The 135,489-nt window shown below is 48.3% G+C and overlaps 4 protein-coding genes across 7 annotated transcripts; 1 reads left to right on the top strand and 3 right to left on the bottom strand.

Annotated features, from left to right (window-relative positions):
- Positions 1-7,512: 7,512 nt before the first annotated feature.
- POU6F1 (POU class 6 homeobox 1) lies at positions 7,513-37,063 on the bottom strand. 3 transcript variants are annotated; one of them, XM_021081723.1, is made up of 11 exons: positions 36,952-37,063; positions 26,160-26,252; positions 24,303-24,501; positions 19,478-19,599; positions 18,407-18,632; positions 17,608-17,870; positions 16,791-16,919; positions 15,701-15,904; positions 11,994-12,135; positions 11,017-11,185; positions 7,513-10,839 (listed from the first exon to the last, which is right to left on the bottom strand). In XM_021081723.1, the coding sequence occupies exons 2-11, from the start codon at positions 26,205-26,207 to the stop codon at positions 10,494-10,496; spliced, it is 1,848 nt and encodes a 615-aa protein (XP_020937382.1). In that variant the 5' UTR covers positions 26,208-26,252; positions 36,952-37,063; the 3' UTR covers positions 7,513-10,493. The 3 variants fall into 3 exon arrangements, with proteins under 3 accessions (XP_020937382.1, XP_020937383.1, XP_020937381.1); XM_021081724.1 differs by lacking the exon at positions 36,952-37,063 and adding an exon at positions 36,309-36,627 and having other exon boundaries at positions 17,608-17,867; XM_021081722.1 differs by lacking the exon at positions 36,952-37,063 and adding an exon at positions 36,309-36,626.
- A 24,768-nt stretch (positions 37,064-61,831) lies between these two features.
- Positions 61,832-66,092, top strand: DAZAP2 (DAZ associated protein 2). 2 transcript variants are annotated; one of them, XM_005655570.3, is made up of 4 exons: positions 61,832-61,982; positions 62,981-63,099; positions 63,509-63,677; positions 64,655-66,092. In XM_005655570.3, the coding sequence occupies exons 1-4, from the start codon at positions 61,970-61,972 to the stop codon at positions 64,975-64,977; spliced, it is 624 nt and encodes a 207-aa protein (XP_005655627.1). In that variant the 5' UTR covers positions 61,832-61,969; the 3' UTR covers positions 64,978-66,092.
- Positions 64,897-86,336, bottom strand: SMAGP (small cell adhesion glycoprotein). The gene is made up of 4 exons (XM_021081720.1): positions 86,142-86,336; positions 85,411-85,471; positions 69,118-69,195; positions 64,897-67,819 (listed from the first exon to the last, which is right to left on the bottom strand). Exons 2-4 carry the CDS (start codon positions 85,442-85,444, stop codon positions 67,641-67,643), a joined length of 291 nt encoding a protein of 96 aa, XP_020937379.1. The 5' UTR covers positions 85,445-85,471; positions 86,142-86,336; the 3' UTR covers positions 64,897-67,640.
- A 5,840-nt stretch (positions 86,337-92,176) lies between these two features.
- Positions 92,177-132,152, bottom strand: BIN2 (bridging integrator 2). The gene is given in 13 exon segments (XM_021081729.1): positions 92,177-92,661; positions 94,411-94,476; positions 98,081-98,499; positions 98,502-98,585; positions 98,588-98,829; positions 102,696-102,778; positions 103,601-103,676; positions 104,996-105,081; positions 105,402-105,509; positions 107,366-107,461; positions 108,232-108,326; positions 108,623-108,677; positions 132,002-132,152. Coding segments are annotated over 13 exon segments (1,521 nt in total). The 5' UTR covers positions 132,083-132,152; the 3' UTR covers positions 92,177-92,631.
- Positions 132,153-135,489: the final 3,337 nt, after the last annotated feature.

Raw genomic sequence — 135,489 nt, 5'->3', positions numbered from 1 at the left:
GAGGGCTCTGGCTTATCCATCTTCTTACCTTAATAAGCTTGGAATCTAATTCTGGTTCATTCACAAATCATTTAATATCTCTTTAAGTCATTTCCTCTCCCTAAGCCAGTTTTATCTCAAAATTATTTGTGCGTATGGGGGGTGTAAAGGAATAGGTCTTGGGCTCAGAGATGAAAAGAGAGACGTCATGGGGGGTGTAAAGGAATAGGTCTTGGGCTCAGAGATGAAAAGAGAGACGTCATAACCAAAATCCTTTTTACTTTTTGCTTTTTAGGCTGCACTGCGGCATATGGAGGTTCCCAGGCTAGGGGTCAAATTGGAGCTATAGTTGCCAGCCTACACCACAGCCACAGCAACCCAGGATCCCAGCCACATCTGCAACCTACACTACAGCTCACGGCAATGCCAGATCCTTAACCCACTGAACGAGGCCAGGAATTGAACCTGCAACCTAATGGATCCTAGTCAGGTTTGTTACTGCTAAGCCATGACAGGAACTCCCAAAATCCATTTCATTTTTAAAATTTATTATTGTTATTATTATTTTGCTTTTCAGGGCCACACCTGCAGCATATGGAAGTTTCCAGGCCTGGGGTTGAATCAGAGCTGCAGCTGCCAGCCTACACCACAGCCATAGCAAGACTGGATCCCTAACCCACTGATCGAGGCCAGGGATCCAACCCACATGCTCATGGATATTAGTTGGGTTGGTAACCTGCTGAGCCACGAGGGGAACTCCTCAAAATCCTTTTAAAGCAAGACTTTATAAACAGCAGTTCCTGTGGTGGCTCAGTAGGAATGAATCTGACTAGTATCCATGAGGACACAGGTTTGATCTCTGGCCTATTAATACCTCCTATTAAAATAATTATTTTAATTATTTATTAAAATAAATAATACCTCCTATTAAAATTTTTGTGAGCACTAAATGAAGTACAAAGATGCCACATAAATACAAATATTCAGGAAATGTTAGCTCAAGTCTCCTACTAGCTCATTTCTGTTTCTCTGTTAAGATAGAGTTGGTATTATTATTATCATCCTGTTTAAAAACACTAGCTTACCTTGTTTGACGTGCTATGGTGTTAGTAGCACTTTTGTTTTTCTTTAATAGCCACACTTGTGGCACATGGAAGTTCCCTGGCTGGGAGCTGAATCTGCCCTGCAGCAACATGGGATCCTTTAAGCCCCTGCACCGGGCCAGGGATCTAACCTGTTCCTCTGCAGTGACCCAAGCCACTGCAGTTAGATTCTTTGTTTGTTTGTTTGTTTGTTTTTTGTCTTTTTGCCATTTCTTGGGCCACTCCCGCGGCATATGGAGGTTCCCAGGCTATGGGTCTAAGCGGAGCTGTAGATGCTGGCCTACACCACAGCCACAGCAACCTGGGATCCGAGCTGCGTCTGCGACCTACACCAAGCTCACGGCAACGCCGGATCCTGAATCCACTGAGCAAGGCCAGGGATCGAACCTGCAACATCATGGTTCCTAGTCGGATTCGTTAACCGCTGCGCCACGACGGGAACTCCTGCGGTTAGATTCTTAACCCACTGAGCCACAGCAGGAACTCCTAGTAGCACTTTAATATACACATAGTCTAATTTAGCCCTTGTAAAATTTGGGTTTTCTTCTGTTTGCTTATTTTTGCTTTTTTTTTTTTTATTTTTTTTATTTTCTAGGGCTGCACCCGTGGCACATGGAAGTTCCCAGGCTACGGATCCAATCAGAGCTGTAACTGCCAGTCTTTGCTAGAGCCACAGCAACGCAGGATCTGAGCCGCGTCTGTGACCTACACCACAGTTCACAGCAACACCAGATCTTTAACCCACTGAGCGAGACCAGGGATCGAACCTGTGTCCTCATGGATACTAGTCGGATTGGTTTCTGCTGAGCCACTGTGGGGACTCCAGGAAGGTATCATTTTTAGATTCATTTCATGCATAAGGAAACTGAGGCTCAGAAAAATTAATTGGCTTACCCAAAATCACCCAGTGGTGAAAGCATGACTGACTAACCTTGCAGTCTGGGCATCTTGCCATCATGCCATGCTGTCCCTGTGGATGGTTATAACCTTAAAAAATCTGTTTTCTGCTACTTCTTTCTTTCAGAGATGAATTTAGAAGCTTGTGAAAGGGAGAGTAATGAGTCTCCAGAAAATTGTTCCCATGAAGGAACAGTGGGTGAAGCATGTTTTGTCAACCAGGGAAAAATAGCTCAAAGGGAATAGATTTAAAAGTAAACAGGAATAAGAGTTCCCATCGTGGTGTATGGGAAATGAATCCGACTAGGAACCATGAGGTTTCGGGTTTGATCCCTGGCCTTGCTCAGCAGGTTAAGGATCCGGTGTTGCTGTGAGCTGTGGTGTAGACCACAGATGCAGCTCAGATCCTGCGTTGCTGCGGCTGTGGTGTAGGCCAGCAGCTGTAGCTCCGATTAGACCTCCAGCCTGGGAATCTCCATATGCCGTGAGTACAGCCCTAAAAAGCAAAAAAAAAAAAAAAAAAAAAAGAAAGAAAGAAAGAAAGAAAAAAGAAAAAGAAAAGAAAACAAGGAATATTCATAGTAATGTTTGGGAGAGAGAACCGTATTAGATGTTTGGAAGACATAGCCACATCCAAGAATCTGGAATCCAGTCCTTTGGAAAATATTTAGAAAAAGACATACATGTATTTCTTGGAAAGGTTTGAGCATAAGTTTGAATTTGGAACTAAAACAAAGATTTCACAAAGATTCCTCCTTGCCATTTATTAATTCTAAAACAAAAGAAAGATGATGCTTAAGACATGGCCCTTCCCAGCTGATCAGCTTCAAGATTTAGGTCATTGAGGAGTTCCCGTCGTGGCGCAGTGGTTAACGAATCCGACTAAGAACCATGAGGTTGCGGGTTCGGTCCCTGGCCTTGCTCAGTGGGTTAACGATCCGGCGTTGCCGTGAGCTGTGGTGTAGGTCACAGACGCGGCTCGGATCCCGCGTTGCTGTGGCTCTGGCGTAGGCCGGTGGCTACAGCTCTGATTCGACCCCTAGCCTGGGAACCTCCATATGCCGCGGGAGCGGCCCAAGAAATAGCAACAACAACAACAAAAAGACAAAAAACAAAACAAAAACAAAAAAAAAGATTTAGGTCATTGAGCCCAGGTTTTCCTTGAGGGGAGAAAATCTTAGACAATGAAACTACCTACAGAACAGAAACAGACTCACAGACAAGGAGGACAGATTTGTGGTTGCCAAGGGGGAGGGGAGAGGGAGTGGGATGGACTGGGAGTTTGAGGTTAACAGATGCAAACTATTAGATTTAGAATGGGTAAGCAATGAGATCCTGCTGTATAGCGCAGGGAACCATATCCAATCACTTGGGATAGAACATGATGGAAGATAATATGAGAAAGGGAATGTATATCTATATATGACTGGGTCACTTTGCTGTATAGCAGAAATTGACAACATTGTAAATCAACTATTACCTTTTTGCCTTTTCTAGGACTGCTTCCTGAAGCATATGGAGGTTCCCAGGCTAGGGGTCAAATTGGAGCCATAGCCGCAGGCCTACGCCACAGCCACAGCAATGCGGGATCCGAGCTGCGTTGCCACCTACACCACAGCTCACGGCAACGCTGGATCCTTAACCCACAGAACGAGGCCACAGATTGAACCCCCAAAGAACGAGGCCACAGATTGAACCCCCAACCTCATGGTTCCTAGTCGGATTCGGTAACCACTGAGCCACGGTGGGAACTCCTAAATCAATTATAATAATTGTTTTAAAAAATGAAGAAAACCTTAGATTGTTTACCCCTGGAATTCTGCGACTGGGGAGGGAGTGGACTTTTCCCTCCTCTTCCTTCCCCAGTGTAACTATGCATGAAATTGGAGAGCCAGGGCTGGAAATGAATTCAGGGGCAGCCATGGGGGCTCTGCCTCCGAGAAAAAGATCACCAGGTATTCCCCTGGAAATCCAGCAACATCTATCAATAAACAAAATTTTTCTACCCAGCAATTCATGCCACAGCAAAAATCATAGTTCCTATTAGATATAATAAATATAACTAATTAACCAGAGCGCCTGTGGCACAGAGCTCCAAGTTCAGTATTCTGGACCATTGGACTCATTGTAAAGGGTTCATTTCCCTAGATTGGGTCCTGAAACTAGATATCGTTTGTTTGTTTTTGTCTTTTGTCTTTTTAGGGCCATACCCACGGCATATGGAAGTTCCCAGGCTAGGGGTGGAATGGGAGCTGTAGCTGTAGGGCACTAGTCGGGTTCGTTAACCACTGAGCCATGATGGGAACTCCAGTGAAACAAGGGATTGTTTAAATGGAACATAGCAGGACCTGCCCTGGTGAGCAGAAACATGTGAAAATCCTCCCCCAAAGATCAGCGGGGCTCCCACAAGTGCAAAATGGGATTGATGGCATCTTGGGAGTGCCGGGTCATGGGTTCCATCCCTGGCCTGGCACAAATAACACAAAACATGGGTTAAGGATCTGGCATTGCTGCAGCTTCAGCTTAAGTTCAGACTGTGGCTCGGATCTGATCCCTGGCCCGGAAGCTCCATATGCTGTGCGGCAGCCAAAAATGAAGAAAAAAAAAAAAAAAGAACATGACAGATAGCAGATAGCACCCTCCCTGGCCCACCTGTAGGGAGTGAGGTTAAGCATCGTGGCTTTAGAGGCAGCCCACCTTGGTTTAAGACTTTGTTCTGGAGTTCCCGTCGTGGCGCAGCGGTTAACGAATCCGACTAGGAACCATGAGGTTTCGGGTTCGATCCCTGCCCTTGCTCAGTGGGTTAACGATCCGGCGTTGCCGTGAGCTGTGGTGTAGGTTGCAGATGCGGCTCGGATCCCGCGTTGCTGTGGCTCTGGCGTAGGCCGGTGGCTACAGCTCTGATTCAACCCCTAGCCTGGGAACCTCCATATGCCGCGGGAGCGGCCCAAGAAATAGCAACAACAACAACAAAGACAAAAAGACCAAAAAAAAAAAAAAAAAAAGACTTTGTTCTGCAGCTCACAAAGAAAGCTACCCTGAATAGTTTCCTCATCTTCTCTGTGCCTCAATTCTTTACCTGCAAAATGGGTTTAGTAATAGTTCTTACCAGAGAGTTCCCGTCATGGCTCAGCAGTTAACGAATCTGACTAGCATTGATGAAGACACAGGTTAGATCCCTGACCTCGCTCTGTGAGTTAAAGATCTGGTGTTGCAGTGAACTGTGGTGTAGGTTGCAGATGAGGCTTGGATCCTGAGTTGCTGAGGCTGTGGCTGTGGCTGTGGCTCGCAGCTATATAGCGCTGATTTGACCCCTAGCCTGAGAACCTCCATATGCCTCAGGCGTGGCCCTAAAAAGCAAAAAGCCAAAAAAAAAAAAAAAAAAAAAAAGAGTTCTTACTGTATAGTCTTATGGTGAGAATTAACCGAAGTCATACATGTCAAGTGCTTATAGTCAAGTGTTTATAAGAGGGGTTCCCTTGTAGGGCACGTTAAGGATTCTGCCTTGTCAGTGCAGTGGCTTGGGTTGCTGCTGTGGCTCAGGTTCCATCCCTGGTCTGAGAATTTCCACACGCTGTGGTTGCAGCCAAAAAAAAAAAAAGAAGAAGAAAGTCAGTTACTGTTGCTGGGTTCCCAAGTCAATCACTAGGCATTTTCCTCCAGGTACAGGAGGAAACCATTATCCGGGCAGGCTTTTTTGAGGGAGTGACTATCTAGCTTTAACTCTTCACATGTCCCTACATTCCAGACAAGGAGTCTTTGACGCCCAATCTGGCTCCTTTGATGGACTACGAGTAGCTGAGAGAAAGGGCCTATGAAGAGGAGGGTGGTCTAAACTGGCAGAGCTAATGCTGACTCCTCTGTACCTGCTTTCTTCTAGCAGCCTGATGTCAGGGACTCGTTCTTATTGCTTCCTTGAAAGAGAGGGCAGAGGAGTTCCTGTTATGGCTCAGTAGAAACAAACCTGACTAGAATCCATGAGGATGTGGGTTCAATCCCTGGCCTCGATCCGTGGGTTAAGGATCCAGCATTGCCATAAGCTGTGGTGTACGTCGAAGACTCCAGCTTGGATCTGGTGTTGATGTGGCTGGAGTGTAGGCCGGAAGCTGTAGCTCTGATTTGACCCCTAGTCTGGGAACCTCCATATGCCGAGGTGCAGCCCTTTAAAAAAAAAAAAAAAAAAAAGGAAGAAAGAAAGAAAGAGAGGGTAGAAAATGCATAAATCTATCTGTCTGACATTTACCAAGCACCTGCTCTGTGCCCTTGGCCTGGGTACTGAAGAGGCACAGCCTGGCGTGGACAGCCAATATTAGGATTGGGAGATCTATTTAAAGGTAAGTGCTGGCTTCTGTTTCATTTTTGGCCCCATTGTTTCAGAGTGCTGTAAAGCTCCTCTGATCCCTAAGCCTGACATCAGAATCTTAAACATCTCTTGTCCCTTGGGTGGGGGTGGGGAGGTGGAGCATGATCTAGAACCCAGCACAGTGCCTGGCTCAGGAATGCTGATTGAGTGGAACCAAAGGTGATGCCTTGTTCTCACCAGTTTAGATTATGTCTCCCAGGCCTCATCTATATCAAAGAGGTGGAGGGGGGCAGAGGGAGGGCTGCATGGGGGCACAGCCTGACCCTACTCCTAGGAGGGAGGCACGCTTCTCACAGCCGTGCTCTCCCAGCTCTGAGCTTAAGTGGCAGGCCTGCCCATAACATTTGCAGGCCTGGGGAAAAAGCACAAATGAAGATCCAATTACTACCTATCTATATTTCTTTTTTTTTTTTTGGCTGCACTCGCAGCATGTGCAAGTTCCTGGGGCAGGGAGCAAATCCCAGCCACAGCAGTGACCCGAGCTGCTGCAGGGACAATGCAGGATCCTTAACCCTCTGTGCCACCAAGGAACTCCCTAAATTTTTATAAAGCGCAAATCAACCTAGCCATGCCTGTTCTAGACTCCTATCACAATAAGCGTACCTTCATAAAGACCTAGAAGGCCAAGTCTGAATTTAGACTTCTAGGACTCCTTGAAGTTCTAGGCTAGAATGTGCCCCAGTCCTGGCCCCCAGCCTGCAGCCTGCCTTCTCTGTCCCTTTGCAGCCCACCTCGCACTGCAAAGGACTTAACGTATATCGTATAGGCATCCAGCCTGCACAGCCAACCTTCATCCACGCAGCTTTCTGACAAACAGCTGCCCCTTGGTCACATCTTGGGTCCAGGTGTGTACTTACCAACATCACAGTCTTAGCATCAGGACCCAGGGAAGAGGGGCTGGAAAGTGGGCTCAGCAGGGAATTCTGGGGTCCTAGGTACCAGAGGGTGGTCTAGGAGAAAAGGCATGTCCCCTTGAGCCTTCACCCTTTGGGGAGAGCCCTGGCTGGAGGGCCCAGGCAGGGAAGGAGGCGTTTAGGACACTGACCCTGGCCCCCTTGCTATGGTATTTTTTTTTCCAGGCGATGTGCTCTGGCAGCAAAGACCTCCCCCTGGTCTCTGAGCTGATTCCCTTCTATCACCTGAGAGGTAAAAGAGAAACAAGCAGACCAGTACAAAAGAAAAAAAAAATACTGTTTATTCCACACAACTACATCAAGTGCTTCTGCCCCATTCCTCACCCCACCCCCTCCCTCCAGCTCTCAGCAGACTTTGTCCTGCGTGGCGGGGGGTGGGGTGGGGGAGGCAGTCAGGACCTCAGTGACAGAGCCTGGCCTCTGAGACAGGAAGGGACTCTAGGCATAGGAAGGTCACTGGATTTCCAAGGACGCAAAAATGTCAAGGTCTCTCCTTCCAAATTCACATGTATTATGTCCTCAATTCATTGGCCGAATGCTTTTCCTGGGCCCCACCTGGACAATTAGCAGGGCCAGGCCAAAGGCTCCAGCTGATTCCTGAAGCCACAGAAAGTTTTGGTCTTTGAAACAAAAACAAACAAAACCACATGCAAATAGTTAAGCCATTTCTGCCCTCCTCCTGCCTTTCCAGGGCCAAGAAACCATGGAGCTCTGGCTTGCCACCAGAAAGGTGCTTTCAAAACAAAATTGCTATCAATGCCCTTTCAGAGTCTGATGCTACTACACAAAACAAAAATAAAAACAAACAAAACAGAAACCCCACCTCCGGGGCGTAGCTGCTTCAGGTGGGGTGGGGGCTGACGGAGGGGGAACGAGAGCAGAGATGGGGGGGGCGAGCTCCATTCTGGGCGCACTCCGGGGATGCCCTCTACCCCCCCTGCCTGGGGAATCCGGCCTGCTAACATTCTGCCCTTGGCCTCTCTCCTCTGAAAGACCGACCCGTCATTCCAACAGAGGCAAACATGGTTTACGTCTAGCCCAGCTTTGGGAAGACAGATTTAGACACGGGAGGAGCTGAGAGAGAGCAGGGCCAGGCCTAATTTAGAGCAGGAGTTCATCAGCTTTTTCCTGCCACGACTCAGGACAGATGGTGCCCTCCTGCACATCCATGGCCATGGACATGCCCTGGATTATAGGCCACTCCCAGGGCACCCGCGGCGACCCACTTGTCACTCTCGAAAAAGAAAGCATGTCTGAACACAAGGGTTTGACTCTAAGTCACTGAATCTTTACAAAATCGGGTACTTTATTCTTACTGAAAACTTGTTTACAACAGTCCTCTCAAGTAAGCTGGTCACCTCACTGAGACAGGTTGATAACCCTGAACTTGAGGGTGGAGCCTCACCTTTGGAGCCTTACTCTCTCCTGAGAGGCTGGGGCGGTCAAGGTGCCCACCTGCTTCCTCACCGCCCCCCCACCACACTCTGGCAATGCTTGTTGGTCAGAATGCGGCGGGGGTGGAGTGTATGTGTGTGACAGCTGGACACACCACTGCCCTCTCCCTGGCAGGGCTACTGAGAGGGGGGCCACACTGGCACTGAAGGGCCTGGGAGGGCCCAGCCGCAGGCAGAAAAGGAAGCATGGCCTGCCTGAGGAAGCGGGGCCAGGGACCCACAGAGGTGGTGACGGGCCCTCACCCAGCAGCCACCTCTTCAGGGTTTATCGAGTGAGGGGTCGTGGAGGGCAGCTGCTAGAGACCCAGCTCTGAAAGCACAGGAGTGCTGAAAAGAGGAGGGGGCTGCCCCTGGGACTTGGGTTGAAGTCTAGTCTACACAGCAAGTCTGGGCCCCCCTCAGCATCTCCGGACCTCCTGGAGTCACAGACTGAGTTCCAGGGAATGTCTGGCCACAGGGAGTCTGGGAACCTCATTGAATGGCTCAGATGAGATGCTCACCCCCAACGTACCAGAGCCACCCTCTCTGAAGGCAAACCCGACCTGCCCCAGGGGTATTCTCGACTCAGAGGTACACTGGGGGAATCACTCACGCAAACATGTGGTCTAAGACTCTGGACAAAATTAAGATTTCTCCTCCGGCATCCAAGACTGCAAGTCACCAAGAAAAAGAGAGTTAAGTCACCTGTCACAAAAAGACCTTCCCGGTTGCCATCAGCTTTTTGGGGATGTTTGCCTTTTCCCCAGGGCCTGGCTGTCTGGCATCTTGTTTGATTTGCCGCTTCTGAGGAGGCCCTAGGACTCGGGCGGGGGGCGAGTGTGAGGATAAGAGAAAAGGAGTCAGCATTCCTTTCCTCATTTTTCTCCCCGGTGCCTGCTTGGTTGGGCAGGGGGATTTTCCAGGCTGCAAGTGCTCTTAACCCACGCACTGTTCTGACCCGAGAAGGCCATGGACAGAGATTAGATTAAAATCGGAGAGGGTGGCCTCATTTGTTAAGTTCCCAACCTGCTATAGACCCAGGTCAACTCCGGGTCAGCTAGAGGTCACCGTGGCTTCCTTCCAACCTGGACCTTCCAAAGCAAAGGTCCTGCTTTAGTGCAATTTTCCGAACCAGGGAGAGATGGGAGAGGAGGTCACATGTTCCAGCCCCAGGGCTGTGGGAACCTTCCGACCTGGAGGCCGAGACAGCTATGGAGTCTGACCTTCTGAGCAGCACATCACACTTTCGGAACTGTATCTCTTGGGTCCTTTCAGGGGACACTGTGCCTGCAGGCAAAGGGCGGGTGGGTGAGGCTGCGGTTCCCTTGGACGGACGAGCTGCCGGTACCTGCCCCACTCACACGGAGGAGCACAGCAGACGCGAGAGTGGAGAGGGGATGCCTTCCCAAACAAGAGCTAACAAGAGCCAGTGGTCCTTTGAGGCTGTCGCAGCCCTGCCCCAAAGATGGAGGGGTTCTGGTTCCCAACCAGAAGTCACCCTTCAAAAACCACGTTAGCAAAGTGCTTCTTTAAGTGACACCACAGATCCCCTCCCTCGGCGTGACCAGCCCCAAGCCTGGGGGTCTCCGGTGGGCCCCACCACTGCCCTCCCCAGGATGGGAACTCTACGGGGGAAGAGGCGGGGGGCAGCTGACGCGCATGCGCACAGTGGAGTCTCACAACCCAGGACAAACACAGCCGCGCGGCAGAGTGACAGGGGCTGCGGCAGAGTGACGGGGGCGACGGCCGGCCGGAGGCCGAGGGAAGGTACAAAGTGCTGGAACACAGGGCTGGGGGCTGAGCCCTAAGGGATCTGAAAGACATTCAGCTTGCTGGTGTTCTTGAGCGTCTGGCGCCGGTTGCAGAACCAGACCCGCACGACCTCCCGGTCATAGTTGAGCTCCTTAGCGATCTCGGTGATCTCCTGGCCTGTGGGCAGCGGGTTCTTCTCGAAGTAGGCATTGAGAGCCTCTATGGCCTGGGGGGTAAAAGAGGTGCGGCGCTTGCGTTTCTTGGAGGGCTCGCCTCCCACAAACTCCATCAGGTTCTGCTGGCCTTCCTGGTTCCGGAGCTCGGCTTCATTCAGCCACTTCTCCAGCACGGGCTTCAGCTTCTGGGCGCTCTTGGGTGTGATGTCCAGCTTCTCGAACCTGTAGACGACCCATGCCCAGTGAGGGAGAGGGAGAGTGTCTGACTCTCCATGCGGGCACAAGAGTCCACAAGGGGCTGCTCCTCTCAGGGCTGTTCCCCTCACCACCCCCATGAAGCCTCCCTGGCTTTGAAAAGCAGGGGAGCCTTTGACCTTGAACAAGGGCGGCCTTACTCACCGGCAGATGGCTGACTGGCTGTAGGCTGGGCCTTCCGTTGCGGTCAGAGCCTGACCCACCTGCGTCTGTGTGAGGCCCAGGGACAGCCGCCGGATCTTAAAGTTCTTGGCAAACTCCCGGATCTCTTCTAAATTGATCCCATCCTCATCCAGACTCGGGGTATGTGGCTCTAGGCCAGAGGAAGAGGGCAGGGTGAGGATGTGAGACAGATAATCATCACTGCTTATCTAGCCCAGCGGCCTGGCCTGGTGCCGTAGGAATAAGGACATCTGGCAAAAGGCCTGTGTACCCTCAGGTCCCTCCTCACTCCTGTCTCCAAGCAAGGGGCCGGGGCCAAGGTGTCTAGAGCCAGAGGTCTGTTTTCACGTTCTTCCGGCTCTAATTGTTGACCCACCCCCATCCAGTTTCCCAGCCGACGCCTGGCCCCAAGCACACCTGTTGGCCATCCACATTCCTCAAATACTGGGGGAGAGACCACGGGAGCGACAGCCCATGGCTTGGCTTCTCAGAGAAGCAGCCAGATAGCTGGCTGGGTAGTCTCCACTATTGTCAAGCCTAGAATCCAGCTCAACAGAATGAGAATAAGAAAGCCAATTCCTGGCCATGGGCCTCTGCCCTTCCCTTCTGGACGCCAGGAAGTTTACTAAGGAGAATATCATCTGGTCTTCCCGCTGTGGTGCAGTGGGTTAAGAATCTGACTGCTGAGAGTTCCGTTGTGGCTCAGCAGAAATGAACCCAGCTAGTATCCATGAGGATGCGGGTTCGATCCCTGGCCTCGCTTAGTGGGTTAAGGATCTGGCGTTGCTGCTCAATCCCTGGTCTGGGAACTTCCCTGTGCTGTGAGTGCAGCCATTATATGATATATGATATAATATAATAATATAATATAATACAATAAAAAAGAGCATCATCTGATTAAGTCAGGCTGTCCCAATACATGCCTCTCCCCTTCACCACATTCTCTAGGAGCCACTTACTGGACACCAGCTGGCTGACAGTAGGGGTCTCTGAGCAGGTGATTGGGATGGGAGCAGAGGCAGATGGCTTGGCTGCTGGGGCTGGGCTGGCAATGACCACGGCAGGCTGGGACACGGCTGGTGTGGGCTGGATGGGCTGCACCTGTGAGAAGAAAGCCAACAAACCCTACTGCCTGCCTGCTTGGCTATGGGGGGGTGGAGTCTCTGGGGGGAACAAAAGAAAAAGTGTGCATGGAATCCTCACTCACTCAGTACACTCCTGCCTGTGCCCTGTTAAAAAGCAAGACTACAAGCTACGCATTAGCACTCACCCAATGATAACGACCTCTAAAATAAGCATAGAAGTGCCCCCACCAAGCCAGGCCTGGGAGCCACCTGTGATACGGGCTGATCAGAGGCTCAAAAAGGTTCAGCAAGCTTGGACAAAGCCCCGATGAGTGATCACTCTTGAGATAACTGTTCTCAAATATCTACCCTTGGAGTTCCCACTGTGGTGCAGTGGAAACGAATCCGACTAGAATCCATGAGGATGTGCATTTGGTCCCTGGACACACTCAGTGAGTTAAGGAGCTGCTGTTGCCGTGAGCTGTAGTGTAGGTCACAGACACGGCTCGGATCCGACGCTGTAGTGGCTGTGACATAGGCTGGCAGCTGCAGGTCTAATTGGACCCCTAGCCTGGGAACTTCTATATGCCTTGTGTGCAGCCCTAAAAAGCAAAACAACACACACACACACACACACACACACACACACACACACACAAAACATCTGATTGCAGTGGCCTGGTGCAGTGGGTTAAAGGATCTGGTGTTGCTGCAGCTGCAGCGTGGGTCACAGCTGTGGCCCAGAGTCAATCCCTGGCTCAGGAACTTCCAAATGCCGAGGGTTCCGCTATAAAAAGAATAAAAAGAGGGAGTTCCCATCGTGGCGCAGTGGAAACGAATCCGACTAGGAACCATGAGGTTGAGGGTTCGATCCCTGCCCTTGCTCAGTGGGTCGAGGATCCAGCATTGCCGTGAGCTGTGGTGTAGGTCACAGACACGGCTCGGATCCCACGTTGCTGTGGCTCTGGCGTAGGCCGGCGGCTACAGCTCCAATTAGACCCCTAGCCTGGGAACCTCCATATGCCGCAGGAGCAGCCCTAGAAAAGGCAAAAAGACAAAAAAAGAATACAAAGCGAGAGGATTTTTACTGTTTTATGTCACACATAAACAAAATGTTGGAATTTTTTTTTATCTTTTTAAAATTTTTGTCTTTTTAGGGCCACACCCTCGGCATATGGGAAGTTCCCAGGCTAGAGGTCTAATCAGAGCTGTAGTCACCGGCCTACGCCACAGCCACAGCAATGCCAGATCTGAGCCACATCTGTGACCTACACAATAGCTCATGGCAATGCCAGATCCTTAACCCACTGAGTGAGGTCAGGGATCAAACCTGCGTCCTCATGGATGCTCGTCAGATTCGATTCTGCTGAGCCATGATGGGAACTCCAGAGGGAATTTTTTTTTTTTTATGGTCTTTATGCCTTTTCTTGAGCTGCTCCCACAGCACATGGAGGTTCCCAGGCTAGGGGTCCAATCAGAGCTGTAGCCACCGGCCTACACCAGAGCCACAGCAACTCGGGATCCAAGCCATGTCTGTGACCCACACCACAGCTCACGGCAACGCTGGATCCCTAACCCACTTAGCAAGGCTCTCGATCAAACCCGCAACCTCATGGTCCCTAGTCCGATTTGTTAACCACTTTGCCGTGACGGGAACTCCGGAATTTTTTTTTTTTTTGTCTTTTTGTCTTTTTGCTATTTCTTTGGGCCGCTCCTGCGGCATATGGAGGTTCCCAGGCTAGGGGTCAAATCAGAGCTGTAGCCACTGGCCTACGCCAGAGCCACAGCAACGCTGGATCCTGAGCCGCATCTGTGACCTACACCACAGCTCACGGCAACGCCAGATCGTTAACCCACTGAGCAGGGGCAGGGACTGAACCCGCGACCTCATGGTTCCTAGTCGAATTTGTTAACCACTGCGCCATGACGGGAACTCCCGGAATTTTTTTTTTTTTTTTTTTTTTTTGTCTTTTGTCTTGTTGTTGTTGTTGTTGCTATTTCTTGGGCCGCTCCCGCGGCATATGGAGGTTCCCAGGCTAGGGGTTGAATCGGAGCTGTAGCCACCAGCCTACGCCAGAGCCACAGCAATGCGGGATCTAAGCCGCGTCTGCAACCTACACCACAGCTCACGGCAACGCCGGATCGTTAACCCACTGAGCAAGGGCAGGGATCGAACCCGCAACCTCATGGTTCCTAGTCGGATTCGTTAACCACCGCGCCACGACGGGAACTCCGGAATTTTTTTTTTAATGCACATTTTATCAGCCACTTCCTTGCTAAAAACCTTTCAGTGACTCCCCACTCCCTAACACTAGTGATGACTATAGAAGCACCATTCTCCAAGTGCTCTCTGTATACTGACGTGTAAAATATCCTTTAACATCTGTAACCTGCCCTTGGTTCTCTTACACTGTCCACTTTAGAGGTGAGGCTCAGAGGGTATTCAATGAAGCTGGAAGCAGCATACCACATTTGAGAACCAGGGGCCTTGACATCACCAAGGAACTTATTAAAGATGTGAATTCTTGGGCACCCCTCCAAACCTACTAGATCAGATTCCAGTGTGGAGCCTGGGAATCTGCATCCTAACAAGCCCTCCAAGTGGTTCTGCAGCACAAAGTTGGAGGCTCCCTGCTCTGGCACACTGTGCATGTCCTGCAGTTCTGCAAGGGGACGTGCAACTCACCCCTTTAGGTTAATTTAATGTCCTTCCCAATGAAGCCTTGCTGATCGCCCCAGTCTATTGAGAGCTCCCTCCTCCATGTTCCCAAAGCACCTAATCGTGCCCCTATCACAGCATTTGTGGCACTGACTTGTACTTGCCTCTGAGGATGGGCTGCCTAAGGCTAGAAAGGGCATCTTATTCACCTTTATCTCTTCTGCACCTGGAACAGAGCAGGCACTCAAAAGCTGCTTCTAGGAGTTCCCGTTGTGGCACAGTGGTAACAAACCCGACAAGTATCCATGAGGACACGGGTCAGGTTAAGGATCTGGCATTTCCGTGAGCTGAGGTGTACGTTGCAGATGAGGCTTGGATCCCCCGTTGCTGTGGCTGTGGTGTAGGCTGGCAGCTGGAGCTCCGATTCGACCCCTAGCCTGGGAACCTCCCTATGCCGCAGAAGCGACCCCAAAAAGCAAACAAAACAAAACAAAACAAAAAAACCCCACAAAAGCCACCACCACCAACAAAACTGCTCCTAGAATGAACACATAAATGAACAGTCAAAGCCACACTGCAGAGTGGAGGGGTGCAGGGGTGCAGGGAGGAAGATGGAGCTGGTGCAGAATGAACCTCCCAGGAATTTTCCAGCAGCTTGTTCACCCTGTTTACTTTGATCGCCCCTGCCTGACTTTCTCAGAGCGGCACTGGCCCCTGAGGACACATAGACACATGTTCGGTGCATGTGGGAGGGTGGTCATGGGGCGGGTGCTGTTCCCCCAGGCGGAGACTGTGTGGACTCACGTGGACCTTCTACCCTGGGATGTCCCCCCACCTTCTCCCGGGGCTTGAGCAAATAACGTTGTCCTGCCCACAGTCTGGAGGGAGGCCACCCATGCCAGACAGCCTGCCTGCCCCCGGGCCCCCAACCCAGCCCTGGTACCTCACTCTTAGCAGGGGACTCAGGAGTGCTTGGCTTCCGGACAGCCACCGTTGGAGTCAGGGTGCTGCTGGCCAGGGTCGCAATCACCTGGCCCTGGGCGTTCAGCAACAGCTGGGGGGTCACAGCCTGGACCTGCAGGCTTGGGGCTGGTGCTGGGGCCGCCACGCTAGCCGAGTTCACTACCCACGGAAGCGCTCCAATAACCTGGGAGGAAACACAGGGACCCCAAGGGTGAGGGCAGCGTTCAGCTCCATCCCAGCCCAAATCCCCACACGGGCAGGGGAAGGGACTCGATTCATCATTTAATCCCTCTGAACCTGTTTCCGCAAAACAGAGTGAAGGAATCACACTGGAGAAGCTGCCTCATTGATTCTCTCTCCAGAGCCCTGGTGGAGCAGGAATAGGTCTGCACGTAGATTCAGACAGACCTGGATGCGAAACCCTGCTTCGCCACCTTTTAACCGTGAGGCCTCATCTCTCTGAACCTCAGCCTTCTCCTCTGTAAAGTGGGAATCAAAATCTCCACCTAAGAGGTGTGTACGCCAAACAAAGTGAGATGAGGTGTGGGAAAGCATCTAGCATAACCTGGCCACAAAGTGAGCGCTCTATAAATGAAGACCCCCAACTAGAGCACTGCCCCGCCTGGCCTCAGCATCAGCAGAGAGCTGTCATCATGTGGAAGGACTAAACAGCAGTTTGTTGAAGTTCCTGCAGTGGCGCAGCGGAAACAAATCCGACTAGGAACGATGAGATTGCGGGTTCAATCCCTAGCCTCACTCAGTGGGTTAAGGATCTGGCGTTGCCATGAGCCGTGGTGTAGGTCGCAGACGCGACTTGGATCCTGCGTTGCTGTGGCTGTGGTGTCAGCCGGCAGCTATAGCTCCGATTGGACCCCTAGCCTGGGAACTTCCATATGCTGCAGGTGCGGCCCTAAAAAGCAAAACCAAACCAAACCAAACAACCAAAAACCACCCAGCAGCTTGTCACCCTGCTCGTTTCTCTGATCCTCAGCCCAAGTCCTGCCCCTGTCCCGCAGCCAGCATCTCCACAGTCCCCACCCCTTCCCCTTGGCCTGGCTTTGACCACTTGCCTGTCCCTGAGCGTTGGTGAGGATCTGACTGCTGATCCCCGGCACGCTGGGAATGGCGTTGGCAATGACCGGAGTTGTAGTGAGGGAGCCCAGGATCTGGGTCTGTCCCCCGAGGGAAGCAGCACTGATCTGTGGGTGGAGGAAGAGCCTTGGCTCAGAGGCTACAGGGGGATAAAGAGCCCGAGGCAGAGCATAGAGGGCTGAGGGTATCCGGGGGTGGGGTGTGTGGCGGGGTATGGAGGCTGGACAGATGTGAATGTGGGCTTCGGGCCAAGTCCACCGGCTGAACAGTAGCCAAGGCTGGGGGCTGCAGGGGGTGGATGAGCAGGGAAGGGTGGGGCCACAGTCCTGGAGGAGTAACTCTGGCTAATCTTTCGGGCCAGGCCTGGGAGAGTAGGAGGGCCAGACTGGAGGCCGGTGTGACTCTAGCCACATCTCACAGCTCCACTGGCAAGCCAGGAGCCACACTGGATGGACTGGCCTGGGGCCCTGAGCCTCTAGCCCCACTTCAGCGACAGCTCCCAAGCTTGCAATCCCCAGATAGCATCCCGCCCTCCAAGGCTGGTCCAGTGGTTCAGGTTCTGGAGGACTGGGCCAGCCCTCTCGGCAGAGGTTGTCTGCTCTTGTCTGGGACGGCCGGACGGGCAGCAGCAGGGAGAAGGCCTCAGAAGGAGCCCATCTGCTGGAGTGTTGGAAAAGAGCCGTATGCAGGGGGCCGTCCTCCACCTCCTTCCTCCCCCGCGGGAGGGGTCAGGTTCACCCTTGGCCAGAGATTTGGTCCATCCCTGGTCAGCCCCGAGGGAGGGCAGCAGCTTACGATTCCTGGGCTAAACGCGAAGCCTGCAGGCTGAACGGTGATCTGTGGGGGGGTGTCCACTGGCTTGGGGGTGGGGGCAGTGGCGGCGGCAGCGGCGGCAGTGGGCTGTGGTAGAATGGCAGGCGCGGTCTGCAGCAGCGGCTGGGTCTGCAACAGCGTCTGGGGCTGGGCTGGTGGTCGGGGCTGGGCGGGCGAGGACGCCTGCGCCGGAGGGGCGGCTTGGACAGGAGCCGGGAGGGCGGCGGCGTTCAGCACGGCAGCTGCTACGGAGCAAGGCAGAGACAGAGGTGCTCAAATGCCGAGCCGCAGCAGCCCGGGGCGGCTCCAATCCCGAGAGATCTGGCACAAGAACGGGAGGGGGGTGGGGGCAGTGGGGCAGGGGGGACAGGCAGCTGTGATTCCCTTGGTCCTCGCGGGGGGGCGGCACCTGCCAACATCTCTCATCCCCCCCTCCCTTGGGCCTGCAGATGTGTAGGTTCAAAACCGGAGGTTGCATCTTCTTGCAGTCCTTCTCAGGAGGCTGGTCATGGGGTGAGCTCTGGCGTAGGGGGAGGGGGCCGTCTCAGACAGTTGGCCGAAGGAAGAGAGGCCTGCTGGGCCAGCATGGTGTCACCGCCTAGAGTCCCGAGGTGGTGCAGCAGCTCTGTGGCTGGGTGCCTGGGACACCAGATCCAGACTCCAGGGCTGTCACCCTGGCAGGGCCGCGGGTTCAGAGTCCAACATGGCAAGCACACGTGCAGGGATGGTAGTGCAGGGTGGTGGGGGGCCTGGTGCAGTCCTGGGGAAGAGTTGCCGTTACCTTGGAGACCGGCTAAAGGTGGCTTGAAAATTCCCCCCGTGGGAGAAGCAGCGGTCAGTCCTGGGAGGGCAGCCACGGTTGCTGTAGGAATTGTCCACACGGCCAGCCCCTGCTGACCAGCCACTTGACCTGCAATACTGATGGGGATAAGAAGAGGTTGAGTAACTGCCCCTGCTGGAACCATAACTCCTGTCAGAACTGTGGCTAAGTTTTCCTGAGTCAAGACCTGCAAAAGCAAACAAGATTTCAAAAAGAAAAGAAATAATAAAAAATCAACATCGACAGCGCAAACACTGGGTCTCTCAGACCCAGCCGAGCACACACACAGCATTTTCAGGGCAGTGGGAAAAGGCCGCTTGAGGGCGGGGAAGAGACAAGCCCTAGCTGGAGGCCCTACCCCGAGGGGGCACCTGGACGGGACTATCTTGCCTTCAGAGAAGCAGCCCACATCAGGGACACGGCCCAGCCCTGCTCCAGGACAGGAAAGGGTGCACGGGCCTCTCCTGCCACAGTCTGCTGCCTCCCGAGCCTTCCCTGGGCCCTTGGCCACAAGACCAATGCTCTGGGGAAACCAAGAGGCCAAGGCCTGCAGAGGCCTCTGGGAAGCCCTGAGGGAGGGGACTCGTGATGGATGCGGTGGAGGCCTTGCACCCAGGGGCTCAGCATGCCTGGGAGATCCCGGAGGCAGCTCCCCCTGCGCTGGGGCTGCCCTGGCTCTAAATGAGGACTCTGAACAACCCAGTAACTCTTCCAGGCATCCTTTAGAGGAGCTGTTGAGGCTATCCACTCAGTCATTAGACAGATGGCCTAGATGACTGCAATCTCCATAACCCTTGCTCGACCCAAGATTGCCTGGCAGACACAGATCTGCTTTTCCCAATGGGCCTGATCTGGGGCAGGGGAGAGGCCAGGGGTACCTTGTAGGACAGTCCCTCCCTCAAGCCACAGCTGCTTCCCTGTCCCCTGTCCTGCCTCATGAAGGTCCCAGATCGCGTGGCTGGCCCATGTTGGCTATCCCATGCCTTGTGCCTGCCCACTGCCCTCTGTCCAATTCCCTGGGGTGGCCCTTACCTGGGGGGCAGCTTGGACAGCCAGTGGCGTCAGGGTCTGCGATGCCTGAGGCTGGCATGGGGCTTGGCTGAAGGTGGCAACGGCAGGGGCAGGGCTCGGAGGCATCCCCGGGAGTGACTTGACTTCACGCGGCATTGAGAGAAAACAGGACAAGGAGTGAGCCTGGTATGAGCGGACCGGTCTCGTCTGCAGCTTGAAGTGACAACTCTCAGCCTCACATTGGCTTTCTGCATAACCCATCGCCAGTCGCTGGCCTTTCCTGGCCCAAAGAGGCAGCTTCCTAAAAGCTACTGGTAGTGAGGATAGGAGCCTGGAGAACCCTGGGCTGGACTGGGAAGGGAAGCTGCCCTTTTCCCACATCTGGATGAAGAAAATGCAGATGCAGGCTCTTGGTCTCTCATCTCCCAGCTCTGTAGGGTGCTAGCACCTATCGAATAATCAGTAGTAGAAAGGAGCATATGCCAGGGAGAGAAGGCGCTAGAATCAATGGGATTGATTGGCTCCATCTAGCAACTGGATCACTGCTCACCCTACCTTCAGGCTACTTTTTGGATACAGGTGCCGGCTTGGGGAAAGGGCTGGAATTCCTTTATGGTGAAGTCTTGGGAGTGACATGTCTTGGCCACATTCAAGATCACAGGGGCTGTCCGGGCCGGGCAGCTTTTCTCTGCCATTCCCTGATGTGTGAAGGCTGGACAAGCAATTTCTAGGAGCTTCTAAAGGGACTTGCCATGAATTGGAGCTTTTTGCCCAGGTGAGAGCTTCCTCCTGCTACCTTAAACTAGTTAGGTATTGGGACCCCTACTGGGAAACCTCTTCAACACCACACAGCAATGCGGAGAGGGTTGTTTGTTTGTTTGTTTTTGGTCTTTTTAGGGCCGCACCCGAGGCATATGGAAGTTCCCAGGCTAGGGGTCTAGTCGGAACTGTAGCTGCCAGCCTACACCGCAGCCACAGCAATGCCAGATCCAAGCCTTGTCTGCCACCTACACCACAGCTCACAGCAATGCCAGATCCTTAACCCACTGAACGAGGCCAGAGATCAAACCTTCATCCTCATGGATGCTAGTCAGATTCATTTCTGCTGAGCCACAATGGGAACTCCTGGAGAGTGGTTTTTATTTAATACATGGTGAGATGTAAAAGGAAGTCTAGGTGTTCATGTTAGACCAGATCAGTAGCTTCTTTACTGCTGAGCCACACGGGAAACTCCAGATCAGTGGCTTTTTTTTTTTTTTTTTTTTTTTTTTTGTCTTTTTGCCATTTCTTGGGCTGCTCCCGCAGCATATGGAGGCTCCCAGGTCAAATCGGAGCTGTAGCCACCGGCCTACACCACAGCCACAGCAATGCGGGATCCGAGCCTCGTCTGCAGCCTACACCACAGCTCATGGCAGTGCCAGATCCTTAACCCACTGAGCAAGGCCAGGGATCAAACCTGCAACCTCATGATTCCTAGTCGGATTCGTTAACTTCTGAGCCATGACGGGAACTCCAGTGGCTTCCTCATACTGGTTGAGCAGAGGTTTCCAGGCCCTAGTCTAGGCCTACTGAGTCAGAATGTCCTGGAGTTGAGGCCAAGAACCTCCTATCTCTCTCTTTCTTTTAAGCTCCTTGTGATACAGCATACAAGGTGGGAACCACTGAACTGAGCTTCCAAGCCTACATCCCAGCCCTTGTTTTAATCTGGAAAGGCATCAACCTTAGTCAGGACTAGTTCACAGTATATAATTTAAAAATCCAGACTGTTTAAGGAATGCGAGAGATAAGCAAGCAACCACCAAAGCCTTATAAAACACTACTGAAAATTAAATGCAGATGTATCTGCACCATGCAGAGGAGATTCATTTCTAACTATCGGCAAAAAATCAGAGAAGATAAGGATAATCTGAACCTCTGAAAAATTTAAAAACATTTTGCTTGGAGTTCTGTTGTGGTGCGGTGGGTTAAGGATCCAGCATTGTCACTGCAGCAGCTTGAGTCACTGCTGCAGTGCAGGTTTGATCTCTGACTCAGGAACTTCCACACACTGCAGGTGCAATGAAAAAAAAACAAAAAAATGAAAACAAGACAACAAATTTTTGCTTGACAAAATGTAATGAAACCTAAAAAGAAAAGTGAAGAAATGGGAATGTGATGAAAAACTTGCCATCTGAAGAAATGAAAGTATTTCAGGAGTTCCCGTCGTGGCGCAGTGGTTAACGAATCCAACTAGGAACCATGAGGTTGCGGGTTCGGTCCCTGGCCTTGCTCAGTGGGTTAACGATCCGGCGTTGCCATGAGCTGTGGTGTAGGTTGCAGACACGGCTCGGATCCCACGTTGCTGGGGCTCTGGTGTAGGCCGGAGGCTACAGCTCCGATTGGACCCCTAGCCTGGGAACCTCCATATGCCGTGGGAGCGGCCCAAGAAATAGCAAACACACACACACACACACAAAAAAAAAAAAAAAAAGAAAAGAAAGTATTTCATTAGGATCTATTTCCAGAGTAGGATCATGGGCCACAGGGTTTGTATATGTTTAGGGCTCTTGTAGTTTCCTGCTAGACTGCTTTTCAGGAAGACTGAGCCAATTCACAGAACCATCAGCAATGTACCTACTTCTCCACAGCGCCACCCAATTGAAGTTTTATCACAGTTTATGTGTTTTTCTGGCTTAATAGGCCTATGTGGTACCTCATAGCCAATAACTTTCCTCTCACTGAGCGCAAGCTTTTGTATTTTTCCATGTGATGACTTTCTCCTACGTAAACAATTGATTTCTCTTCAAAAGGAATCAAAGAAAAAAAAAATTAAAGGGCCAAAGTAGCACTATTTATGCAAATGCAAAACCAGACAGTTTGATAATAGCCCAAACCAGAATCAAGTGTCAATAAAGGACATGGAATATGAACTAAAGTGGTGGTAGGTATCATACGTCATAGTCTGTCCTCAGTGGCCACACCTATAAAAATATACGTGTGACAAAGTCTGAGTAATATCTCAGAGCGATGCAAATCCTTAAATTCTTTTTGCATCCTGAAAGAGTTTCCGATTACTTTGTTTTGTTTTAAGAGGAAACGTTTCTCGACATTGCATACCTAGAAATATTCCATCGAAGCCACAATTTGAAGTGGCAGCTTCTTAGGAGGTGCCACCAACATACCTCCCTTACCAGCGGGACAATGACTACAATTCCTTTACAAAGGAGACTATGGCAAAAGGTGTAGGGATACACACCTCTGAAAGAAGATGCAGGCTACCGTGAACACTCATGCTAATGAGTAAATAACTGATCCTTGGATCCATTTCTAAGAGTAAGTTTGGATATGGAGCAGAAGAAATGGGATACGAAGGATGGATAAAAGGGTAAAGACGGAAGTTAGGGACCTGTGGATAAACCTGGGAGCGCCCCCCCAACCATTTTCTGAAAAGGGGCTCCACTCTTACAATGGAAAGGAAGGGAGGAGTTCCTGTTGTGGCTCAGTGAACCCGAAGTAGTCTCCATGAGGATGCGGCTTGGATCCTGCGTTGCTGTGGCTGTGGTATAGGCTGGCAGCTGCAGCTCTGACTTGACTCCTAGCCTGGGAACTTCCACAGGCCACACGTGCAGCCGTAAAAATCGAGGAAAAAAAAAAAGAAGAGAGAGAGAGAGAGAGAGAGGAAGTGTGGTGGAGATGGAGAGCCCTGCCCTTCCTGCCTGCCTGCTCTCCAGGGCACACTGGCCCGTGGCAGCAGGTGATGACCCCTCCTGGTCTCAACAAGGAAGCAGAACATTCAGGGGCAGATGGCCGTGTCTCTTGTCATTCCCCTACCCAACAGGAGGAAAAATAACCCCGGTTACCAGGGGCCCCAGTGGATGTGCCCACTGATTTGCAAGTAGAGCAAAGGAAAGGCGATCTCGTAGGACTTTGGTTTAGGAGCTGCCTCTTGTCTTTGCTCTCTTCTTCACTTCTCCTCTTGGCCCACCCTCATCATCCCAGATCTCCAATCTAGGCAAGGGGTGAAGTTCAGCAGAAGGCCAGGGGAGATGAATCACAGCTTTCCAGGGGAACTGACAAGGGAGGGCCCAGGCTGCCTGCAAAAGGAGACATCTGTTCTGCAAGGTGTTGATGAGAAAAGTCAATGGAAGGGTGCCCTGTGCCCAGAGAGCAGTGCCTGCCTGGGACCTGCCCCAGCTTTCAGGACAGCCCTGGCTGTCTCATGGCTGTATGGCAGGGTCATTAGGGGAGACAGTGCGTGGTCAGCCATACCCACTCCTCATGCAGGAGGGTCAAGCATACGTCCTAAAGTCATCTTTGGAGAATAATAAATAGCACAGTTAAGTCCACCAGGCTAGACACATGCCAGCCCAGCTGGGAGAAAGCAGCTGGGACTCTGTAAGGCCTTCCCTAACACACGCCCTTAGTCCAAGGTAGGGAAGACGCCCTCCCATCCCCAACTCCCGGGGCCTCCCAGCTATATCCCAAAAGCTACTGATTTGGAAGCGTGTGCAGGATCCTGGCAGTTTAATCCGCTCCTCTTTGGGCCTGAAGGTCTGGTTTAGACCTGGGAGCCCATCTCTGGGGTTGATCCAATCCCCTCAGCTGAGCCCTGCCACTCTCTTCCCATCTCCCCCTGACCTGACCCAGTTTAGGTCTGTAAGTGGCAGAAGCCAGAACTGAAGTTCCAGGGGCGAGGCGTGTCCTAGGAGCTGACCCACACCACAGGCTGTGGCTGGAGGCTGCCCAATGGACAGGAAGACAAGACCCTAAAGCCATCAAGGCCCTTGGGATTCGTGCTGGCTCCCCCCAGGGAACACAGGAAAGGACCTGGGCAGAGCAATGCCACGTGGAAGCAGTGGCCTCGTACCAGTTGCCTCTGCGGAGGAGTCTGGGGTGTCTGGCCCAGCGTCACCGCCGGCAGCTTCACCAGCTTGGGCAGGGCCTCCGCTCAGGGAGCCCTCAGCGGCCACACCCTCCAGCGCTTTGCCCTCCTCCTCAGCAGGGATTGGGGCGTCCACTCCAACCTCCAGAACGCGAATGGTCTCATGGCCTGACATGACGATGACCTGCAAACAGAGGACAGGGACACTGCTGGGGGGAGGGGCCGATAGAGCCCTGGGGAGCCGGGGCTCTGGGTACGGGTAAGGGTAGGGGTACAGTTAAGGTTGGGGGAGAGAGGAGAAGGCGTGTCAGGATGCAGACCTCCTGTCCTAGCGACTGTGTGCTCTGTGCGAATTTCAGAGTCTGGAGCAGACTGCAGCTTCCAGATGCAAGTAGGCCCTGGTGATGGGGGCAGGGCCTGACCCAAGCTAGAAAAAGGCCCCCAGAGCCAAACCCCTTGGGGATATTTCTGTTTGCTCCCTCTCTTGGACTCAGTTCAGGGAGTGGTAAACCGCCCTCCCACAGCCTTGCAAGGATGTCTTCTTGGCCGCTAAGATGTTGGAGTGTGGTTATGATGGCCCCTGACACAGGATCCACAGCTAAGTTGGGACAAGAAGCAAATCCTGGAGTTCCCGCTGCGGCGCAACAGGATCAGCTGGGAGTGCTGGGACGCAAGTTCGATCCCCGGCACAGTGGGTAAGGATCCTGTGTTGCTGCCGCTGCAGCTTAGGTTGCAGCGGTGGCTCAGATCTGATCCCTGGCCTGGGAACTCCAAATGCTGCGGGGCAGCTGAAAAAAGAAAAAGGAAAAAAAAAAACCAAAAAAACAAGCAGCAGCAGATCCCTCTTCACATCCCTTGAAACAGTACAGAAGTTCCCTCAAAGGTAAAAGGGTGGAAGTTCCCATTGTGGCTCAGCGGTTAAGGAACCCGGCTAGTATCCATTAGGACACAGGTTCGCTCCCTGGCCTTGCTCAGTGGGTTAAGGATCCGGCATTGCTGTGAGCTGTAGTGTAGGTTGTAGATGCAGCTTGGATCCCGAGTTCCTGTGGCTGTGGTGTAGGTCGGCAACTGCAGCTCCGATTCGACCCCTAGCCTGAGAGCTTGCATATGCCGAGGGTGCGGCCCTAAAAAGACAAAACAGCAACACACAAAAAAAGACATCCTGTACATTAAAAAGCTTGGTGTCAGGCCTTCCTTGCACTCGGCCGGAAGCCACTCCCACAACACACTTCTTAAGCCTGAAAACTGGATCCAGCCAGAGACTCTGCTGGAAAAAAATCAACAAGGTGACCCATCAGGAGAGTACCAGCGCAATAAGCCCCACAAAGCAGTTCCCTTTCTGACTCAAACTTGACCTATGAAGGATGTCACTCCAATAACATTTTAAGAGATGTCAATCTTTTTTCTCCTTTAAAAAACTGTAGTAGAAGTCTAAGTAATAAAAGGCCATTGCAAGAAAAATTAGAAAAGGTTGTATATGCAAGAGGAATAAATTACCTGATACCCACATCTTCCCCCATGTACATTTATTTTTATTTTTATTTATTTTTTTCTGAGAGTTATGTTTTATTTGGGGTAAAATAAGGACTTAAGCCTGGGAGGCAGCATCTCAGCAGGAGAAAACTGCTCCCTATTTTTACACTTCGATTTCACTATTACTAGTCACAGCTTCAGTCTCCAGACTCAGCCCCTGAGAAAGCCCAGTTGGCAACTATATCTGGATGGATGAAGGGACCATGAACTTTGGTAAGAACCAGACAGTGAGGGGCTCTATGGAGTCCTCTGTGCCCACACCCTTTGGTCCATCACCCTCACTTCCTTGCCTCTTCTGCCAAAAGATACCTGCTCATTGACAGTCAGCGATGAGTCTGGCCCAGCTCCAGGATCCATGGTCACTTGCAGGGTCGGGTGGGGCTGGCCCACACCTAGCACATCCTGTGGGGTGAGATGGGATGGGAGAAGCAAAGGCTGACGTGACACAGTAATATAATTTCCACGCCATCTCAAAAAGTCAGAAGTAGAATGGTAGGGAGAGGGAAGCTAAGTTTTCCCAGTTATCTGTAGAAATAAAGGAAATAGGATTCTAAGGATTTTAGTTTTTCTTTTTAGGGCCTCACCTGAGGCATATGGAAGTTCCCAGGCTAGGGGTCAAATCAGAGTTGCAGCTGCCACCCACAGCCACAGCAATGCTGGATCCAAGCCGCATCTGTGAGCTACACTTCAATGTGCGGCCACGCTAGATCCTTTGACCACCCCCTGGAGCTAGGCCAGGATTCAAACCCTTTTCCTCATGGCTATAGTTGGTTCTTAACCTGCTGAGCCACAATAGGAACTCCGGATTCTAAGGATTTTAAAACCAAAGTGTCTCACTTCTTAAAGCATCCTAGGAGAACCTATACTCAGGAGGAACCAGGGTGACAAAAGGAAAGATAGCGCCAGGCGTTTGTCCCTGGGAGCGCCCCAGGCCCAGGGGGAAGAACAGACCCAGCGGAACCCAAGGTGACTTTGACCCAGACACTCAGAACAAGACACAAGCAAAGATCACATTGAGTATTAGAGGACTTCGGGGGGGGGGGGCGCATCTGAATGGACTTCCTGGAAGATATGGTAAAGATAGGAGTGAATTAAAACAGCCGTCTCAAACTTGAAGGTGCCTGATCTGCACCTGAAACACATTAAAAATGCAGGACCCCCCCCCCCCTGCCCCGCCGCCCCAGGAATTCCTGTTGTGGTTTAGTGGGTTAAGAACTTGACCAGTATTCATGAGTATTCAGGTTGGATCCCTGGCCTCTCTCAGTGGGTTAGGAATCCGGCATGCCTGTGGCTGTGGTGTAGGCCGGCAGCTGCAGCTCCGATTCAACCCCTAGCCTGGGAACGTCCATATGCCTCAGGTGTGGCCCTAAAAAGACAAAAGAAAAAAAATGCAACCCCCCAGATTTCACTAAAACAAACATCCCCAGAGAATCGGATTCAGCTGGTGGGTCGCACAGAGTCAGTGCTCAGGCGATTCTGTGGCTGTCGCCCAAGAACGTACTGGCCTTTAACACGGGAGGCAGGACAGCAATCTAGACGGTGGAGCAGATGTCGTGTGCAGTGAATGAGAGACGCCCCTGCGAGACCAGGGTGTCCGGCTAGAGCCACAAACCACATTCACAAGAAATCGAGGTAAAAAGGGGATAACTAGTTTTAGACACTCATATAGAAAAGAAGGCAGGAGTTCCCGCTGTGGTGCAATGGGACTGGCGCATCCTGGGAGCAATGGGACGCAGGTCTGATCCCCGGCCTGGCACTGTGGGTTATGGATCTGGCGTGGTCGAAGCTGCGGCATAGGTCACAACTGCAGCTCAGATCTGATCCCTGGCCTGGAAACTTCCCTATGCCGTGGGGTGGCCAAAAAAGAAAAGAAAAAAGAAAAGAAGGCAATTAATATTCATTTTGATGCCCACTGTGCTATACTCTAAGTCACGTATTGCTCATGCCTGCTGGGTGACGTGAGATTATTACCATGTTACAAATGATGACATTAAGCTCAGAGAATTGTTGTTTCTGGATTCTTCACCTTTCTCTTCTTCCTCCTCTTCTATGCCTTGGTTTGCTTCATTTGTTTTCCTTTTTTTTTTTGTCTTTTTTTTGTTGTTGTTGTTGTTGCTATTTCTTGGGCCGCTCCCGCGGCATATGGAGGTTCCCAGGCTAGGGGTCTAGTCGGAGCTGTAGCCACTGGCCTATGCCAGAGCCACAGCAACTCGGGATCCGAGCCGCGTCTGCAACCTACACCACAGCTCACGGCAACGCCAGATCGTTAACCCACTGAGCAAGGGCAGGGACCGAACCTGCAACCTCATGGTTCCTAGTCGGATTCGTTAACCACCGCGCCACGACGGGAACTCCTGTTTTCCTTTTTTGTTTTTTTGTTAATTGAGGTAAAAATCACCTAACATCAAAGTCATCATTTTAATGTTTTGTTTTGTTGCTTTTTTTAGGGCTACACCCTCAACATACGGAAGTTCCCAGGCTCGGGGTCAAATCAGAGCTATGGCTTTGGCCTACACTACAGCCACAGCTCACATGAGATCTGGGCCGCATCTGTGACCTACACCACAGCTCATGGCAATGCCGGATCCTTAACCTACTGAGCAAGGCCAAGGATTGAACCCGCAACCTCATGGATACTAGTCGGGTTGGCTGCTGCTGAGCCACAACGGGCTCCCCATTTTAACAATTTTACAGTGTACCATTCAATGAAATCCAGTACATTTACAACAGTGTGCAACCATCACCACTATTTTGTTCCAGAACATTTTCATCATCCGAAAGGAAATCCCACACCCATCAGCAGCTACTACCTCTCCCTGACAACCCCCAGCCCCTGGCAACACGAAACTGCTTTCTCTCTATGGTTTGCCTATTGATATTTCATACAAATGGAATCATGCAAGATGGGGCCTCTTTGTGTCTGGCTTCTTTGACTTTGCAGAATGTTTTCAAGGTTTGTCTATGTTGCAGTGTGTATCAGTACTTCATTCCTTTTCACTGCTGGATAAAATTCCATTATATGGGCTTTTGAATGCTCTGGGAAAGGCAGAGAGGCAGGGATAAACCAAAATTGCATTTCCAAGGTGGAAAGTCCAGGAGACTCAGCTGGACTTTACCCAGCACTCCAGGGGCCTGGAGGTGCCAATTCATCACCTCTCCATATGCACTTGTTCAAGAAAATCTGCGGTTCCCATCATGATGCAGTGGAAATGAATCCGACTGGGAACCATGAGGTTTCGGGTTCGATCCCTGACCTGGTTCAGTGGGTTAAGGATCTGGCATTGCAGTGAGCTGTGGTGTAGGTCGCAGATGTGGTTCGGATCTGCTGTTGCCGTGGCTGTGGTGTAGGCTGGCAGCTGTAGCTTCAATTTGACCCCTAGCCTGGGAACCTCCATGTGCCAGGGGTGTAACCCTAAAAAGACAAAAGACAAAAGAAAAAGAAAACAACCTGTAGCTGCAACACGTAGAGAATGACGAAGAAAAAAAAAGGTCTTCATTTAATCCCTGTAATTAAATGGCATTGAAAAGTTTCTTCTAATTGATAATGAAGAAAACAATCAGGTCTCTTTAGAGAAACCAGCATTTTTTCTTTTTCCTTTTTTTTTTTTTTTTTTTTTTGGTCTTTTTAGGGCTGCACCTGTGGCATATGGAGGTTCCCAGGCTAGGGGTCGAATCAGAGCTGTAGCTGCTGGCCTACGCCAGAGCTACAGCAACTCGGGATCCAAACTGCATCTGCAACCTACACCACAGCTCATGGTCATGCCGGATCCTTAACCCACTGAGCAAGGCCAGGAATCAAACCTGCACGCTCATGGATACTAGTCAGGTGTGTTAACCACTGAGCCACAATGGTTACTCCCAAACCAGCATTTTCAATAGAAGAAAACTGAAATTTCAAGAGAATAAGTGAGAAGAAAATATTTGAAAAATACTTTTAAGACCAACGATGCATGTGAATCTAAGTCACTGGATACTGGGCCACACAGGAGTCTCCAAAATGATTTTGTGAATGAGAATCTTCCCAACAAGGATTAAATGAAGAGAAAGCAAAATTGGTGAAGGAGATTCAGGAGGAAGAAGACTATCTTCAGAGGCAAAAACTAGTCAAAATGTATTCCTGGAAGAATGACCTGTCTCAGTTACAGTTGTTAATAAATTGTTTTCTGAGTTCCCGTTGTGGCGCAGTAGTTAAGGAATCCAACTAGGAACCATGAGGTTGCGGGTTCGATCCCTGGCATTGCTCAGTGGGTTAAGGATCCGGCATGGCCATAAGCTGTGGTGTAGGTTGCAGAAGCGGCTCGGATCCCATGTTGCTGTGGCTCTGGCGTAGGCCGGTGGCTACAGCTCCGATTCGACCCCTAGGCTGGGAACCTCCATATGCCGCAGGAGCGGCCCCAAAAAAGACAAAAAGACAAAAAATTAAAAAAATTTAAAAATTGTTTTCACAATGCGAAGTAGCTCCTCATTATAGTCATTTTGGGGGATGGAGGGTATTCTGCATTGAATTGAAGGAATGACTAGTTGAGCTGAAATGAGTTATGCTGGTATTCAGTTGAAAGAAAGTCACATTTATTATTTGTTTGTTTGTTGCCATCAGCATCTTCAGCTCTACACCATATATATATACACATATCTTCTCAGGGCTGCACCTGCGGCATATGGAGATTCCCAGGCTAGAGGTCAAATTGGAGCTGCAGCTGCCAGCCTACACCACAGCCACAGGCATGCCAGATCCAAGCTGCATCTGCAACCTACACTATAGCTAACAGCAACGCTGGATCCTTAACTCACTGAATGAGGTCAGGGATTGAACCGTATCCTCATGGATACTAGTCTGGTTCATTATCACTGAGCCACAATGAGAACTGCCAGTTTGTTTTTGTTTTGTTGTCTTTTTAGGGCCACACCCACAGCATGTGGGAGTTCCCAGGTTAGGGGTCAAATCAGAGCTACAGCCACCAGTCTACACAAGAACCACAGCAACATTGGATCTGAGCTGCGTCTGAGACCTACACCACAGCTCATGGCAACAGCTGATCCTTAACCCCTGTGTGATGCCAGGGATCTCGAACCTGTGGCCTCATAGATGCTAGTCAGATTTGTTTCCACTGAGCAATGATGGGAACTCCAGAACTCCTATTTTTAAAAATTTTTTGTCTTTTTGCCATTTCTAGGGCTGCTCCCGTGGCATATAGAGGTTCCCAGGCTAGGGGTCTAATTGGAGCTGTAGCCACCGGCCTACGCCAGAGCCATAGCAACAAGGGATTCGAGCCGCTTCTGCAACCTACACCACAGCTCACGGCAAGGCCAGGGATCGAACCTGCAACCTCATGGTTCCCAGTCAGATTAACCACTGAGCCATGACAGGAACTCCCCTCCCACTTTTTCAATATTGAAATTGTGCACCCACTTACCTCCTGCAGAGCTGCCATTTTAAAAGGCCACAGGGAAACGGGAGATTAGCAGACATTGGTAGCTGGGGCTGCGCTGGGTGGTGCAGGCAATGCACTGGTCACCTGCTCCCGAGATGGTCTCACCCAGCCTGACAACCATCAAGACTAATTCTCCAACTTGGACTTCACCTAGGAACTTCAGACTCATGTATCCAAGTACCTATGGATTGCTCACATCATAACATACTCACATGTTCAAAACCCAACTCCTGATTTCCATCCCAAAACTGCTTCACCTGCAGCAGCCTTCCCCATCTCAGCAAATGGCAGCTTCATCCTTCCACAGATGCTCAGGCCAAAAACCTTGTCATCATCCTTGCCTTCTCTCTTACATCTGCATGCATATATATATTAAGGCTGCAGCTGCAGCATATGGAAGTTCATGGGCTAGAGGTCAAATGGCAGCTGTAGCCTTCACCGCAGCCACAGCAGCGCCAGATCTGAGCAGAGTCTGCGACCTGCACCATCATTTGCAAGTTCCTCTAACCCACTGGTCAAGGCCAGGGACTGAACCCACATCCTCATGTATACCAGTCAGACTCCTTTTTCTTTTTTCTTTTTTTTGGCTTTTTAGGGCCGCACCAGCAGCATATGGAGGTTCCTAGGCTAGGAGTCGAATCGGAGCTATAGCTGCTGGCCTATGCCACAGCCACAGGACGCAGAATCCAAGCTGCATTCTGCGACCTACACCACAGCTCAGGGCAACGCCGGATCCTTAACCCACTGAGCAAGGCCAGGGATCGAACCCTCAACCTCATGGTTCCTAGTCGGATTCGCTAACCACTGCGCCACGACGGGAACTCCCCTAGTCAGATTCTTAACTCATTGAGCCACAACGGGAACTCCAGTCTGCCTCTATATTTACTCCCTCAAATACTGCTGACTCTTCCTATTGTGTGCCCAGAATCCCTCCTCACTTCTCATCCCTTCCACCCTGGTCCATGTGGCTGCAGTACCTGGTGTAAAGAAACACAATGACGTCTCCTCCTGCTTGCAAGCATCATTTGCCCAGTTCTTAAATTGCCCGATTCTGGGCAGGCTGATACGTTTTTCAAGCTGTCATCACCTGAGGGCTTTTCCTCCTGTCCTCACACCCTTTTCCATTTCTGGCCACAGGACACAGATTTCCCTTCCCATCTGCTGAAAAATAGTATCATGGATCATTTATGGGGACCCACTCCCCTTTACTCGAAGTATTACAGGGACCACTCAGCAGACCACTTTCAAGTTCACAATCTCAGCTTTTTTTTTTCTTCTCTCTTTTTTTATTTTTGGCCATGCCCAGGGCATGTGGAAACTCTCAGGCCAGGGAGGGAAGGCTTGCCACAGCATTGGCGGTGACAATGCCGGATCCTTAACAAGGGAACTCCCAAAGTTTCAGCTTTGATATTTGCTAGCTGTGGGACTCAAACTTGGGATAAAAGATTTCGACTGTGCCTCAGTTTCCCTCATCTGTAAAAATGAGAGTAATGGCACTGAATTCACAGGGCTGTTACGAGGACTGAATAAAGTAATGGATTAAAAAGTTTAGATCAGGAATTCCCACTGTGGCTAGGTGGTTAATGAATCCGACTAGGAACCATGAGGATGCAGGTTTGATCCCAGGCCTCGCTCAGTGGGTTAAAGATCCGGCATTGCCGTGAGCTATGGTGTAGGTTGCAGACGCAGCTGGATCCTGCGTTGCTCTGGCTGTGGTGTAGGCCAGTGGCTACAGCTCCGATTAGACCCCTAGGCTGGGAACCTCCATGTGCCTTGGGTGTGGCCCTGGAAAAGATAAAAAGACAAAAAAAAAAAAAAAAATTAGATCAGTGCCTGGCACATAGCAAGTGCTTGGAAGATCATAGCTATTATAAAAATTTACATACATTATCTCACTTCAATTTGGTATAGCAGGAACCAAGGTTTATTTCTCAGTTTTAACATTCCTTAGCTGTGAAACCTTGGACAAGGACTTAACCTCTTAATGCCTCAGTTACCAAATTTGAAACTGGGACAGTGTGGTAGTAAATTGTACAAGGGTTCAGTAAAGGTTAACTATTGTTATTCAGTTTTGACACCAGCCCCATGAGACCACAGAGCAAACACATGCTGAAGCTCAAGCAATTGTGTGGCTGTCTACAGATGGGCAGGTTACTTTACCTCTCTGTTTTCGCTTAAATAATAAGAGATCTTACCCTGGAATTATCTTATAAAACACAAACAACAATTAACAATTATTACAACCCCCATTTTTGTTGATGAGAAAGTTGAAGATCAAAGAGAGGTAAGGGTAGGAGTTCCTGCTGTGGTGTAGTGAGTTAAGAATCTGACTGCAGGAGTTCCCATTGTGGCACATCAGAAACGAATCTGACTAGGAACCATGAGGTTGCAGGTTCGATCCCTGGCCTTGCTCAGTGGGTTAAGGATGTGGTGTTGCTGTGAGCTGTGGTGTAGGTTGCAGCCTTGGCTCGGACCTGGCATTGCTGTGGCTGTGGCATAGGCCGGCAGCTGTAACTCTGATTCAACCCCTAGCCTGGGAACCTCCATATGCTGCAGGTGTGGCCCTAAAAAGAAAAAAAAAAAAAAAAGAATCTGACTGCAGGGGCTCAGGTTGAAGAGGAGGCAGAGTGGGTTAAAGGTTCCAGTGTTGCCACAGCTATGGCTCATATTCAGTCCCTGGCCCAGGAACTTCCATATGCTGCAGGTGTGGCCATTAAAAAAAAGGAGGGCGTGATAAGAGTATAGGCTTAGGAGAAACCTATATCACATCCCAGGTTGGCCATGAAATAGCCATGCACACCTAGCCAACTGATTTAATATCTTCAAAGTTTAATTTCCTTACCTTTAAAATGTTGATTATTTTTTATTTTTATATATTTATTTATTTAGTCTTTTTAGGGCCACACGCATGGCATGTGGAGGTTCCCAGGCTAGGGGTCTAATTGGAGCTGTAGCCGCCAGCCACAGCCACAGCCACAGCCACAGCCATGCCAGATCCAAGCTGCATCTTTGACCTACACCACAGCTGAGGGCAACGCCAGATCCTCATGGCCAGCTGAGGCCAGGGATCGAACCTGCATCCTCATGGTTACTAGTCAGATTGGCTTCCGCTAAGCCATGATAGGAATTCCTTAAAATGTGGATTAAATGGGCAAGTTTTATGGGGTTGTTATAATGATGATATGAGATCATGTAAGTAAAATGGTACTGTTACAATGATCTTTTCTTTCTTCCTTTTTTGTTGGCTTTTTAGGGCTACACCTGCATCATATCGAAGTTCCCAGGCTAGGAGTTGAATTGGAGCTGCAGCTACCAGCCTAAGCCACAGCCACACTGGATCTGAGCTGCTTCTGCGACCTACATCACAGCTCACGGCAGTGCCAGAGCCTTTAACTCACTGAGCGGGGCCAGGGATCAAACCTGTGTCCTCAGGGATACCAGTTGGGTTCCTTACCGCTAAGCCACGATGGGAACTCCAGCAGATTTCTTCTGACTCATTTCTTTTTTTGTCTGCACCTGCAATGTATGGAAGTTCCTGGACCAGGGATTAAATCAGAGCTGCAGCTATAAACTGTGCCACAGCTGTGGCAACGCCAGGTCCTTAACCTACTGTAGCACACTGGGAACTCCTTGATTCATTTAATTGCTAAGTAGTATCTCTAAGAGAACTACCCATCTCTCTTATGAGCTCTCTTGTGTGTGCACATGCGTGCACGCGCGCACACACACACACACAATATCACTATATTATCTTTTTTTTATGTTGATCTGCCTGTTCCCACTCACACCCCTCACCCCTCTAACTGGAATTAAAACTCCAAGACAGGAAGTTCTATTTGTATTGAAGTTCTATCAGTATTGTTCAATGCTGGCACATAGTGTGTCTTTTTGTTAAACTAATGACCAAATGAACAAAGGTGTATCTCAGATATACAAAGTAACAGGTCACAGAAATACCATCCTGAGCACCCTGACTTCAATCAAAATGGAATATACAGAATTATTTCTCAGAAGGCCCTACTGCTCACTGGTGGCCGTCTTAGACGATGAAAAAAGGGAGGTGAGATATATATGTCTATGAACAATTGAAGACCAGCCCTCTAGTTTTGGAACAAGGAATACAGAAGAGCAGATGGGGCTAAAATCTTTGCAAAGAGCTTTTCATTTGCCCACGGAGGCGTCCCCACTGCATTTTATCTCCCCGCCCCCTCCTTGGCCCCGGCTCCGCAGCTGAGGCTTTTCTGCGAAGATTTTAGGCTTCCAATGGCAAATAAGGGGATGCTGATGCTAAAGTGGAGGGTACAAGGCACCCTGGGGCGCCCTTGGCCTTGCCAGGTGAGAATGCCCAGGGAACATATATCGAGTCCATTATGAGGACTATTTATTAATAATAATATTGTTATTAAATATTTATGAAGTGCTCATGCTCAGCTCGATGGTGACCCTCCCACCACTCCCCCACCCTTCCAGCAGCACCCAGGTCCCTAACCCCGAGTCCCACCAGTCCTCCCTGTGTACTATGCTTGGGGAGAACTGTGGCAGGTAGCTCTGGCCGCCGCAGTTGACATTAACCGGTGGGAACCCAGGCGTTCGGGGTCTCCTATGGGGCGAGAATCCGTTCCCGGTCGCCACCGGGTCTGGGTAAAGAACGTCCCCTATGGTCCGTACCCCACCTGGGCTCCAGGGGCAGAAGCGGGAAGGGGCCAGGTCCCAGCTCCCCATGGGGTCCACCTGGCGGCCGCCCCCTCCCCGTTTTGGTCCAGCCCCGCCGGCAGGCGGGCGAGGGCGCGGTCCCCGGGGTCTCAGGCCCCCGGCGGGCGGCCGCGCGCCATCCCACTCCCAGAGCTCCCCGCCGCCCCGGCCCAGCATCCTGGCGCCCCGGCCCCGCGGCATTTTTTCTCTTTATCATAAATATATAAATTATGCTAATTACGGGCATTGCATATTAACCAAACCCGAAACCTCCCCTGCCCGGCCCCCTCCCCCTCCCTGCAAACCCCTCCCCGCCCCGGACCCCGCTACTTACCGGAGCCCGAGCCCGAGCCCGAGCCGCCTTCGCTCCGGGTGCCCGGCGGCCACCGATTAGAGATTCATCTCACAGCTCGGGCCAGGGGGCCGGGGGCCAGGGCCGGGGCCGGGGCGGCCGCCGCCCGCAGACAAAGAAGCCAGTGCGGTTTGGCTGGGCTCGGCTCGGCCCGGGAGCCGGTCGGGACCCGCCGCCGCCCCCGGGCCCCCAGCCCGGGCTGGGCAGAACCGAAAGGGACTCCGCGGGCTGCGCTGGGCGGAGGGGGGACGGCCGGGAAGTGGGAAGGGGAAGCGAAGGTTGGGGGGGGCGGTCAGGTATATATATTTTTCTCCTTTTCCCCCTTCCACGGCCCCCCCTTTTCCCTCCCCCCCTTTTTTCCCTCCTTCTGCTACTTGGATTTTTTTAGCTGCTGCGTCATGAGCATAATTTATGCAAAGAGCTTTGCCGCATGCTGCACCGCGCGCGCCAGCCGCCGGGGGCGGCGGGCGGGCCAGCGAGCGAGGAAGGGAGGGGATCTGGGGAGCCTAGAACGGGCGTTGGGGGTGGGGAGGGGACCCTCAGCCCCTTGCCACCCCGGAGGCCCCAGAGGCTCACTCTCGGGACAGGAGTGAAAGGTCAGGGGCACGAATCAAGCAGCCCTCACCTCGCTCACCCGGCCTCCCCCGAGGTGCTGCTGGAGCTCGCTTCATTTTGGAAGGTGGGAGAGTGGGAGTCAGAGCACGGGGGACGGGACTGGGGATCCTTTGCCACATTCCTGTCAGCCCAAGGTTGGGGCAGTGACGGCGGTAACTCCCCGAGGCCACCTTTCCTCTCGATAAATCAATCACTTGCCCTCCTCAACGTTGAAAGTCAAGTTCACGTCCATTCCCAAGTTCCAGGCCGGGACCCCACTGCAAGAAAAGAGAAGTCAGACATAGCTCCGGCGCTGAACCAACCACCGGGAGTAGTTGTGCCCCGGCTTCATCTCTGGGAGGGGATCCAGGGCTTGAATACCGCGCCCCTGCACCATCCTGCCACCTCAGTAGCGGTTGTGGGCTGTCTCGTATGAAAGACAACTTGCCTGCTTTCTTGTCCAAAGTATTGTAAAAAATAAATGTTCTGTGGCATGGAGAAAAAACAAGGTTTGGCTTTGTTGGTGGTGATGGTGGGGAGAGTTTGGTTAATCTAGAGGCTCTTGAAGGTAGGGCAAGGAGCAGGGATAAGAAGAGGCACCCTCTGGAGGAGAGGGAAACGGATTGAGAAGTAGTTGACAAATGAAAGAGGAAGGAGTTGGAAGATCAAAGGGGGCGAGAAAGAAGGAGGTGAGAACTGGGGAGGAAGGAGGCTCTGTAAATCCAGTATCTGTGGATCCCAACGCTGAGGCAGCCTATCAGCCTGCGCTGCTTCCCCAGCCCCCAGCCCCATGCCCCAAGAGGAGCACCAAACTTTTGTGATGACCTAAAGCATAGATGAGTTAGAGGTAGGGTGAGGAGAATTCAAGTGCGGCCCTCAGCCCACCCAAGACTGTTCCTTAACCCCCCAACCCCGCGGATGGACACCACAGGGGAGGAGAGGGGAGGAGCTCCAGGGGACTCTAGGCCAGCACTACACGCTTTCCAGAACCTTACCTACAACTGGAAGATTTATGAGTTACCCATGGATTAGGAGTCAGAATATTTGTTTTAGTCTCAACTCTTCCACTAGCAGTTCAGGAAAGTCATTTCTTCATTGCTTTAAAAATGTATGTATGTATTTACTTTTTAGGGCCACACCTGCAGCATATGGAAGTTCCCAGGCCAGGGGTCAAGTCAGAGCTGCAGCTGCTAACCTATGCCACAGCCACAGTAACGCAGGGTCCTTAAGCCACTGAGCAAGGCCAGGGATCTAACCTGCATCCTCATGGCTACTAGGCAGGTTTGTTACCGCCGAGCCGAACGGGAATTCCGAGGGTAATATTTATAATCATTACTTCACAGGGTTAAGAAGTTTAATTGTGAACCTGTGAAAAAACTTTGGAAAACTCTAAGCACTATGCAGTTTTAAGTCATCATTACCTGTACACTAGTTTTAATCCATTTCAGCTGCCCTTGTGAAACTCTAATATATGACATGGTATCACAGTTCTTTGGGGTTCGGTTTGGTCGGTAGTCCCTGTGGTCCTTCCTCTTAGACTGTAACTTCTTCAAGGGCACGGATTGTGACTTACTCATTTTTGTATTTCCCACTGCTGTTTACGTAAAGAAGCAGCTCGGTATTGCTACGGAATATTGTCATATGAATAAAAACTTAGTCTGTGTGATTTGGTCTGGTGCTGGGCACAGATAAATCGAGTGCTTTGGAGGACATGGATATCAGAGATAAAGAAAGAAATGGATGTGATCAAAGGGGTTCCAGGGAGACATACACCGAAACATTGATTATGGTTTTCTTTGGGAAACCTTAAATTTATATTGTATACACTTCTGCTCTATTTTATTTTTTGTCTTTTTTAGGGCCACACCCATAGCATATGGAAGTTCCCAGGCTGGGGGTCGAATCAGAGCTGCAGCTGCCGGCCTATACCACAGCCCAGGGTAACGCCGGATCCTTAACCCACTGAGCAGGATTGAACCCTTGTCCTCGTGGATAATAGTAGGTTCATCACCACTGAGCCACAGTGGGAACTCCCTACTTAATTTTTTTTTCTTATTTAAAAAAAATCTTTTCTTTATTTATTGTTATTTTTTCATTTTTTCTTGCTTAAATTTTTGAGTCTGAGCATACATTATTTTTTTGTTATTTATTTATTTTGCTGTGGAAGTTCCTGGACCAGAGGTTGAACTCAAGCCACAGCAATAACTCCGGGCTGCTGCAGTGACAATGCTGGAACACTGGTTTCTTAACCCACTGAGCCATGAAGGAACTCCCTCCCCTGGGTTCCTTGATAGGTTAACTTCAGTTACCATTATAATTACTTCTATCGCCATAGATTAATTTGGCTGGTTCTTGAACTTCACGTAAATGGAATCAGACAGTACGTGTACTCTTCTGTGTCTGACTTCTGTTCCTCAACATATGGTTTTGAGATTCATCTATGTTGCTGTGTGTAACAATATTATTTGTTCTTTTTTTTTTTTTTTTTTGTCTTTTTGCTATTTCTTTGGGCCGCTCCCGAGGCATATGGGAGGTTCCCAGGCTAGGAGTCGAATCGGAGCTGTAGCCACCGGCCTCTGCCAGAGCCACAGCAACGCAGGATCCAAGCCGCGTCTGCAACCTACACCACAGCTCACGGCAACGCTGGATCGTTAACCCACTGAGCAAGGGCAGGGACCGAACCCACAACCTCATGGTTCCTAGTCGGATTCATTAACCACTGCGCCACGACGGGAACTCCTATTTGTTCTTTTTTTATTATTACATATATTCCACTGCATAATTATATGATCATTTATCCATTCTATTATTGATGGGCATTTGGGTTGTTTTTGTCTTTTATGAATAAAGCTGCCATGAATAAGTCTTTTAGTGAATATAGGCACTCATTTCTCCTGCATAAATACTGAGTAGAACTGCTAGGTTTGGGGTATATGTTTAACTTTTGTAGATACTGCTAAATACTTTTCCAAAATGTTTGACCCAGTCTGTATCCTTACTAGTAATGTATGAGAGTTCTAGTTGTTACACATTCCCACCAATACTTGCAATGCAGTCTTTTTTTGCAATATTACAATATAATATTTTGGAATAAGTATATTTTATAATCAGAAACAATATCCACAGGATTCCTGCTGTGGCACAGTGGGTTAAGAATCCAACTACAGTGGCTTGGTTTGCTGCAGAGGTGCAGGTGTGATCCCCTGCTGGCATAGCTGGTTAAGGATCTGGCATTGCCTCAGCTGTGGCATAGGTCGCAGCTGCGGCTTGGATTGGGTCCCTAGCCTGGGAACATCCATGTGCCATGGTGTGGCCAAAAAAGAAAAAAGAAAAAAGATCAACAATACAAATCTTTCCATGAGGACATAGGGAGATGTCATTAGTGACTTCCTTCTGCTTTCCATGCCAAATAAAACTCTCAACAGTATCCTCAACCCAGCATATTTTCTTTGTCTCCATCACTCCAACTTCCCATGCCTCTGAGCCTACATTTATTGGACAAATATTTATTGTCTACCATGTGCCAAACACTGAGCTGAATGCTAAGTGTCTAGTGGAAAACAAAACAGACAGCTGTCTTGGAATTTATTGTCTACTAAGGAAACAGATGTTAAACAAAAAATAAACACATAAATATATCATTACTTACGACGAATAAGAAAACTGGAAGGTGGAGTTCCTGTGGTGGCTCAGCAGTAACAAACCTGGCTAGTATCCCTGAGGATGCAGGTTCAATCCCTGGCCTTGCTTGGTGGGTTAAGATCTGCTGTTGCCATGAGCTGTGATGTAGGTCACAGATGTGGCTCGGATCCAGCATTGCTATGGCTGTGGTGTAGGCCGGCAGCTGCAGCTCCAATTCGACCCCTGGCCTGGGAACTTCCATATGTCATGGGTGCATGGGTGCAGACTTAAGAAGACAAAAGGAAGGAAGAAAGGAAGGAAAGAAAGAAAGGAAGAAAGAAGAAAAAACTGGAAGGTGACATGAGAGAGAATAACATGGAGGCAGGTGAGACCTCCCTGAGGAAATTGCCTTTTAAGTCACATCTAAGGCAAAATTTAAAAGACAGAATAAGCAGGAGATGGAACTACAGAGACAGTGAGACAGGAAGAGAACTTGGTGTTCAAGAAATTGAAAGAGAGGGAGTTCCTGTCATGGCTCAGTGGTTAACGAATCCGACTAGGAACCATGAGGTTGTGGGCTTGATCCCTGGCCTTGCTCAGTGGGTTAAGGATCCGGCGTTGCTGTGAGCTGTGGTGTAGGTTGCAGACGTGGCTCGGATCCAGTGTTGCTGTGGCTCTGGCGTAGGCTGGCAGCTACAGCTCCGATTCGACCCCTAGCCTGGGAACCCTCACATGCTGCAGCAGTGGCCCAAGAAATGGCAAAAAGACAAAAAAAAAAAAGAAAAAGAAATTGAAAGAGGATCCATGTGGCTGGAACACAGCAAGTGATGGGGGAGAAATTTTCAAAATGAGGTTGGAAAGATAAGCAGGTTTCAAGTCAGGAAGGTCTGGTCATATATACCTCTAATTTTCCCATTCAACTGGGTCTCTTCTTTCTTTGCAAACTACTCAAGATTTACCCCTTCCAAGAAGTCTTCTTGAATAATACCAAAATGTTATTTTAATTATGTCATTGTCCCAATAACTTCATTACCTAATCTGCAGTTTTAGGGCTTCCCATTTTGTTTCCTGAGAATATACTAGTTAACCCAACAGATGCAGGATAGGGCCTAATGTTTCCTCCTTTTTATTTTTTTATTTATTTTTCGTCTTTTTAGGGTGGCACCTATGGCATATGGAAGTTCCCAGGCTAGGGGTCGAATTGGAGCTGTAGCTATTGGCCTACACCACAGCCACAGCAATGTGAGATCTGAGCCCTGTGTCCTACACCGAAGCCCATGGCAACACAGGATCCTTAACCCATTAAGCGAGGCCAGGGATCAAACCTACATCCTCATGGATACTAGTCGGATTTGTTACTGCTGAGCCACAACAGGAACTCCATAACATTTCCTCTTTTATGGGGCCTCCTCCAAGCTCCTTGCTATCAGGGATGCCGTTAACAGTAAGAGTCTCCTTTGACCCTGTCCTCTATTCCTAGAAAGCTCTTGGAATCTAAGTAGGTAATCCCTAGGATCCTATTTTACCTGATTGAGAACTGACCCAGTTTCACATCTTCAAAACCTGCCCTGGAGCAACCAAATTTCCCCAGGATCCACACATATTTTTCCAAGCCCCTTCCTTATCTGCATAGTTAATCTTGCCCCTCCTCCCTCCAGCTTCAAGGCATTTCTGCTGTTGCTAAGGGAATGAGGCTTGGGCAGGTGGGAGTGAGCATGATACAGCAGGGAGTCAGGTTGGTCAGCAGGAAATAAAGCCTCTCAGCTGTGAGGAAAGACAGCCATGGAAATGCATTTCCAAATGCTTCTTGGCCAGGTTCCCCCTCCCCATGTGTTTACCTGCTTCTTCTCTGAAAGCTTTTAGGACTTCCCCTTTTTAAAAAAATCTCTGATGTCTTCAGTTTTACAATGTCATGGCTTGTGGTTGGCCAGTTTTCAACCACAGTTAAAACAAGGAAGCTATTGTCCACCTTGACTGGTCATATTGAAGTCCTTGTGAGAATGGGCCGTCCAAGAGAAGGTTCTTGAATGCTGTTTAACAATGCAGGGCTATTTTAAGGTGAGAAGCCAGAGTTTGGAAAACTTGCATGTGGCAAGGAGTGTGGCTGTGTATGCTCCATTTTTTAACAGCCCCCCCGACCCTGAAATGCATATATTTTATCTATTTACTTTAATTTTAGCAATGATGTGAAATTATTGCTGGGCTGCTGTCACTCTGACAGATCACCCTACCCGCTCAAAGGGTAAATATGGGTTTTTTTTTTTCCATAATTTTTGTACAGTAACAAGGTGAGGAACATTTTAGCTCATAAATTATTCACCAAACCTCACAGGCATAATAGGCTGTGTGCATATTCATCAGGTTATCATCCATTATTCATAAGAAGTTCACTTCGACTGTTAGAAGAAAATGAGGTTGTTGATTGAAATGCTGAAGCAATGTGGGCTTTTGTTCTACCCCCTCCTTTCTCCCATCTAAGTCTGGAAGTTTCCATCAAAAAATGATATTGTAGGGGGAAAATTTATTCCTGACATGCAGATGTATGGATAAGAGGAAAATAAACCTTGGAGTAGGAAATAAATTGGCAGAATCAACCATCATTCATTTAACTTGGCTAAAGGCCTCTGACTCTTGCTTTCACAGAAACTGGGTCCAGGAAGTGGTCAAAGGGGGTCCCCTTTCTTGCAACAAAAGAGCAGCTGCTGCAAATCTAATAGAGTTAATACTCATATTAAGGTACAAGTTGCATTCCACAACCCAAGACATTTTTATCATTTATCTCCTTCTTTGACCTTCACACCAAGTCTGTGAGGTAGGAATCATTTTCTTTCTTTTTTTGTCTTTTGTCTTTTTTAGGGCCACACCCGCAGCCTATGGGGGTTCCCCGGTTAGGGGTCTAATCAGAGCTGTAGCCACCAGCCTACACCACAGCCGCGGCAATGCCAGATCTGAGCCACATCTGCAACCTACACCACAGCTCATGGCAACGCCGGATCCTTAACCCATTGAGCAAGGCCAGGTATCAAACCTGTCACCTCATCGTTCCTAGTCAGATTCGTTTCCACTGCACCATGATGGGAACTCCCCAGGAATCATTTTCAAGATGAGAAAACTGAGGCTCAGAGATGGTAAGTCACTTGTCTAAAGCCAAACAGCTAGTGAGGAGATCAGGACAGAATCTACATTTTCCTCCCGTGTGTGTGTGTGTGTGTGTGTGTGTGTCTATAACCACAGCATGCTGAACTTCCCAGCCCAGGGATCAAACCTGCACCACAGCAGTGACCTGAGCCACAGCAGTGACAATGCTGGATCCTTAACCTGCTGAGCTACCAGGGAACTCCTCCCATGTTTGTGATAGACTGTCTTCCTAAATAGGGGCTGATAAAACCTATCACTCCCAAGGTAGAAGCATTTCACATTGTTTTCCATGAACCACTGATTCTATTATTTTCTCTTTTTAACGTCTTTATTATTTCTGTGAACAAGAGAAGCAATATAGGCTTGAAAGCATCAAATAAAATTCTATAGAATATATGTGCTGCCGAAGTGAGCACCAAATTTTGTAGAATAAAGAATAGAGGAGTTCCCGTCGTGGCTCAGTGATTAGTGAATCCGACTAGGAACCATGAGGTTGAGGGTTCGATCCCTGGCCTCACTCAGTGGGTTAAGGATCTGGCATTGCTGTGAGCTGTGGTGTAGGTTGCAGACATGGCCCGGATCCCTCATTGCTGTGGCTCTGGCGTAGGCCAGTGGCTACAACTCTGATTAGACCCCTAGCCTGGGAATCTCCATATGCTGCAGGAGTGGCCCTAGAAAAGACAAAAAAAAAAAAAAAGAATAGAGACGGCAACTTCAAGATGGTGGAGGATTAAGATGGCAGAATAGAAAGACTGGAGCTCTACTTCTCCCCCAAAAACAACAAAATTCACAACTAAAGACTGAGCAATCTCCACCCAAATGGACCAGAAACCTTAAAAAAGATACCCTACTCCAGAAGAAAAAGAGGAGGCCACATCAAGAGGTAGGAGGGGCGATTTCGTGATATAAACAACCCCATACCTCCTGGGTGGGAAGTTCCACAGACTGAAAACTAACTGGTTCACAGAGACTCACCTACAGGAGTAAGAGTTCTGAGCCACACATCAAATCCTCATGTGTGGAGCTCTGGCAATGGGAGAAAGAGCCCCTGGAGCATCTGGCATTGAAGGCCAGTGGGGCTTGTGCACAGGAGCTCCACGGGACTGGGGGAAATGGAGACCCCATTCTTAAAAGGAGCACATGGACTTTCATGTGCACTGGGTCCCAGGGCAGAGTGAGGTCTCCGTGGGAATCTGGGTCAAACCTGACTGTAGTTCTTGGAGGACATCCTGGGAAAACAGGGGTGAATGTGGCTTATTGTGAGGGAAGGACATTGAAGGCAAAGCTCTTGAGAATATTCAGCAGCTGCCTTTCTCTGGAGGGGGCCATTTTGGGAAAACCTGTCTCCACCCTGTCAGTTAGCACTGAGAAGCCTCAGGGCAAACAACCAATCCAGGTGGAATCACAGACCCGCCCCTCAGTAAACAGGCTACCTAAAGACCTCCCAAGCACACAGCTGCCTCTAGTCCCATCCAGAGACTAAGCCCCACCCTCCACCCACCAGTGGGCAGGCATCAGCCCCTCCCATCAGGAAGCCTACAGCAAGCCCCCATACAGACTTCAGTCACAAGGGGGGCAGACACCAGAAGTAAGAGAGGCTACAGCTCTATTATCTGTCAAAACATCACCGAACCAAAAACCTATAAAAATGGAAAGACAGAGAACTATAACTCAGATGAGGGAGAAAGGAAAAACCCCAGAAAATCAGCTAAGTGATGAGGAGATTCTTAGCCTCCAGGAAAAAGACTTTCGACTGTTGATGCTGAAGATGATGCAAGACATTGGAAATAAACTGGAGGCAAAGATGGATAACTTACAGGAAACACTGACCAAAGAGATACAAGATATAAAACTTAAACAAGAAGAGATGCAAAATACAATAACTGAAATAAAAAATTCACTAGAAGCAGCTAACAGCAGAATACAGGAGGCAGAAGAACGAATAAGCGAGGTGGAGGACAGATTAGTGGAAATTACGGAGGATGCAGAACAGAAAAGAGAAAAAAGATTGAAAAGAAATGAGGAGAGTCTCAGAGAACTCTGGGACAACATTAAATGCACCAACATCCATATTATAGGGATGCCAGAAGAAGAAGAGAGAGAGAAAGGGACAGAAAAAATATTCCAAGAGATAATAGCCAAAAATTTCCCTAACATGGGAGAGGAACCACTCACTCAAATCCAGCAAGCACAACGAGTACCATACAAAATAAACCCAAGGAGGACTACCCCAAGACACATATTCATCAAACTGACCAAAATTAAAGACAAAGAGAAAATCTTGAAAGCAGCTAGGGAAAAGAAACAAGTAACATACAAGGGAACCCCAATAAGGTTATCGGCAGATTTTTCAGCAGAAACTCTGCAGGCCAGAAGGGAGTGGCATGATATACTTCACATGATGAAAGGAAAAAACCTACAACCAAGATTACTTTACCCAGTAAGGCTCATTCAGATTTGAAGGAGAAATCAAAACCTTCACAGATAAGCAAAAGCTGAGAGAATTCAGCAACACTAAACCAGCCTTACAACAAATACTAAAGGAACTTCTCTAGGCAGAAAAGACAGCAACAGGAACAAAAATTCCACAAATGACAAGGCCCACCAGTAAAGGTATATATACAGTAAAGATACGAAATCATCCATGCACAATTATACCACCAAAATCAGAAATCATGAGAAGAGGTGGGTGCAAATGCAGGACACTGGAGATGAACTTGCAATTAAGAGAACAACAACTTAAAACAATCTCATATACATATAGACTCTTTTATCAAAACTTCAGAATAACTGCAAGCCAAAAATCTGCAATTGATACACAAACAAGGAATCTCTGGAGAAGAAATATATCTCATAGTAAATAAGTGTATAATCCACCATAAAGGGAGTCATTTGACATCATTCTTGGAATGCTGAAGTCTTCTTAGATCTGATTCTGATTTCCTCTCCATCAAAGAATTTATGATAATTAAATAATACAGTTCTACAATTGTATTATTAATAACCATTTCTCTCCATGGTACAATGTAAGGTCTATAATGTCTTGTTTATCACATCACCTAGAATGGTGTAATGCCTATATTGAAGAATCAATAAGATGTAACAAATTGTGAGGACATACTTATATAGTTACACTGTTTTTTAACCAATTTATGCATTTTATATTTTACTTATTTTCAGAGGGTGTATTATTTTTGTTATTCTTTTTTTTTTTTTTTTTTTTTTTTTGTCTTTTGTCTTTTTGTTGTTGTTGTTGTTGTTGTTGTTGTTGCTATTTCTTGGGCCGCTCCTGTGGCATATGGAGGTTCCCAGGCTAGGGGTTGAATCGGAGCTGTAGCCACCGGCCTACGCCAGAGGCACAGCAACGCAGGATCCGAGCCGCGTCTGCAACCTACACCACAGCTCACGGCAACGCTGGATCGTTAACCCACTGAGCAAGGGCAGGGACCGAACCCGCAACCTCATGGTTCCTAGTCGGATTCGTTAACCACTACGCCACGACGGGAACTCCTATTTTTGTTATTCTTACCAGTTAAGTTATTCTTTTTTATTATGCTATATAAAATATTTAATGGTATATAAGGCTTTCTTCTTTATAAATTTTAGTTGCATAATATACACAATTTTAATATAATGCTAACTTTTAAAGAAAAATTGAAATGTAATAGATAATACTAAGATGAAAGCCATACAAAATGGGATTAAAGTATAGAATAAATTTCCTATTTGTCTCAGCATATTTTCCATTCCACTTCTCCAGAGGGAGTCACTTAATCTATTTCTTAAGATCCATGATATAATAATCTGTGTGAATGTAATTGTGTTTAAATATATGTATTTTATTCCGTAAAAAAAATAAATAAATAAAATTAAAAAAAAAAAAGAATAGAAAATATCCCCGGTACATGGACAGGCTGCCACAACTGCCAACCTCCTTTGCTACAGGAACCAGGAGGAGACATTATAATTCAATCGGATCCACAGATATGGGTTCAGATCTGATCACAGTCACTAGCTGTGTATTTTGGCAAGGTAGCCTCTTTAGGCCATAGTGTCTCATTTGTAAAATGGGGATAACACTTATTTCTAGAAATATTTTTTTCCTGTCTTTTTAGGGCCGCACCTGCAGTATTTGGAAATTCCCAGCTTAGGTAGGGGTTGAATCGGAGCTGTGGCTGCCGGCCTACACCACAGCCACAGCAACGCAGGATCTGAGAAGTGTTTGCAACCTACACCACAGCTCATGGCAGTGCTGGATCCTTAACCCACTGAGAGAGGCCAGGGATTGAGCCCGAGTCCTCACGGATACTAGTTGGGTTTGTTAATGCTGAGCTATGAGAACTCTACTTCTAGAGTTTTTTGAGTGTTAAATGAGATGATATATATGACACCCAAGCGTAAGCATTTCCCTCCATTTTAAAGGTCCCCTCTCTCTGGCACAGTCGGCCCTCTCTCTCACTGGGTTCTGCATCAGAGGCTGCCACCAACAAAGGACTGAAAACACTTGGGGGAGTTCTGTGGTGGCTCGTGGGTTAAGGATCTGGTGTGGTCATGGCTGTGGTGTGGGCTTGATCCCTGGCCCAGGAAGTTCAGCATGCCATGGGCAAAGAAAAAAAAAAAAAAAAGGAAATATTTGGAGGAAAAAAATCCAGTAAGGCCCAGCAACCATGTACAGGTATTTACATTATATGTACAACAATTTACATAGCATTTACATTGTATTAGGTATCAAGTAATCTAGAGATGATTTAAAGTTATCCTAGAGAATGCATAAGTTTTATGCAAATACTATTTACCATTTATGCAAATACCATTCTATACAACAGACTTGGGCATCCTTGGATTTTGGTATCTGTGAAGCGGGGGGCTAGGCCTGCCCCCCAGGTCTTTCACTTGATCCTCTCTCTCATTCTGTTCTGGACTACCCACTTGGCTGCTACTCGCAGCCTAGAACTCCTGTGTGGTTCCTCTGGATGAAATGCAGCTGTATTCACAGGGGGGCACAGCTGTGAATTCTCTCCAGCATGACTTCACATGAAGAGCTGGGGAAAAACTAAAGAGAATTCTAATGAGTAAAGGAAAGCACTAAATTTTTTATTTTAACTGTTCCTATAATTCAAGTGAAAACCAGCAAAGAAGTTCTCTTTACTAGGAGATGGGGGGGAGGGCCCTGCACACCTGGACCCCAGAGCCTAACCTGGATCCCTGTCCTCAGGTTTCTCTCCCTAGGAACTCCTCCTTTCAACCTCCACTCCTTTTTGGGGGGCCTAGGCCCTTCCTCCCCACTGCTTCCTCCACTGTACCCAGAAGTACTTTCCCTAAATCTGACTTATTCATTCAGTCTAGAGGAGTATTGGGGGGAGGGTGGGGGATGGAGGGGGGGGTTGCCATGAACTCTAGCACAGTCTGCCCAGAAAATTCTTCCAGGGAAGGCTGGCATCCCAAGTGCCAGTCTCTTGTCCAGATCAAGACGCAGACACTCTATTCCCTCCACCCAACACACACACACATCACAAACACACATACACACACACCTTGAAGAACAAAATGAAATCTCATCCCCCAAACCAGTGAGGTAGTATCAACACATTACTTTGCATTTATGATCAGCATCAAATGATTCTTTTTTTTTTCTTTTTCTTTTTTTTTTTCGTTTTAGGGCCGCACCTATGGCATATGGAAGTTCCCAGGCTAGGGGTCAAATTGGAGCTGTAGCTGTCAGGCTAAACCACAGCCACAGCAATGCCAGATCCGAGCTGCATCTGTGACCTACACCAAAGCCTGTGGCAATACTGGGTCCTTTACTCACTGATTGAGACCAGGGATGGAACCCACATCCTGATGCTAGTCAGGTTCTTAACCTGCTGAGCAGCAATGGGAACGCCAGCACCAAATGATTCTGATGCAGGTAGTTTAGGATTTCGCACTGAGAAAAACTGATCAAAATCCCAAAAGAAGAGATGTTATACCAGGAATTACTAGGCTGCCCCAGCCACAGTGTTGTTGGGCCTTTGCAGAGCGGGTGTTAGTGCCTCTTCTACAAAGGCCTGCTTGCAATGAGAAAGGAGGGTCCATTTCTGAATCATATATCTCGTAATCTTTGTTCCCTTAGTTACACAAAGATAAATTAGCCAAAGCTTTGAAAAGGCTGCTTCAAAAAGCCTAGCCTGATTGGATTCTTCCACAAACATCTATCCTAGAGTTCCTGTCATGGCTCAGCAGAAACAAATCTGACTAGCATCCATAAGGATGCAGGTTCGATCCCTGGCCTTGCTCAGTGGGTTAAGGATCTGCAGATGCCCTGAGCTGTAGTGTAGGTGAAGACTCCCGCGTTGCTGTGGCTGTGGTGTATGCCAGCTGCTACAACTGCGATTCAATCCCTAGCCTGGGAACCTCCATATGCCACGGGTGCAGTCCTAAAAAGACAAAAAACAAACAACAACAAAACTCCCTCTGGGCTGGGAAATAGCTGATTTTGTTCTCCAGTTACCCAAGTGAAGAGCCCAATACATAGTAGATGTTTAATGAAGGTACATTAAAAAGCTCTAATCAGCCTAATTAACTGGGGACCAGCAGGAAGAGGCACGTCATTCTCCGAGCCCTCAGAGGACAGTTTATCTCTACTGGAGCACTTCCCAAGTTCTGCTATAATTTTTCTTTCAGCATCTATCTTACCCACACACACTAAAAGAGTTGATTAGACATAATCTTTACCTATTTCCCTCTTCTTCATCCCAACATTCTTTTCTTTCTTTCTTTCTTTTTTTTTTAAAGTTTCGGCATGTTCACTGGCTAGTTTATAATCTTCTGTACATTTTCCACTGAGTGCTCTATATTTTTCCTATTGATTTTATTTTTTAATTTTTTGCTTTTTAGGGCTGTACCTTCGGCATATGGAAGTTCCCAGGCTAGGGGTCAGTTGGAGCTGCAGCCCAGCCTACACCACAGCCACAGCAACTCCAGATCCTTAACCCACTAGGAAAGGAATTGAACCCGAATCCTCATAGATACTAGTTGGGTTCATTACCACTGAGCCATAGTGGGAACTCCCAAAGATTGTTTTAAAAAACACCGTTTTAAAAGGCATAACTGACATACGATAAACTGCATAGATAGATAGATAATTCTTTCTTTTTCCTTTCCTTTTTTGGCTGCCCTGTGGCATAGGGAAGTTCCTGGGTCAGGCACCAGATCTGAACCAGCTGTGATCTAAGTAGCCACAGCTGCAGCAATACCAGATCCTTAGCCTACTGTGCCGGTCAGTGCTCCAGAGATGCTGTCAATCCCACTGCACCACAGTGGGAACTCCAATAAACTCATATATTTAAAACATACAAGAATTTCCTTGGAGTTCCCGTCGTGGCACAGTGGTTAACGAATCCAACTAGGAACCATGAGGTTGCAGGTTCGATCCCTGGCCTTGCTCAGTGGGTTAAGGATCCGGCGTTGCCGTGAGTAGTGGTGTAGGTTGCAGGCACGGCTCAGATCCAGCATTGCTGTGGCTCTGGTGGAAGCTGGCAGCTACAGCTCCGAGCTCTGATTAGATCCCTAGCCTGGGAACCTCCATATGCCATGGGAGTGGCCCAAGAAACAGCAAAAAGACAAAAAAAAAAAAAAGAATTTCCTGTTGTGGCCTGTAGTGTTTCTGTAGAGAAATCAGCTGATAGCCTTATGGGGGTTCCCTTATAATTAATGTTTTGTGTTTTTCTTGCTTCCTTTAGAATTCTCTCTTTATCTTCAAATTTTGCCATTTTTATTATAATATGTCTTGGTGTGGGCCTGTTTGGATTTAACTTATTTGGGGCCCTCTGTGGTTCCTGTATCTTGATATGTTTCCTTCAGATTTGGAAAGTTTTTACACATAATTTCCTCAAATATATTTTCAATCCCCTTTTCTTTTTCTTCTCTTTCTGACTCCCTATTATACATAGATTGGCCCCACTTTATATTATCCCATAGATCTCTTACATTGCTTTCACGGTTTTTCATTTGGTTTTCCATCTGCTGTCCTGATTGGGTGATTTCCATTATTCTATTTTCCAAGTCACTAATTCGTTGTACTCTTTGGTGCCTTTAGCTCAGTTTGCATCTCTGCAAAAGAATTCTCTAATTTTTCCTCGGTTTTCCCATATATTTTCTAGTTCCTTTCTAAAGTAATTCGCATTACTGTTTATATCTGCTCTTAATTCCTTCATATTCACCCTTAATTCCTGCAGTATTTTCACTATCTCCCTTTTGAACTCAGTGTCTATTAGACTGCAGAGGTCTGTTTCATTGTTTGCTACTTCAGGTAGATTCTTCTTTTAACTGGGAATGGTTCCTGAGCTTCTTCATTTTGCTTGCATTATTCTTTTTCTGTGAGTTTAGGAAAACCAAACTGTAGTCTTGGAGGGCTATTTCTATGCAGGAGCACCTCTTTATATTTTATGGGGGGTTACTATTTATTTTTGGTGTGGGAGGTTGGATATTTGCTGTTTCTTTCCTCAGTGTGAACAGGCTGTTATCCCCGTCACAGGGTGTTACATGTGTTTCCAGAGAGAAGGAGGCAATGGGCAGGCTAGTATTCAGTGCGTGGTTGCTGGGCTCTGGACAGTAGCAAGGACCTACAGGAAGGTGGCACAGGCTTCTCCTTGTTGCAGAGCCCTGGGACATGGTAATGAGCCTCAGGCACATTTAGGCAGTGCCCAGAGCATTTGGCAGTGGCAGTGGCAGGGTATGTGAATTCCCTAGGGTAGTGAGAGCAGTAACAGGTGGTCTTCAGTCGCAATGTCCTCCTCCCTGGTGCCCTACTTATTAGGGGTGCAAGTGGTCCCTGTTCATGGACCCCTAGTGGTGGTGGGCCATGCCTACCTCTGGAGTCAGAGATAACTGCAGTGGTTTGCCCCCACCACCTGTAGACCACACAAGAAGCACTGCGTCTGGCTTAGCCCATGCAGGAGGTGCTGCACTGTCCCAGGAAATGACAAAGATCAAGCATGTGGGTGCTGCCCAGGGCATCTGGCAGTGGCCGCAGCAGGCAGGTGTGTTTCCTGAGCAACAATGGGTGGTGCTTGGTTGCAGTGCTCTCTCTTTTGCCGACCTCTGTGGTGACTGGGGCCACAGGTGGAGCCCATCTACAGACCCCTAGAGGAGGCAGGCCACACCTCCCTCTGGTTTCTGAGATGACCACTGTGGTTGTCCCTGCTGTCTGTAGATCACGCAAGAGGCACTGAGTCACACTGAGCCCACACAAGAAGCACCTGGTATCCTGCAGCCCCAGCAAGTGGGGACCCAGATCTCCTCCCGGGTTCCCTCAGCTCTGGCATTCCACTCCGCAGCCCGTGGCACACGGCTCCTTAGCCCTTAAGGCTGTCTCCACACGGCCAACCTTAGTCCTCTTCCCAGAAGTGACCTTTGGAGCCTGGGTCTCAGCACCCAGCTCCCACCCGAGCATCTCATGCTGTGGTGTCTGGGGCAGTGGTGCAGATGATCTGTGCAGCTCTCACTCTGCTTTGCTCTCCTCGGTCCAGCTGCTGCACTTTTCTCAGCGACTTTGAGGTCCCTCCATCTAGGCTGATCTCCCCGTCAGTTAGGTGGCTTTCCAGGGTGTGGGTTCCTTTCCTCGTTAACAGCGCCCTCTCAGGAGTGCTAGTCCTGTCCTGATTCCTTCTCTCTCTCTCTCTCTTTTTTTCTCTTTTGTTCTACCCAGTTATATGGAGAGTTTCTTGACCTTTTTGGAGGTTGAAGTTCTTCTGCCAGCATTTAGTAGATGTTCTGTGCGAATCACTCTACATGTAGATGTGCTTTTTTGATGTGTTTGTGGGAGAAGGTGAGTGCGACGTCTTACTCCTCTGCCATCTAGATCCTTCCCTGAGAAGCTCTGACGTGTACACACCCGTGAAACCATCACCACAATCAAGATGATGAACATATCCATTGGCCCCCCAAATTTCCCATCTCTTCCCTCCTGTCCCTCCCCTCCCCTTATACAGGCAACCACAGATCTGCTTTTTATCACTATAGTTTGTATTTTCCGAAATTTTATATAAATGGAACACTTCAGGATGTACTCTTTTTTGGTCTGGTTTCTTTCCTTCGGCATAAGTGAGATTACCCACACTGTGTGGCTCCACAGTTCGTTCCTATTTTTTTGTATGGCAATACCACGATTAGTGTATCCATTGGTCTGTTGGTGGACATTTGTGTTGTTTCCAGTTTGGGGCTATTACAAATAAGGCTGTAATAAATATCCATGTATTAGCCTCTGTGTGCCCACCTGCTTTCATTTCTCTTGGGTTAATAGGAATGGAAGGACTGGATTGCATGGTATGTTTAACTTTTAAAGTCCTGCCATACTGCTTTTTTTTCTTCTTCTGCTTTTTAGGGCTGCAGCTGTGGCATGTGGAAGTTCTCAGGCTAGGGGCCGAATCAGAGCTACAGCTGCTGGCCTACACCACAGCCACAGTTAACATGGGATCCAAGCTGCATCTGTGACCTATATCACAGCTTACGAAAATGCCGGATCCCCTACCCACTGTGAGAGGCCAGAGATTAAACCTGCATCCTCATGGATACTAGTCGGATTCATTATTGCTGAGCCATGGGAATGCCCTTAAGTGGTTTTTAAAGTGATTGCAGCAACACTAGATCCACTATACCAGGCTGGGGATCAAACATGAACCTCTGCAAAGAACTGAGCTGCTGCAGTCAGATTCTTAACCACACTGTGCCACAGCAGGGATTCTTTTTTTTTTTTTGTCTTTTTGCTATTTCTTTGGGCCGCTCCCACGGCACATGGAGGTTCCCAGGCTAGGAGTTGAATCGGAGCTGCAGCCACTGGCCTACGCCAGAGCCACAGCAACTTGGGATCCGAGCCGCATCTGCAACCTACACCACAGCTCACGGCAACGCTGGATCATTAACCCACTGAGCAAGGGCAGGGACCGAACCCGAAACCTCATGATTCCTAGTCGGATTCGTTAACCACTGCGCCACGACGGGAACTCCCACAGCTGGGATTCTGAAATAGCCTTTTTTTTTTTTTTTTTTTTTTTTAAGGGCCACACACGCAGCATATGGAGGTTCCCAGGCTAGGGATCTAATTGGAACTGTAGCCACTGGCCTACGTCACAACCATAGCAACGCCAGCTCCGAGCTGCACCTGTGACCTACACCACAACTCACAGCAATTCCAGATCCTTAACCCACTGAACGAGGCCAGGGATCAAACCTGCATCCTCATGGATATTAGTCAGATTTGTTTCCACTGAACCATGATGGGGACATCCCCAAAATAATCTTTTTTTTTTTTGTCTTTTTGCTATTTCTTTGGGCCGCTCCCGTGGCATATGGAGGTTCCCAGGCTAGGGGTCTAATCGGAGCTGTAGCTGCCGGCCTACACCAGAGCCACAGCAACACGGGATCTGAGCCGCATCTGTGACCTACTCCACAGCTCACGGCAACGCCGGATCGTTAACCCACTGAGCAAGGGCGGGGACTGAACCCGCAACCTCATGGTTCCTAGTGGGATTTGTTAACCACTGCACCATGACGGGAACTCCCAAAATAGTCTTTTTAATGTTAACCATTTTAATAAGTGTGCCAACATTGTTTTAATTTTTTGAATTGATAAGCATTCACAAGGTTCAAAAATTAAAAACAAGATTTTTAAGCTATAGAGTGAAAAGTCTTACTTCCACCTGTTACCCCACCCTACCCAGTAACCAGCTTTTTTTGGGGGAAGGGGGAGCTGTGCCCAAAGCATGCAAAAATTCCCCAGCCAGGGATCAAACCTGCGGCACAGTAGTAACCCAAACTGCTGCAGTGACAATGTTGGATCCTCAATCTGCTATGCCACAAGAGAATTCCCGGTAGCTACTTTTAGATATCTTGTGTAATCTTCCTGAATTTCTTTACTCAGATTCTAATGAACATTGTTTTCCCACTCTTTTACACAAAAGGTATCATACTCAGCACCTGGTTCTGAACCTTTCCTTGTTTTCATTTTAAATATTTGGAGAGCTTTCTCCTTTTTTTTTTTTGGCCTCCCCCATAGCATTCGGAAATTCCAGGGCCAGGGAGCAAACCCGCACCGCAGCAGCAACCTGAGCCACATCAGTGACAATGCCAGACCTTTAACTTGCTATCCTCTCTATGTCAGCAGGGAACTCCCTCTTTTTTTGTTTTTTCTTTTTTAGGGCTGCACCCGTGGCATATGGAGGTTCCCAGACTAGGGGCTGAATGGAGCTGTAGCTGCTGGCCTACACTATAGCTCACAGCAATGCCGGATCCTTAACCCACCGAGTGAGGCCAGGGATCAAACCCACATCCTCATGGATCCTAGTTGGGTTGGTTAACTGCTGAGCCATGACAGGAACTCCTACAGTTTGGATTTGACCCTTAGCCTGGGATCTTCCATGTGCTGCGGATGTGGCCTTAAGAGACCAAAAAAAAATTTTTTTTTCATTTATAACATACAGTGGTGATAATTACCTTTATCACATTTTACATTAAAGCTCTAGTACTTATTTATCTTATAACTGGAAGTTTGTACCTTTTGACTGCCTTCAGCCAATTCCCCCTCCACCAGCTACTTTTTCTAATGGTTCATCATATACTTATTGATCTCCAGGGGTTCCTAATATTTGGGCTATCAGCCCATTGTAATACAAATTGCAAATATCTGTTTCTAATTTGTCATTTTACTGTTGACTTTATGGAGTTTTCATCCCTGACATGAATCCTGTTAATTAACCCCGGCCAGTAATCCCAGTATTAGTCCAGTTGTTTTTGTTTGCCTCCTAAATATTTCTGGAATCCTCCTACTGCCACTTTCCTAGGCCAGTCTGCCACCGTCACTCGCCTAAATTACTACCCAGTGTTCTAACTCTGTCTCTCAGACACGCCTCCACCCCTGCCTCTTTCTAATCCATTTGGCAGTCATAAAGATATTGCTAAAATGAAAACATAATCATGTGACTTTTCTGCTGAAAACTCTCTGGTGGCTAACCAGTGCGTATAGGATAGAATCCATTGTCTTCAGATTAGGAGTGGCCTGGTGGCTCAGCGGGCTAGTATCCAGCAGTTGTCACTGCTTTGATCCCTGGCCCTGGAATTTAGGCATGCTGTGGGTGTGGCAAAAAAAAAAAAAAAAAAAAAGACAAAGGCCTTCATGGGCTCCCCTGCCTAGAAAGGCTGTTCGCCTCTTCAGCTTCCTCTCTTAGCCATCTTCATCTCCCATTCCACACTCTGGCCCCACTGAACTGTTTTCATGTCCTCCCTCCCCACAAGTTCTCCCACCTTTAGGCCTCTGCATAGGCTGTTCTCTCTTTGGGGAAGTACCTTCCTCATTTGTTTAACTTGTCCTGCAGATTTCATCTCAGATATCACAGGCAGCATGATGCCTTCCCTGTCCACAGGAGAGGATATTAGATACCTCACCTCATATGTTCTCATAACATCCTATACTGTCCTTTTTTGGGGGGGGGTCTTTTTAGGGCCAATCCCTAGGGATATGGAGGTTCCCAGGCTAGGGGTATAATCGGAGCTAGAGCTGCCAACCTACGTCACAGCTACAGCAATGCAGGAGCTGAGCTGGGTCTGCAACCTACACTGCAGCTCATGGCGACGCCGGATCCTTAACCCAGTGAGCGAGGCCAGGGATCGAACCTGTGTCACCCTGGATGCTAGTCGGATTCATTTCCCCTGAGCCATGATGGGAACTCTTCCTATACTGTCCTTATATCAGCACCAATCACACTGTATTTTGATTATCCATTTACTTTTCTTCTCTGCCATTCGATAGACTAAGTTCCATGAGAAGGGACTAAGTCTGCTTCCTCACTCTTCTTTCCTTAGTGCTTGTTACAGGGCCTGGCACATAACAGGTGCTCCATTAAATAGGTGTTAAATTAATTTAAGAAGAGGTGTTTGCTAAATGACTAATTGAACAGCTTCATCTCACTGGGGATCCAGGAGGATGAAGAAAACAGCAAGGCTCTTGATGCTTGACCAGGAAAGTAGTCAGATGCTCCTTAATCCTACCTGTCAGAGAAAACAGTGGCTTGCAGCCCCTCCATTTCTGCTGGGACTCTCCTTTAGCTCTGCGCTGGCTTTCAAGAGAGCCAAGTCCCAGGGTGTTAGGCAAAATATTCAATGTGTTGTAGAGGAGGCGCTGACCCATCTGAGAGCATCTTGCCTTAGCTGGAGCTAGGTCCTGCAGGCTTCCTGGGTGTCAAGAGTTAACCCTTTAATCACTGGACCATGGAAAAGTCTGGAGAAGGGGTTCCAGTTGGGGGCTGGAACAGAGGAGGGTATCTGGGGAGAGGGATTGGGGGCAATTACTGTTTACCATCCAGTAGAAGTATCTGAATTTTTTTTTTCTTTTTTTGCTTGCTTTTTAGGGCCACACCTGTAGCACATGGAGGTTCCCAGGCTAGGGGTCTAATCGGAACTACAACTGCTGGCCTACAACACAGCCACAGAAACGCCAGATCCGAGCCTCATCTGTGACCTACACCAGAGCTCACGGCAACACCGGATCCTTAACCCACTGGGTAGGGCCAGGGATCGAACCCACAACCTCATGGTTCCTAGCTGGATACGTTTCCACTGCGTGCCATGACGGGACTCCAGAAGTCTCTGAACTTTTAACACCGGGGGAAGGGTTCTGACCAGAATTTACAGTCTATCAGCTCAGCCCCCTTCCCCTGTCTTTTCAGGCTCCTCTTTGCTCTTTTCTTTCTCTAGAACACAGTCTGGATTTGGAGGTGACACAAATATGTGAATTTTTTGGTAGATGATGAAACTGAGACCCTTGGGAGGCAACAGATTTTTTGAAAAAGTAAACTTTAAACAAGGTACACATTAGAAAGAAGGCTTGTAAAATCAAGAAAAGCTGAGTTTGAACCTTGGCTCTGAAGCTGTGTAACTTAGTTCAGCTACTTAACCTCTCTGAAACACTCAGTGCTTCACTGCTGCAACCTGGGGTTCAATCCCTGGTCTAGGAACCAATATCCCACATCAAGCTCTGTGACCAAAAGAAAGAAAGAAAAGAAAGAGGAAGTTCCCCTATGGTGCAGTAGGGCTAAGGATCAAGTGTTGCCACAGCTGTGGTACAGGCTGCAGCTGTGCTGTGGTTTCAATCCCTGGCCTGGGAACTTCCACATGCCAAAAGAAAAAAAAAGAAAAAATAGGAGAGAACAGAAAATACTATAGTGCATTGTACACAAAAGGAAAAGTACTAGGTCATAAAATTTTCACTTACATATATTTATAAATATGTGTGTACTGGATCATGATTTAAAGTATTTTTATTTTTATTTTTTGCCTTTTTAGGGCCTCATACCTGTGGCATATGGAGGTTCCCAGGCTAGGGGTCAAATTTGAGCTGTAGCCTCTGGCCTACACCACCGCCACAGCAATGCCAGATCCGAGCTGCATCTGTGAACTACACCACAGCTCATGGCCATGCTGGATCCTTAATCCACTGAGCGAGTCCAGGGATCAAACCTGCATCCTCATGGTTACCAGATGGATTCGCTTCCACTGAGCCACAATGGGAACTCCGATTTAAAGTATTTTACTGTAAACAAAACAATGACAACAAAATAAAAAATTTTTTAGAAAGTGTATTACTGTGGACTTTGATCAAAAAAGTTTGCAAGCCCCTGTACCAGAAGATGAGCTTCAGGAGATCAAGGGCTTTGTATTGTTTTATAACAGTGCCTGGCAATTTTAAGTGTTTTCCACAGAAGTGGTGAATGAGTGAATCTCTAACATTGTGCCTGGTTCAAGAAGATCAGAGTCAGAAATACAGGAAAAGATAAATATCACAGGCTTTATCATACTAACATTAGTCTGAACCAAATAAACAACATGAATCTACTGAAAGGGCGAAAAAAACCTAAAAGAACTCCAAATACAATCAGCCTTGGAAGTTGGCCTTTTAGAGTATTTTAGCAGGACAGGCAGTATGAAGTGATAAGAACAAAACAAAACAAAAACACTGACTTAGGAATCTGGGAGCCAGGACACAAGATCTGATTTTGTAACCTGTTCACTGTGTGACTTGGGGGAAAATCTCTCTCTCTCTCTCTCTCTCTTTTTTTTCTTCTTTTGGCTACACCTGCAGCATATGGAAGATCCAGAGCCAAGGACTGAATCTGAGCCACAGCTGAGACCTATGCCTGCATCCTTAACCCACTGTGCCCAGCTGGGGATTGAAGTCACACAGACAGAGACAACCCCGGATCCTTAACCCACCACACCACAGTGGGAACTCCCAGATCTCTTTAATTAATTCTCACATTTAAAAACAGGAATGCAGGAGTTCCCATCGTGGCGCAGTGGTTAACGAATCCGACTAGGAACCATGAGGTTGCAGGTTCGGTCCCTGTGCTTGCTCAGTGGGTTAACGATCCGGCGTTGCCGTGAGCTGTGGTGTAGGTTGCAGATGCAGCTCGGATCCCGCGTTGCTGTGGCTCTGGTGTAGGCCGGTGGCCACAGCTCCGATTCGACCCCCAGCCTGGGAACCTCCATATGCCGCGGGAGTGGCCCAAGAAATAGCAAAAAGCCAAAAAAAAAAAAATAAATAAATAAATAAATAAATAAAATAAAAAAATAAAAACAGGAATGCAGAGTTCCCACCGTGGCGCAGTGGTTAACAAAACCGACTAGGAACCATGAGGTTGCGGGTTCGATCTCTGGCTTTGCTCAGTGGGTTAACGATCCCGCGTTGCCGTGAGCTGTGGTGTAGGTTGCAGACACAGCTCACATACTGTGTTGCTGTGGCTCTGGCGTAGGCTGGTGGCTACAGCTCCGATTGGACCCCTAGCCTGGGAACCTCCATATGCTGAGGGAGCGGCCCAAGAAATGGCAAAAAGACAAAAACAAAACAACAACAACAAAAAAGCCAGGAATGCTCAAACAAGTCCTGGCTATCACACAGGGCTGTTGTGAAGATTCATGAAGACCCCCCAGAGCATTGCAGGGGTGCTCTGCTCTGAAAACTCTGAGCATAATATGCTACTGGAAACAAAAGCAAGGGATTGCTGAGCTGAAATCAGTGGTTTAAATCATTCATCAGCAAATATTTATCAGGCTTCTACGGTTTACTGAGGGCTTTTCTTTCCAAAGTTTTCCCTTTTCAGATGCTTTTCTAATGTTCTTACTGAAGTATAGAATGTAAATTCCATAAGAAAACAATGTTTGCCTGTCTTGTCCAGCTCCATCTCTACTTGCACAGAGCAACACCAGCAGATATTTTAAAACGAAGAATGGAAGGAAAAACTTATTTGCTGCCTGAAAGGATGCCATCTTTGCCCTTAAGAACAAGGTTTTTGTTTTGTTTTGTTTTGTTTTGTTTTGCCTCAGCTAGGAATGCAGAAATTCCCACGCCAGGGGTCAAACCCTTGCCATAGCTATAACCAGAGCCACAGCAGCGACAACGCCAGGTCCTTAGACCACTGAGCCACAAGAGAACTCCAAGAACAATTAATTTAGGAGATACACAAAGGAAAATATACATGAGGTATCACACAGTTGCCTGTAACAGGTACCAAAGGAAGGGCAGGGCCACAGGCACTCCTTGGGGACCACAAGAATGCCAGTTTCAGTGTTAGCTGTAGTGTGTGTGGGGGGGGGGGGGGTTCACAGCACAGCATACCCTTCCTTTTAGTGAGAAAGCGACACTGAAATAAACACAGAAGCCTGTCGGTAGAATGGACAGGCTGAGAAAATTCGAGTGATGGTCTAAGTCAGAAAAGGACAGATGTGAATACGACCAGCAAAATAAACCTCTATGGAGTTGAGGCTTAAGTTGGGTTTAATGGGAGGGGAACACGGGATAAATCAAGGGTTTGAGGAGCGTATTTCAGGCAGTTAGAGAAATTCGTAGCACTGTGCCCCCTGTGGAAAGACTCTCAAAGTAAGGTGACCTTGAGTTGCAGTGCGTAGGTGGGAAGGGTTTCGGGGAGCAGTGTGAAGGTACTGCCTCAGAGCGACCAAGAGAGAAAAGATACTGTTTTGAGACAATACCTGTACTTTGTTTTCTTCCAATCAAGGGACAAGGGTGGGGGTTGGAGGGCTCGACCCAGTGGGCGGGGCCAAAGTGAGTGGGCGGATCACGCGGGTCCTTCCTCCAGCTACTGGAGACCTGGCGAAGGGGCGGGGTTTCCGGTGGCAGCGGCATTCGGGCGTCGGGTGACGCTAGGCGGACGAATCGTCACGTGACACGGAAGTGACTACGAACAGGAAGAGGACGAAAAAAATAACCGTCCGCGACGCCGAGCTGAACCGGACCCGCAGCCACCATGAACAGCAAAGGCAAGGACAGGGGGTAGCTGAGGCCATCGGGGAGAATAGTGCTGGCCCGGAGAGAGCGGGCCCGGGACCAAGGGTCATCAAAAGCCAGGCCTGGGGCTAGTTGCGCCGCGCTCCTGGGCCAGCTGTAGTGCCGGGGGTTGCGCCAGACGCCTTCGTCATCCCCGAACTACGGCTGCTCGCCCCCTCCTGGCCTTTTCCCCCTTAAACTCTGTGGCGCAGTTTGGAGCTCCGGGCTCGAGTGGGGGGCCGTTGGAGCGGGGGGGGGGGCGAGAAGGCTTGTCGTGATGGGCATCTGCAGGCGCAAATGGGGAGCTAGAGCTGATATTTGGGTAGGCCAATGGAGAGCCTGCGGAGGCGGGGCGCCGCGCTCCGGAACCACAGGCAGGCCCCAGGGCTTAACTAGTGAATTGCCGGCCCTGGTGGGCGGGCCGGGCAGGCCGAAGGGTCTCTTTCCCCTTAACCTCGCTGGCCGCCTGAACGTCTCCCAGTTCCTGTGTTAGGACATTCGCCTCCACCTCCTCTCCCATCCCAAGGCTCACTTTCACCACTCTTTTTATTTGGAAGTCGACCTTGAGTAGGAACCTGTGAGGTGGAGGACTACAAACACCGTTACTCACGAGCTCTAGGCCAGTTTCAGCCAGGCCCTGGGGGACCACCAGAGCAGAGAGGACGCACACACTTAAAACATCGACAGGAATGGGTGCGCAGACATGCCCATTCTGGAAGGATCTTGGGCCTAGATAGACTTTCCCCTTGTACCAGTGTGCTACTGTAAAGAGACCTTCCAGCCCAGTTAGAATCCAGCATCTCAGTTATAAGGGTACAAAGAGTGTTTATTTTCTTGGTTCCAGGAATCAGGCCCTCTAGGACAGTGTTTTTGCAAACCTCTTGCTGGCTCAGTGAGGTTAGCTACCCAGTATGCTCTGCCCCATTTTGGTTGCTCTGTGTGGTAGGCAACATTCTTTTTTTTGTTTTTTGTTTTTTTTCCTGTCTTCCAGGTCAATATCCAACGCAGCCAACCTACCCGGTGCAGCCTCCCGGGAATCCTGTGTACCCTCAGACCTTGCATCTTCCTCAGGCTCCACCCTATACTGATGCTCCACCTGCCTATTCAGAGGTGCTTCCAGTTTACTAGACTTGAACTGAGTACTCTTGGATCACATTTTCAGTCTTTAGCTAAGTCTGGCTCCACACATGTATTTACTCTCCACAAACAGGAGAGAGAGCTCACGTGGATAATCTAAAACCTCTTTATAGTTCAGCAATTTCAGTTGGGGTTGAGAAGGCATTATCTGATTATTTTGCTCTTTGGCACAGGCTGAAGTTGAGAAGATGAGTTAGCGTTCTTTGAGCCCAACATTATTTCTAGCAGGAAGTGATCCAGGAGGATATTGAGTGGCTGGTGGAAAGGCAACTTGTGTAACTCAGAGTGTAATCTGCACAATAATTAAGAATTGCCTCATGAAAGAGATCTGAAATAAGAATGTCATAAAGTAACGTGTTGCCCTCTCTTCTGCCTCTTCTAGCTCTATCGTCCGAGCTTTGTGCACCCAGGGGCTGCCACAGTCCCCACCATGTCAGCTGCATTTCCTGGCGCCTCACTGTACCTTCCCATGGCCCAGTCTGTGGCTGTTGGACCTTTAGGTTCCACAATCCCCATGGCTTATTATCCAGTTGGTCCCATCTATCCACCTGGTTCAACAGTGCTGGTGGAAGGAGGGTATGATACAGGTGCCAGATTTGGAGCTGGCGCTACTGCTGGCAACATTCCTGTGAGTATGCCTTTATCACAAAAACCTCAGCCCTTGTGTATATTAACTTTCTGAAATGACTACATAGTCATCCTTTCATCATCCCTGGGCAGTAGTTGCTGGTATTGGTGCAACCACTGACGTCCAGTAATCAGGCAGAATTCACTTGAGGGGGCAGGAGAACTGTGGGAAGTCAGTAGCCTCTGGCATATTCACTGAGGTCTGAGTTAACCAGATTCCTTTGTTTCTGTCTTAGGAGTCCTGCCTGCTGCTTTTCCAGTTCACTTTGGTACTGGTCTAGTAACACTCCTCATTCATTCCATAAGCATTTACTTAATATTTGCACAGCATTTTATCAGGAGCCATGATGATTAAAAAGTAGAATGCGTATCCCTGTTAAGTTCCCTTTAGGAAGACTTTACTAGGGCTTTTACTATGTCTCCCACTTAGTTTCCCTATGTATGGTAACTAGAGCCCAAATGGTCCTTGCTAGGGCCATTCACGCAGTAACCATATGCTAACAATGAGGTGAGAATGCTGTCATCAGGTAGAGCCTTCAGATTATCCATGTGAAAACTGTTGAGGAACTCTGTGGTGTAGGGCCATGGACCTGGTAACCCCTCCCCATTTTTTGGAATGGGAGTCAGAGGGATTTTCCACCCTGCAAATGCTTATGGGTCTGGACTGTGCATACCCAGGAGGGATCCCTAGGCTTTATCTTGGATCTGGGACCCTTTAAATGAGGGGTAGGATCTGTTTTCTGTTTATGTCTTGGGGCTCACAGAGAATATAGACCTGCTTCACCCACACTGCTGGCTCAAGTAGCACGTTGCCATCTTCCTGACCGGTCCTCTTTCATCTTTGTCCACTTCTCTCGTATCAGCTGCCCGGTGCCCAATCAACCTTGTCTTTTCCTTTCAGCCTCCTCCCCCTGGATGCCCTCCCAATGCTGCTCAGCTGGCAGTCATGCAGGGAGCGAATGTCCTCGTAACTCAGCGGAAGGGAAACTTCTTCATGGGTGGCTCAGATGGCGGCTACACCATCTGGTGAAGAACCAAGGCCACCTCTGTGCCGGGAAAGACGTCACATACCTTCAGCACTTCTCACAATGTAACTGCTTTAGTCATATTAACCTGAAGTTGCAGTTTAGACACATGTTGTTGGGGTGTCTTTCTGGTGCCCAAACTTTCAGGCACTTTTCAAACTTAATAAGGAACCATGTAATGGTAGCAGTACCTCCCTAAAGCATTTTGAGGTAGGGGAGGTATCCATTCATCAAATGAATGTGGGTGAAGCAGCCCTAAGGATCTTCCTGTAATTCCTCTGGAGTAATACTGTACCATACTGGTCTTTGCTTTTAGTAATAAAACATCAAATTAGGTTTGGAGGGAACTTTGATCTTCCTAAGAATTAAAGTTGCCAAATTATTCTGATTGGTCTTTAATCTCCTTTAAGTCTTTGATTTAGGTTACTTGTTACAAATGAACTGCATTAGCTGTCTGCCTTTTCCTTTTCGTCCTTTGCCCCATGTTCCACCCTCAGCCCCGGTCTTCGATACCTTCCCGCCAATCTCCATTGAATCAATGGTGCAGGACAGAAAGCCAGTCAGACTAATTTCCTTCTCTCCTTGCACTTGTCCTCACTCGTCATCTTTTAACCAGTCTTTCACAAGGATCCTCTGAAACCCCCTCTGTGCCCCAAGCACAGCCCCCATTACTTCTGCTTTTGCGTCTCTTCAGGCAGAAGTGGAGGGTGCCTTTTGGACCCTCCTTGTAGGCTGTCTCTTCATACACGAACCAAACCCAAATTTGCTTTGGTGCCAGAAAAACTGAGCTTTGTTCAACAAAGGATATCAACACAAACTATCATAAATAGCAGCTTGCTTATCATTTCAGGGGCAGGGAGGAGGGTGCATTTAAAAGCCTGATGACTCTAGAGCCAAATTAAGGGAAGTTTTCAGATCAAAAATTGGTTACCATTTGTCAGTGTCTGATGCAGCCACTCATGGCTCTAAGAATTCCCGAGCTGGGTGAACGGGGTTGTATTGTGAATGGCTCACTACAAAATGACTTGAGTCCAGTGAAATCCCATTAGGGTTAGGAATATTTCAGGGATCCTTAATTTTTTGATTTTTGTTTTCTAAAATTGGATTTTATTTTATTTTAAGTTTAAGTTCATCTAAATTTTGTGTTCTGTACATGTGATGTTTGACTGTACCATTGACTGTTATGGAAGTTCAGCGTTGTATGTCTCTCTCTACACTGTGGTGCACTTAACTTGTGGATTTTTTATACTAAAAATGTAGAATAAAGACTATTTTGAAGATTTGAATAAAGTGATGAAGTTGCATTACACCTCACTTCAAGGATTCTTTACTCGGCTTGTTTTGAGATCTCCTCTGTGAATGCTTCCTCTCATAGCCCACCTAGGATGCAGATAGTCCTGCTTCCATTCGGTTTTTTTTAAAAATGAAGGCTTTGAAATACATGCAGGCGTGCAAGGCTAAGATTTGACTGTTTTCCTAAGTTTCACCCTAGATGTTCAACTTTCATGATTTTACTTCCTAAGCTCTTTTGGATTCCTAAGAACCTATTATTGCCAGAGGAAATTCAGAACATAAACTTAGAAATAAAGGAACAATGGATTCTCCTAACTTGCCCTTAAGTTTGACTTGGGGAAAATGTTTTTTTAATATAACAGTTTGTGTACATTCAGGGTGACCTTCAGTTTTTCCCAAGTTCTGTGTGGAGAAATATGGACATACAGCAATACAGAAATACTGTAAGTGCCTGGAATCTAGGTTGCCAAGATGAATTCCTCAACATTGGTTCTTACCTTGGGTGGACTTGAACAATGGAGGCAATAGATTTAAGACTTCAAAGGAACTTTAGCTTAATTCCAAAGAAATCAAGACCTGGAGAGCTAATGATTTCTACCAAAACATTGTACCTTTTAAACATACCTCATTTTGAGATGAAGTTAGATCCAAGAAGCTTCTCTGGGCTTGAGAGAAAGGACACGGGTGAGGCAAGTGGTAGGTAGACTGTTGCTGGTTTCCTGGGAAATTCCGGCCCCTGCCAGGATGGAGGCTAAACCCCTCATCTCCTAGGGTGTGTTTGGAATGACACGCCTCTAGGACAAACTTCCCAGGACTATCTTTGTTTCAAAGCCCTGATTTCCGCCTGGGAACTGTAGAAACTTCCCTAAGGCTCTTTTTGGCAAGGGAGAGAACATAGGCAGAGGAATTAGCAAGAGGAAATGTCAAAAAGTTTGAGCAGGGCTAAGTCAAAACGTGAAGGTCGTTAGTTCTTGTATATGAGAATCTGATTTCTGTATCAATGAAAATTTTTAATTCCGATAAAAACAGCCTACGTCTGGGTTGCCGGGGACTGTGGGAAGGAAGGGCTCAGGTTAAGGGAGGTGGCCCGCCCCTTCAGCAGTGACGTCTTCACGGCCCTCCTGCCCCTCCCGGCCTGGCCTTTCACTGTGGGCTCCGGCCTCTGGGAGGAGCTTCCAGGGGACACTATTTGCACTCGGGCTGTCGCTAGGTGACCAGGTAGGGAACGCAGGAGCAACCAGTGACCCCCAACTCTCCTTCCCTCTGAGCTGTGGAGAAAGTGACGATGGCCAGGCAGTACCCGGTGGCTGCCTGGTACGGCTCCACCTCGTCGCTCAATCACAAACACCAGCTGTATGACAAAGGTCTGACTCGAGACTTCGTGAGCCGCTTTCTCCGGGTCTCTGGGCCCTGGCGTCTGTGATGCTGGCATTTGGGCCTGGGTCCTGGAAGGAGCTCCGGTCTGCCCACAGCGATGGATGCTTCTCATCGGTTTCAGATAAAACTCTCACCTAATAAATAGTGTGTCAGCACTGGAGCCTGGATGAGCTCCTTGGGGCCCGGGAACCATTAGATGAAGTATTCCTCCTTCTCCTTGCCCTTGGCGGAGTTACTCTCCATCTGGAGGACGGCGCCGGGCTCGCCTTCGGCAGGTTCGTAGGTGACGTAGCTGCCTTTGTTCTTGTACAGGTAAAAGAAGATCAGGACCACGACAGAGAGCAGGGTGAGGAAGACCACGGTGATGACAACTGGGAAAGGAGGGGAAGGGCAGTCAGGACGGATGACGGCTCAGTTCCTTACGGGGTCCTCTGCCTCCTTCAGGCGGACCCTCCTGCTAAGGTTAACAAGCATCCACTCCCAAAGCTGTGTCCTCCCACCAAGCCCGACTTCCTGCTACATGATATCTGGAGTCTTTTAAGTTAAGGACACCAGGCTTTTGATTTGTGACAAAACTGAGCTCCCTCTCAATCAGTTCCTGCTGATTATGATAGAAGGGAAATAGGAAATAGCTTATCCCAACAGGAAGGTTTTTTTTTTGTTTTGTTTTGTTTTGTTTTTCTTTTGTCCACACCTGCAGCATATGGAGGTTCTCAGGCTAGGGGTCCAATCGGAGCTGTAGCCACTGGCCTATGCCACAGCCACAGCAACATGGGATCTAAGCCGTGTGTGTGACCTACACCACAGCTCATGGCAATGCCGGATCCTTAACCCACTGAGCGAGGCCAGGGATCAAACCCTCAACCTCATGGTTCCTGGTTGGATTCGTTTCTGCTGCACCATGACGGGAACTCCAACAAGAAGGGCTTTTATTTTTTTTTTTAATTTTTTTTATTTTTTGTCTTTTTGTCTTTTTGTCTTTTTGCTATTTATTGGGCCGTTCCCGCGGCATATGGAGGTTCCCAGGCTAGGGGTCGAATCGGAGCTGTAGCTGCCGGCCTACGCCAGAGCCACAGCAACGCTGGACCCAAGCCGCGCCTGCAACCTACACCACAGCTCACAGCAACGATGGATCGTTAACCCACTGAGCAAGGGCAGGGACCGCACCCGCCACCTCATGGTTCCTAGTCGGATTGGTTAACCACTGCGCCACGACGGGAACTCCAAGAAGGGTTTTTAAATCCATCGCCTCCTGTATGGTTTTCTGATCCCTCCCATCCTCTCTCTCCCACTCAACAGACCACACATATCCACATCCCTACACGCGACTGTTGTGCCCAGACGTACCGTACCTATTTGTGGCCACCTCCCAACCTATAATTTACCAGCAGTGCCTCTTTTTTTTTTTTTTTTTTCAGCAGTGCCTCTTGACCTGAAGCCTGTAGGAGTCTTTTATAACCTGGGTGTGGGTGTGTGTGTGTGTGTGTGTGTGGGTGTGTGTGTGTGTGTGGCACAACCTACATGCCAAAACAAGCCCATTAATGGATTTGGCCTCTAATGTGTGATGCTTTTCTGTAGAGGGAGTCCTAGTTCATCGCATTGGTTTTCTGGTGCAAGACAGCCCCTGAGCTCAGAAGACCCCTTGGATTTGGCTCAGAGCCATTGTTACCTGCAATGAGTGCTGTGCTGGCTTCAGCTTCTGGGGACGGGGCCTCAGTGGGCCGTAGAATTGGGCTGCTCATCAGTTCTGAAAATTTAGCAAAGTGGAAAAGAAATTGGGGTAAATTCTTTTGCTCTAAAACACGTGTGTCCTTCAACTGCATGACCCCACCTTCTTCCCTATTCAAAAATTTAGCGTTTAACACCTATAGTACATCTGTATAGAAAAACCCAGAGAACAGAGGAGAAAACAAACGCCCCCCAAAGACAATGAACATTTTGATGGATTTCTCTCTGCCTAATATAGTGGTTAAGAGAATGGACTCTTGGGAGTTCCTGTCGTGGCTCAGTGGTTAAGGAATCTGACTAGGAACCATGAGGTTGCAGGTTCGATCCCTGGCCTTGCTCAGTGGGTTAAGGATCTGGCGTTGCTGTGGCTCTGGTGTAGGCCGGTAGCTACAGCTCCAATTAGACCCCTAGCCTGGGAACCTCCATATGCCGCGGGTGCGTCCCTGGAAAAGACAAAAAGACAAAAACAAAACAAAACAAAGCAAAAAACCAAGATGAAGCTGATCAGACCACTGCATGACTGTCAGACCTGACTATGCTGTTCTGTGTGCAGCCCCCTCCCTCTGGCTATACACCCTTGAATCTCCCCTTTAAAAGCTCTTGTCACTGGAGTTCCCGTTATGGCACAGTGGGTTAAGAATCTGACTAATATCATGAGGATACAAGTTCGATCCCTGGCCCTGCTCAGTGGGTTAAGGATCCGGCCTTGCTGCGGCTGTGGTGTAGGCTGGCAACTGCAGCTCCAACTGGACCCCTAGCCTGGGAACTTCCACATGCCACAGGTGTGGCTATAAATAAATACATACATACATAATAAAAATAAAATATCTTGTCCACTGATCAACAGTGTGGAGTTGGCCTTTGGACATGAGTCCCCTGGGTGCCAGCCTCCAGAATAAAATAAACTTTTCTTTCTACCAACAAGTGCCTTTCGAGTACTGGCTTTTGAGAGGGGTCAGCACCTGGATCTGAGTTCAGTAACAGTTGAAGCCCCTGTCCCTGTGTGCTGGCTGGACCTAGTGTCTTGCTTCTAATAAAAAGAACACAGCAAAGTGATGGGATGTCACTTCTGAGATTGTACTGTGACTTCCATCAAAGACAAGTCTTGAAGTTTATCCATCTGATCACTGCCTCAGAGTGCTGCCCCTCAGCACGCGGGCTTTCCTCCCCAGACCTCCCAGGGCTGCACGCCTTCTTCCCACCGCTGATTCAGAGTTCTGCACAGTTGCTCTCAATTTTGCCTCTCTCTCTCTCTCTCTCTCTCTCTCTCTCCTTCCTCCCTTTTTTAATGGCCACACCCACAGCTTATGGAAGTTCCTGGGCCAGGGATTGAATCTGAGCTGCAGCTGCAGCAACGCTGGATCCTTTTTTTGTGTGTGTGTGGTTTTGTAATTTGAATGATTTTTATGTTTTCCAGTATGGCTGGTTTAGTGTTCTCTTAACTTTCTACTGTACAGCAAGGTGACCCAGTACACATACCTATATATATTCTTTTTCTCACATTATCATGCTCCATCATAAGTGACTAGATAGAGTTCCCAGTTGGACCCTTTAACCCACTGCATGAGAGATGGAACCTGTGCCTTCACAGCAAGCCCAGCCACTGCAGTCTGATTCCTAACCCCCTGTGCCACAGCAGAAACTCCAGTTTTGTCATTCTTAAACAATTGAGAACTTAAATATACAAAGGGAGTTCCCGTCGTGGCGCAGTGGTTAACGAATCCGACTAGGAACCATGAGGTTGCGGGTTCGATCCCTGCCCTTGCTCAGTGGGTTAACGATCCGGCGTTGCTGTGAGCTGTGGTGTAAGTTGAGACGCGGCTCGGATCCCGCGTTGCTGTGGCTCTGGCGTAGGCCAGTGGCTACAGCTCCGATTAGACCCCTAGCCTGGGAACCTCCATATGCTGCAGGAGCGGTCCAAAAAATGGCAAAAAGACAAAAATAAATAAATAAATAAATATATATATATATATACAAAGTACAGAGAAGAATAACCTATGCATAGAATTGTCAATATGAAGATGAGTAAGATTCAGGTCAATTAATCAATAACAATTTCCTTTGCACCTATCACGTGCTAGAGGCACTGTTATAGATGCCAGGAAAGCAGCAGGGATGAAGTCCATCAGGGACCTGACCATGGAGCTAAATTCTAGTGAGTTCGGAGGACAGATAATATACGAGTTCCCAGAAAAAGAATCCAGGAGGGAAGATGATTTGTAGTTAGGAAATTCTGCAAATGATCCCAATTATAACAGCTGCCATTTGCTACGTCCCTGCTCTGTGCTGGGCACTTTCTACATTTAATTACTAATCCCTAGAACACCAATCACTTCAGAGTAGGTGTTTTTAATTGTTCATGTGGATCCAGAGGCCTTGGGAGAGATAAGTGACATGCCTCATACTACACAGTAAGGAACAGTGGATGGGAGTTCCCATCGTGGCTCAGTGGTCAATGAATCTGACTAGGAACCATAAGGTTGCAGGTTCGATCCCTGGCCTTGCTCAGTGGGTTGAACATCCGGCGTTGCCGTGAGCTGTGGTGTAGGTCACAGATGCGGCTCAGATCTGGCGTTGCTGTGGCTCTGGTATAGGCCAGTGGCTACAACTCCGATTAGACCCCTAGCCTGGGAACCTCCATATGCTGTTGTTGCAGTCCTAGAAAAGGCAAAAAACAAAAACCAAAAACCAAAAACCAAAACAAAAAAACAGTGGATGGTGCTAAGATCTGAATCCAGGACCACCCCCTCCAAAGCCCAAGAAGGTATTTATACTAAACCTTCCTACCACTGTCTTTTTCTTTTTGTCCAACAGGGAAAGAGGAAGAAGTAATGAGGCCGTTCCCTGGTGGCTCAGAGGCTTAAGGATACAGCATTTCCACTGTTGTGGCTCTGGTTACAGCTGTGACGTGAGTTTGATTCCTGGCCCAGAACTTCTGCATGCTGTAGGCGCAGCCAAAAAAAAAAGAGGAAGAGTAATGAAAGATAACTATGCAACAGTACAACAAGCTTTCCAAAAGTGTGAGGTTTTAAAAGACATGGACAGATGCAGAAGAAAAACCAGAAGACCACAAACAAATACAGACTACAAAGAATGTTTCTTTAACATGAATCTGCCCACAAGTGCCTGGTGAACAGGGAATGAAGTCAGACAAGTCAATTCATGTGCCACTTCCCTAGCTTTAAGGTTTGATAGGATCAGCGGCAAGCTTTCTACAACTAAGGAGTACATTTCAGCAATATAGGAAGATTTTTTTTTTTTGGCCGTGTCCATGGCATGTGAAAGTTCCCAGGCCAGGGATCAAACCCACGTCACAGCAGTGGCCCAAGCCACGGCAGTACAACACCAGATCCCTATTCCACTGTGCCATGTGGAACTCCTAGAAAGATCTTAAGAAACATAAAGTTCACTACATTTCCCTTCCTTGGATGTAGTCATCAGTTGGTTTCCACTTACATTACGCCATCTGGTGAAGCAGTAAGTACAAATGAAAGAGGTACAAAGACATTTACCTCTGTACAAAAACACTGGAAGAAGGCAGAGCCTACATCAGATTTTTATTTTTGATGAAAATGGTCTCTGTTGGAAGTGAAGGCTCTCTGAGACCTACTTCTTTCTTTTCTTTTTGTCTTTTCCAGGGAAGCACCCACAGCGTATGGAGGTTCCCAGGCTAGGGGTCAAATTGGAGCTGCAGCTGCTGGCCTACGCCGGAGCCACAGCAATGCCAGATCTGAGCCGAATCTGTGACCTACACCACAGCTCATGGCAACGCAGGATCCTCAACCCACTGAGCAAGGCCAGGGATCGAACCTGCAACCTCATGGTTCCTAGTCGGATTCATTAACCACTGAGCCATGACGGGAACTCCTGGAACCTACTTCTTAAGGAAGGAAGCATGCTCCCAGGGCACAGGGGGGTCTAGGATGGATAGGGATTTGCTTCAAATGTTGGTGATTTTAACTGAGATTGTTGCTATATTTTTACACTTCTTGTTACAAAGTTCCTAAGTTTTGAGTGTTTTGTCCCAGTCCTGTTTTTCCTGTAAGCCCGTTTCCAGTAATGTGATTTCAGAATGTGAACCTTTCCAAAAATGCACATAAAGGTTAACAGCAGAAACTGAGAAGAAGAGTGTCAGGAAGCACTAAACAGCTCAAGTTGGCAAACACATTGGAAGGACAATTTAAAATGTGTTACATTTGGAGCAAAATCAAAAAAATGGACTAGGCTCTCTTGTCTGGGCGCAAAGCTGAGAGGCTGGAAGTGGTAGAGAAAGCAGAACTCTCTCAGCCCGTTTTGCCTCTGTGTTCTATCAAGGAGAATGGGTTTTGCTCTAAAGGAATAGCAGGAGCCTGGGTAACATGGGGAGGTGAGCTCAAGAGAAGGGATGCGACCCAGAAAGCACCAGGCTAATCTAAAGGGGATCCAGGGAGCTCTCTTCTGGCACAGTGGGTTAAGGATCCGTTGTTGTCACTGCAGCTGCTCAGGTCTCTGTGGAAGGGTTCGATCCCTGCCCTGGGAACTTCCACATGCTGTGGGCACGGCACCCAAAAATATATATTTTTTCTTTTTGACGTATCTAGGGCCTCTCCGGCGGCACATGGAGATTCCCAGGCTAGGGGTCTAATCGGAGCTGTAGCCACCGGCCTACGCCAGAGCCACAGCAATGCGGGATCCGAGCCGCATCTGCAACCTACACCATAGCTCACGGCAACACCGGATCCTTAAGCCACTGAGCAAGGCCAGGGATCGAACCTGCAACCTCATGGTTCCTAGTTGGATTCACTAACCACTGCGCCACGATGGGAACTCCTAAATATTTTTTATACATACATGGATCCAGGGCACTGAAGAACACGTAAATGGGATCACTACTGGTGATATAGGAGCTTCTGAGAGAGAGCGGGGCTGGGACCCTGAAGGGCCACAGAAAGAAGGTGGCTTCTGTAAATGACCATTGAAATGGGTATCGTTCTCCAGCAAAACGCCAGAACAAGTTATAAGGGAATGCTTTGGGGTTCCTGAACTTGAAACAGCAAGCATTAGGAGTTAGTATGGGGCCACTAGGAGCAAGCTGGGTCAGACAAGCCACACAGCCTTTTTAGACTATGGTTCCAGGTTCCTAGACAGAGAAATTAAAAGGTAATTCTACAAGTATTTATGGAGTATGTACTTTGCACCAGGTTCTGTTCTGGGTCCTGGGCATAGATCGATAAATACAACGGGCAAAAACTTATGCCTTCACCGTTCCTTAAAAACTTAGATGGGAGTTCCTGTGGTGGTGCAGAGGAAACGAACTTGACTAGTACCCATGAGGATGCAGGTTCAATCCCTCGCCTCGCTCAGTGGGTCCAGGATCCGGCTTTGCCATAAGGTGTGGTGTAGGTCAGTTCATAGAGATAGGAAGTGGTTAGGAGGAGGGCGGAGGAATGGGAAGTTACTGTTTAATGAGTACAAAGTTTCAGTCTGGGGTGATGAAAAAGTTCTAGAGGTAGATGGTGGTGATCTTGGCAAAACAACGTGAATGTACTTAATGCCTCGGAACAGTATTCTTTAAAATTTTATAATTAAAAAAAAATTTTATAATTTTACCACAATTGAAAAAAAACAAAAACAAAAACTTTCGGGAGTTCCTGTCGTGGCTCCCATTGTGGCTCAGTGGTTAACGAATCCGACTAGGAACCATGAGGTTGCGGGTTCGATCCCTGCCCTTGCTCAGTGGGTTAAAGGATCCAGCATTGCCGTGAGCTGTGGTGTAGGTCGCAGATGCAGCTCGGATCCTGTGTTGCTGCGGCTCTGGTGTAGGCCGGTGGCTACAGCTCCGATTAGACCCCTAGCCTGGGAATCTCCATGTGCCGCAGGAGTGGCCCAAGAAATGGCAAAAAGACAAAAATAAAATAAAATAAATAAAAAAATTAAAAAGTAAAAGATATACCACATTAGATGTTGGTTAGTGCTATGTAAAAAATAAAAGCAAGAAGGGGGATAGGGAGTTGGGATGTGATGGGGGTGGATGGGGAGGGTCCTTTTGAGTAAAGACCTGTGGATGGTGAGGGTTAGATGGCAACTCCCTCCTGGATTTTATTTTAAAGTGATGATTCTCAAATATTGGAGTACATAGGAATCTCCTAGGGAGGAGTTCCCATCATGGCTTAGTGGTTAACAAATCTGACTAGTATCCATGAGGACACGGGTTCGATCCTTGGCCCCACTCAGTGGGTTAAGGATCCAGCGTTGCCGCGAACGGTGCTGTAGGTCACAGATACGGTTCAGATTCTGTACTGCTGTGGCTGTGCTACAGGCTAGTGGCTACAGCCTGGGAACCTTCATATGCCGAGGGTGCAGCCTTAAAAAGATAAAAAAAGAAAAAGAAAAAAGAATCTCTTAGGGAGCTTGTTAAAAGGCAGATTCTGATTCAGTAAGTCCAGGATGGGGTCTGAAATTCCAAAGACTGCACTTTTGAAACGTTGAGGCCCCCATGTTGTGAGGAAGCCCAATCTTTCCCATGGAGGATGAGAGACCATTGAGGAAAACAGGCACCTCAGGCTCAGCTGACATCCTGTAGCAACCACTAGACGTGTGTGGGAGGTCACCTTGGACCTTTGGCCCAGCAGACCTTCCGGCAGACTGCAGCTGCCTAAGTGAGCACAGGCAAAGCCTGCAGATTGCCCGGCCAACTCTCAGATTTGTAAGAAATAATACATTGCTGGGGTTCCCTGGTGGCTCAGAGGGTTAAGGATCAGTGTTGTTATTGCTGTGGCTCTGGTTACAGCTGTGGCACAGGTTTGATCCCTGGCCCAGGGACTTCTGCATGCTGTGGGTGTGGCCAAAAAAATAGTGAAGCAATTTCCACTCAACACTTAGTGGCTTGGATCCTATGTTGCTGTGGCTGTGGTGTAGGCCGGCAGCTGCATCTCTGATTCAACCCTTAGCCTAGAACCTCCATATGCCACATGTATAGCCCTGAAAAGGGGGAGGAAAAAAAAAAAAAAAGACTGATAGGATGCGGGGTGGAGTCCAGGATGACACCATGGTTTAGGGCCTGAGTAACTGGAGAGAGAGAAGGCCTGAAGTTAAACTGAGATGAGAGGCTGCAAGAGGAAGAGATTCAGATGGGAAAGTCCAGAGTTCCATTCTGGACATGACTGCAGACAATAAGACTGGAATTTGGGGAGTTCCCTCTGTGGCACCATGGATTAAGAATCTGACTGCAGCAGCTTGGGTCACTATGGAGGTGTGGGTTAAAGGATCTGGTGTTGCCACAGCTGCAGCACAGATCACAGCTGGGGCTCGGATTCAATTCATGGCCCAGGAACGTCCATATGATATGGGTGCGGCCATTAAAAAAAAAAAAGACTGGAATTAGGGGAAGAGGTCTGGATTGGAGATTGATTGATTCATCTTTTTAGGGCCGCACCTGCAGCATATGGAAGTTCCTAGGCTAAGGGCTGAATCAGAGCTGCAGCTGCTGGCCTACGCAACAGCCACAGCAATACCAGATCTGAGCGGCGTCTTCAACCTGCACCAGAGCTCACGGCTACGCCGGATCCTTAACCCACTTGGCAAGGCCAGGGATTGAACCCGAATCCTCACAGATACCAGTGGTTTGTTAACACTGATGGGAACTCCTGGACTAGAGATTTAAAAAGTCAGTATACTGGAGTCCTTTTGTGGCACAGCAGCAGGTTAAGGATCTGGTTGTCACTGCAGCAGCTTGGGCCATTGCTGTGACGTGGGATTGATCTTTGGCCTAGGAACTTCTATATGTCACAGGTGCAGCCAAAAAAAAAAAAAAAAAAAAAAAAAAGGTTAGTAAACTTACAACCATGAGGCTGGAAGAGATCATAAGTAAAGATAAAGAGAGCCAAGGACTGAGCCCAGGCAGGAAACAGCAGCAAAGGAGGCTGAGTAGCAGCCACACAGACCAAGTATGAGGACCACTGGGTTTTGCCATGTAGAGGTCATGAGTGACCTTGATAAGAGAAGCTTGGTGAGGTGCTGAGTACTCCAGGTGCTCCTGGTTTATACTGGGTTCCAGAAAAAAAGGGAAAGGGAGTTCCTGTTGCAGCACAGCAGAAACGAACCCGACTACTATCCATGAGGATGCGGGTTTGATCCCTGGCTTCGCTCAGTGGGATGGGGATCTGGTGTTGCTACGGGGTAGTCACTCGAGGAATGGAGTGATGCCAGTCTAAACAGAGCTTCCACTGGGATCTGACCTTAATTCTTTTCAAACTGATATTAGTATGTCAGACCATGCCAGGGCCAAGTCAAGGCCTTTGTGTAATTCAAAATCAGAATATCAAATCACAAGACAGGTACGAGAAAGTCCAATAATATCATTTTTCCCTTATGGTAATGACTCTGGCTTTTTTTTTTTTTTTTTTGGTCTTTTTTTCTGCTTTTTAGGGCCGCCCCTGAGGTACACATCGAGGTTCCAGCCTACGCCACAGCCACAGCAATGCCAGATCTGAGCTGTATCTGTGACCTATGCTTGCTGCAACTTCAGATCCTTAACCCACTGAGTGAGGGCAGGGATTGAACCTGCATCCTTACAGATATCCTGTTGGGTTCTTAACCTGCTGAGCCACAACAGGAATTCCAATCTTCCAAATTTCTCACTTTTTTTTTTTTTTTTTTGGCCTGTTAGGGCCACACCTGCGACATATGGGGGTTCCCAGGCTAGGGGTCGAATCGGAGCTGTAGCTGCCAGCCTACGCCAGAGCCACAGCAACGCAGGATCTGAACCACATCTTCGACATACACCACAGCTCATGGCAACACCAGATCCTTAACCCACTGTATGAGGCCAGGGATTGAACCCGCAACCTCATGGTTCCTAGTCAGATTCATTTCCGCTGCGCCATAAATGGGAACTCCCCAAATATCTTAATGATGATAATTACTTTTATAATCCTAAAAACATTAAATATTGCTGTCATCTTAGGCACCATATATTTAAACAGGGTCTCTAATGACGGAATTAACAGTGCAGCCGTCCTAGACCACTGAGTTGCATCTGGGTGTCACAATTTTGAGCTGAGGAGCCTACAGAGCAAATGGCTTGGAAACCACATCTGATAAAGAAAGCTTGCAAGAGAAAGCCCAGAGTGAAAACTCAGTCCGGGCCAGGGGCTAGGACTTGAATGCCATCGCTATGTCAATGATGACCTGTATAAGAGGACCAAGGGCAGCAACTAATGGGAGACAGGTGACTCCCCCAGAGAACGAAGCACAAGACCGGGCAGACACTTCATGGGGAACTGGAGAGAGAATTCCAGCACAGAACGGGTAACTGAACTAGCTGACCCTCAGGACCTTTCTCAGCCTTAATGTTAGGATTTTTATCAATCGAAAGTGTTCTATCAGAATTCTCTTCAAAATCAAATCTTCCAACTGGTGACATCTCGATGAAGTTGGTAGTTTAGTTACCACTATCGTTCCAATGTTAATTTCCTGTTCTTCACAAATGCACTGAGGTCATTTGCAATGATATGAAATGTCCCAAATGACATTCAAGGAATGTGGCTGAAAGGTATACAGAACCCTCTGTACTATTTCTGCAGCTTTTCTATAAATCTCAAATTATTCCAGAGTTCCCGTTGTGGTGCACTGGGTTAAGAATCCGACTGCAGCCGCTCAGGTCACTGTGGAGGTGCAGGTTCCATCCCTGGCCCAGCAAAGTGGGTTAAAGGATCTGACATTGCTGCAGCTGCAGCTCAGGTTGCAGCTGTGGCTCAGCTTCAGTCCCTGGCCAGGGAACTTCCATATGCCATGCCTGTGGCCACGAAGATAAATAACTCCAAAATAAAATGTCTATTAAATCCAAAATTTGAACGCCACTCTACACAGAAGAGTTTTCTCGGACTAAAGGTCACATAGCATGTCTGAGTTAATGAGCTAGAGCCTGCAGGCTTCAAGTATTAGAACGGCATTTGTGATTCACAGTTTGCAAAACATACATTATCTTATCTCAACTCCCTCCGCCCCCAAATGGGATGTATTATCATTCCATCCAAGCCAAAAAGCTGAGGAGCTCAGCAAGCTTCATCAACCAGCCCCAACCTCTCCACCTGGAGAGTCAGGCTTCAAATCCGTCTCCTCATCTAAGGTTCTTTCCACCACAACTACCAACTCTCCAACTTCTGGAACCATCCCTCCTCTGCCTCCAGCTAAACATTTTGTTGACGTGTCCATGGGGCTTGGTTCTCAGAGTGTTACAGCAGGGTAGAAAGGGCGTTCACTGGCACTGTTTGCAAGAGTGACACATATCTGAATGTCCATCAGCAGAGGAAAGACTAAATAAATGACAGGGTGTGCGTTCTGGAAACAGTATATAGTTGTTAAAAAGAATGGGGTGGAACTACAATTACTGGAACAGAACATGTAGTTAGATGAATAAAGCAAATTGGTAAGGCAGTATGTGTAAATATGATTATATGTTTGTAAAAAAAAGTAAATTAAAACACACACACACACACACACACACACACGAAAAGTCTAGAAAGTGAGTCCCTGAGGGGCATGTAATGGGTTTTAGGGGCTTTTTCAGCCACAGTGTACAGCGGCTTGATGTGTGATCTCAGTTTCCAGACCAAGAACCAGACTAGGGCTGCATCGATGAAAGTGCTGAATCCTAACCACTAGACCACCAAGGAACTTCCCTGTAATTGCTTTTGTTTGTTTTTTTCTTTTTATAGCCGCACTTGAGCAAATGAAAGTTCTTAGGCCAGGGGTCTAAAGGGAGCTGCAGCTGTGGCCTACGCCACAGCCACGGCAGCACTGGATCTGAGCCACGTCTGAGACCTACGCCAAAGCTCAATGAAATAACATGAGTTAACTAAATTCAGGAAACCTGGTATAAAAGAGAGGGAATGGTTTATAGCTTTCTCCCCATGATCTCCTGTTCCTACCCCACTGCTCTCCCGTCTCCTCTTCCAAACCAAGGAATGTGACTCTGTTGTTTTCCTTCCCAGGCTTGGAATGACTGTAGCACAGATCTTCTTTAAGGTGGGAGGCCTGGGGCAGAGGACCACAAGAAGATCTGAGATTTGAGGCTCCACCTAAATCCTAACCAACAGCAAATGAACTTCAAGATCTATTTGGCTCGTTCACCCTGTTTTGTTTTGTTTTTTGTAAACCTAAATGCCGGTTAGTTTCTTTTCGGCCCTTGTTCCTGGGCTAAATCCCTTATCACTAAGGCATCAGATCCTCCACCACCTACCAACCTACTTATTTGCTCTAACCCCGCCCAGCAAAGGGTGACTCCCCCAGTTCTCCTTTCCAGAGGAACCTGCCCTGGAATTCTGTCCCTCTCTCCTTCCTTCTCTTTCGTGTGCCCTGGTCACGGGGTGGAGTGACTGCGGGTGGTGTACCATGACGGAAAGAACAAGGGCTTTGGAGTAAATCAGACTGGGCACAATATCCTGATATCCTGCCTCTGCCACTATTAGCCCCATGATCTTGGGAGAATGTCTTTTTCTTTCTTCCGTCCTATTTTTTTTTTTGGTCTTTTTGCCTTTTCTAGGGCTGCTCCCGCAGCATATGGAGGTTCCCAGGCTAGGGGTCGAATCGGAGCTGTAGCCACAGGCCCACACCACAGCCACAGCAATGCGGGATCCGAGCCGTGTCTGTGACCTACACCACAGTTCACGGCAACATCGGATCCTTAACCGACTGAGCAAGGCCAGGGATCGAACCGGCAACCTCATGGTTCCCATTCGGATTCGGTAACCACTGCGACACAACGGGAACTCCAACAACGCCAGATCCTATAACCCACTGAGCCACGACTGGAACTCCAAACTGAAAACTTTTAAACTTCCCTGAACCTCACTTTTTGCTTCTGTAAAATGAGCATAAAATGTGCTGACAGGGTTGTGTACAGAAAGAAGTGAGATGAGAGGTGCTGAGCATCTCATCCAGAGTGAGGACAGCCTAGGAGGGAGCAAGGATGGGGTTTACTTGGTGGGCAGGCAGAGCCCACAATGCCAAGTTCCACTCCCTTCTCCTTCTAAGAGAGCTACTTAGGCACCAGGCACAGCAGGCAACATGTCTAGCATCCACAATACTTCTGGGGGCCCAGGAAAGTGCCTTTTTTTTTTTTTTTTCTTTTTAGGGCCGCACCGGCGGCATATGGAAGTTCCCAGGCTAGGGGTCGAATCAGCGCTACAGCTGCTGGCCTACAACACAGTCACAGAGACGCCAGATCCAAACCACATCCTCGACCTATGCCACACCTTATTGCAACTGGGATCCTTAATCCACTGAGCGAGGCCAGGGATTGAACCCACATCCTCATGGACACGGGAACTCTGAAAATGTTTTTTAATGATCTTAGGTTCTTTCAAAATCAGAAAAGGAGCTCCTGTTGTGGCTCAGTGGTAACAAACCCACTAGTATCCATGAGGACATGGGTTCGATCCCTGGTTTTGCTCAGTGGGTTAAGGACCCAGCATTTCTGTGAGCTGATGCGTAGGTCATAGATGAGGCCTGGATTCCACGTTGCTGTGGGTGTGGTGACCCCTAGCTTGGGAACTTTCAAACGCCATGGGTTCAGCCCTAAAAAAAACAATAAATAAATAAATACAAATTAAAGGTTTAGGTAAAAAAAACTATAATATTGTTATATCAATTGTTCATTATAAATATAACTATTAATGGTTATATTATAGTAACATTATATTCTTCCTTACACCAACACAGTTAAAGCACAATTTTCAACATACCTTTTTTGTTTTGTTTTGTTTTTTTAGGGCCACACCCCCAGCAAATGGAAATTCCCAAACTAGGGGTTGAATCGGAGCTACAGCTGCCGGCCTACACCAGAGCCACAGCAGTGATCGGAGCTGAGTCTGCAGCCCACACCACAGCTCACAGCAACACTGGATCCTTAACCCACTAAACGAGGCCAGGGATCGAACCTGCATCCTCATGGATCCTAGTTGGGCTTGTTACCACTGAGCCATGACAGGAACTCCCAACATATCTTTTGTAATGGCCCACAAAGGTAAAAATGCCAAGGGCCCATGAGAGTGATAATGTGGCCCTCACGTTCAGCCCTCCCAAAGGATACCTCCTGTAGGAGATCTCTGTAGACGGACCGGAGAAAAGGGACGTGAGAGAGCACAGGTGGGGAGGTGGAGAAGGGACAGGCAAGGCCCTCAGGGATCCATCCTTCGAAGTATAAGCCCTCACCCTGCCATTCCTGCACCTGAACTCAGGCTTGCTCAGACCCAGTGGGTAAGGGACTGCATGATATGTCCTAGATACAGCTTCACCCATGTCATTTGCTGCACCAAAAATGTAAATATACAACTCAACAACAACAAAACCAGCCAGTTACAAAAAATAGGCAAGGACTTGAATAGACATTTCTCCAAAGAATGCCCATAAGCACATGAAAAGATGCTCAACATCGCTAAACATTAGGAAAAGTACATCGAACCCACAATGAGATACTTCACACCCATCAGGATAGCTACTATCAAAACCCAGAAAGTAACGAGTGTTGTGGAGAAACTGGAACCCTCGTGCGTGCGTCACTGGTGGGGATGTTGCAAAATGGTGCAGCCACCGTGGAAAAGAGTACAGCCGTGCCTCAAAAAATTAAACAGAATTACCACATGTTCCAGTAATTCCACTTCTGGGTATATACCCAAAAGAACTGAAAGCAAGCGCTTGAAGAAATATTTATACATCCATGTTCGTAACAGCATTATTCACAGTAGCCAAAAGGCCAAAGCAACCCAAGCATCTATTGATGGATGAATGAATAAACAAAATGTGATAGATCATATATTTAAAATGATATCTACTTAGTTTTCATTTATATTTTAATTATATATTATAAATAAAATTATGTATTTATTATATACATAATATTATTCAGCCTTAAAAGGCAGGAAACCCTGACATATGCTGCAGCGTGGCTGAACCCTGCAGATGTTATGCTATGTGAAAAAGGCCAGACACAAGAGGAAAAATTTTATATGATTCCACTTATACTAGGTACCTAGTCAAATTAATACAGGTAGGAAGAATAATGGTGGTAGCCTGAGGCTGAGGGGGGAGGAGGAATAAGAAATATTATTTATTTTTTAATTTAATTTAATTTTTTTTTTGTCTTTTTGCCATTTCTTGGGCCACTCCTGCGGCATATGGAGATTCTCAGGCTAGGGGTCTAATCGGAGCTATAGCCACCGGCCTATGCCAGAGCCACAGCAACGCCAGATCCCAGCTGCATCTTCGACCTACACCACAGCTCATAGTAACGCCGGATCCTTAACCCACTGAGCAAGGCCAGGGATCAAACCTGCAACCTCATGGTTCCTAGTCGGATTCATTAACCACTGCACCACAATGGGAACTCCAGGAGATATTATTTAATGGATACAGGGTTTCAATTTGGGAAGATGAAAAAGGTCACAATGGATGGTGGTCATAGTTGCACAACCACATGAAAGTCAATCAATGCTTAATGCTACTGAAATATGTACCCCTCCAAAAAAAATCAAAATAGCATGCATATGTGTTTGTTTTAGCGTAAACTTTAACAAAGGAAAAAGAAGACTGTAAGCAATGCTGCTTTTGCCCAAGTCCTACTTCCTCAGCTGCCCTGGCATCACCTCTCTTCCCTACGGGCAGGTTTCTTCTGAAAGTCCTCTGCCCTCTCCCCCCAGTACCCTCCAGAGTAAGTGCAGGCTCTGTAGTTCACAAGGGGTGGCACTTTTATCTGGAATCCCCGCTGCACCTGTCTTTGCCTGTATAAATCTCACTCATCCTTCATCCCCTTCCTCCACTCATGAAGCCTGTAGGACCGATCTAGACTTCTACCCATTTCTCCCTTTTCTTTTTTTTTTTTCCTTTTTGTCTTTTTAGGGCTGCACCCACGGCATATGGAGGTTCCCAGGCTATGGGTTGAATTGGAGCTGTAGCCGCTGGTCTACACCACAGCCACAGCAATGGGATCCAAGCCACGTCAGCAACCTATACCACAGCTCATGGCAATACTGGATCCTTAACCCACTAAGCAAGACCAGGGATCGAACCTGCGTCCTCATGGATACTAGTCAGATTCGTTTCCCCTGAGCCAGGATGGGAACTCCCATTTCTCTCATTTCTTGTCTCTCAGCAGACAAGAAGGATCTGAATTATGTGCATCACCAGTTACAGGGGACACTGTCTTAGGCTTCCCCTGCGGTGGTTCTCACTCACCTGTTTCCATATCAATAAAGCAGAGAATGCTTGCCCTAATGACAAATGAGACTGCACATGAAGACAAAAGTGTGTACACCAACCTATGGTTAGTTCCGCCCTTAACTAACACGTAAAGAAAACCATCAATATGTGATGGTTTGTCCCGCTCGGCTTGGTTAGGAAAGGAAAGGTGGGAATCCATTCTCATCTCCAAAGGGAAGAGAGGGGGATCCCTGCCTGGGGAACACGGGTAACAATAGCTCTGGGGCACAGGGGGTTTTTGACACTGGAGTGAATCATCGGAGGAGTGGAATTAGAAAGTAGGCAGAATTTGGAGTTCCCATCATGGCACAGAGGAAACAAATCCGACCAGGAACCATGAGGTTGAAGGTTTGATCCCTGGCCTCGCTCAGTGGGTTAAGGATCTGGTGTTGCTGTGAGCTGCGGTGTAGGTCACAGACACGGCTTGGATCTGGCTTTGCTGTGGCTCTGGCATAGGCCAGCAGCTGTAGCTCTGATTTGACCCCTATCCTGGGAACCTCCATATGTCTCAGGTGCAGCCCTAAAAACCAAAAAAAAAAAAAAAAGTAGGCAGAATTCCTTTCTAGGAATAGGTGGGTTTTTCTAACAAGCACCCAGTAATAATAACCAATGTTATGGAGTGCTCACTAAATATGAGTCATTGTGCTGGGTGTTTTACGTGGATTATCTCTTTTAATCCTCACAAATAACCTCTTAAAATAGGCACTATTCCACCCCATTTTACAAATGAGGTGACTGGAGCTTAGAGGGTAGATGACTCACTCAAGGTCACAAAGCTCTAAGTGGTAATGCTGGGAATTAGTCTGGGTCCATGAAACTTGAGATACAAACTGCACTAAAGTGTGTATTCTGGTTGTCTTCTGCTTCCTCCCAGGACCTTTTCAGGTGGGAGGCAGGTGGAGAGTGGTGGGAATTTTCCCTCCCGGCCTGTGGCCTCAGGGGATCCCAGGATGGGGCTGGGGATGGGGGAGTTGAACTGGGAATGGACTTCACCTACCTCCTGGAGAAGGCACGGTTGTGAGGTTCGTCATCGCGTCAGGTGGACGGGAGGTGCAGATCTGTAGGAAGAGACAAAGGCCAGAATGAGGAGGGCGGGTCCATGCCTGGGGCTGAAGGCAACTGGAAACCTCAGGAAAGCGTTTGGTGCCCGGTTTTCCTGAGTCCCTTCTCTATCTTCCTGCCCTCCTTCCCGATCTACCCCGAGATCCTTTTACTGGGCCACCACGTTTCCGTAGTAGGTTTCTCAAGGCCCGAGAAAGTTCGGTAAAGGAATGAAAATGAGCAGCGTCCTAGTTGCGCCCAGGCGCGCTGAAAGGTACCTGGTTCTCTCCCAGCCCGCAGTTTGGGGGCTGCCATCCACTAGGTGTCAGGAGAGCGCAGGGAGGGCAGGCCCCCAGCCCAGGCTCGGTGCCGGCGCGGGGGCAGGGACGTGGCCGGGTGGGGAGTCCCCGGCTCCGGGAAGCGGAGGGAGGGTCCTTACTCGCCCTCTGGCCCGCCCGAGACGACCCGCTGTCGGGGCTCGACCCTCCGGCCGCAGTGCTCCCTCGGTCGTCGGCTGCGCGGTCCACGCGGTGTTCCGACCCCCGCGGGGCCGCCCCCCACCTGGCCCGACCGAGACTCGGGCGCCCCGGGGCCCTGGCCGCGTCCGCGGACGTCGGGGCTCGAGCCCCGGTCCCGCCCCCTCCCCGGCCCCGGCCCCGGCCCGGGCGCCGAGCCCTCCGGCGTTACCCGCGCTCGCCCTGCGCTCCGAGGGCGGCCCGTCCCGGGCACCGGTTCCGAGCGGCCGCGACGGGAGGCTCCAGCCGAGGCCCGAGCTCGGCCGCTCTCGGTTTCGGTTCCTGCCGCGGCCGCGGCGGCTGCGGTGTGAGTGTGGGCGAGCGGGCTCGCGGGGCCCTCCCGCCCTGCCCAGGTCCCCTCCTCCGCGTGCTCACCTTACCAGTCGGACGGGCTGCCGCCGAAGGGCCGGGCGCCGCTCCGCGCGTCCTTCCCAACTCGACGGGGGCGGCTACGGCAGGGGTCGCAGGGACCTGCCGGGGACACCGAAGTGAGGGAGCGGCGGAGAGACGCGCGGAGTTAGCGGCCGAGGCCGGTCGGGAGTGGGGGTGGGGGGGCTGGCCGACTGGGTGGGACAGGAAAAGAGGAGAGAAACCGCCCTCTGCAGGTTCCCTCTGCCCGCCGGGCCGCCTCTGCTCCCCCGGGAGGAAAGGCTGCTTTTCCTTCTCCGATTGTCACTTTACTGGAGCCGCTTCCTCCCCCGCCTGCCTCGAGGCTGGGAGAGCGCGGGCTCTGAATGAACCCAGGCTGAGGGGCTCCGTCCGCTTTCGCCGCCATCGACGTTTATTTGAATTTTCAGCAAATGTGGAAAGTTACATTTACTTGCGTTTGCATATCATTGACGGAAACAGATCTGTGTCCAGAAGCCTAGAACATAAGCTCACTTATGTGGCATATCCTGCGACGGGGAGCAGGGAGGCAAGTTAGGGAGAGGAACGGACGTCGCCCCATTCGGATCTGCCTTGTCCGAGTGTAGTGTGGTGTAGCGTACACCTGGTGTGTGTAGAGGTTGAGAGCGGCGTGGACTTTGGACTCAAACAGTCCCAGCTGTTCTGCTTCTTAGCTGTGTGACTTTGGGCAAATTACCTAAAATCTGTTCCCTCGTCCCTGAAATGGGGGATTTCAATGATCATGCCTGTGGAGTCCGTTTCACAGTGCGGGTCTAGGATGTGGGAAGCGCCTCAATTTAACCATTAATGCCCTACTTGAGTCATCTCTTGACTCACTTCTTTGCGGCAGGAAATGTTCCCACGTTAAAGAGGAACTCAATGAGCAAGGATGTAACAGTATAAACACGGGCTGTGGAATCTGCTCTGCTGTGTGCTCTTGGGCAGTTCTGTTTCATTTCTCTGGTCTGGGGCAGCACTTGCCTCTCAGAGTTACTGTGGGGATGGAATGACAATGCCTCTGAAACATTAGGAGCGTCCCTGACACATTGACTCGCGTGGTTATTCTGTCTTCCACCCAGTGACCCTTCTTATTCCTGGGAGGAGTCCTCTAGGTTTGGAAATCGATATCTATATAGATCTACAGAGACAAGTATTGTTCATGTTCATTTGGGAAACAAAGACTGAAAGAGTCTCAGAATAAAAAAAAGCAAAGACTGAATAAAATAACAAATAAATAAGCAACGTTAGCTGCTTTCATTCCTAAAGACGTTATTTGGTTGGATAAAAAAACAGAGATGAGTTCCCTTTGTGGCTCAGCAGTTAACAAATCTGATTAGGATCTGTGAGGATGCAGGTTTGATCCCTGGCCTTGCTTAGTGGGTTAAGGATCCGGTGTTGCTGTGGCTGTGGTGTAGGCTGGCAGCGGCTGTAGCTCCAATTCGACCCCTCCCTGAGAATCTCCATATGCCACTGTTGAGGCCCTAAAAAGCAAATTAAAAAAAAAAAAAAAAGAGGAAAAAAGAGAATAAGTTGATTACATTCACTAACTTAAATATATTTTTTTTGTCTTTTTTTTTTTTTTTGCTATTTCTTGGGCCGCTCTTGCGGCATATGGAGGTTCCCAGGCTAGGGGTTCAATTGGAGCTGTAGCCACCGGCCTACGCCAGGGCCACAGCAACGCGGGATCCGAGCCGTGTCTGCAACCTACACCACAGCTCACGGCAACGCCGGATTGTTAACCCACTGAGCAAGGGCAGGGACCGAACCGGCAACCTCATGGTTCCTAGTCGGATTCGTTAACCACTGCGCCACGACGGAACTCCTAAATATATTTTTAAAGGCACAGCAGTTATCAGAGAGGAAGAAGAAAGCCCACGTGTGGGAAAACTACCAATCCAACCAAGAAAGGCAAAGAGAGTAACACACAGGCAAGATGTATGTAAGTTAACAAAAAAGTCTGGCTGGTCCTCAGATAGAAGAATATCCAAGAGAAAAGGAAATTCAATTCCTAAGGGTTAAATTGCAGAAGTGAACAACTGTTGGCATTTATGGACAAGCTAACCATGAATTCCAGGAAAAGTTGAGATTTTTTTCGTTGTATCTGGGTTGGTCTCCCCCACAGCATATTCCATTATGTTTGAGGCTGTTAGAACCACAGACACTCAGAGGCCATTGGGGCCTACTGACTGCAGATTTGCTGTGTTTCTTTTACAGCAAATAGTCTTTCACAGGCATCTTTTTTTTTTTTTTTCTTTTTTTCTTTTTCTGTTTAAAATGTAATCTTAGAAGGTCTGCTGGCAGAGTCCTCTTGTGGCGTAGCGGGTTAATGATCTGGCATTGACACTGCAGCAGCTTGGGTGGCTGCTGTGGTGTGGGTTTAATCCCTGGCTTGGCACCTTCCAATATGCCATGGTCCTGGACAAAAAAAAAAAAAAAAAAAAAGTTTGCTGGTACATGACTTTATCCCTGTAAGCACAAGCCATTCATTTCGAAAGTGTAAACATGCAGAAAAATAGGATCCAATATGCACATGCTCAGTGCTCCATTTAGCATAAAATAAGCGATAGTGTCAGCAGGGTGTACTATGCTCTTTAGGGCATCTTATGTATCCTGGATGTGTCCTGTTTCTAGTATTCTCTGGATATCTTACCTAGTGCATCCATATTGTGCTTCAGCTTGCTGGAAGGCCGAGGACTAGGTGGTGTTCTTACATCAGAGATGCATTCAGATAGTTGGTAGGAGCCACCAGTGTTCTCCAAGGATTACATGCTAAATTTCAGAAACCGGAGTAGCCATTCTTCTGTCTATAGACCCCAAGGGCCTCAGGGCAGGGAATAAGAGATACTCATCTCTGTCTAATTTTATTGGCTTTCAGCCCTTTCTTGTGCTGCTGCCAGAATGGCAGTCGTCTAAGCTCTAGCCTTTCCCCTGGGTAACATTTTTTTTTGCGCGAATCAAATTTAGCGGTGGGGGGAGTCCCCGTCGTGGCTCAGTGGTAACGACTAATATCTGTGAGGATGCCAGTTCCATCCCTGGCCTCACTAGTGGTTAAGGATCCAGCGTTACTATGAGCTGTGGTATAGGCTGAAGACGTGGCTCAGATCCCATGTGGCTGTGGCTGTGGCTGTGGCTGTGGTGTAGGCTGACCCCTATCCTGGGAACTTCCATGTGCCTCAGGTGCGGCCCTGGAGAAAAAAAAAAAAATTGAGCCCTGGGGATTGTACACAAACTTTAGTGACACTAACTTTAACAAGTTCTTTTAGCTGGCTACTATTGGACCAGCCACAACTTTATCATTTTGTAGACAGGGGTAAACAATTTGGTTCCTAGCTGGGACTATAAGCAAAATTATTACTAACACCCAGCATACCAGCCCTTTCCTCTATTTTCTGGGAGCCTTCAGTAGGACCATATGCAAATGAGGGGTCCGTCTCACAATTTAGCAAAAATTTCCACTTCCTTTATGCCTCTTTTACTGCAGTTACCTTGAGTGCTTATCTCTCCACCACCAGACCAGAAGTCTCCAGAAGTTCTCTCTGGCACACACTCTCCAAAGATCAGTTTTCTAGGAGATTATGGTCAAGGAGAGCCCCATAGAGACAAGGCTCTAACTGGGTTTTGCCTGGAGGGGCATCTCTGCAGGTCCTGGAGGACCTTGGACCGCTGGGTGCCTGCTTCCTACAACCACGCCCCTTCCATGAGCTCTGGAGCATCACTCCCAGGGGTGACTGAGTGCCAAGGCAGCTGAATGTCTTCTAGGAGAGGTATTAACATACAGACAGCTGGAGTTCCCATCGTGGCGCAGCAGAAATGAATCTGACTAGGACCAATGAGGTTGTGGGTTCGATCCCTGGCCTTGCTCAGTGGGTTAAGGATCCTGCATTGCTGTGAGCTTTGGTGTAGGTCACAGACGCAGCTCGGATCCCTCATTGCTGTGGCTGTGGTGTAGGCCAGCAGCTACAGCTCCAATTCGACCCCTAGCCTGGGAACCTCCACAAAAGACAAAACAAAACAAAACACATACAGACAGCAGGACTTTTATAAGGGGCCATGCAACCTCCTCTCCATTAGAGCAGTAGAGAGCCTTTGGAGGTTTTTAAACAGAAGGGTAACAGGATTAGATATTAGAAAGATGACTCTTAAATACAAATGTGCATTTCCAGTTTCCTCAGGGACACATCTACTGAAAAGTCCTGCAAGTTCTCAAGCTCTTTGTATCAGTGTTTATATGGGGCACCCAATAAACTGCACTTAAAGGGTACAATTTGATCAGGTTTTTTTGGTCACGCCCATGGCCAGGGATCAAACCCGTGCCACAGTGCACAACCTGAGCCAGTGCAGTGATGACACTGGATCCTTAACTCGCTGCACCACAGGAGAACTCCTGATCAAGCTGGATACATGTATATACACTAAACTGTTACCACAATCAAAATTAGGAACATTTCTGTCACCCCAAAGCTTCCTTGTGCTTTTTTTTTTTTTTTTTGGATCTTTTTTAGGGCCATACTTGTGGCATATGGAGGTTCCCAGGCTAGGGGTCAAATCGGAGCTGCAGCTGCCAGTTTACACCATAGCTCATGGCAATGCTGGATCCTTAACCCTCTGAGCAAGGCCAGGGATTGAACCCGCATCCTCATGGATACTAGTCGTGTTCGTTAACCACTGAACCACGACGGGAACTCCTTGTGCTTTTTAGTAATCTACCCTCCTTACTACCACTTCACCACTGGTCTTCTTGTCACTGTTGATACTAACATGCTTCCCCCCCAAATGGGACAGTCGGACTCTTTTTCTGGATCTGGAAAGGACACTGTGGCAGGAGGTGGCTGACACGGAGCCTTCCAATGACAGCTGCCTGGAGGAGAAGGCAGTCTACACATTCCTGCCATAGACATCCTTGGACTGGTTCTTGTCCTTTCTGCAGCCTGGTTGTTCTTTCAGTTTGATGAGCTCCCCAATATCCTTCCAGCATATCCATTAGTGCTTACTTGTCAGTTTGTTGCCTGCAACCAGGGAACTCACATATAACACACTTCCTCCTATAGTTACCATTTCAGAAAATGGCACCACTGGATTCTCATGGCTCCAGCCTAGCCTAGAAGAATTCCTTAAAACTCCAGTCTTCATCACCTGTCTTTTCTAACTCACTGCTAAGTCTTGCCTATTCTGCTCCCTGCTCAGTACTCCCTGCTCCATTTCACTGTCTATACAGTCCTTACTTTTTTTCCTCATCATTAGTTCTCCAGGACCTAGTACAGTGCTTGGCAGTGTACTCAAAAAATTCTTGCTGAAAGACTGAATGAACAGTGACGTCATCCATCACCCCCAGAAACCAAAGTAAAGATGGATGAGTGTTTGCCTATGTATGTGTGTTTATTAGGGTGGCAGGACTTCAAAGTTAGCTTTTAATGTTTTCACAGAAGCAAATAATAGGACTTGAATCCAGGACTTCTGACTCCAAGTTCCAGACCGTTTCTCTTCTATGACTGTACTTGGTATCCTTTCCTTTCACTTGAAGTTCCATTTCTTCTTCCATACCACTCAAATCCTTCTTTATACCAAGTACCAAATCCTAGACCTCTAAAATATATGCACCTCTAAAACAGAACCCCTTTCCAAGAAAAAGGCAGAGGAAGCATGCAAGAAAGCACCTAGACAGAGGAGAGGAGCCTGGGCTCCTGTGTCATCAAAGAGGTGTAGCCAGGAGGTAGAATGAGCTGGGCGTCAGGGATGTGACTGAGCCTGAACCCAGTGTAGAGTCAATCGCGGTGTCTGGGTGGAGAAGAGTGTGCTGGGCTGGGACAAAAAATCCGTACATAGTCAGAATGATACTTTATTTAATAATCTGAAAATCTGTGCTTTTGGTTTTAAGTCTTACAAAATGAGTAATAAAGATTCGTTCACTATTCTCTGAGTGTGTACTTATATATCCGGGTGTGGACCAAGGCGTATGTCTACAGATGCTTTTGCTTTTTATAGCCATTTTAGCCTGACTTTAATTACCATATAAAGTCTTATTATTCTAACAATGCTAAAACCTGAATTAAATACTCCCTGAGTCTAAGAGTCTCTTCTCCCAAGCCTGCCTCCCTCCCTCCCCCAGGCCTGCTCCTCAGGCTCCATTAATGCCAGGTGTGTCGAGAACACCAGCATTCAGTTTGGAAAAAACCAGAAATGAATGCTGGATCGTAAAGTCCCTCTGACCTATATCCTCTAGCGGAAGAGCTTCTCTGGGAAGGTGTGTGTCGGAGGGAGGTCTTGGCAGTTCCTCTTCAGAATTGTTCACTTTGAATCGTTGACACCTGGAAAGTAAACATGATTGCATGAGATGCTGACCTGCCCCCCACCAACCACTCAAGGGGAGTGAAAACTCAGGGTTCTTCTGAATTATATTTCATGGGCTACACTGGCCTGTATGGAGTGGATGATGTGAAACTGGCTGTTGGGATTACGGTAAAGACTTGTAGATAACTGTTCAGCATGTCATGCACCGTCTCTTTATGAAGATTCAGACAAGAGATTCTTTTTCATCTTAGTAGCAAGAGTTGCTCTCTTTTTTTTTTTTTTTGTCTTTTGTCTTTTGTTGTTGTTGTTGTTGCTATTTCCTGGGCCGCTCCCGCGGCATATGGAGATTCCCAGGCTAGGGGTCTAATCAGAGCTGTAGCCACCGGCCTACACCAGAGCCACAGCAACACAGGATCTGAGCCGCGTCTGCAACCTACACCACAGCTCACGGCAACGCCGGAGCGTTAACCCACTGAGCAAGGGCAGGGACCGAACCGGCAACCTCATGGTTCCTAGTCGGATTCGTTAACCACTGCGCCACAACGGGAACTCCTCTCTTTCTTTTTAAAGACGTTTATGGCTGCAGAGTTCCCGTCGTGGCACAGTGGAAACAAATCCAGCTAGGAACAACGAGGTTGTGGATTCCATCCCTGGCCTCGATCAGTGGGTTAAGGATCTGGTGTTGCTGTGGCTGTGGCTGTGGCCTGCAGCTGTAGCTCTGATTAGCTCCCTAGCCCAGGAACCTCCATATGCTGCAGGTGTAGCACACACACACACATAAAAAGTAAATTAAAAATTTATGGCTGCACCCATGGCATATGGAAGTTCCCAGGCCTGGGATTGACTCTGAGCCATGGCTGTGACCTCTGCTATAGCTGTAGCAACATCAGATCCTTTAACCCACTGCTCCGGGCTGGGGATGGAACCCACACCTCTGCAGTGACCTGAGCCCCTGCAGTCAGATTCTTAACCCACTGTGCCATGGTGGGAACTCCAGGAGCTGTCCTCTTAAGGACTCGGCATCATGAATTGGGTGAACTGATCAGGTTTTTCTCTTCTTAGAAAGTCTGGAACCAATTCTGTGGTCCATCCTTAATAAGTTTATTTTATAGAAAGTGCTTTTGTATCTAATTCAAGGCTCCATTTTATGTCACTGTCACACTTCCGAGTTATTTTCCTACACTCTGTGTGTGTGTGTGTGTGTGTGTGTAACTAAATCAATAACTAAATCAATTCTTAGGAGACAGGGCTAAGGGAAGAGGTCAGGAGGTTCAAGGCCAGATGGGAAATGGGCACAAAGGAACCAAAAAGTCCGTCTACTCTTGGTTCTTCCGACTTCCACCTGCTTGACTTTGCCTTAAGGATACCGTTCCCTGCTGAGTTCCCCTTGTAACTCACAGTGAGGCTCCCAGCCTGTAGCCAGGCCTGTGTCCATCCCCAATCCCAGTCTTAACTGCCCATCCTGGTCTCTGCGCATCTGGCCTCCTTACCGCTTCTTCTTCTTCTTCTTTTTTTTTTTGGTCTTTTAAGGGCCGTACCCGTGGCATATGGAGGTTCCCAGGCTAGGGGCTGAATCATAGCTATAGCTGCTGGTCTAAGCCTCGGCCACAGCAACACCAGATCCGAGGCACGTCTGCGACCTACACCACAGCTCATGGCAGCGCCGGATCCTTAACCCACTGCGTGAGGCCAGGGATCCAACCTGTATCCTCATGGATCCTAGTCAGATTCATTCCCGCTGTGCCACGAGGGGAACTCCTCCTTACCTCTTCTTGAGGCTCAGATGCTGTGACGTTGCTCTCTTCTGGAACCACAGAAGCATGAAGCTGGTTCTACAAAAAGAAGAGTTTGGCCAGTGAGACATGGCTCCGCCTCCCAGCCTCTCAGCTTAGAAGGATCTTTTCTGCCTTACCCTTTACAAGGGTCATAGACAGCACTAAAGGCAAACATACAATACTGTTTCGCTACAGCCTGAAAGCATCAGGGAAGACTTTGCTGTCATCCTCTCTCAGGTCAGGAAATCAAGAGTCAAAGGGTGAAGTGATGGGATGGGAAACCAGGTCTTTGGACTCCAGAGCTGTTGCCATGATTTGTGTGACACGCATCTGAGAGTTTGTGAGGGTATAAATTTAGGTCTTAAAACCACTATCACCTTTTTTTTTTGGTCTTTTTGCCTTTTCTAGGGCAGCTTCTGCGGCATATGGAGGTTCCCAGGCTAGGGGTCTAATCAGAGCTGTAGCCACGGGCCTATGCCAGAGCCACAGCAACGCCAGATCCGAGCCGCATCTGAGACCTACACCACAGCTCACGGCAACGCTGGATCCTTTACCCACCGAGCAAGGCCAGGGATCGAACCCACAACCTCATGGTTCCTAGTCGAATTTGTTAACCACTGAGCCATGACGGGAACTCCTAAAACCACAATCACTTTTAAACTAACTTTCAAGAACGCACTGCAGTTCTCACATTTAGATGATCCTAACCCACGGCAGTTAGGAGAGGTAAGTGGTATAACGGTTTCTTTGGGAAAAAGTCTAGGTTTTGAGATGGGAGCCCAAGGTGCGGAAAGCCCTGTCTAGGAACTGCTAGGCCACTGGAAGACCTTGGCACACTAGGCTTTAGAATGAATTTTCTAAAATTGAAATTTAATACCCCATAAAATTCACCCTTTTAAAGAAGATCCTATTTCTTTCTTTCTTTTTTTAAGGGCTGCACCCACGGCATATGGAGGTTCCCAGGCTAGGGGTCTAATCGGAGCTATAGCTGCTGGCCTATACCACAGCCACAGCCACAGCCACACCAGATCCCAGCTGCGTCTGCGACCTACACCACAGCTCACGTCAACGCTGACTCCTTAACCCCACTAAGCGAAGCCAGGGATCAAACCCACAACCTCATGGTTCCTAGTCAGATTCATTTCTGCGGCGCCACAACGGGAACTCTAGAAGAACATATTTCTAACATCATGACAGCCACTTGAAATTCTGTTGATTTTTCCTTTCAGGAAAATTTCCTTTTTCTTCCTCCTCCAATTCTAGGTGATGAATTTCCTCAAAGGTAATACTACCTCCAAGAAAATAATCAAAATCTTCGTTTTCTCTCAGGTGATTCAAATGCTCAGCAAGAGCAGAATCTCAGTTATCTTGTTATTTACCCATTTTTATGGGATATGTTCATAACTCTGCTTGAGAGGAAATATCACTTATGCTGTCTCTGTGAGGGAGGTGAACGAATCTTCTAGGACACGGGCTCCAGGGGACGATGACACTGATAGGCTAGGATCCACAATGCTCGACTGCTTAATTCCATGGGCAAAACATGTCTCCTTAGCCAATGACCAAAACAAGGCCCCAGGAGAGACTAGGATTAAGGAAACACTAGAAACTGCAAACAAAAGGAGGCTGCCTCAGGGGAAAGGAGTTTGTGTCCTCTACCTTCTTCCCAAGGAGGACAGAGCTACTAGCCTGTTTCCCAAGAGTCAGACAGCATCTCGGTCTCCACATCTCCCCTCCACACCCCAAGAAAATTACTCCAAGAATGCAAACTGGGGAGTTCCCGTTGTGGCTCAGTGGTAGGGAACCTGACTAGTATTCATGAGGATGCGGGTTTGACCCCTGGCCTCATTCAGTGGGTTACAGACCTGTGTGGCTGTAGCTCCGGCTGTGGTGTAGGCGGGCACTGATTCGACCCCTAACCTGGGAACTTTCATAGGCTGCTACTACAGCCCTAAAAAAAAAAAAAAAGAACGTGAACTTGTTTTATTACCCAGCCAAATAGAAAAAATATATATACACATACTCTATCGCTGTCTCTGTACTAAAATCATATCTTTACAAAGTCAGATTGAAATTCATGTTGGATGTACCATACAGTTGAGCTGCTCTTTTCAGTGCACAAGTGGCCACACTCTTTACCGACTTAAAACCCCGCCCTGACCTTGTGTGTGTGTGTCTCTCACACTCAGCATAGCTACTTCAGGCTGGAAACCAGCCAAGGGAAAGTTTTGTATCTTGCTCTGTTAGGCTCTTCAATATCTCAGGTGAATCAAGACGGAGGGTGTAATACTGTCGGGGACTCGGATTTTAGTCCCTCACGGAGCCAGAGGAGAGAAGCTTAGTGTCCTCCTGTCTTCCACCTTCCTCGCCTTGCCAGACTTCACACCCTTGTACCCTCTGTCCACCTTAGTTGCTCTCAGACAGCAGGAGGCTCCCGAGGTGGCGTGGGCAGTAGCAGGAAGCGGGTGTGGGAGGTACTGCACATCGGGTGCTCCCAGCCAGCCCAGGGCTCATGCCCCAGCCTCCTCCACTGCCCACATGTCGCCTTCTCTGACCACTGCAATTAAACTGCAATTCGGCCCCCACTCTCTCCGTGCCTTCCCCTACTTCATCTTTCTCCATAACTCTTATCACCACTAAACTTTAATTTTAATTTATTCTGTGTCTTGTCTTTCTCCTCTACCTCCCATTAGAATGTAAGATGCAGAAAGGCAGAGAATTTTGTGTTTTTCTTTTTTTCTTTGGTGGCACCCAGGCATGTGGAAGTTCCCAGGCCAGGGATCAAACCTGTGCCACAGCAGTAACAATACCTGATCTTTAACCGCTAGGCCACAGGGAACTCCAATGTGTTTCTACTTTTTTATTATTTTCATGGCCACCCCTGCAGGCATATGGAAGTTCCCAGGCTAGGGTTGAATCAGATCCATAGCTGCCGGCCTATAACACAGCCACAACAATGTGGGATCCGAGCTGAATCTGTGACCTCCACCACAGCTCACGGCAACGCTGGATCCTTAACTCACTGGGTAAGGCCAGGGATCGAACCCTTGTCCTCCTGGATACTAGTTGTGTTCTTAAACCACTGAGCCACGACAGGACCTCCTTGTCTCTATTTTCACACAATCCTTTTCTCAGCCATATTCTCCCCTTTCAAAAGGCCATCCCTTTGCTTTATCTTCCTCTGTGAGTTCCTTCTTCTAGGCCTCTCTCATCAAAGAAGATACATCTTAGAAATTTGTTGATGCCATTTTGCTTGGGGCTTGGGGGTCTATTTCCCATAGCCATGAGTATGACAAAGGGAAGTGAGACCCTCCTCCCGGCCCTGCATTAAAAAGGTGAAAATCTGGATGCCAGTTGTAGATTCTTTATAGTGGGAACTCCCTGAACTTGGACAAAAGAAAGAAATGAGTTAGGATCTGCTCATAATAATATCAGAGATGAGGCCTTCGCACGAGTCAGTTGCCCTAGGAGCACACGCTGCTCAACTGGCTGCTGTGAAGATGTGAACCAACCCCAGAACCAAAAAGGCTGTCCAAGAGTATCCTCGAAACTGTAATATAATGATATGACATCTTATCTCCTGTGGGGCCACCTGCCCCTAGTAAAAATGACCTGTTGGAGGTTCTAAGAGGCAATAAAGACTCACCAGATGCACTCTCACCTGAGAGCTCACCAAGGTGGGAGACGTGCAGAGTTCTTCTGGGCTCGGACTGTCGGTGGGTTCCTTTTCTTCGGCCTCAGGAGTTCTCACTGGCGGCTGCGGATCAGGACAGACCTCTACGGAGGCCCTGGGACTTGGCGTCTTGGCCCCCAAGGAGGCCCTCGGGTTGACGGGTGAACCCTGCTCGGAGGCTGGAAGGCTGGTGGGCACGCTCTCTGAGGTGGGCCCGGGGCTGGGAGTGGCTCTGGGTGGCGGAGGCCTGTGCGGGGGCGCCGAGGCCCTCTGCGAAGGGGCTCTCTTCCTCGGCTGCTCAGATCCTTCACTCGAGGTGCGGGTTCGGAGGACGACTTCTGGGAAGGATGAAGCCTGCTCTGAGGGGAGCGGGGCTCCGCCTGGCGCTGGAGCTGGGGAGCACGGGCCACTTCCTCCTGGGCCTCTCCAGCCTCGGGGGCGGCCGAGGGTGCGGGCTGGGCCGGGGTGGGGCCGTTGCAGGCTGGCAGGGGTCTTCCTCCCCGGAGGAGCTGCCTGCAGCCTCCTCCTCTACTTCCTGGTCTTTGAAGGGCTCTTCTTTCATCTCCGGGTTGCCTTCTTCCTGGGCTGAATCAGAGGCCAGCTCTTCCTCACTTGCTGAAGCGGAGTCGCTCTCATTCTTTAGGGCAAGTGCGGAAGGACTGGTAGGAGAGCCAAGCGGGCTGGAGACGGCCGATGTTCGCACCGGGGAGGAGATGACTAAAGAGCGCCTGCTGCCACTGAAAAAGGGAGAGCGTTTAGATGCAGAAGAGCTAAAAACTGGCAGGAGCCTAATGACCCCGAGTACAAAAGGGCACATGCACATAAGAAGAAGACAGTCAGGTAAAAAATATTAGAAAGTTTGTATAATGTGCAAGAAGGCTTGTGTTACAACGTGAATGGGAGGAAGCTCTACAGTTTTATCCAGATCACCATCGTGATTACATAAAAATATATAAAGAAAAAGAGCCTGCAAAGAAACACGGCGAAATATTAACAAAACACTTCCCTTGGGGAAGAGATTCGTGGGTGACACACATTTGATCCTCGTGGATTCTGTAATTACAAGGTCACCTACCCCCAAAACGTGCTGCCTCAAAATCAGCACTCACAGTGCGTTCCTGGTCATTCACAGACACAGGCGGCTGTGAAGAATGAGTGCGTGGAGTTCCTGTTGTGGCTCAGTGGAAACCAATCTGACTAGCATCCATGAGGACGCAGGTTTGATCCCTGGCCCCGCTCAGTGGGTTAAGGCTCCGGTGTTGCCGTGAGCTGTGGTGTAGGTCACTGACGTGGCTCGGATCTGGCGTGGCTGTGGTGTAGGCCGCAGGTGTAGCTCGATTTGACCCCCTAGCCTGGGAACCTCCATATGCCTCAAGTGTGGCCCCAAAAGCCAAAAAGCCAACCCTCCCCCTAAAAACAATATATATTCCATGAGGTGTCTTTAAACAAAAACACACACAGGACAAAGCTATGTACTGACAGGTTGATAAAATGTCGGGGCTCACAAGAGCCTAACCTCGTGCCTCCCCTGGGATCAGTGGTTCAGTATTCATGAATTCAGGGCTTGGGGGGACTGACTAACACAGCATAACCACCACGAACAAGGAAAGCTGACGAGAACACTGATCGGGCGTGTTTGACACTGTGCCAAGCGCTTCTACAGTCAACACCAGCCTGACTCTTCCCTCTCGAAGTGCCTCCCATGCACCATCGCCAACTGATTCAGCGGCCCACAAATATGTATTTGACACGTACTAACTGTGTGCTGTGCCCTGGGTTCAAGGACGGGAGATGGTGATAGGAAGAGAAAGAGAAGAACTTGGTTCCAGCCTGTGAGAGGTTCTGAAGTCAGGTAGGCAGAGGGCTGTAGGGTTCTCTCTAGCACTAATGGCCCTTCTATGGGTCAGCAGGTTTAGAGGGGCCCAGGCTACAGCAAGAAAAGACCCCGCTGCCCTACAAGGCCCTGGCACATCTTGGTATAAGTGATGGTAAGTTTCAGTTAGAGAAAACTCTGGTTTTCAGTGCTGGGAAGAAGAGAAACAGCGTTTTTGGAGTAAAAGGGGACTTCTCTAGGACGTCTATACTGGCCCTTTAGCGATTCTCTTTAAAAGTCTGTAACTAGGGGAGTTCCCGTCGTGGCGCAGTGGTTAACGATCCGACTGGAACATGAGGTGCAGGTTCGATCCCTGCCTGCTCAGTGGGTTACGATCCGGCGTTGCCGTGAGCTGTGGTAGGTTGCAGATGCGGCTCGGATCCCGCGTTGCTGTGCTCTGGCGTAGCGGTGCTACAGCTCGATCGACCCTAGCCTGGAATCTCCATATGCGCGAAGCCCAAGAAATAGCAAAAAGACAAAAAAAAAAAAAAAAAAAGTCTGTAACTAATTGCTAAATGAGCAGTGCCAACCACAAACTGAGCCCTCTGTTTCCTTCAAATCCAAAGCTCAGTGTTACCACATCCTCAAAGCCTTCCCTGACCAGCCCTCTGCCTACGGCAATGACTTGCCTCTTGGAATTCCTACTGGTCTCCTCGGGCGCTTAGTATGTGCAGTCTTACATTGTTTCTTGTTTCTTTAGGCACGTTTTCTGTCCTACCAACTTTTTGTAAATCACTCCAGGCAAAACACATCATCTAGGTCTTTAGATCCCTAACTCTTAGCATATAACCTTCTGTATAGAAGGAACTCAATAAAACTTCGTAAACAAAGGCTTCAGAATAAGAAAGTGATCACATTCCGAGGGACCAGTGAATTGCTTACATTTACCAGCATGAAGACTGTATGAAGGTGTAGACACACTACACACACACACACACACACACACACACAAAGTAGAAGAGCAAGCCATAAGAGGTTAAGAGAAAGATACTTGCAATGCATATCATTAAAGGGTTAATATCCAGAGTATACCAAAAAAAAACCCAGCTCATATAAATCCATTTTTTTAAAGGCATAAACAATCCAAATAAAAAATGTGAAAAAAGGATAAACATGAAATTCACTGAACGGGAAACTGAAGTGGCCAATAACACAAAAAGATGTTCAAGCTAACTAGCCATGGCAGAGGTGTAATTAAAACTGCAAGAGGAGTTCCCGTCATGGCGCAGTGGTTAACGAATCCGACTAGGAACCATGAGGTTTCGGGTTCGATCCCTGCCCTTGCTCAGTGGGTTAACGATCGGCGTTGCGTGAGCTGTGGTGTAGGTTGCAGACACGGCTCGGATCCGCGTTGCTGTGGCTCTGGCGTAGGCCGGTGGCTACAGCTCTGATTCAACCCTAGCCTGGAACTCCATATGCCGCGGGAGCAGCCAAGAAATAGCAACAACAACAACAAAAGACAAAAAAAAAAAGACCAAAAAAAAAAAAAAAAACTGCAAGAAATTTCACTCCATACCCATTATGTTGGAAAAATTATGTTGGAATACACATCATTTACCCATTACGTTACGTTCATACCCATTATGTTGGAAATGTCACATGTAGCAAGAACATGGAGCAATGGGGCTTTTACTCAGCTGCTGGGTTGTAAACTGAAACAGCCACTTTGGGGAGCAATTTGGCAATGCTGATGTCTAGTATGGCTTAAGAAGCACCAATGCACAGGCCCTCTGACTCAGCAATTCCGCTCCCAGTATACGTCCTAAAGAAACTGTTGAGAATACCCACAAGGATAAATGTAAAAGGTGTTCCTAGCAACAGTATTTGTAATAGCATAAAACCAGAAGACAACCCACATGTCTATTAGCAGGACAGATAAATAAACTGTGAACTAGCCCTGCAACAGTATCCATAACAATTATGAAAAGGAAAGATCAGAGCTAGCAATGTTTAGCAACAGGGATAAATACATCCACAAACAATACGAAGAAAACAAAAGAAGATGCAAAAGGAATTCCCATTGTAGCTCAGCAATAACGAACCCGGCTAGTATCTATGAGCATGTGGGTTTGAACCCTGGCCTTGCTCAGTGGGTCAAGGGATCTGGTGCTGCCGTGAACCATGGTAGAGGTTGCAGACTTGGCTCAGATCCAGCATTGCTGTGGCTGTGGCGTAGGCCACTGGCTACAGCGAATTCGACCCCTAGCCTGGGAGCTTCCATATGCTGCACCTGTGGCCCTTAAAAAAAAAAAAAAAAAAAAAAGTTGCAAAAGAATACATGCAGTATAATTTCACTTAAAGGAAGTTTAAAAACATGCAAAACAATATTTTCTGTGTGTGCTATATGTGTATAAAAAAGCAAAAAGACATGCATGGGAATAATAAATACTAAAGTTAAGAGAGTGGTTGCCCTTGGTAGGGGGCAGGAAGGGAGAGTGAGTGAGGAAGGGAGGCTGGGAGATTTAGTTACATATGTTAGTTATTAATATATTAGTTGATTTCTTAAATTTGGTGGTGGGTATATGGCTATTCATTATATTATTCTTTATACTTTTAGTTATTGCTGAATATTTCCTAAAAAAAATTACCTAGGGGTGTAGTGCAAATAACAAACAAGATCACCCATGTGAACGCGAAGGGAAGGTCGGGACTGGGGTTGGGAGATGAGAATGCCCAACGCGTTCACGCCCTGGATAAGCAAAGCAGGAATGAGTCTCAGGAGGGGCTCACCTTGAGAGTCCCTTCACCACGAAGACTTTGTCGGAATGTTGCTTCTCCAGTTTGCTCATCACCTCGTAGAGATTGTGGTTCAGCTGGAGCAGACAAGAGAGAAGGAGATGCTGGCCACATGGGAACCCAAGGCTGGCGTGTCCCTTCTCGCCCCCGCAAATGAATCCTTCCAACTTAACAATAAAATTCCTCATCTCTCTTGCACTAGTGTCCAGGGTCCTGTCCCGCCACCCCCTCTCTCCTTTCCTGTGTCTTAAGTTCTGCCTCTTCCATCAGACTGGCAGCTCCCCTCAAGGCTGGGTCCTTGATTTTGATTTGAGATTCTAGCTTCTCTCAGGTGATCCAGGGAACAAAAACCCATGGTCATATTACTTAAGCAAACTGTAATTTAGCCGGAGAAACCGTGGAGAGGAACCCGTGGATGTGGATAGAATTAATACCGTAATAGCACAGAGTCATAGGATCCCAGGACTAGAAAAGACCCCATGAGCTCAGGTTCTGCGGCTGCCTCTCACTGGAACAGGACTGGCCCTATTCTAGGCCAAGCACGAGAGAAAGACACCTGTGCTTAAACACTGCCCTCTCTGTCCCCAGCCACAGAAGACAGAGCTTTCCCAACTGGGTTCCCATTTCAGCTGTTCCTTCCCTAGGCTGAATCTCCTTTATCCATCTGAAGCTCGCGTGGATGCCATCAGCCAGTTGTTAAGGGCGATGGAGAGGCCCCTGACGTTAGGGAAGCATGTGCTCTCATACAGTTCAACAGTCAGTCAAGTGCTATTATTTCGTCCTGAGAAAAATCTGTGCTGCCAATATGGGTATTTAATGAGATTATGCAAATGAGAGCTACTGCCATATGTATTAGAAAAACCCTCCCGAGATGTCTAAATTGGCCAGGGGTTTCTCACCTTGCTCATCTCCCTGTAGAAGACATCCCTCAAATTGGAAATGTTTTGGAAGATGGTCACGTAACAGCCAATGCGACTATCAGGAGGCAAAACGACAAACAGGTACAGGTCAGGGAGGGTAGAGGAAGTCTTTGCAATACCAGGTAGGAGCGTAGGCTGAAGCCAGTCACCGCCCAGGCTCCTTAGAGCCAGAAAACCACCCCACGGCCTAGACTCAGGATGCTCCGGGATCTGGAATCGTCAGAGCCAGGCCAGGAGCACCCCTGACGCTCAGGAGTGGGGAGGCCAGAGGAGACACGACCTAGGCTGACACCAGAGTCTAAGGACAGAGTTCCAGCTGCAGGAAGTGATCTGGGCAGACTCTCTAGGTACTGAAGTAGCCAAGGAAGTGCTCTGAAGAATTTTTAAGGTGCTGTATATATGTAAGGCTGTATAGTTATAATTATAATAAATAATTGTTCTTTCTCAGGTTGCAATACTTAGACAGCTATGGAGCTGTATGTACATTCATGGAATTCTACTGGAAATGAATTGGGGAAGTTGACATTTAGAGAAACCATTAATTTCAATTTTATTTGAACTAAGAATCACACATTTTTTTTTTTTTAATACGGCCGCACGTGTGGCATTAGGTAAGGTCCCAGGCTAGGGGTCAAATCAGAGCTGCAGCTGCCAACCTACGCCACAGCCACGACACCAGATCTGAGCTGCATCTGAAGCCTTTGCCACAGCTTGCGGGAGTGAGGGCAGTGGGGGATTGAACCCGCATCCTCCCGGAGACAACATCAGGTCTTTAACCACCTGAGCCACAACAGGAACTCCTAATGAATGTTTTTGAATACATGTAGTCATTAAAAAGGCTCCCTTCCTCAGAGACTATTATGAAGTGACAACATAAAAAAAATCTGACTAAAATGCCTTAACGCATATCTTGTACAATGAGAAGGAAAGAGGGTACGAATAGAACTTATGCTCGGGTTCCTCTTCCAATGTGGAAAATGGACCTAAAACGTTTTTACCTACTGTGAAGCAAAGACATCTTCATTCGCGGAAGTAATCTCAAACCAACACACACTAGAGCGTAAACCGGATGCTCCTAGTATGCGCGATGGTAGCGCTTTCCTTGCCAAGACCTTTCCTATCCTACAAGCATCTCGTCTTTAAACCCGGAAAGGCTGGAAGGGCAAGGATGGTTATCTCTGTATTGCAGATGAAGAAACCAGGGCGGGGAGAGATAAGGTGGCTTGCCTGATATCACACAGCCAGCTAGTAGCAGGCTACCTCCCATTGATGGCCTGGGGCTCTTTTCAGGTGAGGTGACATGTTTGGACAGCCGGGTGGCCTGGGCCTCCCCTGGCGCTGGGGTCCAGCCCTTTGCTGAACCTTAATCATTACCTGTTATAAAGAATAGGCAGCTCCTCTAGTAGCTCCTTGTTCAGATCTTCAAATACAATCTGGGCTTTGTTGAACTCTTCCTCTGCCTGGGTGGTAACAGAGATAGGACAATTCCTTATTCCTGAACTCCAGGTCAGAGGCTGCTTCCTTTATTCTCCGTATGTTTTCAGGGGCTCGGCAGACTTGGAACCCTGCCTCGCCTTCCCCAGACCTACGTCCTCCCCAGCTGTGCGTCTCTGACTCTCCTTAGAGCATCCGTGTCAGAGGAAACAGGATTTCCTTCAGGACACTGGAAGCTGAAGGGGTATCGTATGGTTTCCTAAACGCAGCTTGGCCCAACTGCCTGCCACCATCATGGGGAGTGGGAGGGCAGGAAGGCTTTACCAGGCCCGTTTTTTTTTTTCACCTTGGCAGTCTTCGCTTCGTCTTTCTTCTTGGCATTCTGCACCGCCTCCAGGTGGTGTCGGGCGCTGTCATAGTCCACGAGTTTCCGGCCCCGCTTGGCGATTCTTTCCTAACCCAGAGCCACGACAAAGAGCTTTGATACTTCTCAGGGGCCAGGATGTGGGTAACAGAGTATCAAACAGAGAGGCGAGATTCCTGGGTCCTGTTATCAAATTTCACTCTCTAACAGGCTTTTTGCCTCAAAGGTTCTCCCTCACTATCTGGAAAGATGGGAATTCTCAGGGGAGAGAGAAGAGCGGGCAATCCTACAGAGCCCCTGGCAGCCTGCACTGAATTTTAATATACCCTGTGGCCCTGCCAGAAACTGCTTCAGCATCCAGGAGAATTGGCCTTGAGGATTCTACTAAATTGAAAGTCAGGAGTTTTGGGGTTTACTGCCAAGGCTGCCATTTATTGGCCCTGTCACCTAGGGCAGGGCACAGCTCTTCTGGAGCCTCAGTAGCCTCATCTGGCTTGCAGTGATATCTGAAAGATAAAATGCTAAATATCAAGTGCTTTGAAAACTCTAAAGCATCTCAAAAACATAAACTATTACGAGCACAGAGAGACCATCTATTCAATGTTATCCCAACTACAAATTATTCCACGGAGAGGCAAGCTATGTTAATGGCTCCTGACTTGTTCTCTCAGTCACAGAATCTTCTTTTTTTTCTTTTTGCGGCCACACTGGCCACAAATGGAAGTTCCCAGGCTAAAGGTCGAATCGGAGCTGCAGCTGGGGCCTACAGCCAAAACACCAGATCCTTAACCCACTGAGCAAGGCCAGGGATTGAACCCACATCCTTAGAGAGACAACATCAGGTCTTTAACCCACTGAGCCACAACGGGAACTCCCTCAATCACAGAATTTGAAAGGATCTTAGTGATTATCTGATCCAACTTCCTATTCAGTACATGAAGCTTCTCTGCCAAGATAAGAAGCAGTTTGACTTTTTTTTTTTTTTTTGGCCACACCCACAGCCGCAGAATTTCCTAGGATCAGGGATGAACCATGCCTCAGCAGTGACCACATGAGATCCTTAACCCACTGAGCCACCAGGGAGCTTCAGAAGTAGTTTGACTTCTGTTTGAACAGAGAATAGACAACTCATTTCTCACAGTATATTTCTTTTTTGGAAAGCTTTAACCATGAGAAGTTTAAGTGAGGTGTCCTTTCATTTCTTCCTATATTAATCTAAAACTAGCACAGTGCCCAACAGAGTAGATTTTTTAAAAAATTAATTCTGAATATAACAAATAGATTTTATGATTTTTTGGGCCATGTCCACGGCATGCAAAAGTCCTTGGGCCAGGGATCAAACCTGTGCCACAGCAGTGACAATGCTGGATCCTTAACTGCTAGGCCACCTGGGAACTCGCAGAGTAGATGTTTAATAAATATGAGTTGAATGAATTAATGAATTCTAATTCCGCTTTCTGGAGCATTTTATTTTTTCTTTTCTTTTTTTTTTTTTAATGGCCATACCTGTGGCATATGGAGGTTCCCAGGCTAGGGGTCGAATGGGAGCTGTAGCTGCCAGCCTACACTACAGCAACAACAACTTGGGATCTGAGCTGCATCTGCGACCTACACCACAGCTCATGGCAACGCCAGATCCTAACCCACTGAGGGAGGCCACGGATCGAACCCGTGTCCTCAAGATACTAGTCGGGTGCATTAACCACTGAGCCACGATGGGAACTCCTAAACGTAACTTTCATACCACCTCTAACCCTCCACCCTAACTACTTGTCTAACCCTCAACCTTTTTTTTTTTTTTTGACCCTCAACTCTTCGTCTTTTTCCTGACCTGCCCAAACTTTATTCCGAATCATGGGTTCTCACTCTACTTACATTTTAACCCAATATGCTTTTAACTTACAGGGGGCACCCATAACCCCTCCTTTATTCTGTAAATGGATTACCTTAACCTCGCTGAACTGGGCGACATAGTTTTCCATGGTCCTCAAGGCCTGGTCAGCTAGCTTCTCTTCATAGTCTTCCCAAAGGAGATCGTTATTCTGTGGGGCAGAGGAATGGTGAGGTCGTTCCAGCAACCGCGTACCAGAGAAACACCCAGGTTCTTGCTGTCACAAAATTCTTTTTTGGATCACTGTATTTAGGATATCATTTTGGATTCTAGGGAAGAGGGAGAGGAAGAAATAGCCCTTCCCCAAGGAACTGCCCTATAAGAGACTGGACATACATTCAAGGGATTAAGAACAGGTCGGAGTCTTGGACTCTAGCGCTTGAAGGGTAGTGAAGTTAGTTTTCAAAAACAATTAACTGGGTTTTGTGCAGGTGAAACTTCCTAAGGTTTTACCTATTTTTTTAATTAAAAAAGTTATTGGATGGCCACGCCTGCGGCATATGGAAGTTCCCAGGCTAGGAGTCGGATTGGAGCTGCAGCTGAGGCCCATGCCACAGACACAGCAACACCGGATTCAAGCCGCATCTGCAACCTATGCTGCAGCTTGTGGCAATGCTGGATCCTTAACCCACTGAGCGAGGCCAAGGATTGAACCCGCATCCTCGCAGACGCCATGTTGGGTTCTTAACCTACTGAGCCACAACGGAACTCCTCCTAGAGTTTTAAGGAGAGGAAGCAGGTCCAAAACAGATTAGGGAAAACTAGGAGCTTCTAGTTACAGCTCCTTCCTACCACCTGCGACCGAGGTGATACAAAGGAGCAGTTTGACCTGGCTCCTCTGTTTGGACAGAGAAGCTGGGCTGAGGCTGAGATGAGGGCAGGAGTGAGAGCCGGGGAGGTGTGAATCCAGAATACTCTTACCCCTACGATGGCCTTCAGATCCTCATGACCGTCCCACTCGCTGCTGTAGATTTCCTGCAGGGTTTCGGACACTCTCTTTGAACTTTCATGCATCACTGAAAGGAGAGGACTCAGTCCTACCATATGGCGTTTTGGCGTAACTTTGAGTCACAGGCACATGGATGGGGATGACCCAGAAGGGCCACTCAGAAGGTCTGGGTTATCAGTGAGGGACGTCAGGCGAGGCTGGGATAGAATAAGTTATGCTTTCTGGGCCCACCGAGTTCCAGGAGTCAGGCACAGGCGAGGGATGAGAAGATGAAAGGCCTGAGCGTGGCTCTTTCTCCCACCCCCCAGCCCTCTGAGCTGCACGAATGCCCTCTGGACCTCCTGGGCTCCCTCTGACACCCACCTTTGACTGCACTGAGGAAGTTCTTCAGGTCCTTGTATAGCTTGTGACCTTCCGCCTGCAAGGGAGAAGGGCATGGATGACTGAAGCGACACCCTTGGAAAGATGCTCCAGGGGTCAAAGGGGAAAAAATAGGTTACAAGCAGAAACCAATCCTGGAATTTCTTCAAACCTGTGTGAATGTTCTAAGCCTCGACTCGCTTTACCAAGAGGTTGGAGGCTGTTGCTGTGCGGGCCAATTTGGGAAACTGCTCCCATTGCACTGGCTTGTCTTCTTTCCTTGCTTGTTCTTTCCTCCAGTGAACAAGATCCTATATCTAAGGTCCTTCGTTGAAGTTTAAGTGTCCCACGTGACACTGTCGATGTGATCCTCTGACTTACAGCCTCCTCTCTGGGAGCCCATTTGCTGCCGACACCAGGCCCTCTGCCCTTCCTGCACCCTCGCCAGCCCATTCCTCTCCTCCCCTGATGTGCTCCTCTCTCGCCTCACTTGGCACTTCCCCTCCCATCGGTCACCTGCTCTGCACATCTCCTCCAAGGATGCTTGTCACTGACTCCCCTCCGGTTCCAATCCCAACACCCTCATCTATAAATTTTACCTGTCTACCTGATTCTAGCTTCACTACTGTACCTGAATTATTTTTTTTTTTAGGCTAAGACTTGCAAACACAGATTATGTTTCCTCCCTCTAAAAAAAAGAAAGGAGAAAGGAGAGGAAGGTATTATGTATGTATGTATGTATGTATTTTTTGCCTTTTTTTAGGCTTCCCCCACCCCGCCCTGGCATATGGAGGGTCCAGGTTAGGGGTCGAATTGGAGCTACAGCTGCCAGGCCACACCACAGCCACAGCAATACGGGATCCGAGCCATGTCTGCGACCTATACCTACAGCTTTGGCAACGCAGGATCCTTAACCTACTAAGCAAGGCCAGGGATCGAACCTGTGACCTCATGGTTCCTAGTTGGATTCGTTTCTGCTGCGCCACGATGGGAACTCCGGAAGGTATCATTTAGATTTGGAAGTTCAAACCTCAACCCAGTAGATGAACAACCATTGTCACATCACTCTGATATGTGCTCATTATGTTCATTTAGCCTCTGCTTCTCGACTGCCTCCAGCAACCAGAATCTCCTGACCTCTTTGCTGAGCCTGAACTTCATTTTTATTTATTTATTTTTGTCTTTTTAGGGCCGCACCCGCGGCACATTGAGGTTCCCAGGCTAGGGGTTGAATCAGAGTTGTAGCCGCCAGCCTACGCCACAGCCACAGCAACTCCAGAACCGAGCTGTGTCTGCGACCTACACCACAGCTCATGGCAACACCAGATCTTTGAGCCACTGAACAAGGACGGGGATCGAACCCACAACCTCATGGTTCCTAGTCGGATTTTGTTTCCACTGTGCCATGATGGGAACTCCTCCTGCACTTCATTTTTAAATAACTCTATTAGAGGAGTTCCCATTGTGGCGCAGTGGAAAAGAATCCGACTAGTATCCATGAGGATGCAGGTTTGATCCCTGGCCTCACTCAGGCATTCCCTTGCATGGAGGTTTGAAGACTTCTTTCACATGCCCTGCATCATGCCCTCTTTTTCACGGGCTTCCTCAGTGGTTCCTCATAGTATTGTCTAAAGCCTGTTCCCATTCGGGTCTCTTTCCTCTGTGTGAACTCTAGTTTCTGAGTTAGTTGGGAAAGGATTTTGAGGCAAGGCCATTGACATTTTGGAGCCTGACTTTAAAAAAAAATTTTTTTTTTAATTTTTTGGGTTTTTTTGTTTGTTTGTTTTCTTTTTTCTTTTTTTTTTCCTTTTGGAGCCTGACTCTGGAGGCTGGGACTGGATGGAAAGGTGCAGCCCATGTCAAGACTGCCTACAGGGGCCAGGTCTGTGGACCAGGACAGTGATCCTCCTACCAGTTCAGCGGCTTTGAGCTGAGATGCATTTTGCAGTACACCCTAAAAAAAGTGTGAGCTTGTTCATCTGTTTTATTTGCTTATGTTCACTACAGATAGGCTACTGAGCGTAACAAAAAGCATACAACAATTTACAAGAGAAAAGCTGAAAATTCAGAAAATTCTAATAACCTTTCAATTTTGTTGTATCTGTTGAAATCTTTGAGGGGATAATCATTATTACTTAATTTTAGCACCAGAAAATCTAGGTCTACTTGGTCAAATAAACAAAAATATACAAAGGAAACTAGACTAATCCTCCCTTCCTCCCTCCCTTCCTTTCTTTTTAGGGCCGAATCCACGGCTTGTGGAAATTCCCAGGCGAGGGGTCAAATGGGAGCTGCAGCCGCCTGCCTGTGGCCAGAGCCACAGCAACGCCAGATCCGAGCCACATCTTCGACCTACACCACAGTTCACAGCAACGCTGGATCCTTAACTCACTGAGCGGGGCCAGGGATAGAACCCACCTCCTCAGGGGATACTATGGACTAATTATTTCATCCATCTTCTTGCCTCTAGAGCTTACCTCTAAGCCAGTCCAAACTCCTGACCACACTTCAAATTTAAAATCCTTTTCAAGGGGCTGAATGCCAGGGCTCAGGGGACATGAAGACACTGATAGTCTTGAGGGACTCGAAGGCGCTGTCAGAGAGGTGGGAGAACTGGGATGGTGTAGTGTCACAGCAAATGAGGACCAAGAGAGCTTCCTCTGATGACCAGAGAAGGGTCGGGTGTTACAGAGGGTTAGCATGCATGAAGAATCAGTAAAAGTCACTGAGCTTGGGAACTGAAGATCACTGGTGACCTTGAGAAAGCGCTTTCATTAGCATGAAAGAGACAGATTCAATCAGTTAACAACATTCAGAAGCACTCAGCATTTACCCATAAGATGTTTCACTTCCTCCTTGGTTTTGCATTCAGAACAGAATTCAAACAGAAAAAAGTCTAAAGTCTAAGACGGTAAATGCATATATAATACCTTTTAAACCTGGCGGCTATCAATCTGAGAGTTTTGAAAAGGTGATAACCAAGGTTTTAAAGAATTTTGAAGATTTAAAAAGTTAACAAAGATTTCAATTTGGAGTTCCCGTCGTGGCGCAGTGGTTAACGAATCCGACTAGGAACCATGAGGTTGCGGGTTCGATCCCTGCCCTCGCTCAGTGGGTTAACGATCCATCGTTGCCGTGAGCTGTGGTGTAGGTTGCAGACTCGGCTCGGATCCTGCGTTGCTGTGGCTCTGGTGTAGGCTGGTGGTTACAGCTCCGATTGGACCCCTAGCCTGGGAACCTCCATATGCCGCGGGAGCGGCCCTAGAAATAGCAAAAAGACAAAAAGACAAAAAAAAAGTTAACAAAGATTTCAATTTCTTTTTCTTTCTTTTTTTTTTTTTTTTTTTTTGTCTTTTTGCCATTTCTTGGGCCACTCCTGTGGCATATGGAGGTTCCCAGGCTAGGGGTCTCATCGGAGCTATAGCCACCGGCCTACACCAGAGCCACTGCAACGTCGGATCTGTGCCACTTCTGCAACCTACACCACAGCTCACGGCAGCGCCGGATCCTTAACCCACTGAGCAAGGCCAGGGATCGAACCTGTGTCCTCATGGTTCCTAGTCAAGTTCCTTACAGCTGAGCCAGGATGGGAACTCCATGGTCTCCAAAATACTTAATATGAGAAACAAAAGCTGTGACACTACCTTGCGTAATTTCTACAAATGAAATTCTTCACTTTTTACCGTACTGGATATTATATGGCCTGAAAAATCAAATCAGTAACCAAGGCTGCCATAGATGATGGTGCAGGTCATATGTATACTATTCAAAAATAGGAGTACAATTTATACCACAGTCCTTAAGGCTTCTGCCTTTCACTGAACCTCACAAAAGCCTAACTCCATTTCTGCATTTTATTTATTTATTTATTTAGTCTTTGTAGGGCCACACCCAGGGCATATGGAAGTTTCCAGGCCAGGAGTTAAACCAGAGCTGCAGCTGCCAGCCTATGCCACAGCCACAGCAACACCAGATCCGAGCTGTGTCTGTGACCTACGCTGCAGCTCATGGCAACGCTGGATCCTTAACCCACTGAGTGAGGTCTGAGATCGAACCTGCAACCTCATGGATACTTGTCAGGTTCGTTACTGCTGAGCTGCAACAGGAACTCCCGTTTCTGCATTTTAGAATCAAGCCTCTTGGTCAAAGTTCTCCCTTTATGCTCTTGCGCTTTCCTTTGAGATGAAGTGTATGAGTATGAGTGCGTGTGTGTGTGCGTGTGTGTGTGTGTGTGTGTGTGTGTTTGGGGGAGGGAGGAAAGGTGGGACAGCACTTGTGTCATTATATTTCTATGACCTGAAATGTCTCCAGGCTGAATAATCCCAGCATCTTTTTTCTCTCCCGACAGATGTGACTTTCACAGTCTTTGCCTCCCACTTGTCTGGGAGTCAAAAGCTCGTTTCTACCACCAAGGAGCGACTTACTCCACTTCTCTGGCTTCAGTTTCCTCATCTATAAATAGCAAGGCAAGGCCAGCTCTACATGTTAATTCTAGCCCTAAATGCTATGATTTTATCTCTTCGGCTCTCTGGATCCTTGCCAATGTCTTGACAGCACCATAAAGAGTTTGAGTTAGTCCTTCCCATCTCTGGATAAGCAGTCTCAGCTCTCAGTTAAGGACTCTCCGTCTGAAAGCTCCTCCTGCGAAGCCAGGTGCACAGAGCTGTGTTCTGAGAGACCGGGCTCCTGATGACAGAGAGGAAGGACTCTGGCCTGAGCTTCCAGCACGGCTGGAGGAAAACAGACTCAGAGAAATCCAGGCACTCAGCAAGTCGAGTAATGAGCAGGACCAACCCTGAGCAAGTGCTCTAAGTTCTTATCTAATGGAGGGCCAGAAGAGAAGGATGGAGCTGGATTCTTTGATGTAACTTTAAGGGCAGTGAATTGGAAGCACTAGCAGAAACAAGGGATTGGAGTGCTGCTTGAGGAAAATAATTCTCCTATGCAATATGTTTTGAAGAGAGGGAAAGGGGGAAGCAAGCAGAGGCCTCAAAGAAAAAATTACTGAGTTTTCATTGTGGCTCAGCAGTAATGAACCCGACTAGTGTCCATGAGGATGTGGGTTTGATTCTTGGCCTCTCTCAGTGGGTTAAAGATCTGGCATTGCCCTGAGCTGGGGTGTAGGCTGCGGACCTGGCTCAGATCCAGTGCTGCTGTGGCTGTGACCTAGGCTGGCAGCTACAGCTCTGATTTGACCCTTAGCCTGGGAACTACCACATGTCTAAAAAGACAAAAAAATTACTGACGGGAACCGGACTAGGAACTGAGGCAAGTGTCAAGGCCTTGAAATCAGACTGGGAAGTTTGAGAGTGATTTTTTTTTTTATTAACAAAAAGTTTAGGAGTTCCCGTCATGGCTCAGTGGTTAACGAATCCGACTAGGAACCATGTGAGGTTGTGGGTTCGATCCCTGGCCTTGCTCAGTGGGTTAAGGATCTGGTGCTGCCGTGAGCTGTGGTGTAGGTTGCAGATGCAGCTCGGATCCCGAGTTGCTGTGGCTCTGGCATAGGCCGGCGGCTACAGCTCCGATTGGACCCCTAGCCTGGGAGCCTCCATATGCCGTGGAAGCGGCCCTAGAAAAGGCAAAAAGACAAAGAAAAAAAAAGTTTACCTACAAACTGGTTGCCAGTGAAAGGGCCACACGACCGACTGATCCAACTTCTAGAATATTTCTCATTCGATCTCCTCGCCCTTGTCCTTTTTGCTCCCATTCATCGCAGCCACCCCAGGTCCAGCCTCACACCTGACTGTACTGTCACGTCTTTCTCCTGAAACGCTGAGCCTTGAGAACAGGCGTGTTGTCTTATCCGTGTTGAAATCTCAGCATTGAGCACAGTGCCCGGCTCATAGCAGGTTCATATGAAATGTTTGTTAAATAAACTTGCCAAGCATGTTCAGACACCAGTGACTATAGGTGTATTATTCTCTCAGGAGAAAAGTTTTATCCTTATTCCTAATCTAACATCACTTCATTTCTCAAAGGCATTTTCCCCTCAAGTGACATTCAGGGCTCACGGCAGGGAAGAATTCTGAGCGGGCTGTCCCACCTGATCCTCTTATTCTTCTGGATGGTACTTCCTTCATCTCCTACCCTTTCCACCCACACATCTGCATTGTAGATCCATCCCGTAAGACAGAAAGGGACAGAAAGGACCTGGGGACAGAATGGACCAAGAGTCGCAAACCTTCCAAAGTGGGCATCAATTTACGGAATCCTGTCCTTTTCATGCTGGAGTTGGAAGAGCAGTAAAGAGTTGGGAAGAGGCCCAGGGAGGCCTCCAGGTGAGGTAGAAGGAAAAAAGCATAGCGTTTAAGTGTGAATTCTCGTTCTGCAACTCTTAGGCTGTTACCTAGATTAAATTACTTCCCTTGCAATCAGATTCTATTTCCCCTCAATGGAGTTAGCCTAGATCAGTGGTTGCCAAAGGCTGTTCTCAGACCAGCTGCTACATCATAATTACCTAGAAAGCTTAATGTAAAACACAGATTTTCTCGGTAATGATCACCTATGGCTGTTAATATCACGCAAAAAAGGAGACAACCAGATATTACATGCCTCCAGATGGAAGACTATAACACCTATAATAACAAGCATACTTGCCTCCAAAACAAATAAAAACAAAAATCTGAATATCATCAAGCCTCTACATCTATTAATTTACAGAAAATAAAGAGACAGAGGAAAAACATGCTAAACACCACCATGGCGACTCAATCAGGAATATTTAGAGAATGCAGGAAGCTACAGAGAAACAAGCTTGTATCATCAACAAATAAACAACCAAAATAGGGATTAGAAACCTACAGATTAAGAGGTTAAACATCAACAAATTGTAAAAAAAAAAAAAAAAAAAAAAAAAACCCACAAAAAACTAAAAAAAAAACAAAAACAGGAATGTGAACATTGGATAATTAATGATATTAAGAAATTATTGCTAATTTTTTTTTTGGTCTTTTTGTCTTTTTAGGGCTGCACCTGTGATATATGAAAATCCCCCAGGCTAGGGGTCCAATCAGAGCTGTAGCCGCTGACCGATGCCACAGCCATGTGGGATCCGAGCCATGTCTGCGACCTACACCACAGCTCACAGCAATGATGGATCCTTAACCCGCTGAGCGAGGTCAGGGATTGAACCCGCAACCTGAGGGTTCCTAGTCAGGTTCATTTCCACTGTGCCATGATGGTAACTCTTTTTTTTTTTTTTTTTGTCTTTGGCTCCTGAGAGGTAACTTCTCAATCCTTGGGATTTTCTGAGTGATAAGGGTATCTTTGTTATTCATGGTGGGCCTTTCAGGATCAGACCTGAGTTTATGCTAAACAAATGAGTCAAGATGGCAGCTGGTCAGGCGGGAAAGATGAACCGGCTGATTAGAAGGCTGGGGCGTGGAGAGTCAGCATGACCTCTGGGGGAAGGGAGAGGAGGGAGGTTAGAGATTAAGTTCAATCACGTGGCCTATGATTCACTCTGTAATGAGATCGCAGTAAAAACTTGAGACACCTGAAGTTTAGGCGCGCCTCCTGGTTGGTGATCCTACATCCGTGGGCTGGGAAGGTGACGTGTCTTGAGAACACAGAAGCTTCACGTTTGAGACCTTCCCAGAGCTCCCCTTATGTGTCTCTTCATTTGGCTGGTCCTGATTTGTACTGTTTATAATAAAACTATAATTGGAAGTAGAGCATTTTCCTGAGTTCTGTGAGTCATTCCAGTGAATTACGGAAGCTGAGGAGACAGGAGGAACCCCCAAATTTGTAGCCGGGTGGCCTGGGAACTCTGGAGCTTTGCAGCTGGTATCTGAGGTGAGGTCGCATGGTGGGGGACTGTGCCCTCAACCTGCGAAATGTGAACTCACTCTGGTATTTAGTGTCAGAACTACACTGCAACTGGATCTTCATTTAAGTTAAAAATTCCTTTCTGTGACAAAGAGGGGACCACAATCTCTGGGACTGATGTAAGAATTAAATAAGTGTGGCATTCCCATTGTGGCTCAGCAGTAACGAACCTGCCTAGTACCCATGAGGATGCGGGTTCGATCCCTGGCCCTGCTCAGTGGGTTAAGGATGCAGCATGTCTGTGAGCTACAGTGTAAGTCACAGGCACGGCTCGGATCTGGTGTTGGTGTGGCTGTGGGGCAGGCTGGCGGCTATAGCTCTGATTAGACCCCTAGCCTAGGAATTTCCATATGCCTCAGGTGTGGCCCTAAAAAACAAACACAAAAAAGAATTAAATAAGTGTGATACCTGGCACATGGAGATGGAAAGTCAAATATCCCAAAGAAGCTTAAACCTCTATTATCCACTTCTTTCCTCTCATTTTTAAATGGGTCACAAGTTTTTACTACAATTTTTCTATTATACATATTCAATTCTGCAGAAAAATGCAAACATCACCTTTATTGCTAATATTTACATTTGGTTCTGTAAACAAAGTTGGCAAAAAAAATCCTAAGAATTTGTATTTATTTATTTTCCCTTAGGGCTGCACGTGAGGCATATGTAGGTTCCCAGGCTAGGAGTCTAATTGAAGCTACAGCTGCTGGACTACACCACAGCCACAGCAATGCCAGATCCTTAACCCACTGAGTGAGGGCAGGGATCAAACCGGCCACCTCATGGTTCCTAGTCGGATTCATTTCTGCTGCGCCATGACAGGAACTACCAAAAGTCCTAAGAATTTTTATATATATTTATAATAATTTCAATACGATCTTCATCAATTCTGAAAGCTTTTTTTTTTTTAAGTCTAAAAGTCAATAAAGGAGTTCAATTGTGGCACAGTGGGTTAAGGTTCTGGCATTGTCACTGCAGTGGCTTGCGTTGCTTCTGTGGCTTGGGCTTGATCCCTGGCCCGGGAACTTCCACATGCTGTGTAAGCGGCCAACAAAATAGCGAGTAAATACGGAAGTTGAAAGGGAAGAGAAAAACACTGACAATAGATTATTTGGATTTTCCTCTTCCCAAATATCTGAAACATCACACATACCACTGTTTTCATTGTGGCTTGTGAAACCTAGTCACTAGTCTGAAATAAGTTCAGCAGAGAGATTAGACCGGTGAGCTAGAAATTGTTTTCTTTTTGTGGAGTAAGAAGTTCAGTTCTTTTCTAATCAAACTTCACATGTGGTTGCAGATTTTAAAAAATTTCTTCCTGATAATATTTTACCAGAAGGTAAACTTTTTTTTTTTTTCTGTCTTTTTAGGGCTGTACTTGCGGCACATGGAGGTTCCCGGACTAGGGGTCGAATCAGACCTATAGTTGCTGGCCTACGCCAGAGCAATGCGGGATCCTTAACCCACTGAGTGAGGCCAGAGATCGAACCTGCATCCTCATGGATACCAGTCAGATTTGTTTTCGCTGAGCCACAACGGGAACTCTGTTATACTCTTGACGTCACATCCACTGGGCTCCTAGGATGACATCAGGATGGAGTCTGTGCCTGAGATGTTAGGTGTTCCTGTGAACTGGTGGTGGCTGACAGACCAGAATCATGAGCAAATATGGAATGAAGGTCTTTTCAGGTCCTCCAGATCCTTTGCTGGAAAGTGTGTAGTATCTGACTTCTGTTTTGGTTGAGATGTACACTTATCCGTACTGAAATTAGAAACTTTTAAGGAGTTCCTGTCATGGCTCATCGGTAAGGAACCTGACTAGTATCCATGAGGTTGCAGGTTCGATTCCTGGCCTCGCTCAGTGGGTTAAAGATCCATCGTTGCTGTGAGCTATGGTGTGGGTCGCAGATGCAGCTCGGATCCCATGTTACTGCAGCTGTGGTGCAGGCTGGCAGCTATAGCTCCAATTCGACCCCTAGTCTGGGAACTTCCATATGCCATGGGTGTGGCCCTAAAAAGCCAAAAAAAAAAAAGGGAGAAAGAAACTTGTATACATGTCTGTGGTCTACATGGATAGTGATCTACCCTGAGTTCTTCTAAGCTATTTTCATTTATAATTAATTTATGTTTAGAAACATCAAGAATGGGAGTTCCCGTCGTGGCGCAGTGGTTAACGAATCTGACTAGGAACCATGAGGTTGCGGGTTCGATCCCTGGCCTTGCTCAGTGGGTTAAGGATCCTGCGTTGCCGTGAGCTGTGGTGTAGGTCGCAGACACGGCTTGGATCCCATGTTGCTGTGGCTCTGGTGTAGGCCAGTGGCTACAGCTCCGATTGGACCCCTAGCCTGGGAACCTCCATATGCCCCGGGAGTGGCCCCAGAAAAGGCAAAAAAAAAAAGACAGAAACATCAAGAATGCATTCCTGTTCATTTTTATGCGGAGGGAGATGTGTAAAATTTTGTTATATGTCATTTTCGGCTAGCTTGGACATGGAACATTTATCGAATGTTTTCTCATCAAGCCTCTCAATTCATCTGATGGGTAGACAAATATGATTCTGAAATAAACAGTTTTGGTCAGGTTTCTGGGTTTCTTTATATAGGAAACGCTGCTCAGTCACCTGTCCCTTATTTTCCCTGAAGTCTTACTGACACATATGTTGCAATTCTAGCTTTTTTTTACATTCAAAGTAAAAAACTAACTTAAATACGGTATCGTCAACAACTTGACAGTGATTTCTCTGAGCAAAGTTTCTGTGTTGATCACATAGAAGATGTGGCTCATTATCTTTGACCTTTACAAAAAGCTTTTTTTTGGTGGGGGTGCTGTACCTGCTGTGGCATGCAGAAGTTCCTGGGCTAGGGATCAAACCCACATTACAGCAGTGACAGCGCCAGACCCTTAACCCCCTGAGCCACAAGGGAACTCCACGAAAGGCTTTTTGAGGCTACCTTGTCTTGCTTTCTGTGTGCCAATACCTACTCTTTCCCCCAGACCACTTACAGAGGTGCCTGATTTCTTGAGTAAATACAATTCTATTTCCTTTTGTTCCATGTAGTATCTAATGTCATCAATATGAAGAATTTTTACTCATAATAAGGCATTTGATAATATACTATTTCAAATCGCGGTTGTTACTAGCTTTCTAATGATTTTCCTATGCTCAGATCTACTGATCATGATCTGGATCAAACCCACATCACAGCAGCAACCCAAGCCACTGCAATGACGACACCGGATCCTTAAACCACTGCACCACAAGGGAACTCTAATTTAGCCGCCTTTATTTATGTATGTATTTAGTGTCTTTTTTCTTTCTTTCTTTCTTTTTTTTTTTAGGGCTGCACCCAAGGTATATGGAAGTTCCCAGACTAGGGGTCGAGTTGGAGCTGTAGCTGCTAGCCTACATCACAGCCACAGCAATGCCAGATCTGAGCTGCATCTGCAATCTACACCACAGCTCTTGGCAACACCAGATCCTTAACCCACTGAGCGAGGCCAGGGATTGAACCTGCATCCTCATGGATATTAGATTCATTTCCACTATGCCATGATGGGAACTCCACAGCTTCCTTTATTTTTTTATTTTTTTAGGGGCCACACCTGTGGCATATGGACGTTCCCATGCTGGGGGGTCAAACTGGAGCTGCAGCTGATGGCCTATGCCACAGCCACGGCAACGCCAGATCCAAGCCATGTGTGCGACCTACACTGCCGCTCATGGCAACGCCAGATCCTTAACCCACTGAGTGGGGCCAGGGATTGAACCTGCATCCACATGGATTCTGGTTATGTTCGTTACCATTGAGCCACAACAGGAACTCCTAGCCTCCTTTTTATCTGAAATAAGATAACTGGTATCTTTTCTGAGCAATCCTTCAGTTTGCCCTCTGAGATCCTTACTGTCCTTTTGCAGTTTTTCAGATGAAAATGGTGACAGAAGGTTATTCTTCATAAAATACTTTTCTCCAAAGTGGCTTATGTTTGGATTTTTCTAGTTTGTTATCAGTTTTCAAAGAGTTCAACGATTTGGTTTTTTTTTTTTTTTTTTTTGTCTTTTTGCCATTTCTTGGGCCTCTCCCATGGCATACGGAGGTTCCCAGGCTAGGGGTCCAATCGGAGCTGTAGCTGCCAGCCTACGCCAGAGCCACAGCAACGCGGGATCGGAGCCGCGTCTGCAACCTACACCACAGCTCACGGCAACGCAGGATCCTTAACCCACTGAGCAAGGCCAGGGATCAAACCCGCAACCTCCTGGTTCCTAGTTGGATTCGTTAACCACTGCACCACAACGGGAACTCCTGTTTTGTTTTTTCATTTTGACTTGGATTCCACCCTGGAAGTGTCCTTTGCTGTGGATCCTCATGGCTCTGGAGCCCATGGCAGCCACCTGGGACATCCTTGCTGGGTCCAGAGAGGGTGTCATGTTGGTGGCTGTGGAAACACGGCTCCTCAGGCCTGCTGACTGGCCGGTCACCTCTTCCTTTCTGGAGGTCACCAAGCACTACCTACTGCTTTTTTAAAAAACTGTTCCTATATATGAATTCCATTTGTCTTATTCCAGTCATACACGTGCTACAGAATTTTCAGAGTTGGCTGCAGTGACTCCACTTCTTTCTTTTTTTGTTTTTTGGCCATGGTGCGCAGCACCTGATGTGGGAATCTCAGTTCCCAGACCAGGGATTGAACCGTGTGGTGAAAGCGCAGGGTCCCAACCAGGAGGCCACCAGGGAACTCCCTGTACCCACTTCTTTTCATTTTTGGCTGCGCCCATGGCATGCAGAAGTTCCCAGGCCAGAATTGAAGCCAGACCACAGCAATAACTCATGCTGCAGCAGTGACAATGCCAGATCCTTAACTCGCTGAGCCAGCAGGGAACTCCTATTACCTACTTCTTTCTTTCTCTCTTTCTTTCTCCCTTCTCTTCCCTTATCTTCTCTTTTTCAGCTGCCCCAGAAGCATATGGAAGTTCCTGAGCCAGGGATCAAATCTGAGCCAGAGCTGTGACCTACACTGCAGCGGCAGCAATGCCGGATCCTTAACCCACTGTGCCAGGCCAGGGATTGAACTGGAGCCTCTGCAGTGACAAGCCAGATCATTAACCCACTGTGCCACAGCAGGAACTCCTATCTACCCCTTAATGTAAGTCTTTTATATAAAATTACCCCTAACATCCAGTGAAGATAGAAGGAACAGTGAGATCAGGAGATTTGTTGGTGAGAATGACAGGTAAAAGATGGAAGTGCTATTTTCAAATAAAAGGCTTTGGTTGGAGTTCCGTCGTGGTGCAGTGGAAACGAATCCGACTAAGAACCATGAAGTTGCGGGTTCGATCCCTGGCCTCTCTCAGTGGGTTAAGGATCTGGTGTTGCCATGAGCTGTGGTGTAGGTCGCAGACACGGCTCAGATCCCGTGTTGCTGTGGCTGTGGTGTAGGCCAGCAGCTGTAGCTCCCATTCGACCCCTCGCCTGGGAACCTCCATATGCCACGGGCGCAGCCCTAAAAGGCAAAATAATAATAATAATAATAATAATAATAATAATAATAATAAAAGGCTTTGTTTGAAAAATAAAAATAAAAAAGGCTTTGGTGAGGTAGAGGTAGTGGACAAAGAGGCAACAAAACATGGCACCACTGAGATGAGAAAACCCTAGGGTGGGAGAGAATAAGCCGGAAACTAAGGTGGCAGGGACTTGTTTGACTTGCTTTGATGCTAAGGACCTGGTGATGTCACTGTACCTTGAGGGAACCACTAAGGGAAAAGAACACTCTTCTATTCTTCCAAACCCAAGGTGTCCGCAGGAACAGAAGAGGTACTTTTCTCTGGTTCCCGAGGGAAAGCTAAGCAGAAGGTCGCCCTGTGGCCTTCTCACCTGGGGGAGGACGGCTAGTTGGGATGCTTGCTACTTTGCAGAACCTGCTGTCCTGCCACTCGGCTCTCATGTCTTTCTCCTCCAAGCTTCCCTTTGCCCACCCTCCAGATTACCTGTTGATGAAAGAAGTTGTTGGCACTTTGTTCAAATCGTTCATCTTTGGTTTCCACAGTTTTTCCCAACTTCTGCAGTACCTGCGGATATAAATCGGAGAGGTCCATGAGGAGGTTACAGTCAAGTCTCTCTTATCTGTTGGTTTCACACGGCCCTGACTTCTCTGGGTCTCAGATGCATCTGAAGGGATGTGCTCACATCAGCCCAACAGAATTAGAAACACAGGGTGTTCCTGAAAAATCAATCACGGGTTCTTCTCAAATTGGGGTGATCCTGGGAGTATGCAGCCATGTGCTAGGGGGTAGATATCAAGCCCGGAACAGGAGTTCCTGCTACGGCGCAACAGGATCAGCAGCGTCTCTGTAGCGCTGCGTTGCTGGTTCGATCCCTGGAACTGGCACAGTGGGTTAAGGATCCTGTGTTGCCACAGCTCTGGTATAGATGGTACCTGCAGCTGGGACCTGATCCCTGGTCTAGGAACCCCATATGCTGCAGGGCATTAAAAAAAAAAAAAAAAAAAAAAAAAAAAAAGGAAACCCAGAATAAATAATGAATACCTTACTGGAATGAAATGGTTATTTACAATAGCAATTGTGGTTTGCTTGGGGCAGGGCGGAGGAGGAAGTGTCATATTAAAACAAGGATTAGGAGTTCCTGTTGTGACTCATCGGTAATGAACCCGACTAGTATCCATGAAGACTCGGGTTCAATCCCTGGCCCTGCTCAGTAGGTTAGGGATCCAGTGCTGCTGTGATAGGTCGCAGACACAGCTCAGAGCTGGTGTTGCTGTGGCTGTGGTGGAGGCCGGCAGCTCTACCTCCAATGTGACCCCTAGCCCGGGCACTTCCGTGTGCCCCAGGTACGGCCCTAAAAAGACAAAGACCCAACAAACAAGTCAAGGATTAATTAGAAGAATGTAAAATGTGTATGGCTTTTAAAGATAAAACATGAGTCTTAAAGGCATTTTCTACATGAGAGACCCTCTTCCAGCCAGAGCAGCAGATTTTCTTGATAGATGAGGCTAGAGAGGCGGGCAGGAGACTCTTCTTCTGAAGAGCCTTCTGGAAAACGTTGAGAAGCCCTGAGAGAATGCATTTGAAACTCAGCTAGAAACAAATGCTGTCCACGTGTATCTCCTGTCCCCTGACCCTGAGAGCCGGCCATCACACTGGCCTCAGGGCTGGTGCAAAGGGCATGGGAATGAGAAAGACGCAGTTCCTGCTCTCACAAGGGACACTCACTTACAGACAAGTGAGAAACCCCGACTCTCCTGCGTGTACAGTGGAGGCACCGCCACAGCCCAGGCCGAGTCCAAACCAGGAGCTGCCCTCCACTGCTCCCCCCTTCCTTCCTTCCCCCGGCCCCGCACCACGGCCACCTCTGGAAACCACGCCGTGCCTCCCAGTCTCACTGGCACAGCTTGCGTCCGGGCCCTCGCGCCTTCCCTCCTGCCTGCTCCAACGGGGCCCGTCGTGCTGCTGCTTCGAAGCGTTCTCTGCTCACCTGCTCAACAAATTTTTATCAAATGCCCATTACGTGTGTATCTACGGTAAGCGTTCACTCGCCAGCTCTGTATGGGTCTCAGTGACCTGACCCTTCATTAAGCCTACCTCTCACGACGCCTCCCTCCCAAGGTCTCCCTCTCTAACACTTTTTTGGTTTTCTAAGAAGCCACACTGTTGCCTCTTGCAGACGCTGGTCCCTCTTTCTGGAATATTCTTCCTGACCGTATGGGTCAGGCAACTATCTGAAACAACGGAATTCATGCGCTGTAGATCCTCTGTGACGCTTAACCGCATCTACGTCGTCCCACTGATCAAGCCACAGCCCTCCCTTCTAGACACACAGAACGTCCACCCTTGAATACACTTCCATTGCTGTCTTATTATTTGCATGTATCTATGGCTCCTCAACTGTGTGCTCCTTGAGGACTGGGCTCTTGCCTTACTCATTCAGACTTCTCAGGATCCAGCAAACAGATTCTTAAATAGGAAGGAGGAGTGCCCATCGTGCTGCAGTGGCTAATGAATCCGACCAGGAACCATGAGGTTGTGGGTTCCATCCCTGGCTTTGCTCAGCGGGTTAAGGATCTGGCGTTGCTGTGAGCTGTGGTGTAGGTTGCAGATGCGGCTCAGATCTTGTATTGCTGTGGCTGTGGTGTAGACCGGCAGCAAAAGCTCCGATGAGACCCCTAGCCTGGGAACCTCCATATGCTGTGGGTATGGCCCTAAAAAGCAAATAAATAAATAAATAAATAATTTAAACAGGAAGGAGAGTGAGACAGACACAGAAGGGGACCAATGGGCTTGGCCTGAAATCAGGATCTTGCTAGACTGGAATAAAGGGAAAAGGGCCACTGTGGAAAGAGCCAAGACACAGGAGTAGGCAAATTCACAGCAGCTTCAGGAGATGGCTCAGCACGGCTGGTTTAGGGTGTGTCACAGGAAGACTAGAGTCTCACTGTGAAAGACTCTGATTCACATGAGAAAGTGAGCGCCCAGGACTTGGGCATGAGGCAGGCTCTATGCAGACTGTGACTCAAGTGTCTCCATTCTTAATCCTGGGGTAACATCTTTCACTTCCGGAGCCCTCTCTACAGTGGTTAAGCTCAAGGTCTCAGAGTCAGACGGATGGATGCCCCCATCCTGGCTTTTCCACTGACTGGCCTTTGGGCAAATCCCTTCAACTCTTGAGCCTCAGTTTACAGAACCTGCTTTCCCTCATTAGACAATAATAGCGCCTGAGAGTTCCCGTTGTGCGCAGCAGACGTGAACCTGACTGGGAACCATGAGGTGGCAGGTTCGATCCCTGGCCTCACTCAGTGGGTTAAGGATCTGGCGTTGCCATGAGCTGTGGTGTAGGTCACAGACGCGGCTCGGATCTGGTGTGGCTGTGGCATAGACTGGAAGCTGTAGCTCCGATTTGACCCCTAGCCTGGGAACCTCCATATGCCATGGGTGCAGCCCTAAAAGGCAAAAAAAAAAAAAAAAAAAAAAAAAAACAGTATTAGCCCCTGGAGCTGTTGGGAGAATTAAATGACGTTACACACATAAATTGCTTTCACAGTGCTGCCCTATGGTGAATTCTTGATACAAATCCACTATCATCGTGTCTAGATCCACCCCCTTCCCTATAAACACAGGTCTTTATTTCCTTCCCAGTTTAGCTGTACGTGTATGTCTGTGTCTCTGCTCCACCTCACTTAACACCAGCCCTGGGTGTGCAGAATTGCTCATCTTTCTGGGCTCCACCTTCTCCCCCACAACCAAACACAGTCCTCCACCAAGAAAGTTACAAAACCACCTTGTGTAGTGGTAAGCGCAGCTCTCACTTCCTTCCTGCTTCCCACCCCTCCCTTCCTTTGCCTGGGGCTTGGTTCTTCTTAGGTGGAGGGGGCTGAAAGGAGAGAGAGTTCAGTCTAGAGTGAATGTGGGCACACCCCAGAGAAAATCAACATCCCCAACCCCAGGAAGCTCAAGGCAAAAAGGCTGGGAGGGGAGTTCCGTCGTGGCTCAGTGGAAATGAACCTGACTAGCATCCATGAGGATGCAGGTTCGATCCCTGGCCTCGCTCAGGGGGTTAAGGATTCAGGGTTTCTGTGAGCTGTGTGTAGGTTGCAGACACAGCTCTGATTCGACTCCTAGCCTGGGAACCTCCATATGCCACAGGTGCGGCCCTAAACAACAACAACAACAACAAAAAAAAAACAACAAACAAAAAAGGCTCGGAGGGTGTGGGAAGATGTGTGTTTTGAGGGAACACTTCCACTTTCAATTTTGAAACTGAGACAATGAGTATCATCACCCTGAAAACAGAACCCAGTGTCCTGGGCCCAAAGTATTTGTTGCCTTTTTTTTTTTTGTCTTTTTGCTATTTCTTTGGGCTGCTCCCACGGCACATGGAGGTTCCCAGGCTAGGGGTCGAATCGGAGCTGTAGCCACCGGCCTACGCCAGAGCCATAGCAACTCGGGATCTGAGCCGCGTCTGCAACCTACACCACAGCTCACGGCAATGCCAGATCCTTAACCCACTGAGCGAGGCCAGGGATCAAACCCACAACCTCATGGTTCCTAGTCGGATTCGTTAACCACTGCGCCACGACGGGAACTCCAAAGTATTTGTTGCCTTAAGCAAAAGGACCATGTTCGGGCACTTACACCAAATTGAGATGTTCTTCACCTGCAGAACGAGTTGAGGAAGGAGGATGGGATATATGGATGCTCCACAGGGGGGTTGTTGACAGAATGAATAATTCTTCCTTGGGATCCCTTCCTAATGAAAGCCCACACAATCCCAATCCCCAAAGTCCTGCACTGAGAATTCTGCCTCAACGCGCCTGGCCTAGCAGCTGAGACGTAGGAATACAGGTACTTGGAAAGAACAGGGACAAGAGAAAAAGTAAACAGGGCAAAATGTTACCCCTTGGTGAAAGAGGCGAAGAATATTCTACTTCATGGACTTAGGTTAACTTTGGTGTAGCACGGGGTGGAAATCACCACAGACAGGGGTGGTGGCTACAGTTCCCCAGCATGACCCCCTCTCATAATCATTTATGACATTTTCGTTAATTCTCTCAGTTGGAGTAATCTGAAGAGGGCCTGGATTTTAGATATCACAGAATTCTTCTTTTTTGTCTTTTTAGGGCTGCACCCACGGCATATAGATGTTCCCAGGCTAGGGGTGGAATCAGAGCTGCAGCTGCCGGCCTACACCACAGCTCACGGCCACGCCGGATCCTTAACCCACTGAGCAAGGCCAGGGATCGAACCCGAGTTTGCATGGATACGAGTTGGTTTCGTGACGGCTGAGGCACAGGAGGACCTCCAAGATAGTACAGAATTTTGTTTACAAATTTTTTCTTACATGTGATAATACTCCAGTTTTTTAAATATAATCCTTATTTTCAAGACATATACTAAAGTGGGCTCTCCTCAACACAGCCCTAGTACATTTTCCAGCTTTTCTTCCACCACTCCCTGTGTTCCAGCTCAGCTGCATTTCTGACTATTCTGCCTAAAAGGATTTCCAGATTCCATGCCTTGCTCACGCTAGCATTCCTCAGCTGGAATGAATGTTCTCTCGCAACTTGCCTGAGGAAATACTAATCAGCCGTAATTCCTATCTCAACTTCAGCCCTGACTACAAAACCTCCTTCTTTTTTCCTCCACACTTCAGTCCTCAGAATTCCCACAGAGGAGCATCATTAGGTTACTTCTTTTACCTTAAAAAAATTTTTTTTTTTTTTTGTCTTTTAGGGCCGCCCCCGTGGCATATGGAAGTTCCCAGGTGAGGGGTTGAATCAGAGCTACAGCTGCTGCTGGCTTATCCCAAAGCCACAGCAACATCAGATCCGAGCTGCATCTGCAACCTACCCCACAGCTCACAGCAACGCCAGATCCCTAACCCACTGAGCGAGGCCAGGGATTGAACCTGCAACCGCATGGATACTAGTCAGATGCGTTCCTGTTGCACCATGACGGGTACGCCCTCTGTAAACATTGCTGAAGGAACCCTCTGGGATGTAAGTTGAATAAACCTCAACAGAGGGAAAAAAACCAACCAAGGCGTGGTCAACAATGACCGGCCTTTCTTGGGGGAATCTGGGCTGCTTCGGGAAAATCACCAACAGATGGTGAAAGCAGTAGTTTGAAATGTGAGATGTATTGTACTGTAAAAACACAACAAAGCCAGACTCATCCTGAGTCTGAGTGGGAACTGGAAAATAAAACAAGAAGAAAGTTTCGGGGTTCCCGTCGTGGCTCAGAGGTTAACGAATCTGACTAGCATCCATGAGGACGCAGGTTCGATCCCTGGCCTCAGCAGTGGGGTAAGGCTCCGGCTCCGATCTGGCATTGTTGTGGCTGTGGCTGTGGTGTAGGCCATAGGCCGGCAGCTGTAGCTCTGATTTGACCCCTAGCCTGGGAACCTCCATATTTGGGGGGGCGGCCCTAAAAAGACCGAAAAAAAAAAAGAAGAAGAAAGCTTCATCTCCACTGTGTTTAACAGTCACCAGCCCCTTCACTCCTAGCTCCGCTCCTGAGAGGAGATGGGCAGGAAGTGGGCAAGCACAGCAGGAAGTGGGGGGAGGCAGACGTAGGAGCTGGTGGTCATATCAGAAAGCTTGTAAAGAGAGCAGCCTGAGATTGGGATCCTAAGGCGCGACAGCTGGGTTTCAGGGATAAATTCTGCCACTTGCCAATACCTTTGGAGGCTTGTTTCCGCATTTCTAAAATTGGGAGACTAATAACATGCGGAAAGGGCTGAAAAGATGAAGTGAGATCGTATCCTGAGAATGTGGGCTCCATACAGGGAGAGATCAGGTCTTTTTCGTGTTCCTGTTCTTTGTCCAGAGCAGGCACTTGATTTTTTTTTTTTCTTTTTCTTTTTATGGCCGCACCTGCAGCATATGGAAGTTCCTGGGCAGCAGCTGCCGACCTCAGCCAAAGCCACAAGTACAGCCACGCTGGATCTGAGCTGCATGTGCAACCTACACTGCAGCTTGCAGCAACGCTAGATCCTTAACCCACTGACCGAGGCCAGGGATTGAAACAGCCTCCTCATGGACACGGTGCCAGGTTGTTAACGGGCTGAGCCACAATGGGAACTCCAGCACTGGATATCCTACACGTTACTTATTACATATTACTCAGAAGATTACAGCCAACCACTTATAGTAAAAAAATGCAAAGTACAGTCAACTACTTACAGTAAAAATGCAAAGAGTCTTTTGACTGTAACCGTCTCCTTCCTTTTTTTTTTTTTTTTTTTGGCCACATCCATGGCACGTGGAAGTTCCCGGGCCAAGGACTGAACCTGTTCCACAGTAGCAATCCAAGCCACCGCAGGGACAACGCTGGATCCTTAACCCACTGCGCCACAAGAGAATCCCAACCTTCTCCCTCTTTATCTTGCCTTCCATTAACTTCCCAAGACTCCAGAACTCGGGTTGGCTGAGCTGAGCTCTTACTCCCAACCCCGGCCACTCCCATCCTATTAGGCGACACCCATCACCTCTAGGTTACCAGCTGTACTGCTCCAAGTTCAATGTCCGTCTGCCCTTGTGTCTAAGTCTGGGTTTAGAGTATCTTGGTTTCTGCAACAACCTGGGGGTTCCTTTGGGCCCATGGGAGCTTTTTCCTCTCTCTGCCTTCTCAGCCTTCAGACTGGGAAGACGAGGGTGTACCTGAGTGGCTGGTTCTCTCTTTGGCAAGTATTTGACTCTGAGGCTGGAGGAGTCTCCTCCTCTCCTCACTCTGGTGTCCTTATCAAACTAAGTTTCCAAATCAGTGAACATCAACTGTCTTGTTTTACAGACTCTGAAGCCTAGGACAGGAACGTTTTTACTTAAGGCTTCAGAGTCCATGCTGAGAAAAAGAGAGTACTTAGAAAAAGTCAGGGCATAGTGGTTTTTTTGTTTGTTTTTAATGGCCACACCCACAGCCTATGGAAGTTCCTGGGCCAGGGGCTGAATCCGAGCTGCAGCTATGAGCTACACCACAGCGGCAGCAATGCCGGATCCTTTAACCCATTGAGCTGGGCTGGGGATTGAACCCATGCCTCCACGGCAACTCAAGCGGGGATTACTGTTGATAGGCTGGATGAGAGTAGAAGGTAAGAGTGGGGTAAAATCAATTGCTGTGTCTTTTAGAAATAACTATTATCCACAAGTTTTTGGTCACTGAGGATCTCTTTGTTTTTCCAAGCCATAGAGCAGCTAGCCTTCTCCTCTTCCTCCACAAGTATTTCTTTCTTTCTTTTTTTTTTTTTTTGTCTTTTGTCTTTTTAGGGCCACACCTGCAGCATATGGAGGTTTCCAGGCTAGGGGTCCAGTCAGAGCTATAGCTGCCAGCCTATGCCATAGCCACACCAGATCCGAGCCACGTCTGCGACCTTCACCACAGGTCACAGCAACGCCAGATCCTTAACCCACTGAGCGAGGTCGTGGATTGAACCCGCAACCTCATGGTTCCTAGTCAGATTTGTTTCCGATGCGCCATGACGGGAACTCCCACAACTACTTTAACTAGACCTTCCCGTAGGCTGTGCTCTCGATCAGATGTGTAACTAGACAGCCTTGGGAGAGGCTGAAACCTTGATTAAGGTGAAGTTAGGGTAAGGTGGAATAACAAAGTCTAGCCACACACAAAACTTCTCCTTTTCCTCTGCTCGTTCACATGACCCCAACTTCCTCAGACAAAGAAAAGAAAAATATACACACACACATATACATGAATTCCTCGTTCCCCTTCCATTATGAGCCTCCTAAAGATAGGGACTGCATCTATGGTCCATCGATTCTCTGCTAATTCCACTTGGGACAGCTGGTTGTCTTTAACCCTTCCCAGCACTGAAGTTAGTGCTTTAGTGCTCTGCTTTTAGAAGATGGTACAAATGTTTTAATTCTTCAGCAGGACTTATTCACCCAAATGCTTCTAAGACCGTGAAGTCTTAGAAAATGAAAATTCTCTCTCAGGTCCTTCTCATCTCTCTCTCTCTCCCTCCCCTTTTCCTTCCAGCCTATTCATTTTCAGGTACCATCTCACCCGCCAGAGTGTTAGTAAGTGGAGTGCAGGGGTTCAGGTTGGAAACAAAGAAAATACTTTGGACAGGTGGAAACAAGAATGCCACTGCATGAGCTTCTGTCTTGGCTCAGCAGTTAACAAGCCCGACTAGTATCCATGAGGACAAGGGTTCGATCCCTGGCCTCACTCAGTGGGTTAAGGATCTAGCGTTGCCGTGAGCTGTGGTGCAGGTTGAAGACGCGGCTTGGATCTTGCGTTGCTGTGGCTGTGGTGTAGGCCAGCAGCTGTAGCTCCAATTCAACCCCTGGCCTGGGAACCTCCATAAGTCAAGGGTGTGGCCCTTAAAAAAAAAAAAAAGCCACTGCAATACGTGCAGCAGGGTTTGCAAATCTACATAGGTAGGCAAGTAAGAGGTGGACAGACAGCCTACGTAAACGGAGCTGGGCAGGCCAGAGCTAAACTAGGACACAACGCAGAAAGAGGTGCTCCTTCCCCACCTTGAACCCGGGACTCTCCAATGCCAGGGAAAGCACAGGAAGCAGACACCGCTTCTGCTTACATCAGTTTAAGCAACACTCGCGGCCGGCCCAGGTAGAGAGAAAATCATGCACAATTATGTAGACTCCCCAGCTCAGCTAACGGGTAGTGCTCGCTGGCAGCCGGCTGGTCAGCACTGTCTCATGACTCTGGGAAATGACCCTCTTTGAACCTTCAATTTCATCATCTGTAAAAAAACACCACCCTGGCTAGGCGGCTAGGTCAAAATCTGGCACCCAGCAGTGGCCAACGTTCGTCCCTTTCCTTCGCTTCTTCTAGGCATCGTTTAAGGTTCCCGAGAGGGCGTTGGCGGGGGTCTCCTGCGCTCCCCGGTCCCTGCTCAAGACCCGGCGACGAGGCTCTGCCTTCTCGTCCATCTGGCTGTTTTCGTGGACACCCACTCCCCACTCACGTTTCCCGGGGGAAGCCAGACACCAGCCTCCCGGGCCCAGAGCACCTGCAGGCCTTGTCGCCGAGTCGGACCTCGGGCCCGGGCTCCGACCGCCTACCTTCTCCTGGGCCCGGTTGAGCGTCTTCTGCACCTGCTTGGCGAAGAGGCCCGCGACACCGCCTGTCTTGCCCTCGGCCATCCTGCCGGCTCCCTGGGGGCGGCCCGCCCTGGCCCGCGCCCTGTGGTTTTCTCGAGGCCCGGAGGAGGAAGTGCGGTTCCCAGCATGCCTCGCATCCGGCCCCGCGGGCGGGCCTCGCGCCGCCCCCCGCCCCGCCGCTCCGAGACCCGCGCCAGGCCCACCCGAGGCCCGGCCCGGCTCCGGGGTGCGGCCGGGGGCAGCGGGCAGGGGCCAGGGGAGCGCTTCTGCGGGCTGGGGCTGGGCTGCACCGGCTCCAGGAGGCTGGAAACTCGGCCTGCTCTCAGGCGGCCTTCACTCCAGGCCGGCCTCCGACCCTCCGGCCCTGAGGCAGGTGGAAGAACACCAGCCCCGTTGAAGAGCTTTCAAACGTGGGCCAAGACTCCCTTGGAATTCCCTGGTGGCCCAGCCGGTTAAGGATCTCGCATTGCCACTGCTGTGGCTCAGGTCGCGGATTCGATCCCTCGCCCGGGAACTTCCACATGCCGTGATGGCAGCCGAAATAAATAAAAAGACGCCTTCGTTCCCCGAGAGCCAATTAGCTCTAGGGTCAGCACGGGAAATAACTGAAACAATGAGACAGCAAATATTGTGATTTTCTCCTCTGCAGGAGGATTGGATGGGAAAATATGTTTGACTTTCATGGGTATGTGTACTGAGGCAGTCCCCAAGTAAAATGGATTTCTTACTCCAGGTTGCAGTTTTTAAAGATGGAAAGCCAGAGAGGTTGGCTCTAAACTGAGAACTGGGAGGGGTGGGGTGAGCAAAGCAGACAGGACTCCAGATCTGGATTTGAAAAGGAGGGACAACTGAGCTAGAAGTAGAAACAAGGATGCTTAGGAAGGGGAGTTTATTGAAGAACGCCTGAAGAGGAAGAATGGAAGCCTCCAGATTTTGACCTAGCAGTCCATCCAGCGTGGGTTTTGTTTTTGTGTTTTTGACAGATTATGAAACTAAAGATTCAAAGAGGGTCATTTCCCAGAGTCATGAGACTGCACTGACCAGCCAGGCTGCCAGCAAGCACCAACCATTAGCCCAGCCCAGGAGTCCACGGGTGCCGGGGAAAGGGAGCAAATTTTTCTCGCTGGATCAACTGGTACAGTTGACTAGATGGAGGCAGAACATCAATTGTGTGTGTCGGGATGAGACTGCTGAGACTACAATGGTTGCCTCTCTAGGTAGATCTCCAAATGGAAATTACTCCCTGACCTGTTTGTGGGGATAGCTAGAAATTAGGACACTAGGTTTGAAGGAACCATTTACTCAAAATTTTACAGTGCAGATAAAATTCCCTTAAGGAAAGGAGAGGATCAAAATACACTTCTAAGGCCTGGAGAGGAAAGCTGGAGGTCTGAGACGCAACTGGAGGGTTTTGTCTGCTATTATCTTCCAGGTCATTCCCCCAAACAGATGTACTGCACTCAGGGTCAACCCTGACACACATTGCTGGGTGTTGGGAAGCCAAGGATGAATTTTTAAAATGTGATCCTCAGGAGTTCCCGTCATGGCTCAGTGGTTAACAAATCTGACTAGCATCCGTGAGGATGCAGGTTCGATCCCTGGCCTTGCTCAGTGGGTTAAGGATCTGATGTTGCTGTGAGCTGTGGTGTAGGTTGCAGATGTGGCTCGGATCTCGCATTGCTGTGGCTGTGGCGTAGGCCGGCAGCTACAGTTCCAATTTGACCCCTAGCTTGGGAACATCCATATACTGTGGGTGTGGCCCTACAAAGCAAAAAAAGCAAAAAAAAAAAAAAAAAAAAAAAAAGGTGATCCCTCAGAGTTCCCGTGTAGCTCAATGGGTTAAGGATCTGGCATTGTCACTGCAGTGGCTCAGGTCACTGCTGTGATGCGGGTTTGATCTCTGGCCTGGGAACGTCCACATGCTACGGGTGTGCCCCTCCCCCTCTCCCCAAATGTGGTCCTTGACTTTAAGATGCTTAAAGTCTGGGTGGGAGATAGGTTGGTAATCAGATGATTACAATGCTATGTGCCTGATTCATTGATATCAATGGATACAACTTTTTCAGGCAATAGGTCATCAGGCCTTTTTCTGTTATAATGTGAGCCATGGCCATGGTCCAGAAGGGACAAAGGGAAGAAAATGGTAGGCTTTGATCTTGGACGGGAAGAGTAGGGGGAAGCAGGAGATGGTGGTGCTGTGGGAACACTGAGAGAAGAAGGTGACGATCGCAGGTGTGTCACTAGCAGAAGGCCTATACCTGGGTCACTCTCAGGAATCCACAGCATCCTCGGCCAGGCAGCCCAGCCAATGTTTCCTAAGAAACCATCTTCAGTGCCAGTCTCTTGGGAACGGAAACCTATGGCCACCAAATCATGTAGTAATAGAGCAGAGAAAAAAAAAAAAACCTTAAGAAGTTAACTAGGTAGGGAAACTGAGTAACTGAAAGGGTTGGCGCCTTGCCCCAGGTTACTAGGTTCCAGGTTCCTCAGTGGTAGGACTGAGACGGGACTCCAGGTGCCCTGTCCGGCTCAGCTTCCTTTGGTGTATACACGGTTAAGGCCTCTGCTGACAAAGCAGCCTATAAATTCCAGGACCGGTCTTGGCCAGTTTCTCCTGCTATAATGGTAACTCTCCTGGTCCCTCTTGTCTGGTCCTCAGTGATCGCTATGAAAAGCTGCCTCTCATCCTCTTAGCCTTCTTCTTTCACTTCCTCTCGTGTCGGCCACTCTAACAGGCTGGGCCCTGGCCGGGATAGGGCGGAATTATCAGCTTCCCAGTTCTTTGTGGTTTATAGAACCCAGATCCGGTTGCCTATTTTAGTCCCAGCTTTGAAGTGCTGACTCATACTTAGCTTGAGGCCCCATAGTATTGATTCTTCTCCCTTTTGTTCTGCCTCTTCCTTTCAATCCTTTCCTTTCCTTATTCTGTATCTTCTATTCTCCTCGTTTCCCCCCATGCTTTCCTCTCTGTCTTCTTTCTAATTTGTCACGTTCATTGTCTGCTGGCATCTGAACTACCACTTAATCCTATACTCCCATTTTTTTTTCTCTTTTCGTCTTTTTGCCATTTCTTGGGCCGCTTCCTCGGCATATGGAGATTCCCAGGCTAGGGTTTAATCGGAGCTGTAGCTGCCAGCCTTTGCCAGAGCCACAGCAACGCGGGATCCTTGCATTGTCTGCGACCTACACCACAGCTCATGGCAACGCCGGATCCTTAACCCCCTGAGCAAGGGCAGGGATCGAACCCACAACCTCATGGTTCCTAGTTGGATTTGTTAACCACTGAGCCACGATGGGAACTCCCCTATGCTCCTATCTTAAAGGTACCCTTGTAGTTGCCATGACCCAGAACCTTGGGGTGAGCACTGTTCTAGGCACTGAAGGGAGAAACAAAAGAAGGACCAGCCCACAGTCTACCTAGGAGAGTCCAGAAACACGGCCTTGAATTA

The sequence above is a fragment of the Sus scrofa genome, unplaced genomic scaffold, assembly GCF_000003025.6.
Source record: "Sus scrofa isolate TJ Tabasco breed Duroc unplaced genomic scaffold, Sscrofa11.1 Contig2094, whole genome shotgun sequence".
NCBI lineage: Eukaryota > Metazoa > Chordata > Mammalia > Artiodactyla > Suidae > Sus > Sus scrofa.
Note: the sequence above shows the minus strand (reverse complement) of the source record. Positions and strands in the feature narration are given on the sequence as shown.

What these genes read in the sequence shown, in the direction of transcription:
- SMAGP (XM_021081720.1), bottom strand. Translation starts at nt 85,444, where the DNA reads ATGACGAACCTCACAACCGTGCCTTCTCCAGGAG. An exon ending in AACCGTGCCTTCTCCAGGAG is followed by an intron (nt 69,196 to 85,410) that starts GTAGGTGAAGTC and finishes CTAAATTTTCAG; the next exon opens with AACTGATGAGCAGCCCAATT. An exon ending in CAGCACAGCACTCATTGCAG is followed by an intron (nt 67,820 to 69,117) that starts GTAACAATGGCT and finishes CTCCTTTCCCAG; the next exon opens with TTGTCATCACCGTGGTCTTC.
- POU6F1 (XM_021081723.1), bottom strand. Translation starts at nt 26,207, where the DNA reads ATGGATCCTGGAGCTGGGCCAGACTCATCGCTGACTGTCAATGAGCAG. An exon ending in TCACCAACGCTCAGGGACAG is followed by an intron (nt 15,905 to 16,790) that starts GCAAGTGGTCAA and finishes GTTTCCTCCCAG; the next exon opens with GTTATTGGAGCGCTTCCGTG. An exon ending in AGCCAGTCAGCCATCTGCCG is followed by an intron (nt 10,840 to 11,016) that starts GTGAGTAAGGCC and finishes GGTCGTCTACAG; the next exon opens with GTTCGAGAAGCTGGACATCA.
- DAZAP2 (XM_005655570.3), top strand. An exon ending in CTCCACCTGCCTATTCAGAG is followed by an intron (nt 63,100 to 63,508) that starts GTGCTTCCAGTT and finishes TGCCTCTTCTAG; the next exon opens with CTCTATCGTCCGAGCTTTGT. An exon ending in TGGTCCCATCTATCCACCTG is followed by an intron (nt 63,678 to 64,654) that starts GTTCAACAGTGC and finishes TTTTCCTTTCAG; the next exon opens with CCTCCTCCCCCTGGATGCCC.